Genomic DNA, 129,861 nt, shown 5'->3' with positions numbered 1-129,861 from the left:
GGAATTTTCCAGCCACCTCTGAAGCCCCTCCAGTGTCCATCCCAGTTTGAAACCCCCTTCCTCCCTCCAAAAGTGACCCCCTAATCTCACATTTGTAGCAATCATTGCTTGTGTTTCTGTTTCGGGTCATATCCACGTGCATGTCTGTAGCTATTATATTTCGGTCTTGTCCATTAAAATTTTTTGGATACATTTTTGAAGTCTCCCGACTCCCTTTCCTTCCCTTTCTTTTCCCTGTAATGCATCCGTGAAGCACCTGAGTCATCTCCCCGGGTCTGACGTTGCCGACTGCGCACTCCGGATGGGTTTGCGTCCACACACTGCTCTGTCTGCCTTTCCTCCCGGGAAAGAGCCTCCGGTTTGGTCCCCTTGGCAAGACTGCAGGTAGCAGAGCCTTCTTTCATCTGAAAGCACGTCATGGCTGGTCTTCACTCTGTTTTGATGTTAGTGACCATTCTAAATGTCTAGAGATCTATTCATTCACTGAGGGTGGCTCAGAGGGGATAGTCTAACTGCATCATTTTGTTTTCATGCATGAGCTAAAATGATTTTATAAGGAGACACTTCCCCTCAGCTATGACGTAGTTACCCAGTGGCTCCGGAATACAGGAGAGACTGGGTACGTGCCTGATTCTTTACCCGCATTTCAAGATAACCAGAGCATCTCTGTCACACTCAGAAGGTGCCCAGTTGGTTTCATATCCTTTTTCTTAAGTATCACTAAGAACTCATAGATGTAAAGATATTAGATGTGTTCCAACCCAATGCAATTTTTTATTTTTATTCTTATGAAGTTCAAATTGCCCCATCATTGGCTTCCTTTTTTCTTTTTCTTTTCTTTTCTTTCCTTTTTTTTTTTTTTTTTTTTGAGACAATGTCTCACTCTGTTGCCCAGGCTAGAGTGCCGTGGCGTCAGCCTAGCTCATAGCAGCCTCAAACTCCTGGGCTCAAGCCATCCTCCTGCCTCAGCCTCCCAAGTAGGTGTGAGCCATCACGCCTGGCTAATTTTTTTCTTTTAGTTGCCCAGCTAATTTCTTTCTATTTTTAGTAGAGATGAGGGTCTTGCTCTTGCTGAGGCTGGTCTTGAACTCCTGACCTCAAGCAATCCTCCCACCTCAGCCTCCCAGAGTGCTAGGATTACAGGCGTGAGCCACCATGCCTGGCCTGTCAGCCTCTTCAATTGGCTCCCGAGTCCTTTTCAAATGACCCTTAGGAGTCTCTGATGACTTCTTTCCTATGTAGTATGTTAAAATGTTTTGGGTTCATCTCAGACTGTTCCTGTCCTGGACCTAGAATCGACCATTTCTCCAAGCCCTGCTTTCTTTAAATGGGAAATGGTATTTCAAGACTTCAGTCTGCCCGCTGGGAGTGCTCTTTGCTACTGGGTTGGTTATGGTGCCTCTGCCTTTTCAGTAGACAGAGCAGGGTAAAAAAAGGTACACACATGCACGCACACACACATAAAGATAAAATACTTCACGAGTTGATACTATTTCCAATTCAAGTTCAGGACTACAGGGTTTTTACTTAACCTCTTCTATATTACATGTGTATCTCTCTTTTTCCACACTGAAAATCTTAGTTCTCAAGGATTCAGGCGATTATGGAATTCGAATGTCCCATAATGATTCACTTGCTCTATCCCACATTACATTTACAGCGGTCTCAGATAACAACGCTAATACCACCAACTCCCATTAGGATTACTGAACAGAATTTAAAAATTTTTTTGCCCACCTTCCTCATTTATTTAAATGGTTGTTCTATATCTTCATCGCCAGAACATCTGCCATCATGAACAATGCTCTCTCCCTTTAAGCCTCACTGAGGCTTAGTTCTGTATGCAGACTTACATTTAATGCCCACTACCAGTTCTTTCGTCACTCACTTGTCTGAAGTTCACCCTCTAAGAGATTCTTTGATAAGGGGTCATAGGAAGGATATCTCCTGAATTCTTGCATGTTGATTAACAGTTTATCTTTGTCCTTTATACTTGAAGGTCAGTTTTGCTGGACCTGAAATCCTTGGCTCACGTTTTCTTAAATATCTCATACTATTTCCTTCTGTCATAAATCACTGCTGTCAAAAAGTCTGATGATAAACAAATTTTCTCACTTTTATAAGTCGTGTTCTTTTATGCCAGTGTACCTACAGAATTTTTCCTTTTTTTAAAGATCAATAATTTCACTATAAAATGTCATTTTGGGTTTACTCAGGTTTATGGTGTGATCTTTCAATATGTACTTTCACATCTTTTTTATTTCAGGAAAATTTTTATATAGTTTTGAACATTTATTCTGTTTCCTTGTTTTGTTTTTCTTCTTCAGGAAGTTCTATTATCTGCATATTGCATCTTTTGCCTATCTTCCATATTACTTCCTTTTTTAAAAATTGAGATTAAATTTATATACCAAGAAATTCACCCATTTAAAGTATACAATTCAATGGTTTTTACTATATTCACAAGGTTGTGCAACCATCACCAGTAAGTTTAAGAAGGTTTTCATCACCTCCAAAAAGAAACCCCAAACCTATTAGCAGTCACTTCCATTCTCCCCTGCCCCAGCCCTGGCAACCACTAATCTTTCTTTCTCTATGGATTTGTCTGTTCTAGACTTTTCAAATAAATGGAAATATACAATATATGGTCTTTTGTATCTGGCTTCTTTCATTTAGCATAATGTTTTCAAAGTTCATCCATGGCGTAGCATGTTTTGGTTATTTATTCATTTTTATGGCTGAATAATATTCCATTGTCTGGATATGTCACATTTTGTGTATCCATTCATTAGTTGATAGACATTTGAGTTGTTTCTACTTTTGGCCATTATGAATAATGCTGCTATGAATACATTTCATATGTTTTCAATTCTCTTCGTTATATAGCTAGGAGTGGAATTGCTGGGTCACGTGGTAATAACTGTATGTTTAACATTTTGAGGAACTGCCAAACTTTTTTCCTAAGTGGCTGCATTTTTCTTTCCCACTAGCAATTTATGAGGGTCCAATTTATTCACAATACCAACACTTCTTGTCCGTATTTCTTTGTTTTGTGTTTGTTTGGTTTTTTTTTTGGAGACAGTGTCTCACTCCATTGCCCGGGCTAGAGTGCTGTGGCGTCAGCCTAGCTCACAGAAACCTCAAGCTCCTGGGCTCAAGCGATCCTCCTGCCTCAGCCCCCTGGGTAGGTGGGACTACAGGCACGTGCCACCATGCCCGGCTAATTTTTTTTCTATATATTTTTAGTTGTCTGGCTAATTTGTTTCTATTTTTAGTAGAGACAGGGTCTCGCTCTTGCTCAGACTGGTCTCGAACTTCTGACCTTGAGCAATCCTCCCTCCTCAGCCTCCCAGAGTGCTAGGATTACAGGCCTGAGCCACCACGCCCAGCCCCACGTTTCTTATTTAAGCCATCCTAGTGGTTGTGAAGTAGTATTTCATTGTGGTTTTGATTTGCATTTTTCTAATGATTAATGATGTTGAACTAATGATGATTCATGTGATTATTGGCCATATGTATATTCTTTAAAGAAATGTCTATCCAAATGCTTTGCCCATTTTTAAATTGGGTTTTTTGTCTTTTTATTGTTGAATTGTAAGAGTTCTGTGTATGCATGCTGGATATATATTTTATATACTAACCATTGTCTTTTTATTTTTTGACAATGTCCTTTGAAGCACAAAATTTTTAAATTTTTATGAAGTCAAATCTATCTATTTTTTTCTTTTGTTGTTTGTGCTTTGATGTCCTAAGAATTCATTGCTTGATCCAAGATCATGAAGATTTATACCTATATTTTCTTCTAAGAGTTTTATAGTGTTATGTCTTACATTTAGGTTCCTGATCCATTTTGAGTTAATTTTTGAATAATGTGTAGGGATCCAACTTCATTCTTTGTTAAGTGGATTTTCAATTGTTCCAGGACCATTTGGTGAAAATATTCTTATTTCTCTATTTTATGGTCTTGGCATTCATTCTTTTTTCTTTTCTTACTTACAAGCTAGCTTATTGGCACCTTTTTTGAAACTCAACTGACCATAGATGTGAGGGTTTATTTCTGGACTGTCAAGTCTATTTCATTGATTCTATTTCATTTCAGTGGCCCAGTCATTCTCCTTCAAGCCATAATGGGCAGTCCATGATGGGGGTGAGGGGCTGGCTGCTAGAGTGGTAGCCACCACATGCACTGTGGTGTCATTGCAGAAAATCCTAGTATAGTCATCTTGGAAGCAGTTAAAAATTAAGACCTTGGACAGGTGCAGTGGCTTACACCTGTAATCCTAGCACTCTGGGAGGCCAAGGCAGGAGGATTGCTTGAGCCCAGGAGTTTAAAGTTGCAGTGAGCTATGATGACATCACTGCACTCTACCCAGGGTGACAGAGTGAGACTCTGTCTCAAAAAAATTTTTTTTAAATAATAAAAACAGATGGAAAATAAATAGCAAGATGGTAGATTTAAACCGAACTATATTACATTTAATGTAAATGGACTAAACACTCCAATTTAAAAAACAAAGATTATCATACTGTATTTTAAAGTAAAACAACTATATACTATCTATAAGAGATACAATTTAGATATAAAATAGTAAGTAGATTAAAAATAAAAGGATGGAAAAAGATATACCATGAAAACACTACCTGAGAGAAAGCTGGTATGATTAATATCAGGAAAAAGTAGGCTTTAAAACAAGAAGCATTTCTAGAGATAAAGAGGGACATTTCTTTTTTTAAAACTAGCACTCTTAAAAACATCTTTTAGGCCAGGCAAGGTGGCTCACGCCTGTAATCCTACCACTCTGGGAGGCCGAGGCAGGCGGATCACTCGAGGTCAGAAGTTCGAGACCAGCCTGAGCAAGAGCGAGACTCCATCTCTACTAAAAATAGAAACAAATTATCTGGCCAACTAACAATAAATATAGAAAAAAAATTAGCTGGGCATGGTGGCACTTGCCTGTAGTCCCAGCTACTCGGGAGGCTGAGGCAGTAGGATTGCTTGAGCCCAGGAGTTTGAGGTTGCTGTGAGCGAGGCTGACGCCACGGCACTCACTCTAGCCTGGGCAACAGAGCGAGACTCTGTCTCAAAAAAAAAAAAAAAAAAACATCTTTTATATTGTGCATCTTTATGTAGTGTATTACATGCACCACAATGTGAACACATTTTTTTCACTGAAATATCACTGTCCTAATTCACATGTGCAACTAGCACACTCAGAAACACTTTTTATACATGCATCTTTACATGGTATATTACATGAACCACAATGTAGTAAACCCATTTATTCACTGATATAACACTGTCCTAATTCACATACACAAATAGCACAAAGAGGAACATTTTTAAATGATAATATTTTGACAGAACAGAAGGTAGAGAAATTCTAAATTTGTTTGAACCTAAAAACATAGCTTCAAAATATATAAAGCAAATGTTGAACAAACTTAAAGGAGAATAGACAATTCCACGTTGGGATCACATTAGAAATAAGAAAAAGATAACTAGAAAAACCCTCAGTTTGGAAATTACTCAGGACACTTTTATTAAATAAATAACTTATGGGTCAAAGAACAAATAATAATGGAAATTAGAAAATATTTTAAACTGAATAGTAAGGAAAACATGATATAAGAACTTTTGAAATATTGATAAATGTGCTTTCAGAGAAAAGTATAGCTTTAAATACTCAAAAAGAAAAATATTTGAAAATCAATGACATAAGCATCCATCTCAAGAAGCTAGACAACAAGAGCAATTTGAACTCTAAGAACATAGAAAAAAGAAATAATAAAGATAAAAGCAGAAATCAGTGAAATAGAAAACAGATGTACAATAGAGAGAATGAACAAAGCCAAAAGCTTGTTCAGTGAAAAGATTAATACAATTGATAAACTTTTATTGACTGATTAGAAAAAGAATAAAACACCAATGAGTAATATCAAGAAATGAAAATGAGATAACATTACAGATCCTACAGTCATAAAAAAGAAGGTCTTATGATCAACTTTATGACATTAAGTTTATCAATTTAGGGTTGGGTTCAGTGGCTTATGCCTGTATCCCAAGCACTTTGGGAGGCCAGTGCAGGAGAATCACTTGAGGCCAGAAGTTTGAGATCAGCCTGGACAACATAGTAAGACCCTGTCTCTAAAAAAAGATTTTTTTAATTGACTAGGTATGGTGGTGCATGCTTGTAGTCCTATCTACTCTGGAGGCTGAGGCAGGAGGATATATTGAGCCCAGGAGCTCAAGGTTACAATAGGCTATGATGGTGCCACTCCACTCTATCCTGGGCAATAGAATGAGACCCTATCTCTAAATAATAATAAAAATAAATAAATGTATCGATTTAGATGAAATGGACTAATTACTTGAAATAAACAAGAGCTTTCCAAACCTGACACAAAAAGATAAAATGTGAATAGTCCTATATATAAGAAAGCAATTAAATCTTTAAATAAAAATCTTCCTACAAAGAAAACTGCAGGCTGAGATGGCTGCCATGGTAAATTCTTCCAAACATTTAAGGGAAAAATCAATACCTATATTACCCAGACTTGTCCAGAGATTAGAAAAGAAGGAAGTTGTCCACACTCATTTTATGAGGCCCGGCATGTCTCACATACCACACCTGGCATGGACATTACAAGAAAGGAACACTACAGACTAGTATCTCTCATGAACAAGGATGCAAAAATCCTAAATACAATTTTAACAAACAGAATCAGGTGATTTATAGGAAAAAATAATATATCATGGCCATGGGGGGCTATCTGAGGAATTCGGTAGGTTTAACATTAAAAATCAATCAATATAATTCAACACATTCATAGAATAAAGGGGAAAGACAATATTGTTTTTTCAATAGATGCAAAAAAGCATTTGATAAAAATCAAGATGTGCTCATGATAATGCTAAGAAAACTACAAGAACAAAACTTTAATTTGATGATAAATAGCTTTAAAAAATCTAGAGCTAACATTTTAATTAATGGTAAAATATTAACTATTTTCCCTGAATTCAAGAACAAAACAAGACATACACTATTCCCACTTTTACCGCTTCTCTTTAACATTATACTGAAGGTTCTAGACAGTACAATAAAGCAAGAAAAAGAAACAGAATATATAATGATTAAAAATGAAGTAAAGCTTTCATTTGCTGATGGCATGATTGTGTGTAGAAAGTGAAAAACAATCTACAAAGAAACCATTAGAATTAATTCAAAATTTAGCATGGGGCTGGATCTCAGGTCAATATACAAAGATCATGTATTTTTGTATACAAGCAATAATTAGGAAATTTAGAAAATATTTAAAATAGCATCAAAAACCCTATCTATAGACAGCCACACAAAGAAAAAGAAAGTTTTGCAAGACTCTTGGCCCACCTTTGTGCAAAGAGTCTCCCTATATTTGCACCCAAATGGCCGTTTTAATGTCCAGCTGGGAGCCACCTGCCCTCTCTTCCGCTTTCTCAGTTTCTTCACCCGCCTCCATCTGACATACTTTTTTGTCCTTTGTGTTTGGTAGTGGAGCTGCTTTTCTGAAGGGGTTGAGATTGGGAGCTGGTAGTCAGCAAGCAGACGTAAGGGTTTAATGTGCACCTGTTGTGGGCTGGAAGAGACCCTTCATTTTTTGCCAACAAATGGTCTCCTGAGAATGAGGAAACCAGAATACCGATGTCCAAGTATAGGGCAGGACATGGTAATTCAGCAACACTGAATTCAGAAAACAGTGAATTGGGTACAGCTTGTGTGAAGTAATGCAGAATATGCTCTTGTTGGTCCAGTGTCAATAGCATGGACACCCTAAGGACCACCAGTACAAGGTTGGTGAAATAAATTATGGCATATCCATACAATGGAATATTATAACTATACAGTTCTACAAAAGGAGAAAGAGGCTCTATGTACTGATATGGAAAAATCTTCACTGTTTATATATACTGTGCAGAGCAGTGTGTATGTTATCTTTTCTATAAAAAAGGAGAAAAATATATTTATTTGTATGTGTGTGTATATATATATGTAGAAATCCTGGAAAGATATGTACAAAATTTATAACAGTGGTTAGGTTTTGGGTTTTTTGTTTCTGGTTTAGAAGAGGTGGGGACTAAATTGATAGGAGACTAGGACTTTTCACCTTATACTTTTTTTTCATATTTGAACATAATAGTGTTCATATAGTGAATGTATTACATAAAGAATGAAATAAACTGGATTTTTTTTTTTTTTTGAGACAAAGTCTCACTCTGTTGCCTGGGCTAGAGTGCCATGGCGTCAGCCTAGCTCACAGCAACCTCAAACTCCTGGGCTCAAGCAATCCTACTGCCTCAGCCTCCCGAGTAGCTGGGACTACAGGCATGAGCCACCATGCCCGGCTAATTTTTCGATATATATTTTTAGCTGTCCATATAATTTCTTTCTATTTTCAGTAGAGATGGGGTCTCGCTCTTGCTCAGGTTGGTCTTGAACTCCTGACCTTGAGTGATCCACCCACCTCGGACTCCCAGAGTGCTAGGATTACAGGCGTGAGCCACCGCCCCTGGCCTTAAACTGGATTTTTATAATAAGCAGTATGTAACTTTTATGAACATGAATTGCATGGATCAAATGTATTATAAAGTGCACTATTGTTTTAATAACCCATCTAGATACCTAATAAATCTAATAAAAATTATTCAAGACCTATATACTGAAAACTGTAAAATTTCCAAAATACTCCTAAATTCCTGAGAAAAATTGCAACAGTTCTTAGTAACGGAAGTATGTACCAAGTTCATTCATTAGAAGACTCAGTATTTTTATAGCAAAATAGAACAGCATACAGCTATACACAACAACATGGGAAGATCTCACAGATTCAATGTTAGTCAAAAAAAGGCAGACAAGGCCGGGGTGGATCACTCAAGGTCAGGAGTTCGAGACCAGCCTGAGCAAGAGCGAGACCCCGTCTCTACTGAAAATAGAAAGAAATTATATGGACAGCTAAAAATATATATAGAAAAATTAGCCGGGCATTGTGGCGCATGCCTGGAGTCCCAGGTACTCAGGAGGCTGAGGCAGGAGGATCGCTTGAGCCCAGGAGTTTGAGGTTGCTGTGAGCTAGGCTGACGCCACGGCACTCTAGCCCGGGCAACAGAGTGAGACTCTGTCTCAGGGAAGAAAAAAAAAAAAAAGGCAGACAAAAGTGTACATACTGAATTATTTCATTTATATGAAGGTCAAGAACGAGCAAAACTAGGCCGGGCGCGGTGGCTCACGCCTGTAATCCTAGCACTCTGGGAGGCCGAGGCGGGCGGATCGTTGGAGCTCAGGAGTTCGAGACCAGCCTGAGCAAGAGCGAGACCCTGTCTCTACTAAAAATAGAAAGAAATTATATGGACAGCTAAAAATATATATAGAAAAAAATTAGCCGGGCATGGTGGCGCATGCCTGGAGTCCCAGCTACTCGGGAGGCTGAGGCAGGAGGATCGCTTGAGCCCAGGAGTTTGAGGTTGCTGTGAGCTAGGCTGATGCCAGGGCACTCACATTCTAGCCTGGGCAACAGAGTGAGACTCTGTCTCAAAAAAAAAAAAAAAAAAAAAAGAACGAGCAAAACTATAGTGATAGGGGTGAAAATAAACAGCTACCTTTGGGAGGCATTGACTGAGACGGCCCATAAGGGAGCCTCCTGGGGTGTTAATATTCTTTATCTTCATCTGGGTAGTTGTTTCATAAGTGCATGTATATGCAAAAATTCATAGAGGCGTATGTGTGTCTTGTGCATTTATGTTGTGCATGTCTTATCTCAACTTTTTTTAAAGTAAAACATTTTAAAAAGCAACAGAAGTCATTCAAAGGAGGTGAATGACATGAATCGATATATGTTTTAAAAATAGAATTCGTGTGACGACAGACTAGAAGAGGGTAGGACTGGAAGCGGGAGGACCAGTTAAAAGGATATTGCATGGCCTAGGCAAGAAGGGATGGTTGCTTAGACGAACCATGACGGTGGAAATGGACAGAGGAGGACGCATTGGATACAGGTGTGGGAGAGGATCTGCAGGATATAGAGAACTGGAGGGAAGTGTCAAGAAAAACTTTTGGGGTGTCCGCCATAGGAAATGGAAGATGAACGGTGGAGGCATGCCAGGAAAGAAAATGAGGAGTAAAATTTGTGGTGGGAGTAGAGATTTTTGAAAAACAGCTGTTGGGAGAGGACCAAGGAATTTCCTTAAGTAGGAGCGAGGTCCGGCGGGAACAGTTGAGGCGGGGCCTGAGAAGGGACCTTCACGAGTGCAAATTGGGATGAGTAGGAGCATTTGGGGTTGAGGTACGCGGAGGAGAGGTGCGAGCTTGCCTCGGGGTAAGGGGGTAGTGAAGTGACTCGAGGAAGGCGAGAATTTGCTAAAGTATGCTCTTGGAGACGGGGGCAGAATCGTAGCGACTAACAGTGGTCATCGGGATAAGACTGGCACGACTAGGACGCTAGCAGGTTCCGCTCCGGAGGCTTGGAAATGCCGCACACCGAGCGCGGGGATGGGGAGACCGCCCAGTCCCACCCCTGGTGCGGAACCAATTGTGACGGGGCCGAGGTTTCCCGCCGGCGCTACAAAGGTGATGCGCGGGGGAGCGGCGTGCGGGGGCGCGCTGGGTGAGCCGCGCCTGCGCTGGATGAGTCGCGCCAAGGCCGAGGCGGCGGTGGCGGTAGCAGGAGGCGGCGGAGCGACGACTGCCCTCCATCCCAACCAGCATGAGTACCAAGCAGGTCACTTGCAGGTCAGTGCGCAGGGGCTGGGAGCGCCAGGCCACTTCGGGCAGCTCTCCGGGGCCCTGGCTGGGCGGTGGTGCGCCTCAGTCCTGCCGCCAGGGCAGCTGAGGCTGGAGCGGAAGGTTACTCAGCTGTCTGCCGTGGGCTTTGCAAGGCGGGGCTGGCGCCGCGGCCGGAGCTGCGGGTCCGGCGGGTGCGCGACGGCGTCTCGTGGCCGAGGCCAGCGCGGGGGGCCGCGCCGCCGGTTTGGAGCGTGGTCCCTGTGGGCGGGGAGGAAGGAGGTTGCTGCCAGGGCCGTGAGGGTGCCCGGGGCCCTGCAAGGGGAGGGCTCTTGGGCCTCACAGTTTAACTGGAAAAAGAGATTTGGAGTTGAGTAAAGAGACGCCAAAAAGCCATTTACAAATAGGAATATCACGGAGCCTCAAAGAAGCTGGGGCCCTGAGTTCGCTTCCTAAGAGTTTGAAGAATCCAGATGCAACCAGAAGTTGCATAGAGTTAGCAAGTAATAATTATTGTGTGGAAAATAACGGCAGGTAGCATTTCCTGAAAATCTGTTAAGCGCTTGCGTATTTCCAAGTCCTTTATATTCATTATCACTACACTTCACCGTAACACTACTAAGCAGGTATCATCCCCATTTTACAGTGCAGGAAACTGAGACCGAAAGAGGCTAAGTGATACCCTTATCTTACTGAGAGAGCCATTTAGGAGGAGAAATATAACAGTAATGGATGGTCTGTTACAGAACAGCAGGTAGCTACGCTGCGACTGCTGCTGTGAAATAGAAATAATTTGGTTATCACCCTCATTTCTTTATTTTATTTATTTATTTATTTTGAGACGGAGTCTCCCTCTGTCACCTGGGCCAGAGTGCCGTGGCGTGAGCCTAGCTCCCAGCAACCTCAAACTCTTTAGCTCAAGCGATTCTCCTGCCTCAGCCTCCGGAGTAGCAGGGACTACAGGCGCACGCCATGATGCCCGGCTAATTTTTCTATTTTTAGTAGAGAGGGGATCCCGCTCTTGCTCTGGCTGATCTTGAACTCCTGACCTCAAACGATCCTCCCCCTTCTGCCTCCCAAATGCTAGGATTACAGGCGTGAGCCGCCGAGCTCCAGCCACACTCTCATTTCTTGATAAGCTTATGGCTTACTGGTATTAGGGATGTAGTCCTATGGAGTTGTTTGCTTGGAAAATACAAATTTCATTTTAATAATTGGTTTTAGTAAAACCTGTTTGGTTTTACTAAAAAACCAAACCAACTTTTTTGCTAAAAAAATTGTATAGTTTGATTATGTAATAAACAGTTTAAGTATCATCTCCGTATTGTTACTTTTGTTCATTAGTGTGAATAATTAAGAAGTGACTATGTAAAAAGTTTTCTGTTAGCATTAGTGTTCGTTAATGGTTCAGCCATATTATACAAGGCCCAGGTGGCTTATGTTAAGCAGTTGTCAGAAATTTGCCCGGAGTGTCTGTAAAGAGACTTTTACTAGGTTATTTGTAGTACCGGGTCTTTTATGAAGACATGTGTATGTGTATTTACTTATTTTTGTTTGTATAAAGTTTCCCCTGTTGGAGAAAGTGTTTCTAGGTCATTGTGTACTATAAAGCAGGTTGTAGCTACCTAGAAAAACCTCTTTGCTTTATGGTTTAATTCTATCATTCCCATACCTGATCATCTGTTCCTTTTGTTTTTTGGATGTGTCCAAAAAACAGTACACATTTTTGTCATGCTTTATAATTGAATCTCAATTCTGGGTAGTATCTGATTTTACAAATAAGGAAACTTTATGCTCAGAAAGACTTGAGGTTTGCCCAGAATTTCACATCTTAGTGCAAGAACAAGTACCAAGATCCTTAAGTCAGGATCATCTTGGTTTTTTCCTCATACACCTGGAGATAGTTGGCCTGAAAGCTTTAATTCTGTTTCCCAAGAAGGGCGTCCTGCAGAATGTCACTCCATATAAACCAAGTGGATTGGAATGTTGGGAAGGGATTACTTCTGAAGTACTAATGTTTTGGGGGGACTTACAATGTGCTGAGAGCTCTTTCAAGTGCTCTATTAGTCACATACTGTGGTATATAATCCAGCAACCAGCACTGTTCCACAGATTGTGAAACTGACCCTTAGCATGGAAGTGACTTGTCCCAGGTCATTCAGCTTCCAAGTGGCAGAGGTGTGACCTCAGAGTTCATGTTCTCATAGCCTGTATGGCCTCTAAATAAGTTTGGGAAATGCTAAAGTAAAAATTTTTAACTGCAGGACTTTTCAGAGCTTTTAATATGCTCCTGTGAAAGAACAACTCATACAAAGACATGTAAGAAGGAAAAGAAATTTACTTGCATCAAGAGGGGCAAGGCCTCCCAATGACTGCCTTGTCAAAAAACAGAACAGGTATTTAAATGGAAAAAACTGCAATATTATGAAGAATACCAAGTTTACATTAGCGTGTTCATAATGGAAAATTTTTTCTCTCTTTATTATCTTATTCACAATAGCCTTATCTCCACGCATTGATAATTTACAGGAAATGTTTAAGGTATGGCCTTGGCCTTCCAGAGTGCTAGGATTACAGGCACAGTGGCCCACATTTGTAATCCTAGCACTCTCGGAGGCTGAGCCAGGAGGATTGCTTGAGGCCAGGAGTTGGAGACCAGCCTGAGCAAGAGCCAGACCCTGTCTCTACAAAAAAAAAAAAGAAAGAAAGAACAATTAGCCGGCATGGTGGTGCCCACCTTTAGTCCCAGCTACTCAGGAGGCTGAGGCAGGAGGATTGCTTGAGCCAAGGAGTTTGAGGTTGCAGTGAGCTATGATGACGTCATTGCACTCTAGCTGGAGCCACAGAGTGAGACTATGTCTCAAAAGAAAAAAATGTTTAAGGTATGGTTTATTTTGGGGACCAGATCTAAGCAGGGTACTCAGCTGTTTTTTTTAAATTTGTCTCAGGTAAGAAGTGTTTTTAGGTTTGTTTTCCTCACTGTGGGACATGATATACATGCTTACGTTGAATGGCAGGAGGACAGTGTCAGTTTTGCTTTCAATATGTATTATGTCTTTACAAGAGATAGATGTCAAATACTAGGATTCCCAAACCTGATGACAAAGACACTGCATATGTTTATTGTGTGGAATGGCAAGAATGGCTGCCATTCATACAGTTATGTTGTCAGTCTGCTCTCCTGATTCCTTGATGTGCCACTTTAGCCACAGTCTCAATCTGGGAATCATTGTTGCTGATTTCTTGCCCTAACTATCTCCCTATGTCTTCCAGTCTGTTATCAAAGCCCTGGTGTAGGCCCTTTAGCTTGGCAGCCAGTTTTTTCACCCCACTTCTCATAAAATAGAGGTTCCCTTCATCTCATAATCACTAGTAGAAGACCTAGAATTTCATTGTCTGTGGTAGTCAAGCCTAGGGCTTTTGATTCCGAACTCACAAAACATGAGGGATCTTTTCAGTGGGCAGGAAGAGTTTGAGCTCCAGAGTTGGGCAGTTCTAGATTCTGCTCCTGGTAACACCTGTGCTACAGTTTTCTCATCTGTAAAATGAGGATGGTAATGCCTAACTGGCAGGGCTGATGAAAAATAATAATAATAATAATAGCAACAAACCATCTTAAAGCATTTATTTTGTGTAAGGCTAAGCACTTACATGCATTTTCTCAGTTAAACTTCACAGTAGTATATATCCCAGCAGTTTATGAAGTAAGTACAATTATACAGATGGGGAAACTGAGGCCTAGAGGTTTAAATAAATTGTTCAAAGTCACATAGCAATCAGTCTGACATTAGCATCTTTACTTCATCACCACACTATATGTTATTTCCTCTCCACCTCTAATCAATAAGTTTGTTTTAAGCTTACTGCTGTGCCTAGTGTTTGCTCCCTTCCCCCTCAATGGATCACAGCAGTAGAGCCATAAAGTTTTTGCCTGTGAAAATATGTAGCAAAATGTAAAGAAAAGTGACACTGAGAATGCAAATTACCCATGTACTTGGAAATGATTTGCAGGAGTGTTTTGCTAGAGAGAGGCACCATTTGAAGGGCCCGTAAGAAATGGGATTGGTGGTTTGGCTCAGCTGCAGCCAGAGCTGCTGGCAGGTCTGTGGCCAGTAGTCAACCTTATACCCTTTGCAACTTATAATAGCCATATTGTCTTAAACAGTCTTTTGTGGTCACCAAGGGTAACAGACCTCTTTGGAGTGTTCCCCAGAAAGAACTTCCCTATCTGAGCATTTCACCTGCCTAGTTTTTGTCCCCACTCCCTTAACTAGCTCATGTCTCAGTCCCCTCCCTTGGAAGATGTAAGGGATGTTTTGTCCATCAGGAAGAATGAGTAGTAGGATGTTACAAAGTACAACATGAAAGAGGCCTGGATTAAACTTAATATAACATACTTGGGTGAGGAATGACTATAAGCGGATAATAGACATCCCCCAAGTCACTGGTCCCCAACGTTTTTTGCACCAGGGACTGGTTTCATGGAAGACAATTTTTCCACGGACTGGGGTGGGGGCTGGCGGGATGGTTTTGGGATGATTCAAGTGCATTACATTTCTTGTGCTCAAACCTGTCTGATAATGATAATCTGTATTTGCAGTGGCTCCCCAGAGCTAACTTCACTGCCTCAGCTCCACCTCAGATCATCAGGCATTAGATTCTCATAAGGAGGACACAACCTAGATCCCTCGCATGCGCGGTTTACAGCAGGGTTCTCGCTCCTATGAGAATCTAATGCCTCTGCTGATCTGACAGGAGGCGGAGCTTATGCAGTGATGTGAGTGATGGAAAACACTGTAAATACAGATGAAACTTCGCTCACTCGCTTGTCAGCCGCTCACTTGCTGTGCGGCCCAGTTCCTAACAGGCCATGGACCAGTGGTTGGGAACCGCAGCCCCAAGTGACAGGCAGAATGTGCTCTGGTGGTTTTGTTTTGTCACTGGGAAGTGGGAATGGTGACATGTGCTAGAAAAATAGGGCTGGGCTGGCTTCACCTCTTATATAACACTCATTTCACACTTTCCTTTCTTGAAGGCAGCGATGGTGGTCTAGAAGTTATTTTTGAGCTTGTTTAAATCCCAGTTCAGTCACTTACAGAAGGGAAGTGGTTTACATGAAGTCACCAGTTTGTAAGTGGTAAAACTAACTAGAAGCTCTGGTTGGCAGTTAAATATTTCGTCTTTTAATGGAAAACTAGTAGTTTGGAAGACAAGTTTTCTGAATAATACTTATGGGAGGTGGTGGTAGAATTATAAAAAGCATCCATGTAGCATGCTACTACCTAAAAAAATCTTTCCTCTTGCCTGTGTGGTTAACAAATAATATCTGATAGAGGACCTCTGGTAGTCTTCTACCCTGATTCTTTCAGGAAATTTTTCTGGTCTGGTTGCTTCAAAAGAAACTATGAAGTACTTATTAGATCTCGCTTTTGTGTAACTGTTTATATTGCCACTTTGAGCCTGTCCTCTTCCAGTATTTATGAGTTTACCAATGCTGATAGCTCTTTGTCATTCATAGCTGGCTCTTGGCACTGTATTTTTGTTGTTGTTTTTTACTGTTATACCTTCAAAGATCAAAGATTGCTATATTTGAGGACAATTGAAATAATATTGCTATCTTGGATAGTATTTCTCAAAAAGACTTATCAGACTGCTTAGATATACAATATACTTTTATGTTTGGCATCCCCAAGCCCATCCCTACACCAGAGATTGGCTAGAAAGACTAGTGGGGCCCAGCATGCGGTCGGAGTCAAGGCTGAGATTATGGCCGTGAGGCAGTAAGGAGTCACAGCCGGATTACGAGCGCAGAAGACACAGGTGGAACCTGGACGAGCCTGAGTGCGGTTCCTACGTCTCTCCCTCCCCAAGAGGGTCACACAGCGCACTCTTCCTCCAGCATCTAAAATGCAGCCACATGTGCGCAGGGCAGCCTGTTAGGCTGGTCACCTAGGCACCCTTTGCTTAGCATGTACTAAAATTCCAGAGTCTCAGAAGGAAAGCAGGTGTTCGGCATGAACCACATGGTTTGTACAGTTTAGGCGCGCTGAGCCACTCTTGTCATTTAGGGAGAGTTTTGTATCCGAGAGGGAATGTTTACTAGCCATGTTCCCAGATGCCAGGCAGGAGCCAGCCTTGGAAGCAGACCTTCTAAGGGTAGCAGTCTCGGATCTGCTACGGTAACTCTTTTCTGTGCAAAATCAGTATTGTGAATAACATGAACTCTTTGGTAGGTATTTTTTAAAGTTCCTTATCAGTTTCTAACAGTGCCCTTAGTTTGCCAGGTTGTGTTCTGTGCTTCCCCACCTCCTTTTTTTAAAAAGGAAATCTATAACAGCCTTAGAGCAAGTTACTATACAGTGTCTGATCTAGTGGGAAACCCCCACAAGGGTGTGTTCCTGGGGAAAGCCTAGCTGACTACCTAGAAAAGCCTAGAGGATAGCACTGTAGTATAGTCACTTAAGTGATGGAGTCCAGCTCTCATCTTTGTAGGTGCAGAAGTTTGATTATTGGTGTACACAGAAGTGGCTCGTGCTAGCCAAATGCAGGAGAGACTGATGTATAAACTAGAATATCCTTTCCTCTTCTCCCTGGGAAAAGTGAAACTGTCAGGTGGGCCTGGTTAGCACTTCCTCTGCTTTTAGGGAGACAAACAGGTGAAGAAGTTACAAGTTTGGTAAGCAGGAGGGATGGAAGATCTTCAGCTCTCATGGCGCCAGCTGGCGGATTCCCAGGCCCTTTTCAGGGGGCACACGTGTAGCATGTTCACTGGTGCCCTTGCCCTGGAGACACTGGCAGTCCCAGCCTCTTGGCCCTCCCCTGCTGTTCCTTAGATGCTATTCCTTCCTTCTGTTGTCTAGTTCAGTTCTGTTTTCTGGTTCTAGACAGACCATGTAAATGGTAAGGTTTAGGCTTTTTTTTTTTTTTTTTTTAAGAGAGACAGAGTCTTTCATCCAGGCTGGAATGCAGTGGTGTGATCATAGCTCACTGCAGTCTTGAACTCCCCATATGAAGCGATCCTCCTGCCTCAGCCCCCTGAGTTGCTGGGACTGCAGGCGTGCGCCACCACACCTGGCTAGGTTTAGGCTTTGTATATCTATTTGCATTTAGTTGTGTTCCAGCTGTGCCTCCCTGAACTTATTCCCAAGCATTCATCAGAGACCAGATGTTCCCAACTACATGTTCAAGAGCACAGGGGGGTAAAAGATGAGGAACCATGTTTTAGGGGCCACACTGCCAAGGCATTGTGATGGGGAAATCAGTCTTGTTGGGGAAAGGTCAGAGCTATCAGGAAAGACCTGAGTTGGGCCCCCATACCTAGCAGGTAGATCTTCTATAAGTCATCTTACCTCTCTGAGCCTCGAGTTTCCTGTTTGCATCGTGTAATAATATTCCACATGATGATGTTAGGATTAAATGAGATAAAGGAGGGGAAAGTGCTAAACAGTACCAATAGTTACTTTTTGTCCTATCTTTTATATTTTTTCTCATTTCATGTATTTCTCATAAAGTACTTGTTCAGAGGGAAGAGGATCTTCTTTGCCCAAAAGTCTTTCAAAGTGTATGTGAGTTACCCCTCCTTACCAATGGTAAATTGTCACAGTCATATAGCAGAGGACTGAAGTCGGTGAAACCAGATTGGCTATAAATTGATAGCATGAAATCTGGGGCCAGGTACATCTCAAGAGGTCATTCTGCTCTTTTGTCTACTTTTGTATATGTTGGAAATTTTCCATGATTTTTTTTTTTTGAGACAGAGTCTCATTTTGTTGCCCGGGCTAGAGTGAGTGCCGTGGCATCAGCCTAGCTCACAGCAACCTCAAACTCCTGGGCTCAAGCGATCCTCCTGCCTCAGCCTCCCGAGTAGCTGGGACTATAGGCACGCGCCACCAGGCCTGGCTAATTTTTTCTGTATATGTATATTTTTAGCTGTCCAAATCATTTCTTTCTATTTTTATCAGAGACAGGGTCTCGCTCTTGCTCAGGCTGGTCTCGAACTCCTGACCTTGAGTGATCCACCCGCCTCGGCCTCCCAGAATGCTAGGATTACAGGCATGAGCCACCGCGCCCGGCCTCCATGATGTTTTTTAAATAAATTAAAACATAGGTTCGCAGATAAAGCTCCTTTACCAAAAGGTTTCAGAGCAAGATTTCCTTAGCCTTTAATAAGCTGTTAATTTTATTTTTTTACGGCCCTCCCAGTAAGGACACGGTGACCCCCCCCCCCCCCTGCAGCTTTACCCTCTCCAGTCTGTCTGCCACCCTGCAGCCCAAGGCTGGGAAACTGCGGTTAATAAGTGCCTACAGGATTCTCATAACCTTTCCTCTGCTACTGTTTGTTACGCTTATTTGATCCCTCCTTTTGGGGCACATGCATTAGTTTTGGAGCTGACTCCAGGGTGCCTCAGGGTAAGAGGATAATGAAGGGCAGTGGTGCTCCAGTCTGCCCCCATGCCTCTGCCTTTTTCTGGCTCTGCTCTCTCCTGGCAGACTCCTCCACCCGCCTCCTCCACTCTGCAAACCTTGTTTAGAAATGCTTAGGCGTGACCTCCTCTGGGGTGTTGCCCTCCCTCAGGATATGTCTCCACTCTCTCTGCCCCATTCTCTGCCTACCCTGTAATAAGGCACGTCACTCTTGTAACTAACTGCCGGTTTGTCAGTGTCCTTCACTGGACCTTAATAAGAGCTGAACTTTTTAAGGTACTCACTGTGGGAGAGGTACTGTACTGAGCATTTTACATACTTTTTGTTAACCACAACTTTGCCAGTATTGGATCGTCTTTATAATTTTTTAAACTAAAACAACCTTTTATTATTACAAAAGCAGTATATGTTCATACATATAATCTGTATTTTAGAACATACAGATGGCAAAAATAAGACAAAAATATCACATACTTTCCTCTTCAAAGATCAGCACTCTTAACATACTTTTGTATATCTTTCCAGATTTTAAAAATGCATGTATGTATGCATTTATAATTTTTTACCAAATTGAGATCATGCTGGTTTTTTAAAAAAATTTTATTGTGGTAAAATGTACATAACATAAAATTTAACATCTTAACCATTTTTACGTTTATAGCTCTGTAGTGTTAGGTACATTCACACTGTTGTGTAACCAATCTCCAGAACTCTGTGTCTTGGAAAACGGAAACTCTGTGCCCGTTAAACAACAACTTCGTTTCTCTTTGTCCCCAGCCCCTGGCAACCACCTTTCTACTTTCTGTCTCTATGAATTTGACTGTTCTAGGTACTTCATAGAAGTGGAATCATACTGTATTGGTCCTTTTTTGACTGGCTGATTTCACTCAGCATAACGTCCTCATTTGGTAGCATGTATCAGAATTTCCTTCCTTTTTAAAGCTGATTATATGTATAGACCACATCTTTTTTTTTTTTTCTTTGAGATGAGGTCTCGCTGTGTTGCCCACACTGGTCTCGAACTCCTGACCCGAAATGATCCTCTGCCACAGCCTCCTGAGTAGCTGGGATTATAGGTGCATGCCCCTGTGCCTGGCTAGACCACATCCTGTGTATCCATTCATCCATCAGTGGACGTTTGGGTTGCTTCCACCTTTTGGCTACTTTAATGCTGCTGTGAACATGAGTGTACACATATTTATTTGAGTCCCTGCTTTCAGTTCTTTTGTGTATATTCCCAGAAGTGGAATTGCTGGATCATATGGTAAATCTATTTTTAATTTTTTGAGAAATTGCCATACTAGTTTTTCTATAACAGCTGCACCATTTTACACTGTTTATGCTGTTTTATAATCTGCTATTTTCAGTTAAAAATCTTGAACTTTCCGTGTCAATAAATTTCTATTTTATCTAATTAAGTCCATACTCAGATTTCCCCAGTTGTCCCAAAAATGTCTTTTATATCTGATTTGTCCAAACCAGATTATGGTCCAGGACTAAATATTACATCTGATTATTATGTCCCCATGCTCTGTCTACTAACCTAGCATAGCTCCCTCCTTTTTTTCCTTTCTTTTTTAACAGCTTTTTTTACGGTATAATTTACATACCATAAAATTCACCAGTTTAAAGTGTATGATTCAGAGATTTTTAGTAAATTTATAAAGTACAGCCATCACCAATTAAATTTAGGACAGTTACATCATCCTGAAAAGATCCCTTGTGCCCATTAACAGTCACTCGCCATTTCCCCCTCTACCAACTCTAGGCAGCCACTTAGTCTACTTTCTGTCAACACAGCAATTTGCCTTTTCTGGACATTGCATATAAGTGGAATCGTGCAACATGTGGTCTTTTGTGAATAGTTTCTTTCACTTTAGCTTGTTTTCAAGGTTCATTCATATTGTACCATGTATCAGTACTTCATTCCTTTTATTACATGGCTGTATTACATTTTGTTTATTCATCAATTGGTAGACATTTGAGTTATTTCCACTTTTTAACTATTACAAATAATGCTGCTTTGAACATTGATATACAAGTATTTGTGTAGACATAGATTTTCATTTTCTTGGGTAAATATGGCTGGAATTGTAGGATCATATGGTAGATTTATGTTTACATCTTTAGGAAACTGTCAAACAGTTTCCCAGACTCAGCCCCCATTTTTACATGGCACTTGTTAAAGACACCAGACTGGGTCCCATAGATAGCCTTTTTTGTATTTATCTGGTTGCTTTCTCATGATGTCCTTTAGGTTATCACCAATCACCTGAATTACATATAAACTAGAAGTTAGATCTGGAGCATTGTTGGATTCAAATTAAATTCCAGCTAGAATACATCACAGTTTGTTTTGTATTTCATTTTGAGTCATATCAGCAGACAAATAATATTTGAGTTAAATTTTTTCCAAATAGATATTGAGTCCAGCATCATTTGTTGAAAAGACTAATTTTTTCCCCATTGAATTACCTTGACACCTTTATCAAAAGTCAATTGATCACATGTGTCTGGTTCTATTTAGGGACCCTTTAAAGAGCCCCTGCAGCCTCCCTGAACTCCAGTTTCTGTCTCCTGAACTCAGCAAGACTGTTGTGCTTTGCCTGAGGTTCCCCTCCCTGCACCAAGGCCCAGAATATACCACCAAGTAGAAAGTCAGGCTGAACACAGGGCTCACTTCCTGTGTTTTCATTCTCTCAAGGACTAATCTCTTGTTGCTTTTTGTCCATTGTCTGAAAGCAGTTGTTTTACATATTTTGTTCCATTTTATAGTTTTCTACAGTGGGAGGACAAGATCTGTGCTCATTCATGGATAGAAACAAAAATCTGCCCCCCTCTTTGTGCTTCAACTTGGATAGTTTCTATTCTGTCTTCAAGTATTGTGATCTTTTCTTTTGTAGTATCCACTCTACTAAGCTCATCTAATATAGTTTTCATTTCAGATGTTGCATTTTTCATTTTTAGAAGTTCCATTTGGTTCTTTTTTGTATCTTCTCTTTCTCTCCACATTATAGTCATGTTTTCCTTTAAATCCTTCAGCATGTTGAGCATTTTTATAATAGCCATTTTTAAGGTCCTTGTCTGCTGATTCCATCATCTCTGTTATTCCTGTTGATTAATTTTTCTCCTGGTTACCGGTCACATTTTCCTGCTTTTTGGCATATCTAGTAATTTTTTACTGGACACCAAACATTATGAGTGTTTCTGAGCATTTGGATTTTATTGTCTTCCTTTAAAGAGTGTTAAAGTTTGTTTTGGCTGACAGTAAGTTATTGCTTACTATCAGCTTGATCCTTTTAAAGTTTGCTTTTAAATTTTATTAGGATAAGTATAAAATACTCTTTTACTCTAGGACTAGTTTATCCTTAATACCAAGGCACGTCCTCTGGGGTCTCTACTGCTTGCTCTGAGTACTCAGCCAGATCTCTCTGCTCTGGCGGGACAAAAGTAGAATACCTCCCAGTTATTCCTGTGCTGGTTATTCCTTCAAGGCCAGAACTTGATATCTCCGTGGAACATTCTTATACAGAAGGTCTCTGACTTAATGGTAGTTGACTTAGGATGGTTCAAATTATGATATTTTGACTTTGCGATGATGTGAAAGTGATATGCATTCAGTAGAAACAGTGTTTTGGATGCCCATGCAACCATTCTGTTTTTCACTTTCAGTACTGTATTCAGTAAATTACATGAGGTTATTCAACACTTTACTATGAAATAGGCTTTATGTTAGATGGTTTCCCCCAATTGTGGGCTAACGTAAGTGTTCTGAGCATGTTTAAGGAAGGCTAGGCTAAGCTATGATGTTCAGTAGGTTAGGTGTGTTAAATGCATTTTGACTCATGATATTTTAAACTTAAAATGGGTTTATCGGGACATAAGAGGAGCATCTGTATATATGTTTGGATGCCACACTGTGGTATTTATTTGGTCCTTACCACAGCCCAGTGAAGTAGGTGGTGTAGTCTCTATTTCATAGATAAAAGTAGTGAGGTCCAGGGAAGTTGGTTTGTGATGTGTTTGTAAGTGGCAGAGCCGAATCTTGAGCCCAGGTTTCTGGCTCCATTAGTCATGCCCTTTGGGCTCCATGAGAACAGAGAGAGCAGTTTTTCATGGAGTTTTTTCTCAATTATGAGGTTCACATTTTACATCTTTAACGTATCTCAAATCAGGAGGATGTATCTTTTTTTTTTTTTTTTAATTTCTTTTTAAGAGACAGGGTCTCTGTCACCAATGCTGAAATGAAGTGGTGTGATCATAGCTCCCTATAACCTTCAACTCCTGGGCTCAAGTGATTCTCCCACCTCAGCTTCCTGAGTAGCTGGGACCACAGGTGTGTGCCACCATGCCTGGCTGATTTTTAAAAATTTTTTTGTAGAGGCCAGATGCCGTGGCTCATGCCTATAATCCCAGCACTTTGGGAGGTTAAGGCAGGAGGATTGCTTGAGGCCAAGAGTTCGAGACCAGCCTGGGCAACATAGCGAGACTCTGTCTCTGTAAAAAATTTAAAAATTAGCTGGGTGTGGTGGTACATACCTGTAGTTATGTTCAAGAATGTGCATATTTTTATAGCAAAGTGGGCTTCTAAAAGTTGCATGCCTATGCTTTCTCTGCAGGTATTTTATGCATGGTGTGTGTCGGGAAGGAAGCCAGTGCCTTTTTTCACATGACCTGGCAAACAGCAAGCCGTCCACCATCTGCAAGTACTATCAGAAGGGCTACTGTGCCTATGGAACTCGGTGCAGGCAAGGACTCCATGAGGGGCCACGCTGTCACACTGACTTCATGTGCAGCTTAGGTCTTGATAAGGGGGAAATTTCCCTTTAAAAGTAACATGACATTACAAAAAGTATGGCAAACAAGCTTAAAACCTCAATTTCAATACCCTAAAACTACTTTTAACTTTTTAAAACTACTTTTCAAGCCTTGTTGTTATGAATATATAGTTATAAGATTGTATTCATAGTCACCATAAGATTTTATGTCTTGCTTCCCCCCCCCTTAACATGTCATAAGCTTTTTCCCTTTGCTGCTGTTTTATCTCCTGACTGTAATTTTATGATGTTAATGTACCATCATTCTATTAGCTATTCCTCTGTTAGACATTTAAGTGGTTTCCAGTGCTTTTTTTGGTACAAGTTAGGAGAGGCTGGTCTCCTGGCTGTTACATTGGCCCTTGTCAACATTCTGGGGACTCCTGCCCAAAGAACACTGGGTTGATCAGGCATCGGGAGATTCCAGCTCAGTATCTGTTTGGAACTTTTGGGCTTTCTTTGGATGGTCTGGAGCAGTGTGTCTGTCCCACTCAAGTTGCACCCCGGTAGGTGATAGATAGCAAATGTCCCACTCACACTGAATGGCCAGGCAGCTGTTACTAATCGATAAGCCTGTTAGAGTTTAAATATTGGGAAAGGTGGTTTCCTTTTCCACCTCCATAAGTGGAGCAGGAGGAGGGCCGCTGAGGTCTGGGGAGTGGGCGGCACATGCGGGAGTGTGTCCGTAATGCACCTGCTGTGTGTTTTGTCCAGATATGATCACACGAGGCCCTCTGCTGCCGCTGCTGGTGCTGCAGGCACCGTGCCCCACAGTGTGCCCTCCTCGGGTTTCCACAGTCCTTGCCCTCCTTCCGACCTCACCGCATCTATCGTGAAAACTAACTCACATGAACCTGGGAAGCGCGAGAAGAGAACATTGGTACTTCGAGACCGAAGTGAGTGAGCAGAAGCCTTTCCTTGCATCTTTCTGAAACGTAGTCTTACTTATCTGGGGTGCTCCTTTCTGGCCTTCTCTTGTCAAGATGCTCCTACGCTAATACCCCTCCCAGTTAATCGTCCAAATGGAGAGACTCCGGAACCATTCCGAGTGAGGGCTCCGCTTGCCTGCAGAGCATTCAGGTGATGCATTTGGCCCTGTGCCCACAGCTGGGTTGAGCTCCAGTGGCCGGGCAGAACACAGAAAGTGATCTTTTTGTCAGTGTGTAATTGCCATCTTCCTGTGATTATCCAGTAAGGGAGAAGCATCAGGCTCCTCATTTCGACACTGAGTGCTTTGATAAAGAGCACATTTCACTGTTTGACTTTTAGGTCACACGTGTCTTAGTTCTGATGCCGACCGGTGTTTGGTGTTTGGATTGCACCTTTGGAAACAGAATAGCATGTTACGGTCTGTGCCCTCCTGGGTCAGCGTTCGGGTTCGGGAAGAGGAAAGCCACAAATTGTAAAGGTTGTTTTATTGACTGGTCCTCACCAGGTGAAGAGATTTCTAGTTCTTGGAATTGTGTGCCGTAGCGAGGCAGATTCCCTTCTCAGCAGACATGTGACCCAATGGGACCTGTCACCTCACAAAAGCTCACAGTCTGTGCAGTGGGAATGCCCTTTGCCGTCACTGGGGTGGGGGCCCAGGGATTTGCTCTAGATGTTTATTCTGGTTCACTTTAAAATGATTGGTGACTTCACTGGTACACACTGTATTCTATTGCCCTCATTCTAAATTCCCCTGGACTTAATGTGTTTGGGCTTTTTGGTTTGTTTTAGTGTTAACTGTGTTAACATTTTCATATTGCCATTTTTAAACAGCAACTTTATTGTTCTTTTGTATAAATATATTATGTTCTGTTTTGCTGTTTCCCTGTCTTGCCATTTATGGGTTTTTTTTGTTTTTTTAGTATTATAAGTAACGTCACTATGAACATTTTATACTATTCCTTTTGTGTTTCCCTTTTCGCCTGTCATTTTGCCATTTGTTCCCAACAGTGGAATTGGTTAGGGCAGAGTTGCTTAATTTGTTAGGTTTTGGCTAACAGCTTACAGTTTTCATGTGTGTGCTATGTGTTTTGTATTCAGATCTCTCTGGCATGGCTGAAGAAAAGACTCACCCCAGCATGGTGAGTAATCCAGGCAGCTGCAGTGACCCTCAGACCAGCCCAGAGATGAAGCCGCATTCCTACCTGGATGCCATCAGGAGTGGCCTCGATGACCTGGAAGCCAGCAGCCCCTACAGCAGCGAGCGGCAGCTGTGCCCCTATGCGGCTGTCGGGGAGTGCCGGTTTGGGGATGCCTGTGTCTACCTGCACGGGGAAGTGTGTGAAATCTGTAGGCTGCGGGTACTGCACCCCTTCGATCCAGAGCAGAGGAAAGCTCATGAGAAGGTAAAGTTGTGAACCTTTGCATGAACTCGTTTTAAGAAATCTGAAATGTACTTATTAACAGGATCCTGAAGCTAAAAAAAAAAGAAAATCTGAAACGTACTTAGTGACAATCAGCATTTCTACAGGTATCTTTCTGCCAGTAATACCTACATTATGTGCCTGGCATATTTATATCCTATTTTCAGGTTCTTTTTCCTGTTGTCATTTTGCCAGTTTTTGATTATTTAGAATAAAGAGAAAAGAAGAGGCATCAGAAGCATGAAACAATGCAAAGTTCAGAGAGTACATCTATCCCAGGAGCATGGGGGGTGGTGTCTCTCTCTCTCTCTTACACACACAAGTGCACACACACACGCACACACAGGCATACACACAGTCCTCCCTCCCTAGGTTTATATGCATTATCCAGCTAGGCTGAGTTTTGGAAGATTTGAGGAGCCCAAATCATAGAGTCAGAGGAGCCAAGTGTTGGAAGGGCCCTTTAAGGTCATTAATGTCCGTAGTGTGTGGGGAGGCTCTGCCTTAGGCTGGACTGTGTGTTCTCTTACGGGGTGTGAAGCTGGTATGAGGAGATGCTCCTAGCTGCGGTGTCAGGAGACCAGGTTACTTCAAATTAGGGCTCAGTACTGAGAAGGGACTAAATGGTGTAGGCGTCCTGGTGGAAAAGGGCTCCCTCTCTGGGGAGGGTTGCCTGGTGTATTCCTAGATCAGTGCTGACTCCACGGCAGGGCTGGGGGAGGAGCCACTCTCCATCATCTTCCTGGGGAGCAGAAGCTTAGAGCTTTCTTCTTCGAGCACATGTGTGAGGTCTCTGTGCTGTGAGCGAGGGCTTGTTTCACATCTGGGCACGGTGAGCTCCCAAGGGTCAGGACCTGCATTTGCTCAAATGCCAGCACACAGCAGGAATTCAGGGCATCCCTAGCGAATGAACGAGTTCACTAAATCGTTTTCCTGGGGAGAAGGTGGTACTGCTTGCCTATGACTCCATGCTGCCAGCCTGAAGCCTCGCTAGGGAGGAGTCGGCGTTTCCGACACTGGCGCGGCTCGGAGTGGGGGAGGGCAGTGCCCAGAAGAGCTGGAGACCAGGATCCCAGTGCTTACGGACTCTGCAGCCCCACAGCAGTTCTTAACCCTCTTGGATCCCCATGGTCTCGGCTCTAAATTGGAGGTGACCGTGTCATGTTAGGAAAGCAAGGGGCTGGCCCAATGATAGTTTGAATTCCTTTTGTGGTCTGAGAGAGATCTTGATGTCCTGAGTCCAGGGCATGTTGGGCCCTGCTCACAGCAGCCACTGTCGTGCTCCTTCCTGAACTCGGCTGTGGCGCTGTGGCTGCAGCTACTCCCAAGGTTCTCGGTGGCTGGAACCTGAGCTTCCCTCCTCTCTGTGTACTTCAGATCTGCATGTCCACCTTCGAACACGAGATGGAAAAGGCCTTTGCCTTCCAGGCGAGTCAGGACAAAGTGTGCAGTATCTGCATGGAAGTGATCCTTGAGAAGGCCTCTGCCTCGGAGAGGAGATTTGGGATCCTCTCCAACTGCAATCACACGTACTGCTTGTCCTGCATCCGGCAGTGGCGGTGTGCCACGGAGTTTGAAAACACAATCATTAAGTAAGTATGGCCAGGGGTCTTAGGTACAGGGGCTGGGGAGAATGTTAGATTTGGGACCTTCTTCCATCTACTTTTAAGCCTTTTCTTTGCCCCCAGAGGTGTTCAGATGCAGAGTACCTGGTGAGTCCTGGCCCCCGCAGCTGCACAAACTTAGCAAGTCACTTTTCCTTCCTGAGCCCAAGTGCCTTGTCCTGTAAGAGATGATAACAATTCCTACCAAGCTTCAGGGTGTTGGGAAAACCCAGCAGGGGTCATCTGTTGAAAGATGCTAAACAGCCCTGGCCTGGTTTCCTCTCCCAGCCTTCCATCCTCATCCGGGGCTAGTGGGAACTAGCGCGCTGCCCTTAGGCCAATTGCCCGTTAACCTTTTTGAGCTTCATTTTTTTTCATCTAAAAAACATACGGTTATTTGCAGAAGAAATGGAATAATGCCTGTAAAGCAGTTTGCATGAAGCTGGGGGTGCGTGGGATGTGCTCCGCGTAGCCAACACGGGACTCTCAAACTCTGCAGCGGGACAGGGGTCGCACTCACTCCTCTCGAGAGGTGACTGTGCGCTGTGCTGCTAGAGCTCTGCACAGCCATTAGCTCAGGTCATTTTCTGACCTCATGACTGCCTCCTCACTCATTTTATAGATAAGGAAAGAGGCATGGAGAAGTCAGAGAACCTGCTAACATCGCACATTCCTGTGGCAAAATAACAGCTTCGTTGAGAGCAAAGTACACAATTTAGTACATCACAAATTTAATCTAGTTTCTGTCTCTACAGATTTGCCTATTCTGGATATACCACAGAAGTGAAATCATGTAATATGTGGCCTTTTGTTTGCTTTCACTTAGCCTGGTGTCTTCAGGGCCCACCTGAGTTGCAGCCCGGGCCAGGGCTTCCTTCCTCGCGGCTGAGCGATGATCCACGGGAGGGCGGACCCCCGCCATATTTTGATCCTTTCATCAGCTGGTGGACATTTGGGTTGTGTCCACTTTTTAGCTATTACGAATAATGCTGCTGTGAATATTCATGTACAAGATTTTGGGTGTACATATGTTTTTGTTTCTCTTGGGCGCACACCTAGGAGTGGGATCGCTGGGTTTTGTGGTGACTGCACATTTGGCCGAGGAAATGCTGGGCTGTTCTCCACAGTGGCCACATTGTCTTGCATTCCCCCCGGCAGTGTACGAGTGCTCCCATTCCCCCACATCTTCGCTGACACTTGTTTTGTCTTTCCTTATGATTTTAGCCATCCTTGTGGGTGTGCAGTGCTATCTTCCTGTGGTCTTGATTTGCATTTCCCTTATCACTAATGATGCTGAGCATCGTATTATGTGCTTATTGGCTGTTTTAGGGAAATGCCTACTCAAATCTTTGCTCAGTTTTAAATTGGGTTATCTGTCTTTTCATTGAGAAAACTCTGTGTCTAATAGTAAATCAGGTTCTCCGATGATTGTGACTGCGTCTTCTGGAATTGCTGGTTAGGGAAATGCCTGTCGTGGTCATGCAGTTGAGCAAGGGGTTTAGCAGTGGAGTGTGCACAGGATTCGTAGCACGATCTCTGCCTCACTAACCTGATTCTTATTTCAGGTCTTGTCCAGAATGCCGTGTGATATCAGAGTTTGTGATTCCAAGTGTGTATTGGGTGGAAGATCAGAATAAAAAGAACGAATTGATTGAAGCCTTCAAACAGGGGATGGGGTAAGTGCTTTGAGTTCAGACACTTCCCTGGTGCTGGTTCTGCCTGGCTCTGCGGTATGTCTGTGGTCTCGCCTTCCGGTCTCCCCTTCCCTCCCAGGAGTGTGGTCTTGGGAGCCTGAGGCCACTTAGAGCCTATTCCTTCTCCCAGGCACCATCCTGGGCTCTGGGATGCAGAGATGAGCAAGGACATGGTGACATGGACTTGTTTAGTTTCCAAGCTGATCAGTGTTCCCTAGGAACCCTGGTTTCTGGCTAAGGTCAGCTTGGCACCTGTGGTCATTCATTCAGTCAACAAATACCTACCGAGGCTCTCCTATATAACAGGCCTTTTCTAGTGCCGGGGCTGCAGCACTGGAGCGCACAGACCGAAGTCCCAGCCCTCACACTGCACACATCCTAGTGAAGGGAAATAACATAGGAAGGCACAGAGAAGGTAAATAAAGACACGTACACATATATGAGGTGTTGATCAGGGCTCAAGAGAGGTAAATCTGGGGGCTGGGGGTTGACCCCAGTATGCCTCAGTGGATGGCCTTTGAGCAGGTGAGGCAGCAAGCTGTATTGATGGGAATAAGAGGGACATTCCAGCTGGAGGGAACAGTCTGCAAAGACAGCAAGGTAGGAGCTTGTTTGCGGCATGGTGAGGAGTAGCCGGAGGAGGGTGAGTTGGGGAGGTGGGTGGGATGGGGGCTGCTGTGTAGAGCTTTGTAGGTCACTGGGGGGTGAGGCTTCTCATTGTAAATGAGGTGGGAAACCATCATAGGGTTTTTTGGTGGTTTTTTTGTTTCTGTTTATTTTTGTTTTTGAGACAGGGTCTGGCTCTATTGCCCAGACTAGAATGCAGTGGCGTCATCATAGCTCACTGCAGCCTCACACTCCTGGGCTCAAGTGATCCTCCTGCCTCAGTCTCTCGAGTAGCTGGGCCTACAAGCCCGCACCACCATGCCTGGCTAATTTTTTCTATTTTTAGTCAAACCAGCTAATTTTTTCTATTTTTAGTAGAGACAGGATCTTGCTCTTGCTCAGGCTGGTCTCCAACTCCTAACCTCAAGGGATCCTCCCACCTCGGCCTCCCAGAGTGCTAGGATTACAGGCGTGAGCTACTGTGCCCGGCCTATCATAGGGTTTTGATCAGAGGGGTGACAGGATCTGATTGATATGCTAAGGGATCACTCTGGCTGGTGTGTTGAATATATTGAAAGAGGAGGCTAAGGTGGACACAGGGAGATGGGTTTGGCCATTGCAGTGACCCAGGCGAGCTGTGACGGTGGCTTGGACCAGGCAGGAGGAGTGGGGGCGGTGAGAAGGAGTCAGGCTCTGGGTCTGTTTGAAGAGTTGTCGCTGGGTTTGTTGAGGTGCCTGTGAGAGAGAAGGGTGCATTTGACTTTCACTTCCAGCGTAAACACTTGACATTTCCTTGCCGCACTTCCATCTTTATCAGTCAATTGACTCTTTCAATTGTCTGTTTTTGTAAAATGTCCTGTGGGTTTATCACTGGCAAACGGGCAGCACAGCTCCCTGCTCTGCCATCCATGTGTGAACGAGTGGCAGCTGCGCAGTGACCAGTCACCGACAGCTTTGGAAGAACATTACACGGTTGGCCACGATCATGACGCACATTTGTTTAGGTGGGGGTTTGGAGTGAAGCGCTAACAGCGCAGTTCGTACTTCATGCAGTTACAGTTGGTGTGTTGTCATCAAAATTTGAACTGTGTTGTTGGAGGACAAGTATTAGTAACTAAGCAATGGTGTGTCTGTTTCTGAGGGCTGCTGTGACAAATTGTCATAAGCTGGGTGTCTCAAAACAACAGAGCCCCCCACCCCCACGGTTCTGGGGGTCATCGGTCCCAAATCAAGGGATGGGCAGGGTTGGCTCCTGGAGGATCTGAGGGAAATGTTCCGTGCCCCTCTCAGTGGCCACTGTGGCAACCTCGCTGCAGTCTGTCTTCACATGGCCTCCTCCCTGTGTCCCACCCCACACCCCCGGGCCTCATAGGACAGGTTACTACTGGATTTGGGGCCCACTCGCTTTATCCAGCATGATCTCATCTCAAGATCTTTAACCTATCTGCAAAGACCATTTTTCCAAATTAGGTCTCATTCAGAGGTACCAGGGTTTAGGACTTGGACCTGTTTTGGGGAGGGGGCACTATTTGAGCCACTGCAAATGAAATTATGCATATCAGAACCGTGCAAAGCAAGGGCTGCCTGTTTACCACAGTTTACCCATTTTCCTGTTGATGATTATCTGTGCTGTTTCCAAATTTTGGCTGTCTGAATATTTTTTAGAGTTCCATTTTAACTACAGCTTTTTAACCTTACCTCTTTCTTAAAAAATAGTTTTTCTAGGGAATCACAATATTACTACCACTTTATATAACGTCCTTCATTACCATATTTTGTACTATAGATATAATATGTTTTATATTTACATACATTATAAAACCCACAAGATAATATATTTTTGCCTTAATAAGAGGAAAAATTTTTTATATTTACCCAGATATTTACTATTTCCATTGCATTTAATTTTCTTTTTATCAGAAATGGCTTTTTTCCATTCTTGAAGGATATTTTCATTGAATATATTGGTTTAATTTAGGGTCTTCATATTTCCACCTTTGCCTTTCTTTCAAGGAGTAGAATTCTGAGTTAACAGGATTTTTTTCCTTCTTTCAGCTCTTTGCAAATGCCCTACAACAGTAATCTGGCCACTGTAGTCTCTGATGAGAAGTCTGGTAATTCCAGTTGTAATGTGTCATTTTTCTCAAGTTGCTTTCAAGATTTTCTCTTTATCTTGGTTTTCAGCATTTTGACATTTTGCTTTGAAATGGTCTTCTTTATATTATACTTTCAGTATTCTTTGAATCTCTAAGTTTATGTCATTCACCAAATTTAGGGAAATTTTGGCCATTGTTTCATCAAATTTTTTTCTACTGTTTTTTCTTCTCCTCCTGGGATTCTAATCCCACATGTGATAGACTTTTTCTTTCTTTTTCTTCTTTTCTTTTTGTAGAGATGAGGGTCTCACTATTTATTGCCTAGGCTGGTCTTGAACTCCCAGCCTCAAGCGAGCCTCCTGCCTCAGCCACCCAGAGTGTTAGGATTACAGGCATGAGCCACCACACCCGGCCTTGTGATAGACTTTTTGTTATTGTCCCTTGGGTCTCTGCAGCTCTGTTTATTTTTTTAAATCTTTTTTCCTTCTATTTGTCTTCTTGAATATAGTTGTAATAGCTGTTTTGAAATCCTTGCTGTCTTGAAGGTCTCTGTTGTCTTTTAAGAATGGGTTACATTTTCCTTCTTCATGTCTAGTAATCTTAGATTTTATCCTTGACATTGTAAATGTCACATTGTAGAGATTCTGGATTTTGTTAGATTTCATCTGTAAAGTACTGATGTGTTTAACAGGCAGGTAAATTGTTTGAATTCAAACTTGGGCAGCAGTTCAAATCTCAGTTCAGTTTTTGTATTCTTACCTGAGTTGCTTTGAGTCTGTGGCATTTACGTGTGGTTCAGGGGTGAGTCAGAGCTTTGGACAGAGTTTATATAGTCTTTACTCCTTCTCAGGCTCCTTTCTTTGGGGGATTGCTTCCTCACTTTCCAGTGGCTGTGATTACCTTGAACTCTTATCTTTTGCTTCATCATACCAGAAAGACTGGATTTCCCATTGCAGTCTTAGCTACCTTGCATGGTGCTGACTTTGGCCTGCTCTAGGCTAAAAGCTATTAATATCTTTTTTTAAAAAAGGTAATTCATCCTTTGCCATTCTATTCTTCCTTGTGCTTACTCCCTGAAAGAATCTTCCTGCTTTTGTTCATTCTCCAGTGCCTTCAGATCTTTTTGAAATATTTGTGTTTATAGTTATCCATAGGAGAGCTGGGTCTGGTAGAAGTCTACTTGACCATACTGAAAGCGGAACCATATGTTACCTTTTTAAATGGTTCCTTTATGTTGCCTGTCAGTTACCAACTAAGGTTTGATATTTTCCCGTTTGACTTTTTCCTTATGCAGTTTTATGTGTGTCCACAAGAGGGCAGGTGTGGCAAGGCAAAGTGCTCCCAGCTTGCAGAAAGGTGCTCTGCTGAAGAGTGGTCTGAAAACTCTGTTATTGCTGCTTGGGTCTTTCCTGGCTTTGCTCTCCTGTGAGGACTGTTTTTAAGCATTCCACAAACATTTACTGAGTGGGCCAGGCACTTGAGCTAAGCACCACTGAGGGCTGTAGCATAGAGATTGCTAAGGTAATTTCGTGGGAAATTGCAAAAGGGCAATTATGATACAGGTCTTCAAGTGACACATTTTTCATGTGGCCCAAGCCATCTGTCACAACAGAGAAAGCACTTGGATGCCCCTGGGGGGTGTCGGGGTAGCAGTACAGGGACCCTGAGCCATGAAGCAGGGGAGGAGCCTCTCCACAGTGGGAGGGGATGGAAAGACATGAGCACAGAAGGGTTTTGTGCCAGGGGCAGTGGGAACAGTTCCTGGGGTTGAAACAGGTGTGTAGAAGGTGTGGCAGGACCTCCAGGGACAAAGACAGACTGGAATCTAAGGGGCCCTGAATCCCAGTGTGACCGTGGTCTTTAATAACAGGTTAGGAAGCTGCCTCCGGTGCTGTGACAGGGTTGGAAAGTGGTGGGCGTGGGAGGAGACCAGCTGGGAAATGACCGTGGCAGGCAGCAGCACAGGATGGTGCCCCGATGTCCCCAACAGTGTGGAAACCAAAAGGGCAGGTAGATTTGGAAGTGATTTGTAAACAAGTAACACAGTTGAGTATGAGAGCTAACAAAGAAGGAGTCAGTAAATGGTAGGCTTTTGGCCTTGGTGACCAGCTGTAGCTGGGGGAAGAAAAAGAACAATTATTGCGGGGGGCTAGAGAATAATTTTTTTAACCTGAAGAGCTTACTGAAGCAAGTGCCCTGGGATGCCCTGGAGTAGGGCAGTAGACTCCAGGGAGAAATCTTGACGTGGTCATTTGAGGTCTGCTGAGAACCTCGGGCAGATGGGCAGGAAGATGTCTCTGCATCTGCTCTGCTTGAAGCCACTCCCCGGCCACCCGTGCTCTAATCAGAACAGCCACCAGAGAGCTTTTCTTTATCCTGCCCTGAAGTCTGTCTCAGAACTGCACCACCGGCCTCTAGCCAGCCCCTTGTCTGAGGAGACAAAGCTACTGGAGTTGGGGAGTCCCTCTGCCCCCTTCCTTGTCGCCTATACACACCCCGGCTGCCGTGGCAGCGGCCTGCACGCCTGCTGTGCTGTCTTCATTTCCACAACTTCCCCGTCCTCGGCACTCCCAGATGGCCCTCTGGTTTCTTGGGCATCTCTTCTGGATGAGCCAAATTTCATTCGAGCAAGAAGAAATGGGAATTCTTTGATTGTGAGTCTCCTCAGGAGCAGGGTTCTTAACATAGGGGTCTGTGGGTAGAATTCAGAGATAGGGAAAAAATTTTGAACTTTCTGATTAACTGTATTTTGTGGACCTATGTGTTTTATGCATTCAAAAACACTGTTCTGAGGCCCAGAGCACATGAAGAGTTAAGAAGCCCTACTCCAGAGAATGGGGACAAAGGAAAATTGGAATGAGACTAGCTTTAGACACCTGCCAAAATCCACTGCTTTCCCTGTGACTCTGAAGTCCCAGCATCCTGTAGTGACCTTTACAGCACTGCTGGCCAGGAGGAAGGGGAACGTGCCTTGGGAGCTTAGAGTGAAAACAAGTAGCCCAGTTTCAGACCTCGGCACCCAGGAGTGACCAGGCCTGGCTTAGCCCTCTGCCTGTCGCGCCGGGAGGTGCAGGGGCTCTGGCTGCGAGTCCCCGGGCAGGTTCACATCCTGTGTGAGGCTGCACATCGTGGGGATATTGTCCGGCTTGGAAATCAGAATCCCAGCTGGGCACAACCTGACCACAAGTCGCTTAACCTCTCTGCACCTCTGGCCGGCCACCTAGGACGTGAGGCTGACCTCCCTCTGGCATCACAGGTGAGGGTGGAGGCAGCAGCCCGTCTGGACCCCACAACCTCCCAACCAGCCTCTTGACATTTTCTTTCTGCTTTTCAGAAAAAAAGCTTGTAAATACTTTGAGCAAGGAAAGGGGACCTGCCCATTTGGAAGCAAATGCCTCTATCGCCATGCTTACCCCGACGGGCGGCTAGCGGAGCCCGAGAAACCTCGGAAACAACTCGATTCTGAAGGCTCCGTGAGGGTAAGGGCTTTGCTATCTCTAGTTGGGGACACTGAACAGTGGGCATTTCCAGGCAATGTTCCTGGCCCTTCTCTAATGGCTCTGGCAACAGAGGACTGGGGTAGACAAAGGAAGTCAAGCTACACAGCTTTCACGTTGTCTCAGCGGTAACCTGGCATGTTTGCTGGCTGTTTTGCAGTTCTTTAATTCAGTGCGGCTCTGGGATTTCATCGAGAACCGAGAAAGCCGGCATATCCCCAACACTGAAGATGTTGACATGACAGAACTTGGGGACCTCTTCATGCACCTTTCTGGAACGGAGTCATCAGAACCCTAAAGAGTAAATGGTCACCCCTGCATCTTGGGCTCTGCCAGTCAAAACTTTCCCAAGTCAGGAGGTGTTGAGCTTCCTTGTGCCGTAGCTGGAGGTGGCGTGTGGCTTGGATTTGAGTGGAGTGTACCTACCCTCTGGTCTCTGTTATTACAGGCATGGGAAGAGTGTAGGATATAAAATAACCTGATAAGTATATGGAATTGCTATTTTTATAGTTATACTTAGTTATACTTCAAGCCCCTGGGGGGACCAGCTAACCATTCAGTCTGTTGAGTGATTGCTCCTAGAAAACCTGGCTCTTGTCCTTTTTGATCTTTTTCTCCCTGCCCTTAATAAGCAGCATTTTCTTACCAAAGGATCTTTAGCCCTATAAAAGGATTCCTCTATGGTGAATTTCTCTAAGTGTATTTGAATAGTATGTTGTCAAAATTCTGATTTATGTTGGTGGGGCTTGGAAAAAAGTTTTTTTCCCTGGTAGGGCAGTTCTTGAAGTTAAGGAGAAGTACTGGGTGGGGCTGTAGCAGTCCAGCCCTCCCGCCTGGTTGGCGTGGAGACGACCCCGCTCTCACCCGTGGGCTCGTGCCCACAGGGTCGTTGTTTTGAGGGGTCAGAACACACATGTGCTTATGAAACGTGTGCTTCATACTCAAGCCATCTTATCTGTAAAACGGCTTTAATTAGGAATTTTGTAAAAATCTCACAGCACCCAGGGAGGTTTCTGATGTCAAGACTGAGGGCAAGTACAACCTTGTGAACCAGAACAAACTCATTCCAAGCCTGAATTTATCTATTTTTGTAAAAAAGAAAAACTGTACCAGATAATACCAAATATTCTATAACATGCATTAATTTTTTTTTTAGTAGTAACTCTTCTTCAGTAAAGGGTTATAAAAAACAGACAAAGGCTAAATAAAATTCATTCCCAGTTGAGGCTCTGGGCCCATTTTCTGCTTCTGCTCAAGGGTGTGAACAAAGGGAGGGTTCAAAGTGTGAGCTCAGTATTACTTGAAAAGGAGGTAACAGCCATTAGACCTAAATTTAATTTATTTTATTAAAATAGCATAATTGAGGGACCATCAGATAACTATTTTTTGTCAGGCGCAATAAAAACAATTAAAACCCAAATCATCAAGAAAACCTGTGCTCCTGGCTTCCTTGCATCCACATGGTGATGAGAGAAACAAGGCTGGCCCTGCGGCCCACCCCATAGGGGCAGCTCCTGGAAGACGAGATTCAGCATGATGGCAGACTGCTCCCTGAGAGGGCCAAGACGGGGAGGGCAGGCCAAGTGCCTCGCCTGGAACCATCCCCATGCACTAGACACCTCAGAGGCTGTGAAAGGAGGACGTGTCCCCAAGTTCCATAGTACCAAAGCAGGCTCCTTCAGGCAGCCGGAATCTCAGCAGTCCTGGGCTGCTTGGTGCATTATGTGCAAAATGTCTGGTGCTGCACCACTCTCTCTGAAGAAAGTCCCTCCTGTGATACGGATTCCTCCAGAAGCTGATTTCCAAAGTCCCACGTGTCCCCACATCAGGGCTGGACTGCTTGCTACCTTTACTTGCCCCTAAGAGTACTCACTTAGCCAACAGCTGGGGCCCCAGCTTTTGTATTGCCATCAGCATCCACGTGTGCATCTGGAGGTTGGGCCCTGAGCATGGGGCATGAGGGGAGGGAGCAGGACAGACCAGCATCTCGAATGGCTTCCCCCTCCCAGGGCCGAAAGGGGTAGAAAAGAAGGCAACGTGAAGTTAAGGCCCTGTGAGCAGTCTAGAAGGTCTTAGCAGCAGCTTCTCTGACAACGTGCTCTGCCCCCATAGAAAGGGCAGAAAAGTGGTGCCTGCTGACTTCCCTTCCTCCCCCGGCGGCCTGAGTGCAGGTGCAAAGTCGACTAGAAGACGGGCAGTCTCGGGGACGTGGTCAGCGTGCAAGCATTGATATCCTCGGTGTGGGCCGCCCGGTGCAGGGATGGCTCGGAAGCGCTCCGGTTGATCTTCGGCAGAGAGTGTTGGAGCAGCTCAATGGAAGACAGGATCTGAAACAAGGCCCAGAATGGTCCTATTAGCTGGGGCTTGGTGCTTCCTCAGCAGCAGCCTTCACTCAGGAGTCCAGAGACACAGGCTGTATCACCTCCCCATCTGTTGCAGGACTCGGGTCCCCTCCCTACAAAACAAAATGCCTCCCCCTACTGCTATTGTTAAGAACTCTTGCTTTAACTAATGCAGTCCCGGCACCCCGAGTTAAGGCTTACCTGGGGAAAAAGAGGCCTCTCTTCCTTAACTTTCTTCACACAGTCAGCTACCAGCCTCTTCATTGCTTTGGGGCAATTCTTGTATAACTTACTGAGATCTGGGGAGGCATACCCTCGGCCCACCATGAAGATGATCTAAGGGAAAGAAAACAGCTGAGCAAATGGATCAATGAACCCTTTTGCCGCTGAGGTTGGCAGGAAGCCCAGGGACTCCCACAGCTTTGGTCCTTAGGCGCCAGGCAGACTCACCTGATCTCGGTTGTTGATGTGGGAGTAAGGAAGCTCCCCTGTCATCAGCTCATACAACACGATGCCATAGGAGTAGACATCAGACTGGAAGCTGAATGGGTTGTTATCCTGCATTCGGATCACCTCTGGGGCCTACAAGGACAAAGTGCATTCAGCACCATGTGATGGGCCCAACAGACATCCAGGGACCAGGCCGTCCCATCAGTTATAAAGAGTCCATTCCTCTTCCCCAGAGGACTCTGACTCTCAGGCACCGGCTAAAGCCAGCTCAGGAATCCTGTCTGCCCAGGACGCCGCACTTCCATCCCCTAGCTTGCTGACTCCTATCCACACTAAGCTTCAGAATGGTTCTAACCTTCACCTTCCTCGAGGAAATCCACATTTGCCCCAGGCTAGCTGACATTGGGGGTCATCTTGACATTGGGGACACAAACAGGAATGCTTTAAGCCTGCACACAGCTCCAGGGCGTTCCTTTTCGCCCTGTACCTGAACGCAGCTAGTGGGAGCCCAGGTTCCTCACCATCCACAGGACAGAGCCAGTGGGTTGTTCAACCTGCTGAGAACCACTCCAGCGTGACTTTACTGTTGCCAAACCAAAGTCTCCGATTTTCACTGTTAGGCCTTCGTGGAGAAATATATCTCAATGCTTGTTAAGGACTCTGGTTTCAAAAGAATGGTCAAGTTAGTTTTGAAAAACTTCCCAAAGTTCATTATAACACTACTTTCTCCAGCTCCCTTCCGTCCCAGCCCTCTCTGCTGCATTTGCTGTGGTTTCTGAAGCTTCTGAAATGACCCTTCTTCCAGGAGGCAGACAGGGATTGCCCAGTGTGCCAGATTATTTGGCCCCAGCCGAAAACAAGCCAAAGTTCTCCACCTGCTTCTTTTCCCCATTTCCACATCTAGGGGCCAGGTCCCTGGCCTTGTGACCTCCCCATGTAACAGAGGTGCCTGAAACCCCAAGACGAGCAGAGGCTGCCCTTGGGTGCTCCCCAGAGGGCCAAGCATGGCCTGCTAATGGCTTACGGTTGTTTCTGCCTATGTCCCCCTCAAATGAGCAACTGACACGAGTGGTTAACAAAATAGTAAATCCCTTACTGAGGGCTAAACGTCATAAGAAATTTCTCACTAGCATTGGTGCCACTTGGCGACTTCAAACAGAACCAAAGTCAGCTTGCTTCTGGGTAAAGAAGTCAGGCAGTTTAAGTCCAATCTGTGACCTGCTGGTGCCCAGGAATTCACACCTCCTCAAATCTGTGGTGTCTGTTTTCGTGATATAATGCTTGCCTGCCCAAAAACTCTACCAGTGAAAGGTGTTCCATGCCTTAGACTTGTACCCCAAACAGGCTATGTCCCCAAATCCAACTCAACACCAGTATCATGCCTCTCCCTGGCTAAGAAACAAAGTTCAGCTGTAGGGCAAGGTGGTGGATTCAAAATTTGTTAAATTCCATGCCTTTAAAAACACCTTCCTTCATTCTCCCTTCTACAAAAATAAATTAAGTCTTAGAAATGGGGAGGGACTGTTTCCAACAGTGACTTTTTTTTTTCTTTTTTCTTCCCTGAGAGAGTCTCACTCTGTTGCCTGGGCTAGAGTGCCGTGGTGTCAGCCTAGCTCACAGCAACCTCAAACTCCTGGGCTCAAGCGATCCTCCTGCCTCAGCCTCCCAAGTAGCTGGGACTACAGGCATGTGCCACCATGCCTGGCTAATTTTTCTATATATATTTTTAGCTGTCCAAATCATTTCTTTCTATTTTTAGTAGAGATGGGGTCTCGCTCTTGCTCAGGCTGATCTCGAACTCCTGAGCTCGAACCATTCGCCCGCCTCAGCCTCCCAGAGTGCTAGGATTATAGGTGTGAGCCACCGCGCCCGGCCTCAACAGTGACCTTTAAGAAAACCACTTGTGGACACTCAAGAAAACACGATTTTAAGTAGTAATTTTGGAGATCTTGCAACATTTGGCTTATAGCTACTTTCTGACCAGATACACACACACTGTCCATAAACTAGAAATAAACATAAAAGACAAAAGCCCAATCCTCCCAAGTTAAATTGGGTAATAAACAGAGTAATAAAATTATGCCTATTTCAAGCTTAACCCAAACATGTATCTCAATTCTGGTGGGAATGTTTCCAAATTATTTTTGCTGAGATAAACTTAGAAAGGACCTTCCCTAGAGATCACTCTCATCACAGTACAGGGTAAGCAGAAGCTGTTGAAGGCCATGCCAATCCTAAGGTATACCTTAGATTTTATTTATTTTTTTGAGACAGATTCTTGCTCTCTCACTCCAGATAGAGTGCAGTGGCCGGATCGGAACTCACAGCAACCTCAAACTCCTGGACTCAGGCAATCCTCCTGCCTCAGCCTCCCAAGTAGCTGGGACTACAGGCATGCACCACAACACCTGGCTAATTTTTCTATTTTTTGAAGGGATTTTTCTCCGACTCCTGAGCTCAAGCCATCCTCCCACCTTGGCCTCCCAAAGTACTAGGATTACAGGCATAAGCCACCACACCCCAGCCAAAATTTTGTTTCTTAAAGAACTTTGTGATTTTTGCTTCTTCCCCTCCTTTGCCTCTTTCCCTAAAAAGACACCAAGATATCACCCTGGCACCAAGAGCCACTTGTGATAAAAAGGCTCCCTTCTGTTTTCCCTAAATTTAGAACTGAACAGTCAAAAGAAACTCAACAACCAAAGGATACTGTTGGATTTCATATCTCTGTGGATGATGTTCTTTGCATGCAAATAGCTGTGAAGGGAAAATAAATCTATTAAAAACACTTTGAGGAACATGGGTAGAAAGCAGTTTCAAACTGCAGCTAAGAAGTAAAGCCACCTGAAGGCCTGGCTCCCAGTGGGGTGTTACACACAGGTCAGCCTGGTCCACATCACTCCTTACCGAAGGGGGAGGCCATGGCACAAACATGCTGACCCTTCTTTAAGCATCCATTATTACTCAAAAGTAATTCTGATAACCCAATGTCCAACAATCGATGAATGAATAATGTGATTTACCCATACAATGGAATGTTATTCAGCCACAGAAAGGACTGAAGTACCGACACATGTTACAACCAACCTTGAAAACATGCTAAAGGATCCAGGCATAAAAGAGCACATCTTATATACACAGTCCTATGTTGCTTAGTCACAGGGATGTCTTCTGAGAAATGGGCATCGCTGGGTGATTTAATCATTGCACCGACATCACAGGGTGCGTTTCCACAAACCTAGATGGTAGAGCCCACGACACACCTAGGCTCTGAGGTACGGCCTGCACAGCATGCGACTGTACTGAGTACCGCAGGCTACTGTGACACAATGTATTTGTGTCTCTAAACACAGAAATGGTCACCATGTGTGCCCACTATCCCACGTGCAGTCTGTTGCTGACCGAAATGTCGTTAGGCAGTATATGACTATCACACCTTACATGATTCCATTTATATGAAATGTACAAAGCAGGCAAAGTCATAGAAAGACTGTCACAGGGTGGGACGTATAGGGGGTGACTGCTAATGGGGTTTCTTTCTGGAGTGATGAAAATGTTCTAAAATTAGGTAGTGGTTACAGCTACACAACTCTAAATATAAAAAATTAATGAATTGTACACTTTAAAAGGATGAGTTTCATGGTATGTGATTTATATCAATACATTTTTTTCTCAATAAATGCACATCTCAAGTTTTTTCTTGAAAGTAATTCTGACTACTTACTTCTTAAAATACACAGAATGTAACTTCCATATGAATTTTAAAGACAGAGTATGAGGATGTATGTAGTACTTGCAAGCAGAGTTAGGTGAGGCTATGAGGACTGCCCCTCCGCCACGGGGGCACTTCAGAGGCAAAGCCTGAGAAGCACTTCCCTGGGTGAGGCAGGAAAGGCGCACACACACGCCCCTCTTCACGGAGAAGTGTGTCAAGCACACACCCAGGACAGCAGTAGCTAATGGAGAAGCTGAGGGTGACCTTTAAAAAGTCTCCTCTGAAAGGACAATACCCAAAAAGCAACATCCGGTCAAACCCTCAGGTGGAACACACACGCTTGGGGATGGGCCATGCCTCAGACATCGAGCAGAGGCCACTGCCACAGCTGTGCAAGCAGAAGGCACCTACCCCCACTGTACTCTCAGGTCTCTGGAGAGATCGAGGGGAGCAGCTGGAGCCTGAATCTGAGCCCCAAGGGGGCAACCTCACTTGGGTGAGGAATCTGAAATTCTCATTCCTAATAACTGATCCCTCAACCCAGCTCAGAGGCTCATTTTTCAGTTGTGCAAAGACATCACTGAATCACTTATTGGACTAGAAGGCTTTTCTGGATCCTGGTTCTGATTTAGGGACAGGTCGATGCTGGGGCCCCAAAGAGAGTCATCAGGCCATTTACTCACTCCATTCCCTGAGCCGTCTGCCGGGCAATGTCAATTAACTGGAACATCTGAAACTTGGTCTCCTGGACATGCAGGTGTTTGTAGAGGCTGCTGCCCTCACACCACTGGGTCACAATTGCCAGGTTGTCCTTTGTCATGTACCCCATGAAGAGCAGAATGTTCACATGCCGTGTTTTGCTGGGGAGGGGAGAGAAAATACTCAGGGAAGCCTACTCTGCTTCCCATGGACACCGGATTCTGTGTGCTCGGGACACCACCCGCACTCCCAATGTGGGGGAGGCTGGAAAAGCAAAAGCGTGAGACAGCTGATAATCCAGTTGGTGTTCTGAGCAAACAAAGGAACTCACCATTAGTTGACCTCAGTGCTGGCCTTTTTACCGGGATACTTATGACTCTCCCACTGGGGGTCAGAAGGACCCTTCCTCCTCTGTATAAGCTACCATTATGTAACTTATTCCTCCAAGTCTAAATAGTGGCTCAAAGATTTGAAACCTGAAGGTTTGGAAGTCAAGAATAAGGCAACTGGGCTACAAAAAGGGTTCCTGGAAATAAAGGTAAAAATAGGACCTATATCTCCCTACCTCCAACCAAAACCCAGAGACAGACCTGGGCTATTGAGTTCAGTGTGCCCAGGAGGGTATTCTCATGAAACGGGAATCTTCTAAAGGCTTGACAACCACATAAACTGGAAGGAAACATCCCCTTGCTCCTAAGGGAGGAGCATCCAACCACAGGAACTCCATCATGTGCCCTGACTGCACCCACCAGACCCAGCTGCCATGCAGCACCTTCCTCTGTAGTCCTGCACCCTCCCCCAACCCTGTCACCATGGGGGGCTGGACAGAACAGCTTTCTACTCACCGCAGGACAGCCACCTCATTCCTGAAGGCCTGGAACTGCTCTGGGGTTGGGTCAACAACCTTGAGGATCTTTACTGCAACATCGCCTGCAAATAGTTTGTGGTCAGTGCAATCAGTTGAATGATCTTACTATTTCAAATAACCTAGTTTTGAGGAAGATACAATGAATCACTTATACAAAGAATCATATAAACTACATAGATGGAATAGATCTCCAAATTTCTAAATAATTCAAGTGGCTAAAAAAAGTTAACTAGGTTAACTGCTATCCTTTATCCACCCCACAAGCCTCCAATAGACTTGACTTAAAGGATTCAAATCAACTCTGGCAGCCTAATGGGTCAAACAACCTTGGCCTATGGGGATGAATCAGTGGTATGTGTGAGTGGCCTCGCAAATGCAAGATCTCTGGGGCCTACAGGCTGGTGTAGGGGAAGCAGGCCTTCAGCAAGCTGCTGATGCAAAACTCAGCATCCACATTTCAGTGAGAGCTACCTACTAAAAATTCAAAATATATATTGAAATGAAGCTTCTTTGCCTTCAATACCGTTAAAAAGTAATCCTAATTAATATTGATTGCTTAATATACTTACTATGTCCTGGAACCGTGTGTACTTTTATCTCCTTTAATCCTCATAGCCACCCCATGATGTAAATACTGTTATCCTCATTTTACATAAAACAAGCAGAGAAGTTTAGTCACTTGCCCAAGGCAATACAGCAGAAAAAACCCCCAAAAGTGCTGGAGCCAGAATTAGAACGCCAGTCTGACTCCAACAGTTGCTCTTCTACCTGCAGTACTGACAACTGACTGTCAAGCACTGTGAGTAAAACCAGCCTCTTAATGTAACTTTAGAAACATCCAGGGATCAATTCTACTTTTTATGTATTACAGGTTTAGAAGCCACTTTCAAAAGTTTTTATATTGATACATTTATAATAGTAATTATAATTACTTGAAGCCCTATTAGGGCCTCAAATTTTCATGACAAATAAATTTACTAAAACATGGTCTTCCAACAATCAAAGTAGGAGTTAGCTGAAAGGCACCTCGGAGGTGACTCTGTTCCTCCACAGAGTGAGTGCATCGGCCTGCGTGCCCTCGTGCAGCCTCTGTTGGAGCATTCCTTACTTCACTTTTGGGGAACAAAGTGGTAGAGAGATGGTTCTTATGATAGGTCCCACACTGTCTCCCTGTGATCTCTGGCTTTATGTAAAGCTTCAATGTGTCCCTGCGTTTAACAGCAGCCTCCAAACTGGCTCTCATCCAATTCACCTGCACATGTGTTTACCAAGGGCCCAGGGCTGCCTGTGAAGGTGCTCTTGACTTTGGATGGGAGAGATTCACACTATATTCAGAGCTACCTTCTATCTAGAAAAATGGATCTGGGAAACCGTGTGGGATACGCGCACAACAGCCCTAACGTCAGGTTCCTTATGACTGAGTAGGAAGACAAGAGTCTGCTGCGTAACTGTCAATTCTGGTACAGCTGGAGCCAAGATAGGAGTACTGGGGAGGGGGAGGGGGGTTCCCCAAGGAGGAGTAAATCTTTTTTTTCAAGAGATGAAGTCTCTCCATGTTGCCCAGGCTGGCCTCAAACTCCTGAGCTCAAGCAATCCTCCCACTCCAGCATCCCAAGCAGCTGGGACTACAAGCACATGCCTCTGTGCCTGGCTGAGTACATCTCAGAGAAAATATAGAAAGGTTTTCTGAAAGAAATGGGATATAAGCCAAGGCAAGGATTTTAGTAAATGGGAGGGAGGATGTTCTAGACCAGGCACATCAGAAACAAACGTGAGGTGAGGGGGGAATGAGAGAAACCTAAGTTGTGTTAGGGAAACTCTGGGGTGTGATTTGGGCACCTGTAGAAAGAGGGAGGCCAGGGATGAATCTGCGGCAATAATCCAGGAAATGTGCAGGCACAATGGCTGACAGTGGGGACAGAAGGGAGGGCAATGAAGAAGGTCAGAAACCCTGTGAAAATGAACTGACTCACAGTGGTAGTCAACTGCATGGCAGGGCCAGGAAGATGGCAACGCTGATGGCTCAGGCTCCAACCAAGGGCAAAGCCTTTAAAAGGGCAGGGTGGGGCTAGGGTGTAGGAAGGAGGCACAGGGAGATGCTGGATGATCACTTTGGAGGAGTTGCTTCTTGGGACCTTCCTATTTCATGGACCTGGCTTTGCAGTCCCTTCCTTTTCGCATAACTCTCCTCTGGGCATGCTCCAGTTGTCACTGAACTCACCCTCCACCATCACCCATCCTGGCCCTGATCAGTAATGCAACTTCAGCATTCACAGCCAAAGCCTACTCACAGTGACTTACTCTGACCTTGTAGTCAGCTGAACTTCCTTGGCGGTTTTCACACACACTATTGTTTAGCCACATCCTCCACCTCTAGCTTCTACCTTTTGTAACAATGAACAGGACTTAACCGTTAAAAGTTCATCTTTTCTTTGCTCCATCATCATAGCCAATTGAAGTCTTCTTACTTTTTTAAAAATCCTGACTACTATCCAAATATATATTACACCTCTGCTTAAGTCATCCACATCCACTTATACATGTCACTGGCAGAACAGAGTCAAACCAAAGACAGAGCCCACAGCACTTGCAGGGACCCATCTGCCAGCCAGCTCACCTTACACAGTTAAGGTAACAGATTATATGCAAATTCTTACTAAAATCGAGAAGCTATATTCTATACTACAGCATTCCCTTCATTTATATGTAAATAATCCAAAGACTGCCATGAGAGGGATTCAAAAACAGATTTCAACTCTCAGATTTTCTACTGGTAGGAACTGCGTGGGGCTTAGAATGAGCTCTCAGACAGGTAATGAGCTGCCCATCACTCTGGTTTTCAGGCAAAGGCTGGCCAAACCTCCCAACGGTCTCATAAAATCTAAGATCCCCAGATGATACCCAGTCTTTACAGGCCCCCACAATAACACTCCACCCTTGGACCCCACTCCAATTAGTCTGCCCCTTGCTCATGAAGACCGAAGACTGAAGCTGTTCAGATCCCCTTGAGTTCTCTGAATGGGCCAGGTTAGTGGTTCACTTTGCACTTGCTGTTGCTGCTTCCCCAAATATCTGCACCACCCTCCAGCCTCCATGCGAATGCTACTTTCTTGGAAGACTCCTTCCTGACTGATCTACTAAAAATTCTGAACCAGGCCTGCCACTCCACTCCATTTCTACTTTCCTCCATTTTTCTCCTTAGCACTTGTTTTTTTTTTTTTTTTTTATAAGACACAGCCTCACTCTGTCGCCCTGGCTGGAGTGCAGTGCCATGATTGTAGCTTGCCCCAACCTCAAACTCCTGGGTACAAGAAATCCTTCTGCCTCAGCCTCCCAAGCAGCTGGGACTACAGGTGCACACCATGACACTGGCTAATTTTTCTACCTTTTTTGTACAGACAGGGTCTTGCTCTTGCTCAGGCTGATCTCGAACTCCTGAGCTCAAGCGATTCTTGCGCCTCGGCCTCCCAGAGTGCTAGGATTACAGGCCTGAGCCACTGCGCCCGGCCCTCCTTAGCACTTATACTATATATTTTACTTTGCTTATTTATTGTCCCCAATTCTAGAATAGAAACTTCATGAGAATTTTTATCTGTTTTGTTCACTGCCTCATTTACTTGCCCTGAGAAGAATGCCGACTATCAAAATATGCTCAGGAAACAATGGATGAAGAAATGAATGAACTCTAAGATGAAACTGTCTATAAGACAAGTTAAGAAGTGAGAAGCTCTGTTTGAGGCTCTGGAATGGAAGAGGGGACTTAGCCTCTGGCAGGAAATACTGGGGACTTAGTTGCTCACAGCATAAGTCAAGAAATAGTGTCTGGCAGAGGAATTTGGGACTCAGTGCCCAGTCCAAGTCCCCAGGCCTTGCCTTGTCCCAGGTCTATAGAATCAGGGCTAGGCCCAAAACAAAGATGTCCCTAAAACCTGGCCTAGCAGCCGTGAGTGTTCCCAAGGCCACCTTTCCAATACTCCATGCAATAGGTGTTCAGTAATACTACTTAATGCTCACTCCCTTCTCTCTATTCAAACTCATTTCTCTGATGAGTACAAAGTTGTACAGTAATACCTTATCTTTTCCTTCTGGAATTACCCAAATATCCTTGTAGCTGGTGATCTTACAACATTTAAAGGATAGTACTTATGAACCTTAGCGAGTGATACAAATGACAAAGGTAACGTTTTATGGAGGACAGTTCATTCAGTAGGTATTACATATCAAACCAGAACTTCTTAATTTCCTTTAATAGCAAAAGTCAGAGGCAAATATAACTTGGAATGTTTTTAACTTTTTAAACACAAAGTCATTTTCCTGCTTTAACCATTTGGGATTGTCTAAACTTATTATTTACGACTCTACTTTCTAAAACAGAATAGAATGAACACCATTCCTTGTCTTCTTATTGACTCAGTCATAGTTATACACCCCAGTCACCGCCCTCAGCTGGGATGGACTCTCCAGATGTGGGCTGCACCAGGCCCCATTAAGTGGCCCAAGAATGTTCTTCTTAGGTTTGCAGATCTGTTAGAGGGGTTTTCTGCTTTCTCATGCTGTCAGTGATTATTCCCACTGCCATCATTCTGACAACATCTGAGACTGGCTTCAACCCTTTTACGTGTCATTTGTAATGAGCAAAGGCCGGCAAATCTGACCTCAAACTTACGTGCAAAAGCAGCCTCCGAGTTTGGGCCTGAGGGTCTCCCCTTTACATAAATATGTGGGTGTTAGTTCATGCATCTTAGGCCTCTATTCTGGTTGCTTTGAGACCCTTTCTGCTCACTTCCACAGCTGGCTAGGCTGAGTTCAAAAAATTTTGAATCAAAAATCACCAAAACAGTTGTAATTTTTAAGACATTGAAGAGAACATTATTTTATATACAGGAACCAGAACGGTGCTCCCCCCCCCCCCCGCCATTTAAAAAAGCACAAAACACTTAATCTAGGGATTATGGTTTCCTTGACTGCTCATTCCTCTTCTTCATCCATAGACTATGGCTTGCTCTCTGAAAGGATGACATAAAAGGCCACTGCTCCTCACTCCTCTACTTTTGAGACTCTAACTTAAAAAGTCCTAGACTCTTAAAAACATTAAGACATGTTATCTACATATTAATAGTAGTCTTTATTTAAGTAACACTGTAACAAATACATCTTATCATAGTTTTAAAAGCTCATACTATTGAGAGAAAACACAAGTTCGTATGCAATACTATATACTAATGCTTTGAAAAATTATGAATCCAAAATTAAAGGACTCGAGCAGAGGAAAATTAAATTTGGGCACAACTTAAACTGCATCTATTAGCTTTTAGCTGAGGCTTTTAAAATGTGGTATAAAAATGATCAAATGCTCCCCATGGAAGCACTAAACAATATCCACAGCTCTACCTCCTATAATCCCTAGCACCCTTCTTATCTCAGATATAAGCACTCTATCCCACAAAATGTTCATGTTCTTCTTTCCTAAGGGATCTCCCCAAGATATTTATGACATTGACATCTAAAATATTCAGCAACAGTATCATTTCTCTAGGACTTGGGAGGCAGGCCAACAGTATATATTAAATGCAATTTTCAAAGGAAAAGGAATCATCCTACATGTAATATACAAATGTTCAGTCCTGTGCCAGTCTCATTAAAGAACCAGAAATCTGTCAGATGATTAGTTTCAAGTGGCAAAAACCCATGTATTAAGGAGCAACAAGGTACTCAGAAAACTGTAGTATGAGGCCGGGCGCAGTGGCTCATGCCTGTAATCCTAGCACTTTGGGAGGCCGAGGCGGGTGGATCACTCGAGGTCAGGAGTTCGAGACCAGCCTGAGCAAGAACAAGACCCCGTCTCTACTAAAAATAGAAAGAAATGATCTGGCCAACTAAAAATATGTATAGAAAAAATTAGCCAGGCATGGTGGTGCATGCCTGTAGTCCCAGCTACTCAGGACGCTGAGGCAGTAGGATCGCTTAAGCCCAGGAGTTTGAGGTTGCTGTGAGCTAGGCTGATGCCACGGCACTCACTCTAACCTGGGCAACAGAGCGAGACTCTGTCTCAAAAGAAAAAAAAAAAGAAAAGAAAACTGTAGTGTGTAGTGTTTCTTAGTTTAGTTTTCAACACCTTGAACTTTAATGTTGAAGGTGTTGAAAATACTCATTTGATGCTCAATCTTTGCCCGTTTATCTATAAAGATAAGTACAGTGGCATCCAAAGCAGAAATACAGTCACTTAGGCACTTGAAGATTTTGCTTTATTATAATCTGAATTTAGAAGAGATGACTTTTTGGGTAAATACTGCCTATATTTGCTAAAGTCCTAAAGCCAGAGGCAATAAAAACCTGATAGAGAAATGTTAAGTACGTTGCCAAAATGTTAAATGTTGCCAAAATACACAAGCTGTAGGTAGTAGCTACAGAAGTTAAATAGTTTCTTCCAAGTGACAACATGTTTCCATTAAAATAAGAACACCAATTCTATGCACAGATTCAAGAATTAAGTCTACACATTCCCTGTTTGATAGGGATACTCACAACTAATCCTTGGGCAGAGCAAAAAGAAGCAATTTTAGGAAATTTCTGGCTTTCATATGCCCAATTGTTTGACCACAGGCAAGTTAGCTCCCCTCTCTGGACCTCAGTTTTCCTGCATGCAAAATCTCTTAAAGGTCCGTCCCAGCTTTAAGTTTCTAGAATCCATGCTACCTCCATAGCAGCAGATGCTTGCTCATTTAAGGAGCTTCAAAGCATGTCCCATGTGCAGACTGTATTTAATCAGTTTATAAGACATTTGGCTATAGGGGTCAAATCTTTTTCACTAATTTCTAATTATCCTGGGAACTTTATGATGCTAATTAAAACACTATGAGTCTAAAAAGAATGCTGTGAAATTTCAGAGATACATATTATTAAGTTCAATCTGTAGATGTAACCAAGTATCCATGGGAAAATGCTGCTGCAAGCCAAGGAGCACACTGAGTCTTCTCCTCCAGACCCACTCTGAACTGAAACTTGTCTTCCCTAGAGCCCTGAAGTAAAGGGAGGGCCCCAAACTTACCATGCCACTTGCCCTTATAAACAGTTCCAAAGGAGCCTGACCCAATCCGAGTGGAAAGCATCACTTCACTGGCTTCTATTTCCCAGTAATAGCTTGAATCTCTCTGTCCACGAGGCCTCTGAAACAAGTAGAGATCATTAGTATACTCCATGGAATGGTAAGTCTGTTAATAATGAGGGCATTGAAGAAAGGGAGCAACACAAACCTATCTGTTCCCATATCTTTTCAATTTCTGTCTTTTAAGAAAATAACACTTTAATTGTAGCAAACTGGCAAGTTGTCTGATGCAAGCATGCCAAAAATGGCACTGACATTTATAATCTCCATTAAATGTATTTGATTATAATCCTCTCCCCAAACAAGTTAAAAGCATTCTAATTTCCAACTAGGCTTTCCTTACTGAACACTAATCAGCAGGAGGTACTATTGTTCATACTCACAATTTTGTTCTTCTCCTGGGTCCCAGATCCTGGTGCCCGCTCTCTTTGTGCTGGCACAGGGGTTTTGGGCTGTGACCAGCCCGTTGGGCTTAGATTGTTGGGGCTGCTGGACAGGGCTGAAGGTGAGGCTTAATAGACAAGACAAACAGAATCCACACATGGATAAGCCAACAGAAGATACACAGCATAAAGAGAAAAAGCCCATTACTATTTGTTAAAGGACTATAGAAAAGTACCTGATTCGCTGTGACTTCGGATTGCATCCTGAAACAGAAAAGGAAAGCTGGTCAACTTGTACACCAGAAAAGATTTTCTCTGGGGGAGGGAAAAGAAAGGAGGAGGATTTGCAGGAACAAAACGAATTATAAAACATCTAAAACATAAAAAATCTGATCACATACTCTATTCAACTTTCCTTGATTAAATTCATCAAATATCAGTGGACAATATCTCCAAGATTAGTTTTTCATTAAATATTAGAAGGATTGATATTAAATTTTCATATACAATAAAAAACATTCTTTTTCTCAAAAGAAAACAATACGTACAACAAACATACTCTTTCAAGGAAAACTAACAAAGTTACTATCAGCTGAGATCTTTCTAAAGCTTGGGAATCTTGCTCCACTGGGAGTCAAAACACACACAAAAAATTGAGAATTCTATGGCAAGCTCACCAAGCCCACTCTTACTCCACTACGAGTTAGGGTAAATTGACCAGAAGTTGGATTTGATAAGGGTAAAGCACCATGACTACATACTTTATCCAAGCCTAACATCAAGGAAAGCTGGAAAGACCACAAATCCCCTAGTCTGAAACCTACATTTACATATAAGAAAGCACATCTGAACAGGTAAAGAGACTTGGCCAAGCTTACATAGCCAGTAGGTGGCAGAAATAAAACCAGAAACCATCATACATGGATGTCAGCCCTCAGCCCTCTTTCACCACAAAATGCGGCCTCATACCTTATGGGTAAGATCTGAAATTAGTAACATTCTACTCATGTGAGAGAAGTCAAAGGTTACCTTGGCCAGGGCCTCCAAGAGACCTAAATCCTAACTAACTTTAAAAATTTGCACCTGGAGTAGAATTTATATTAGAATAATATAAAACCACTTGGCCCCCATATCCTCAAAAAGGATATTTTTCTGGAAAATCCTACTGTTTTCTTTGTGTAACCATGGTACAGACTTGTTCCACATAACTATTACTAGAATGCACCCAGTCAATGACATCTTCACAAGAAAAAAATAATCATAAACCAAGCTACTCCCCCCATCCCCCACAAAGCCTAGTTCTGGTTCGTTCCCAAACCTGCTAGTCTTCAGAATCACCTGAAGAGGTGTTTAAGAACAAAGATTCCCTCCTCACCACCTGCCACTAAGATTGATTAAGCATGTCTGGGAAGGGGAGGTGGGAAGCCCAGGAATCCATATATTTTTAAGTGCCACAGGATAACTGCCAGGTGTGCAAAACACTGGCCAAAATTAATCTGGATTTCAATAGAATATTCAGCAGCTGTAGCTTCATTATCCAACTAATCTGTTCTTAGTTGAGTCAAAGCATAGCATAATGGACTTTTATTAACCAGAATTATATTCCCATATGCTAGAAGTTTTTTCTTAATGTCAGAGTAATTTTCTTTCCTGTATCCACTATATACCCCGTTATCTATACTGTGCTAATTTCTATAGTTGGATCAATTTACCCTAGAAAGAATCTTTCTATCATCCTAAATCTAAATATTAAAGAGAACTACAAATAATTTAAATAAAGCAACAATGTCCACTTTAAAAATATTGAATCATTTGATGAAAAATAATAGGAATCAAAATTTGCTCTGCTTCTAAAGTACAAAAAGAATTAAGCACAACAGCTGTGCTACTTATTTTATAATAAAAATTTTAAAATGTTCACTTTTAATGTTCCAAGTATTTGAGTATTTACACAGGAAAAAATCATGCAGAAAAAATAAAATTCATAGCTTATACATGACCTCTTCACAATAGTGGCAGGACAAGTATGTCAAACGGGATTTGCGGTCTGAGTGAGATAAACTGTGCCTGATGTGGCAGGTGTCCCTGAGGTTTTCAAGGAACAATTCATGATGCAGAGAGAACATAGTTATCTCTGGCAAGCTTTTAATAAAGGATTTTTCAGGGCATATCAACCAAACTGACACACTTGGTTTCTAATGTGTAAATAGAATACTGATGCCAGCACCAACTTAATAAATCTAACATTAGACTTTGGTTAGAATTGTTTTTCGTTTTGGGTTTTTTTTTTTTTGAAACAGAGTCTTGCTCAGCCACCTGGGCTAGAGTGCAGTGGTGTCCTCAAAGGCACAGCAACCTCAAACTCCTGGGCTCAATCCTCCTATCTCAGCCTTCCTAGTAGCTGGGACTCCAGGTGTGTGCCACCACTCCCAGCTAAGTTTTCTAATTTTTATAGAGACACAGGCCTGCTATGTTGCTCAGGCTGGTCTCAAACTCCTGGTCTGAAGCAATCCTCCAGCCTCAGCTTCCTGGAGTGCTAGGATTACAGATGTGGGCCACCTCGCCTGGCCTGGAATTGATTTTTTTTTTTTTAATCTTAATGCCCCTGGCCTCAAAATCCAACTTGATAAAAAAAAAAATTTTTTTTAAAGAGATGGGATCTCACTATATTCCCCAGGCTGGAGTGTAGTGGCATGATTCTAGCTCCCTGAGACTCCTGGGTTCAACTGATCCTCCTGCCTAACTAAGCAGATAGAATACAGGTGCACACCACCATATCTGGCCTATCTTGATAAATTTACTCCACTTATCAGTGATACTACACACCATATTTTTTTACTCTTACATACTCTACTTACCAAAAGAAACCATGAAAACAGGTCTAACAAGAAATATAAATTTAACTTAGCAATTGTTTCATTTTTGATAGTCTACTGTCTGACAGTCTTAGCAATCCTGTTAATTACAAGAAAGCAAAGGCATGAAGAAAAATACCTACTCTTCCCCTCAAACAAAATCGTCTGGACCACGCCCTGGGAGAAGCATTCAGGCTGTTATTCTGGTCCAAAGCAATGAGAAATAAAGAAGAATAAAGAACAAAGGAAGTAGTTTAAGTGTATTCAGTTGTTAATTAAAGATGAAGCAGAAAGTAAACCAAATAAACAAACAGAAAATACCAAACAGACAAGAAAAGAAAAAGCAGTTTGAAAACACTAATTTTGGGCACTTTTATATCTTCCTAAATACCTGCTTATTAAAATCCTAGGACTCTACCCTCTTATTTCTAAATAAAATCACTTAGAAGACTTCTAGAGAGTCTGTAGTTCTCCATCACCATTATTTTCTTTCCCACACCAAAATGAAACTAATCTTTATGTACCTTATGCACTAGCTCACTGAAATCCTATTCACATTTGACATGGAAAGAATGAGTTTAAATGGCAACATTTCTTCAGGAAGTTTTAGTTTTCTACTTGAATGATACTAACTGGATTATTCAGCCAGTCTGAATAAAGATGGTATGGATAAAAAAGAAATTTTAGAAGTCCAGAGAACTGAGAAAGTGCTGGAACATTCTTCCTCAGGTTTGAAACTCAAAACTCTCTGACATAACAATCCACCCCACCCACATTAACTGACTGATACTCATCACCACCCCCAAAGGGCCCTATTACCTCAATCATCCTGCTGTCCACAGGAAGGGTGGTGCTGACCATGTGGACATTAGGTGTGGACGTCGACCTCTGCCTCTGGGAGAGGGAACCTTCAGAGGAGGGGCTGGAGGTGTTGAATGTGAAGGCGTGAGGTGTGGAATATCGGTGCTGGGAACTAGATGAGGAGGAGAAAGAAAATTCCATGATTGGCGCTCAGGCCTCCCACTGGTACTCTAACTACCTACTTCATTAAATGCTGTAATCCTAGCACTTTGGGAGGCTGAGGCGGGAGAATTGCTTGAAACCAGGAGTTTGAGACCAGCCTGGGCAACTTAGGGAGACCCTGTCTCTACAAAAAATTTAAAAATTAACAGGGCATAGTGTTACATGCCTGTTGTCCCATGTACTCAGGAGGCTGAGGCAGGAGCATCGCTTGAGCCCAAGAGTTTGAGGATGCAGTGAGCTATGATCATACCACTGCACTCTAGCCTAAGCAACAGAGCAAGACCGTGTCTCAAAAAACAAAAACAAAACAAAACAAAAAGATGTTTAGGGGCAAACTCTACCTATACAACCTGACAAAATGGTTCATTCTTTCAAATATGTGCCATAGGTGCTTCTGCCTAGGTGCTTCTGCATGCAAATTTTTGAAAAGGAAATAGTATATGTGCTTGGAGTTCAATGAAAAGGAGACTAATACATTATAAATTTTCTTTTTAATAAATCATCTCTACAGATTACTCCAAATTTTATAGCATTTCTGGGAAAGAACAGATTAACATCTGCCAACCACACCACCACCTACAAAGCTAGCAAGAACGTGCCCAGTTTAATTTAGAGACTAAATTAGAGAACTTTAAGGCAGATTTTATTTAAACACATAGTTAGACCTGCTGAGCACATCTACAAGATGGCCAGGATTTTACCCACTATGCATCTTCTCCCCTCTAACCAGCACACAAAATAATTGGGAATTCAGTTTTTAGAATGCAATATCTAATTGTGAGACTAATCACTGGCCTCTTCCAGCCAATGACACTCTTCCACCAACCAAACTAGGAACATGCATTAGAAGTATAATATTTTCACTATTTGCTCTAAAGATCTGTTTGAGCTTTGTTCAATTCAGGTAACACCCACATACGAATTCCAGGGATAAAACGCTAGTTTTTCCAAAGGGAAATTTTTCCATTGACTTGAAAAATTGCTTTCCCAAATAATTCTCTGTTTATGGCTTCAGAGGCCTAGTTTCTTCTAATCTTTAGAGGCAAGTACAATTTTGGGGCATACTTGCTTTTCAAACAAATAAAAGCCATACACAAATATATATCTATCCTTTCAGTATAAATTCATTCTTCTGAGATATGCTCCCTTTAACAATTTCCATGGTACTTTCTGTGGTGTGTGTGTGTGGTTTTTTTGTTTGTTTGTTTTGTTTTTTTTTTTTTTGAGACAGAGTCTTGCTGTGTTGCCCGGGCTAGAGTGAGTGCCGTGGCGTCAGCCTAGCTCACAGCAAACTCAAACTCCTGGGCTTAAGCGATCCTACTGCCTCAGCCTCCTGAGTAGCTGGGACTACAGGCATGCGCCACCATGCCCAGCTAATTTTTTCTATATATTTTAGTTGGCCAGATAATTTCTTTCTATTTTTAGTAGAGACGGGGTCTCGCTCTTGCTCAGGCTGGTCTCGAACTCCTGGCCTCGAGCAATCCACCCGCCTCGGCCTCCCAGAGTGCTAGGATTACAGGCGTGAGCCACCTCGCCTGGCCTGTGTTTTTTTTTTTTTTTTAAGAGACAGAGTTCTGCTCTGTCAGCCAGGCTAGAGTGCAGTGGTGTGATCATAGCTCACTGAAGCCTTGAACTCCTGGGGCTCAAGTGATCCTCCTATCTCAGCCTCCCGAGTTGCTAGGACTACAGGTGTGCACCATCATGCCTGGCTATTTTTTTTTTTCCTCTTGTGATAAGGTCTCCTTATGCTGCCAAGGCTGGTCTCGAACTCCTGGTCTCAAGTGATTCTCCTGCCTCAGCTTCCAAAAGTGGTAGGACTACAGACATAAGCCACCATGTGGCAGCTTTATATGGGCCGTGGTGGTTTTATACAGGCCATTAAATGCCATCTGATTACATATACATTAAAGCAAGATAATTTGGACAAAAACATAGATTTTACTTTGGTTCCAAATTCATGTGTAACAATGAGCAAGACATGAATCAAACAAAACTGATTTTAAAGCTAGAAAACAGAGTGAAGCAAGTTATGTGCAAACTCAGACATATTAGAAGAGATATTTATATCAAAAATCTAATTAGATTTTTAAAAAACAACAGTCTATTAAATACCACGGTTTTAGCAATGCAAAGCCATAATAAACATTTCAAAGTTGAGGGTTTTAATTTTACTGAATCATTGTATTCAGTTTGGGGACCCTTTCTATTGAGGCTCAACTCACTACATATTGAGGAAAGCAGAATGTCTAGCTCTTTAAAATGTAATGATATTTAGGGATGTGCTTTGATAACAGAAAGAACTGTACGTAGTCAAAGTCACTTTCCAGAATCTAAGACCTACAGGACCACAAAGAGAAACTTGTACATTTGCTGTAATACGAGTATCAAATTCCACAGAGGCAGCAAGAGGTTTACACAGAGAGAGGGGAGGGAATGCTAAGGAACTCTTGCCTTTTGTATTTGGCCTTCCAACCCCATCCACCCTGATGTAACTTTCCAAAAGAAAAGCTATTAGGTATAAAATTACCTAACAGGTATCCGGGAAACAGACTCTCGCATACGACGCATTGTCAAGGAAGGCAGTGCTGGGACCCCACTGTCACCAATAGCGGAATTTGGAAACAATCTAAATAAAAGCAGGGAAAGACTAGTTTACAGATTTGCAGTAATTTTACAGAAATAATCAGCCTGTCTTGCCTTGCAAACTTATAGCTACTCAAACTGAACTTTTCCCAATCACATTTCCCTTGACTGTTTTAGGCTACCTAGAGGTAAAGGGACCACCATCCCAAATGACTGGGTTTGAATGATTACAGAATGTGAATAATATTGACCTGCCAATGAACACACAAACTTCAGTGTGCATTTCTAGGAAATACTGTTCCAATGTCTAGCTATATCAAAATGATGTTTTTAAAGCTACAGTAGGGCATTTTACAACCTATATCATATAGGGCTTTTTTGGAAACATTCTATCTTAGAAACACCTAGGTGAAAAGACTACAATATGAAGAATAAATCATATTCAGCACCAAAACTGATAAATAAGAGGAAAAGGGATTAATTAGGGACCTTCTTTCCATGAGCTGGGCACTTGTGGTTATTTCATATGTTATCTCAGCTAATCTTCACAAAAACAATGTAAGGAGAGTAATACGCCCTTTTTCAGCTGCATGAACTGAGGCTCAGGGGTGGTTACAGCTAATGACAACACTGAGATTTTGACACATCTGTTGGACGCCAAAGCTTGTGCCATTTATGCTACCCAAACTCACTCAAAAATCAACATGTGACTAATCATGAAAACAAAAAACCTGGGTTTTTTGCTCCCACCATGGTTTAATAACATTCCCTTGGTTTTTCTAGTATCCTTAAAAAAGGATAAAACTTCAACACTTTATATCCCTGTTAACAGTGTTTAAAAGGCCATTTGGAAAGTGCACTTTTAATTTAAACTTTAAATTTTATAGTAAAATAATGAAATGTTTTGTCTACATGAAATATATTTTGGTAACTAGCTTGTCTGCTAATGGAAACAATAAAGTTTTCTCCAGTTTGAGGTGAAGAAAATAGCATCAACTATGCTTTCTGCTCCTTTTCAATGTCAATGGCTTGTTCAGCCTATTCAACAAAATACAGAGTAGTGTCCACTAGCAACCTAGTAGATGATACTGTCAAAAGAGAAAAGCCAAAATTCTTTTTGTTTGCATATTCCTTTGTTCTTTTCTATACTGAACCACAATGTCAATCTCTATTTGATAGAGTTATAATGCCACACTAAACCTAGTTAGTTTCAGAACTATTACATTTCGAAAGCAGATGGTTTCTGGATCACAACAATTCATTTAACAAGTCTAGAGTCCAAATTTGTCAAAATGTACAATAAGCACCCTTAAAAGTATTTATACTCCCTATCTCTACATTCTTTGGAAAAAATAGAAAAAAAAATGCCTTACAAGAGTTGTCTGATATTACTCCAGTCCACACACATAGTAGGTACTTTGGTGCTACAGTGCTCATGAAATTTGTAGCCACAAGTTTGACATCGAAATCCATTTAGCAGGAACTTCTGACAGATGTCACAGAAGGCAAGCTTCAGGAACGTCTTCCGAGCCTGTAAGAACAAAGGTATAAATTATGCTGAACAAATTAAAGATGAGAAAAGACACAGTAATTTCCTCCTTGCCAGCCCCCACCAGAGAGTTTTTTACAAAATGAAGGATCATGCTTCTAGCATTTGTAAGATTCACAAAGTATATATCTGACTAATGAAATCTAAATTGCCTTATTGTAAGCAATGGCATAACTTGAGTTTTAAACAATCAAACAATATATATGCTTATTACCTCTGGGAAATTCCTATTATGCCAGGCAAAGCACTCAACATACAACAAAGAGAGGAGACCTGTAACTTACAAAGTTGTGTGTTGTGAGGGGAACATGATCCAGGAAATCTACTTGAAGTTCTTCTCCAATCAAAGAGGCAGCATCGGTATTCCAATCTAAACGTGCTTTTTTACTAAAAAGCATTTTTTAAAAACATAATATGAAAGAGAAATGTTTAAACAAGGTAAGAGTCAAATGTAAATAACAGCTACCATTTATTCCATGCTATATAAACATTACTTGATCCAATCCATACAACATTAACTTATTTTATTCATATAAAACTATGAAGTAGGTATTATTATCTTCATCTTAAATGAGAAAATTCGAACTCTAAGATGGTAACTTACTCAAGGCCACGTGGTGAGTTTAAGGGCCTAGGCTGGAATCAAGGTCTGTTGTACTCTGTGCTCTTAAAGTTTTCTTTAAACAATGATATGTAACAATCTCATGATCAAGTAAATATATATGAAATTGTACTTTGTTAAATTAAAATCCTATAAAAATCCTAAAATCCTGTGAAACAGGTTATAAATATTGCCACAGTACCAAAATTTGGTCTTCAATAGCCTACTTCAATCTAGAAAATATACAAAGGAACCACAAATGAAATGTACTTTTCTATTAATAGACTCAAATTTGTAAAGTTGCCGAGTATATAAATATAAGTATATGGGAGACATAACTGTCTTAAAATTTACTCTGAAACCACTCTTTCTTTGCCTAGAGTAATAAACAAGACAAAAAATTAAACACATATAACTAAAAAGTAATGCCCAACTCCTTTCTCATGTCTTTTCCAATTAATCTGGCCTATTTCCTGAAGGAAGATTATTCTCAAGTAAAGAGAAAATAACATATATAACTCCATTCAAACCTCTCTCATCACCTAGAAGAAGCCTATTCAAGCCATTTTTCTGGTTATCTAATAGTAAATAATATACTCCTTAATATAAATCCCCTATACAAGGTCTGGGAAATTCCGTATCCCTCCAAAGTCCTGCTTACTACAGTGAAGAAAAGGAGGGAAGCGCTATTTTCTGATCAATCAATCTGCAGGTGCTTGTCTGTCCTAGAGAGAACCCAGGGTACCTCCAAACCAATATAATAACTTTGGAGTTGAGTGGATTAAGCCCCCACTGTCTCAGAACCTTTCTAATCCTTAAGTAACACTACAGATTGGCTTGGGGACCAACCTAGGGCTACAACCAGCTAAAGCTGACATGTGCTCCAAAGATTTGCACTTCAACAAACTGCCTCCTAAACTGAGAGGAATTAAGATCACCCCTTGGAGTAGATTCATTCCCTGAACTATTCTCGGAAACTGAGGAACTCCTTGAAACATGAAAGATGTAAGCTAAAGATCAATGACAAAAGTGCCACTTTCCAAGACGGTGAAGTTAAAAGAACCTCCTAAAAGGTTTCCCCATATTTTAGGGGGAAAATAATGAGCAATGGATACTTATGAACAGCTCTGCTGCTATGGAATGTTACTCCTAGTCTTTGAGTAAATGCTTCCATCTTGCCATCCCCATTAGAAATAGGATAAACTGGCCGGGCGCGGTGCCTCACGCCTGTAATCCTAGCACTCTGGGAGGCCGAGGCGGGTGGATCGCTCAAGGTCAGGAGTTTGAGACCAGCCTGAGCAAGACCGAGACCCTGTCTCTACTAAAAATAGAAAGAAATTATCTGGCCAACTAAAAAAAAAAAAAATTATATATATATATATATATATAAATAAAAATTAGCCGGGCATGGTGGCGCATGCCTGTCGTCCCAGCTACTCAGGAGGCTGAAGCAGTAGGATTGCTTGAGCCCAGGAGTTTGAGGTTGCTGTGAGCTAGGCTGACGCCACGGCACTCACTCTAGCCTGGGCAACAGAGCGAGACTCTGTCTCAAAAAAGAAAAATAAAAAAGAAATAGGATAAACTATAAGCCTTCCCTGAAGCCGAAATTCTCCTCCTCCTTTTGATCTTGTGTCTGTCAAACAGCAGAGATCCAGTACTCATCAAACCGAATAAAAATAAAAGGCGAAAGAAAGATAAGAGTCAATCTTCTGAGGATAGCATTCTGTAACTATAAATAATAATGCAAACACTTTCTGAGTACCCACTCTATTTAATACATTATAGCAAACACAAAGAAAAATCTTTGTTTCAAGAAATAGCACCTAAGATTACTGTTTCCGTCCATGGAAACACTGTCAACATCTAACATGTATTTTATTTTTCAAGACAGTGTCCAAGCAATAATTTCAAGTTCTTAATACCTTATTCTTCTAATTTGTCTCTTTATAAACAAGGGTATATGAATATACAATATTCTATAGGAACCCAGTACTTGTTAAAAAAATGGAAACAGTTATTATTTGAAGCTAGGAGAACCTTACTAATCTGAAGGAGGAGTTAAACTGACTTCTGAATTCTTACCCTTTGTGTTCATGGAGAAGTCTGAACACTGCACAGCACTCTGGTTGCAGGCCCCTCACCTTGAGTGCTTTCATAAGGCAGTCATGCAAGCTCATTCCATTTCGCACGTTGACCTACAAGCAAAGGAGCACCTTTAGGACCAACACAAGCTGCAGCACCTCTTGGAAAGGTGAGCACAAGAATAAATGCACAAGTATATAAGGGTATAGGAAGACCATTTACAACAGCATTGCCTGTAATGGTAAACACACAGACACACATAGAGGAAAAACACCGAATGTCCAGCAATAGGTAAACACTTGAATAAAGTATGGAACATCGATATTATGTCACATTATGTAGTTACTGTATTATATTACTTATAATGACCTGGAGGGAGAGGAGTCCATGATATATTGATTAGGGGAAACAATTTTTCAGAATACAAAGATTACTTCAAAGGTAAAGAAACCTATAATTATATGTTTATATATGTTGTATGAGTATGGAAAGATACACATCCAGCTGTTTACATCAGGAGATAGACTGGGCGCGGTGGCTCACGCTTGTAATCCTAGCACTGTGGGAGGATCAGTCAAGGTCAAGAGTTCAAGACCAGCTTGAGCAAGAGTGAGACCCTGTCTCTACTAAAAATAGAAAGAAATTAGCTGGACATCTAAAAATATATAGAAAAGGTTAGCTGGGCAGTCCCAGCTACTCGGGAGGCTGAGGCAGGAGGATTGCTTGAGCCCAGGAGTTCGAGGTTGCTGTGAGCTAGGCTGACACCACAGCACTCTAGCCCAGAGTAAGACTCTGTCTCAAAAAAAAAAAAAAAAAAAATACACACACACACCAGGAGAAAATGGTTAAGAAAGATAAAATAATAAACTTTCCCTTTGTACATCTCTATTTTGTTTGACTCACTGAAATGTACATGCAAAATGAACATTTGCCAGAAAGAAAAATAAGCCAATTTAACCTATAAACAAACATGAGTTTTTATGATCAAAAATTTGTATTTCAACCTACTGTCAACAAAATGGTTGATCTTCCTAACAAAACTTCCATCTCCCATGCACTTCATAGTAGGAAGGACTAGCACGAAGTAGAAAAATAAAACTTTAGCCCTGCTACAGGGACAAACACCAATGTTAGTTTAAATATATGTGTACATCATACCAGGTAGCCTTAGCAGTATACACACAGCCTTCCATATTCCCCTATACCTAATCCTCAGAAGTTAGGTGGGTACTCAGAAGCCTACTGGGAGAGTGAGAGTCCAGGCTACTCATAATTAATGGCAGCTACATCAAAATTTCAACTAAAATATCAGAGCTTTGATAAAAGCCCTCCACATTTTGTTTTCAAAGCCAAGAAAGTTAATCAAAAGTAAGGCAACTAGAGCCAGTGCAACCAACACGGAAAGCAGAATGTAGATTTGCAGTGTTTGTGAACTACCTACAGCAGAGTTCCTTTGGCTGAAAGTGTAACAGCTGACAGCAGCCATCCAGGTCCCTTCACAGAAGGAGGTGAGTGTATGTACATATGTGCACTGGGAGAAGGAAGCAAGTAGGAATCCAACAGGCCCATAGTGTTTTTAGTCCTGGCTCTTAATCCTGCCATCTCAATGCTAATCCAGCCAATCTTTCTCTGGCTGATTTAGGACAGGGAAAAAGTCGTAAGAAACAGGACGGAAGTATCTGTGCCTGCCCAGTTACTAGGCATCAAATCAAGGCAAAGTATTTTGGATGTAAAGCAGAGATAACAAAATAGTCTGGGACGGAAGGCAGTGAGTATGAGCCCAAGAAATTTGAAAATATCAGTGAAGGGCAACGTAAGAAGTTTTTCACAAGGCTTTATTTTGCTATTACTGGCAACTGATGAGGACTTACCTGCCTGGAAATGATTTTGAAGCACAAAGATAGGCCCCGTGTTAAAAGAGTACAGTACAGAAAAATTTGAACTTATGGAACAGATAAATTTAGGAGGTAATGAGAGTGGGAGAGAAACATTCTCCAGGGGGATCAATCATCTGAAAGAACGAAAAAGGGTTTTTCCAAATTAAAAAAGCTCCTTTGGAGATTGTGATAGCCTCCTGGGTGGTTTACCATCTCCTTCTAATACGCAGAAGGAAAGGTCCTGAACAACAGGGTAAGAGGAAACCAACTGATTCTTCAAACAGATAAGGATTTCTTTATCACAGGAAGCCTCTGAGGAAAAAGAACCAGGGAGCTAGGGGCAGAGGTCACCCAATACTTTTGACTCATACGAATGAATTACCTATTTAAAAATAAATAAACAAAATTAACATTCTTTAAAGGTTCCTTGTATATACCAGAATAGTTCAGATAAATGATATCTGGAATTGTTGAAATAAATGGAAAGGAGTGGGTGGAAACACAGATTAAATAGGACTGCCATGATTAGCTAAGTGTTGAAATTGAGTGATGGATATACATCAGATTCATTATTCTAACCTCTCTACTTTTAAAAAAAATTTTTTGAGATACGGTCTCACTCTGTTGCCTGGGCTAGAGTGCAGTGGCATCATCATAGCTCACTGCAACCTCAAACTCTAGGGCACAAGCAAACCTCCTGCCTCAGCTTCCCAAGTATTTAGGACTATAGGCACTAACAGTTAGCTAATTTTTATATTTTTTGTAGAAATGCTCCATAATAAATTTATTTTAAAGGTCTCTTGAAGCAGCAATACCCTTAGAAAGATCCCACTAATGTCCAGCTTTTCAGAAACAAAACAAGTGAGATATACTTACACTGATCTGCACTACATAGGCACCAAGGATGAGGGAAATGAAGAGTAATAAATACTCACACACTAACAGAATCATGACCTGCATCAAATACTGTGTAGCAATGCTTTCAAAGCTGTACAGTGATATCTGTTATATCATCAAACTTCCTTAAAAGTCTCAGAGTCCAAGTTGGACAGGTCTTTAAATAGCCTCTAATTCAGTAAGGCTCCCCAATTTCGCTGGCATTAGAATCATCTGAGGAACTTGTGAAAATATAGATTCCATCTCCCCCTCCAACACATCCAAGGATTCTGATTCATTTAATCTGTAATGAAGCCCATTCATACAGAATGAGTCTCTATTTTAAACTGCTTATCAAGTGAGTCATGGTAGTGGTCCTCACTCATGGAAGAAGGGAGCAGAAGAAGATGATCAATGAGGCACATGTGTAGAAAATAAAAATGGCAAGAAACACTCAAAAAACTATCTATTATTACATCTAAAATTATTTAAATCAGATACCCTCTCTCTCATTCTCTTCTTTACAACCGCCTATGGACACACACTGAAATCAGTTAAATAAATCAGTTAAAAAACCCAGTCACTCTGGGTTCCAGATGTGAAGCAACCTGGGGATGAGCAGAAAAAGCTGACTGACTGATGGTGCTGGCCTGTCAATGACTCCTCCTTCCTCCATTGCTCCCCTGAAGCTGGATGCCAGGTAAAAGAAACTGATTCTTCCAGAGATAGATGGTCTATCTCTGGCCAAAGAAATAGAAGAAACTAACCTATTCTGCTACAGCCTTCTCATAAACCATAGGAGAAGTCAAGCTTCTAAACTGTTGGTTCCCAACTACCAGCTGTGCTCAAATGAAGGTTGTGAAGAACTACACAGATGTATAAAAAGCTCAGAAATACAAGTACCATCTCACTTATGAATCAGCCACTGTACTAAGCACAATCCTCACTTCATAAAGATCAGGTAACAGAGGCTCAAAATATTATGGAATTTGTCTACATGATACAGCTAAGAAAAGGCAGTGCGAGTATTTAAATTTGGGTCTGGCTGTCTTAAAGGTCCATACACTTAATCACTATGCCAAATTAAGTCTCCCAGCCTTCTGGGCAAATTGGTAGTAGATAGGGATGGAGAAGATAAGTCTCAATAACATCCAGAAGAAGCAGCAGATGGTCTTCAGCTTCCCGTAACACTCGCACTTCCTACTTCACCTCTCAATTTAAGATCAGAAGTAAATTAATGAGAAACAGTAGGTAAAATCACTTTGCAAACAAAAGACCACTGTTCAAATATAGGGGATCACTACAACTTTATTTTGCCAGCTATAAAACTTTCATTTTTAGGAAGGGGACAAAAACAAATTTACTCAAATTTTAACTGGGCTTTTGAGTTCTGCCTTCAGTTCAAAATGCACCTAAGTATACACTATAATTGGGAGGCTCCTTGGGTCCACAAAAGAAGTTCAAAGAAATTCATTAGCAAACTGTCAACACTGGAATTGTTAGACACAAACTGAGAAAACCCTGGACTGGAGTTCACAACCTCAGAACCTTGCTTCACCTGAGTATTCAGATGAACACAATACACTGATGCTAAACAAGAATGGAGGGTGTAAAGGAAAAGGCATGCAAATTTTGGGCTAAGGTTTTCTCAATTGTTCCACAAGCAAAATCAGTACAATTTTACTTTTCTGTTTCGACTGGGTGGGTTGCTTTTTGTTTCTTTGGTTTGTTTGTTTAATCCAAAACAGTAGAAAACTTTTTTGAGCCTAAGTTCTTAGAAAACTTGGGGTTTTATATCAGAAAACCAGTGGCTGGTATGATGCCAACATGAACCTGTCACTGGTCCTACAAAAATAAACTATGCAGAAATAACTGGTTGGTGCCAGTGCTCTGAAAAAGATGACACTGATTTCTAAGCTGCCTTCAGACTTTTTTTAGACCTATGAAATATACGAAAATAATTTTAAGTAATTTTATTTTTTCTTTATACTTGATTGTAGTATCAAAAAACCTTACATGAATATTTTGCTTTAATAGAAGAAATGTCTTTTTTTTTTTTTTAACTAGCTGGAAAGGCCTAAGGAGACTTTACAAAGAAAAGTCTTTGAAATATACCCATAAGCATGTACTACTAGGTTATTAAGTATGGAATGTCTGATTACCTTAAGTACTAAGTTTTGACAGTTGATATCTCTGACATTTCATTTTGACACTTCTTGGGTATTTTTATTTGCTTGTTTTTTTTAATTGTGAAGGTATATCCTCATTCTTTCAAACGTACATTTTGGCTTGTAATTATCTTTCAATTTTTTTTTTTAGAGCAGGTTTTGTGAAACCATGGATAAGTCAAAAATTCATGTTATTTTTGAATATGAGGTCCGTCATGTAACCAATGCAGCACAGACAGCTTGAAATATCAACGAAGCATTTGGGAAGGATGTGGCTAATAAACGCACATCAGTGCATTCATGGTACTGTACATCAATGGTTTGAGAAGTTCCATTCTGGTGATTTTAATCTTGACAATGAGCCCCATAGGTAACCTGAGACAAAGGTGGATAATTATGAGCTAAAAGCTATACTGGAAGCGAATCCATCTCAACCTACATGTGAATTAGCAGCAAGGTTCGACGTTATTATTCCAACAATACTGAACCATTTGAAACAAATGAGCAAGGTAAAGGGACTGGATAGATGGTTACCATATGAATTAAATGAGCATCATAAGAGAAATCAGTCTCAAAACTTGCCTTTCTTTGCTGTCACAACATAAAGGCGCACAACTTCTACAATGTATTGATGAAAATTGCGTCACATTGCATCTACATTATGTGATGAAAAATGAATTCTTTATGACAATCCCAAGTGTTTGGCACAATGGTTGGATAAAGATGAAGTGCCAAAACACAGTCCAAAAACCAAATATTCATCAAAAAAAGCTAACGGTGTCTGTTTGGTGGTCCAGAGCTGGTATCATCCACTACAACTTCACAAAACCTGGTCAACTGATTACAGCAGATGTCTACTGCAACCCATTGGACCAACTAATGACAACGTTTGCGATTAAGCAGCTGAAACTGGTCAATAGAGACAGGCCAATCCTCTTACAAGACCACATATTGCAAAAAACAATGCTGCTCAAACTACAGAAGCTGGACTTGGAAACTCTCTGTCATCCACCATATCCACCAGACCTTGCACCAACTGACTACCACTTCTTCCAGCCTTTGGACCACTTCTTGCAAGAAAAATATTCAATTCTCAACAAGGCATGGAAAACGCCTTTTGTGATTTCATCACTACTCACTGTCTAGGCTTCTTCGCTGCAGGCATAAGCAAGCTACCGTTAAGGTGGCAAAACTGTGTCGATAGTTTAGGCACACACTTTGATTAATTGTATTGTTTCTTATTTGAGATATAATAAACTAAACTTTTGATTCAAAATTGGACATTTCATATTTAATTACCTAATATTTGTTTGGATAAAGTGGCAGAAAGAAACACATTCCAGGCAAGAGTAATAACAGAAGGAAGGCCAAGTGAAGTAGGAAAAAGTAGGAGGTATGGAAGGAACAGCAATATAAAGAGATAAAACCTGCAATCGGAAAACCAATTAATAAAGACTCTAAATAACAGTGAAGATTTTGCCTGTCTATAAATTGGGCAACATAATCCATAATGTTTTCTACAGGCAGAGAAATATCTTAAATTTCTTATGAGGAATGTTCACATACCACTGTTCTTTGCTTGTTTGGCAAGAAGACACGGATAGTGTTGCTTGTCTTAGAAGAATCTGTGAGTTTGCCATCATCTGATGCCCGGCGCTGATAGCCAAACTGCTGAACTATTGTAGGGGAAATGCAGCTGGAGCCATCAAACACCGCATCTTTAAATCCAAAACCATTGCTGATCGTCTTCCAAGCCCCCTGTATGTGCTCCATTGATGCAGCTTAAACAATCTTAAACCTGGTAAGAAAAACAAATAATTATAATTCCAGAACAAAAGCAAATAATTATAATTCCAGAACAAAAGCATTTAACCCAAGAATATAATATAAAGAGTAAAGTGAAAATAATAGTATGTGGGTTTTGAATAAGTGATATCGCCTGCTTAAATTAACCAGAAAAACTTCTATAATAGCATTATTTCCCAAAAATATTCCACAGACACGTCAAAAATGAAGAAAAAAAAACACAGGTGAAAAGACTTATCACAAGGTTTTATATCTGCCAGTTAAAAGCCAACCTGGAACATCAGCCTGAGTCTCTTGACTTCCAGTCTAACACTTTTTCACAATTACATTCCTCTTCTTCATTGGTTGTTGTATATTAAGTATGAACAACTGCCCTTGAGTGTGAGCAACACATTAGTACTATGAGAGATACCTCAATAAAGTGTAAGCCATAATTTATGCCTTTAAGGAAGGAAAAGAAAGCATACTTCTAGTATGTACGTAAGACACTTTATACATAAATTATCTCATTTAATTTGTATAAGAACCTCAAAGGTTTTAAATTCCTTCCTCTATCCACATTTTCATTTTTTATGTTATTATTTTTTTGAGACAGGGTCTTGCTCGGTCACCCAGGCTAGAGTGCAGTGGCACAATCATAGCTCACTGCAACCTCGAACTCCTGGGCACAAACAATCCTCCTGCCTCAGCCTCTTGAGTATCTGGAACTACAGGCATGCCATGCCACACCTGGCTAAATTTTTATTTTTGTAGAGGTGGTGTCTCACTATGTTGCCTAGGCTGGTCTCGAACTCCTGGCCTCAAGGGATCCTGCTGCCTTGGCCTCCCAAAGTGCTGGGATGGTGCACGCCTACAGTCCTAGCTACCCAAGAGGCTGAGCCAGGAGGATAGCCCAAGCCTGGGAGTTTGAGGTTTTCAGGGATCTGTGATTGACAGAGTGAGACCTTGCCTTTAAAGGGGTGGGGGGAATCAGGCGGGCGAGGTGGCTCACGCCTGTAATCCTAGCACTCTGGGAGGCCGAGGCGGGAGGATCATTCAAGATCAAGAGTTCGAGACCAGCCTGAGCAAGACCAAGATCCTGTCTCTACCAAAAATAGAAAGAAATTAGCTGGACAACTAAAACTATATAGGAAAAATTGGCTGGGTACTCCCAGCTACTTGGGAGGCTGAGGCAGAAGGATCGCTTGAGCCCAAGAGTTTGAGGTTGCTGTGAGCTAGGCTGACGCCATGGCACTCTAGCCCGGGCAACAGAGACTCTGTCTCGTAATTAATTAAACTGATTATAATAAATAAAAGGAAAAAACAGTGATTATTTCAGCAGGATTGTGAAGGATTTTCATTTTATATATTACCTATTTATTTTTTAAATATTTTACTATTACACTATAAGCTTCTATCAGCCTATTTTATTTCTGTGAGGGGGAAGAGTAGGACAAGATCCCATAGCCTTAAAGCAATAGGACCGTGATGCACTCACTGCCTCCTGCCTCTGGCACCAAAACCTGAGCCCTGACTCGCTCCTAATTCTATTCCCAGGTTACAATGAGGTCACTTTTTAGGGTTACCTACAGTTGCTCTTCCCTAGATCCTTTTTTTTCCTAATTAAGGAAGAAGAGATGAAGGAGTTTAGGACCAGATAAGAAAACAGAGAGGGAAGACTCACTCATCTGAGCATCTAACTAGTCTGAAATGACGTGGCTCCTTATGGATGATCTATATAAACAGCCAGAACAATCTTAAAAATGCAACTACTCATGTCACTCCCATTTAAAACTCAGAATAAAATTTAAATCCCCCCCATTAATATTTTGAAATAAAAAAATTCAAAATTGAGAAATTAAAAATAAAGACATTTAATAAACTGTAACATATTAGCCACTGTATTATGTGGCATATAAGGTATAGTGAGTACAGTAATGCACTCAATAAACTGATCTTTATTAGTAACCTTCATCCATCTTCAAGGGAATTAGTCTGTTTTCATTATATAATCCTATGCCTCTCATTTCTTCAACCATTTTTTCCTTCTTCACTTACTTAGAAAAGTCCATGTTTTTCTGTGCCATGTTTGTGATTTCTTTGGGAATCCAACATGGGTGCCCTCTGACAGAGTAACTCAAACTTCCTTTAAGTGTTGGCAACATGTTGGTTCTTTCACAAGACTCTCTCTGGGCCTGTAACTCCATGCAAATCCACAGATATGAGAATAACTGGCTGTTCCCTATGCCATTTTTACTTGTCCATTCTCTATCATACACTTACTTTTTGAAATGATATCTTGGTCAATGTTGAAATATACTTGAATGCAAAGATTAATTGTTGTAAAGACAAAGTAACTGTTATGACTGCCCATGTTGTAAATCGAGTATACTCTGAACAATAATTATTAAAATTAAAATTTCTAACATTAAAAAAGAAAAATCTAAACTCCCTAACAAAGCCTCTAAGGCCTTCTCTCAGCACATGCCAGGCTTCATGTCTCAGGACTTTTGAACTTCTTATTTCCTTCAACTGGAAGGCTAAAACCCCAGAAATAGGCAAGCTGGCTTTTTTCACACTTACCCAAGAGATATCTCTTTTAGAGAAATTTTCCCTATCCACGCTAGCCAAAATAGCCCCATCAAATAATCCTGGTTTATGTTCTACATGACACTTACTACTATGTTAGTTTGTTTAAAAGGTTTGGTCTATCCCCCTACCTTCCTTCTTGCTCCATAAGGGTAAGACCCTGCCAATCTTAATCACTGCTATATTCTTAGTACTTAATACAGTACCTGGAACACAAAGGCACTCAAATATTTATTAAATGAATTAAGTTAGAAACCAGAGGACAAGAGAGGTGGCTCATGCTTGTAATCCCAGCACTTTTGTAGGCCAAAGAGGGAGAACTGCTTGAGGCCAGGCTTTGAGACCAGTCTGAGCAACACAGTGAGACCCTGTCTCTACAAAAAATAGAAAAAGTAGCTGGGTGTGGTGGCGTGCACCTATAGTCTCAGCTACTCAGGAGGCTGAGGCAGGAGGATCATTTGAGGCCAGCAGTTTGAAGCTGCAGCAAATTATGATGAGGCCCCTACACTCTAGCCTGGGCAACAGAGTGAGAATCTGTCAGAAAGAAAGAAAGAAGAAAAGAAACCAGAATAATGCAACAAAAAAATTCATTTGTTTTTATAGAAAATACCTGTCAAGAACTACTATATGTTAATTAAATCTCCACTTAGTAGTACATCTTTAAAAATATTTTATTCAGAAGAAAACTACAATAAATTTCATTCTATATTTAATTGTGGGGGAAGAATATATTAGAGTCTATTAATAAAGAATCCACTTACAAGATTTAGATGTAACCTCAGTCTGAGAACATAATAATTTTATAATGAATTCTAAGTCTTGCAGGCACTGAGAAAATTATAGTGCTGGTACTTAGTAGAGAGCATATCACAGTAACTTTTAATAAAAACTGACAAAAATATACCTACTTTTATTCAAATTTTAGATTATTTATCATTCATAATTTTCATTCTTCTACCTCCACATCAAAATCACTTATAGGCTAAGAAGCATGCCAAGTCAGTGCTTCCTAATCTTTTTCGTATCACCACATTCATACAAAATAATGGATCATATTTGCAAGACATGCTGAAGTAAGCAGACAAGGCTGTTCTGGCTTGAAGTGACAAGCCTAAGACTCCAAGGCCAAGGGCCCTACCAGTTGCCCTAGGGCAGAAGGGGTACACCTCTAACCTGTTCATCACAGAAAACTCTATACTAAGATATTCCTTAATCAATTTACTGAAGGGCAGACATCTGAAAACAAGAAAAAGGTATATTCGAAAAAGATCATACAGCAGCAACATACTTCAATCTCAAATGGAGACATTCGGAAAGTCTGTTGATACGATTCTCAAATGTAAATGTAGATCTAGCTTCCAACATTGTGACCTTTCTGATCTGATTAAATGCTCTATGTTAAAAAAATATATACACCCACACATGCACATATACACACACCTAGACACATACTAAAACTAGATAGGCCAAAGTACAAATCCACTTCTCAATGTGAAAGATCTTTCACAGTTCAATAGAAAAGTTTTAAAAACAAATGCATTCTTTCACGAATGGAAAAATTCATTGTGCTGGAAGAAATCAATCATTTAAAAAGACATATATTTCACTGTAAAAGATTACTATTCATAATATGAAAAGAACTCCTGAAAACTAATAAGAGAAAGATGAACAATGCCACAGGAAAAAAACAGGGAATTAAATTCAGACAGGAAATACAAAGGCTACTGAACATATATGTTTATATAAAGTAGAAAAATACCAATTAAAAACAAATACTATTTTTAGTATCAGATTTATAAAATTTAAAAGACTGAAGGGAGGGGTGGTAATAAAAAAAAAGAAAAATATAAATAATTAAAAGACTGAAAATATCCAGCACAAGCATTTGAAGGCAATCTACCCTCTCATTATATTGCTAGGAGTTCAAACCACAACAGTCTAACAATCTAAAAGTGTCTATAAACTATTTAAAGATTTAAATTTACATTTCATTTGATGATCTATACTACAAGAGAAAAAACACCCAGCACTACGTAAACACACAGGGATATTTACTGCAGCATTGTTTGTAATATCAAAAAACTGTAAATTACCTAAAACCCAAAGCCGTATTAACCAAAATTGGGACAATTTAAAGCAAGACTAGTTTTTTTTTTTTTTTTTTGAGACAGAGTGTCACTTTGTTGCCCTGGCTAGAGTGAGTGCCGTGGCGTTAGCCTAGCTCACAGCAACCTCAAACTCCTGGGCTCAAGCAATCCTCCTGCCTCAGCCTCCCGAGTAGCTGGGACTACAGGCATGCGCCACCATGCCCGGCTAATTTTTTTTTCTATATATATTTTAGTTGGCCAGATAATTTATTTCTATTTTTAGTAGAGATGGGGTCTCACTCTTGCTCAGGCTGGTCTTGAACTCCTGACCTCGAGCGATCCACCCGCCTCGGCCTCCCAGAGTGCTAGGATTACAGGCGTGAGCCACCGCGCCCGGCCAAAAGCAAGACTAGTTTTTAAAAAAGAGCTCCTAGGAAAGGACACTGCCCCAATACACTGGTGAAAGGTCTGATTTAAAGAATAACTATCCAACCAGGTGTGGTGCCATGCGCCTGCAGTCCCAACATCTTGGGAAATGAAGCAGGATGATCACTTGAGCCCAGGAGTTCGAGGGTACAGTGAACTACAATGGTGTCCCTGCACTGCAGCCTGGGCAACATACTGAGATCATATCTCTTAAAAAAAAAAAAAAAAAAAAAAAAAAAAAAAAAAAAAGAATACTTATACGGACTGCTTTGTACAGGAAAAACACATCTAAAGTTATGAAAAACCCTATTTTGTTTTCCCTGAGCAAACGTTTTGTCTTGTTTTTTTTTTTTTAAAGAGATGGGGTCTCACTCTGTTGACCAGACAACCCCTCCAACTCCTAGGCTCAAGCAATCCTCCTGCCTCAACCTCCTGGGGATTGTAGGCATGTGTCACCATGCCCAACTTGAACAAACTTTTTAAAAAGAAAATTTTTAAGCTTTAAGTAGGGAGTATTTTACACTTTTATTTTATATTTAACTAGAAAAACTATTGAACTTTACTGCTAAACTGTAGATCATTTTCCATAATGCAGGACTGAGGTTAATGCCATCTATCTGTCACCATTACATTTTAAAACACTTCAAAGTCAAGCTGTATGAGAACTTGAAAAAATAAAATAAAAAATAAATAAATAAAACACTTCAAAGGACTACTACATGTTGTGTAATGTCAAAAGTAAACCAAACATCAAAAAAAGATAAATTTAAAATGTTCATGAAACATTTCTTGGTTGGTATTTATCCAACTTTTTCAGCCCCTACATAAAAGCGTATTGTTTAAAAGAGTATTGTTAAATATATCATTGAAGATAACTTTGGTAACAAAAACTTTATATGGAAACAAACTGTAAAATCTCATTTCTGTTCAATGATAAAAAGAATTTTTTATAACTCTCTTCACATACACAAAATACTAGCTGTATTACTACAAAAGTTCCCAGACCTTATACATTTGGTAAAATGTCTGAGAATCTGTATTCTATAGACTAAACATTTATATTTTACATGCCAGAAAAGACAGAGCATATTCATAATTTCATTTATTATGATAGCTAAATTCTATAAATTATTTCAGAAGCATACAATTTACTTAATATGAATCATTCTAGTCGAATTCTAGAATTCAGGTTCAACTGGTTCGAGGCTGCTTCCTCTGTACTCCAGACTACCCCCCACCAACCATCACCAAATGCTTCAAAAATCAAAAAGCCTAGATCCTACCCTACTCTGCCTTCCTCCACTTTGGCTACTATTCCATTAAAGAATTACCACTGTGGGCCTAGCTGCACAGTAAATCTCTGAAAGACACCAGGGGATGTTTTGTGATACAAGAAGGGGGATGACTTTTCCTAGCTTGCTGGGCTGTAAAAAAAGGGGGGGGGAGGGGAAGGAAGAAGAAAAAGAAAACTGAGGTGGTGACTCATAATTGTCAGATATATTAGCTTTCTGTAGTCACTCACTCTATGTCTGTCAATCATGAGTTTGTATAAATTTCTCTGAATTTATTTTTTCTAGCCTACATTATTTCAGAGGGTGGTAGATTCCAGATTCACCAAAAAAATTGCCTCTTATTGGTTTCATGTGTCATTCTGCCACATGGAGTTTGAGGATATATTTGCTTTAATCATGTAAGTCACGATTTTTATAGTCTAAACTCTCTCTTTTCAAAACTACATTTTTCTATACCAAAATCTCCATTTTTGTCATAGTTCACTTGTCATAATCTTTCAACCACACTTATTCCCTATATGAATACTCCTTTTTAGAAAATTAAAGTGTAAAACTTTTTCTGTATTCACATTAAAAGATGGGCTTATAGCTAGGCACGGTGTCTTGCACCTGAAGTCCCAGCTACTCGGGAGACTGAGATGGGAGGATTGCTTGAGCCCAGGAGTTCAAAGCTAGCTTGGGCAACGTATCAAGAACCTGTCTATAAATAAATAAATGAATAAATAAATAAATAGATAGATAGATAGATAGATAAATAAATAATAGGCTTATAAATTCTAAATAGTATTTGAATTTAAGAGCAAACAAAAAAACTAGAGTAGAAAGCCACCTGGCACTAAATTATGCAGCATGAGCCAAAGGCCAAGTCCCTGAACAACCTGACATGCTCTCTATCTTGAGATTCATTTCAGTTGTCTTCTTTAGGACCTTTTTGTGGTGTAACTATAATAAGCACCCAATACGATTTAAACAAAGACAGGATACGTACCTTCTACATAACAGCCAGCTTTTTCAGGAAAGACTTCAAAATTTCAAGTCTCTTTCTTTCCTAAAGTATAACTCAGCATTTTTTCAAACTATGAAGCATGACCCATTAGTCATCAGCAGATCACTGTTAAGTCATGACCAGCTTTCTTTAAAAATAAGATAGAACTGAATGTATCATACATAGTACAGGTAAGTGCTATTTGAGAAATCTTTGATTCAGGTATACAAACATAAAATTTATTTGTTAATGTGGATCATTACTCAGTTTAAAAGCTACTGGTTAATTCTAAAGCCCAGAATCCCTAGGATAACTCTTGCATTAATTTCTCCAAATGCATTTGTACACACAAAATACATTATTTTGCACTTGAATGACCAATATTTTTTAAGGATCCATTTAGTTTTAATGCATCTTCCTTAGTCCTACCAATACACTTTTTTGTGTGCTAATTCTGCCTTATATTTAAATGTTACATTTAAAAAAGAGTCATTTCTCCTACTTCATGTAATTCTGCCAGTTTTCATGTTAAGTATTACATTACTATAATGACTCAACAACTCAGTATATTACATCTTCATTCTTTTCTCAGGTACCATTAGTTATTTTGTGACCTTATTTATCATTCAAATTTCTTTCTTTTTCTTTTATATTAGGGAGTACAAATTGAATTCCATTACATGTAGTATATATTGTACAGTGGTGCAGTCTGAGCTTTTGTTGGACCCATCAACCTAGTAGTGTACGATGTACCCCACAGGTAATTTTTCATCCTTCACCCTCCTCCCAACCTCCCTTTGTGAGTCTCCAACGTCCATTATACCACTCTGTGTGCCACTGTACAACCATAGTTTAGCTCTCCCTTATAGGTGAGAACACAATGGCATTTACTTTTCTGTTCCTGAGTTACTTCACTTAGGATAATGGTGTCCAGTTCCATCCAAGTTGCTGGACATTATTTCATTCTTTCTTATCATTAAGTAGTACTCCATGGTGTATATATATACACCACATTTTCTTTATCCACTCATCAGCTGATAGGTTGATTCCATCTCTTTGCAATGATGAATTATGCTAAGATAAACATACAAGTGCACAGCATTCAAATTTCTACTTTAAAGTAGAAGATATCTACTTTAATGGATACACTGAAAGTAATCTCTATTCATATACGTATGATTAACCTAAGACCATTCTTCGTCTGTGATTAGGTTACATGGTTCCCTAACTTTTGAATGTCATAACAGCTGTATTCATAATTCCTACTGATCATTTCTAATCAGTTGACCCACAGGAGTTGACCAAAACTGCAAAATCAATGAAACAGTGGTAGTTGTAGAATCGATAACATATTAAATATTAAAATTTATGTAAATTAAGGAAAGATGGCTATTATTTAAAATGTAATGTAAGATTATAACCACAAGCAAGTGTCCATGAAAAACACAAATATTTAACAAAGCCTGTTTGACTGTGTGAACATTTATATTTGTCTGCTTTCTATTTTGACACCTGCTAAAACTCACTAGGCAACAAGATATATCCACCAAAAAATAAATTTCTGAAAATTCTGTACCACCTAAGCAGATAGAACAATGATAATGATATTAGCTAAGAGCCACTGACTGTTTATTATGTATCAGTGCTTTATGCACAATTTATCTCATTTAATTCTCCCAACAACCTACTATGAGAAAGACTATTACCCTGACTTTGGAAATGAGCAAACTGAGGACCATAAAGGTTAAGTAATATTGTCCAAGGTTACCCAGTAAGATATACAGCCAAGACTACTGACAGAATATGTGAATATTAAGAATATTCACAAGTTTTACCAGGGCTTCATCACACCATCACACACACAGGATCAGTACATTGAGGTACCAGATTTTAACCTGTGGCTGGCTGCTTTAGCATCCTGATATCTGGCTCTTTCCTTCTACTCTGGTAATCTGTTTTTAATTATACTTTTATTTATAATAAAGCAAAAATTAAATTTGGAGAAGATAAAGTTACCTATAATCTTATTCATCTAACACAATATTTTTTGGATATCATCTTCTAATATTTGAGGCACAATACATGAATATCAGCTCAAACTCTACCTCTACCTTTTATTAGATGTACAGCCTTTGGCTCAGTTGCTTAACTTCCCCACATACTAATTTTCTTAACTTACTAGCTCAGGGAATAAGAAAGATCCCTGATCGCAGGAGAAGCCTACTTATCTTCTAGTGGAGACAAACACAATAAATTATATGATGTGGGTGGTAAGTGCTGAGGGAAGGGAGCCAGGTTGCAATTTCTATAGTGAGGTTAAAGTAGCAGTCAATGAAGAGGTAACAGTTGAGACCTGGAAGGCAGTGAGTTTGACTTGCAGATAGCTGTGAGAACATTCCAGGCAGAAGGAACAGCAGTGAAAACCCTGTGTACAAGGAATAACAAAGAGATCACAGAGTTAAATGAAGTGAGAGTACAGTTAGCAGGGACAATGCAGATAACATAATGTCTTGTAGGTCACTGTACAGACTGCCTTTAATGAGTAAAAGGGAAATGGGAAGCCAATGAAAGGTTTTGAGCAGGGAGAGACGCCATCTGTCTTACATCTTAAAAGGATTACTTCAGCTGTTATATTGGAAATAAACTACATAGGCAGTTAGATATATAATTGTGAAGTTCAGAAGATGTCTAGGCTGAAGAATTAACTGTAAAATAGGATAATAATACCTCATTGAGTGCTACGAATGTTGTTCAATAGTGTTTGTAAAGCACTTAATTTTTATAGCTTCTTCCCTACACAAGAACACCCAGCATAGGAGATGAGAGAGAGTGGGAAATTCAGCCCATGCTTCACTTGCTAAGCCATGTGCCTGGTACATAGATATCATCAGCCCAGAGGAAGGGGATCTTCCTAATTCACATGAAGGGGGAAGTCCTGCTAGCTAAGCTATGTCTTCACAGGGCTACATCTGTACAGATGGGACCTTTTTCTATTTAGCAATGGTGACTTTGGGGCTAGTTGTAGCCCTAATCTTTGTCCACATACATAGGCACTTTACGCAACTGCATTCTCAATCCAAATTCTATGTTACAATATTCTCCTTCAAATTTAATTTAATTTATTTTTTTTGAGACAAGGTCTCACTCTGTTGCCCAGACTACAGTGCAATGGCATCACCATAGCTCACTGAAGCCTTACACTCCTGGGCTCAAGCTATCTTCCTAAGTAGCTGGGACTACAGGTACATGCCACCACACTCAGCTAATTTTTTAATTTTCTGTAGACAGCATCTCATTGTGTTGCCCAAGCTGGTCTTGAATGGCAGGCCTCAAGCAATCCTCTTGCCTCGGCCTCCCACAGTGCTTAAGATTATAGGCATGAGCCACAGTGCTTAGATTATAGGCATGAACCACCATGCCCAGCCCAAATTAAATTTTAAATATCTGATAACTATTTGTCTAATCATACTCCACTGTGTTGGATATGATTTATTTTTTTATCTATTTTTAAGTCACACATTTTTTTCAAATTTTAAAATCTCGGAAATCAGAATGTATCTTACAAACAATGATGTGCTTTATTTGTTCTAGTAGAGAACTAAAATAGGCCAGGCACTGTGGCTCACACCTGTAGTCCCAGCTACTCGGAAGGCTGAGGCAGGAGGATTGCTTGAGCCCCAGAGTTTGAGGTTGCTGTGAGCTAGGCTGATGTCACAGCATTATAGCCCAGGTGACTCTGTCTCAAAACAAAACAAAACAAAAACAAAAACAAAATAACTAAAATAAATATCTTCAAGTATATGAGTATTTTGCTTACTACCCTAGGCATGGTATTACTGGGTCAAAAGGTACAAATTACGTGTGAATGCTGCTACTGTCATGTGTTTAATATTTTAAGACTAGACTTGAGTGGGTTTTGTTTTTAAGATTATTTTCTGAAGCGGTTGGTCATTATTTTTTCTGATTTTTGGGAGGGATAAGGGGGGGAAGGTTTAACCTGAAATAGGAAGGTTGTGCTACTACTTCATCTTTCTTAGAAGTAACAAAGGCTTCTAAAGTTTAGAGAGGGTAAAGATAGAGATTGATAAAGGCAACCAACATCAGTGGGTGTAACCTTTCTAAGAATTCCACATTAGGTCAGCTTTCCATTAGCAAGTTGACACTATTTTGTGTTTTTTATACTCCTTTGAAGAAAAGTAAAACTCAATAGCCTAGTTTGCAAAGAGCTCTCTGAAACACTTCTAATAAGAAATCCCAGGCCTTTATTTCTGGAGACGGTTAACTAAACGGTCTCTAGACTAGGGGATTCTGGGCACTGTTGAAAGCATGGATGCTATTCTGAAAACTATACTAACTGAATGCTTGACTAAGGAAACTAGCAGCCCTTTCCCTAGCAGGGCAACCAACTCAAAGAAACTAACATCCTGAGTTCCTCTACCTTACAATGAAACAAAGACAGCAAACCTCATCCAGGCACTCAAAGATTCCAGTGTTTTAAATCCTATCCTTTTAAAAATAAACAGATTGCCAAGGATTACCAGACATTTTAGGAAGCCTCCAACATGAATGATAAAGACCAAAACACACAAGGGACAAAAACCTCAACAGAAGGACTCGGAACTGTATCAGATTAAAACAGCCCATCAAATACCTAGCACATTTAATTTTACAATAATGGGGCACCAAAAGATTATATAAACTTCTAGAATAAAAAAAAATACAAAGAATCAGGAATCAGAATGGCTTCAAACTTCTCAACAACAATGGAAGTGAGAAGACATAATGGAACAAAGCCTTCTAAATTCTGAAACAAAATTATCTCCAGTTTACTATAACCACCAAAACTCAACGAGGGTAGAAGAGATATTTTCTGACACTCATGAATTCAAAAATGTTACTCTCCATAAGCCCTTTTTCAAGGATGTCTATAAGAAACAGGACATCGAACACACGAAAGAAGTGAAGGAAATTCCCAGAATGCTAGTGGAGGGAAATCCCTGGATGATGACAAGTGTACACCAGGCACAAGAATCCATCATTATGTGACCTTTTCTAGCAATCTCAAACTATTACCAACAACGCTTGCGATGCCTTTTTTTTTTCCCTTTTCTTGGTGGGGAGGAGAAGTTGGAAGAGAAGGAGAAGAGAGGAGGGAGGGAAGGAAGGAAACAGTCCACATTTAAAAAGTTTTGCATGACCTTATAGCCTCTTTATGTATATACTCTTCCTTGTAGAGGAGGTAGTTAGTAAGACCTGTGCTGGGCCTTAAGATAGTCCAAGTGATCAAACAACATGAATAAAATAGTCTAGCAGCACAATGTTTCCCAAAGCATGGGACATACATTATTCCAGGTTTACAAAATGATTTTAAGGGATATGCGTACATGACATAAACTAAAAAAAAAAAAAAAAACTGAATCAATCAGATAAAGGTTATGATAAGGAGGAAGTCTCAGTTTGGTGCCAGTATATCTTTTAATATCTCTTTAACACTTCCTAATCTCCCTTTTTAATTTTAAAAAAAAAAGAACAGATCTCAAACTCAAAGCCACTGACAGACTATAATATATAACTAAAAATTAATACTGTTGTTTCTGTTTTATAAAAACAGCAACAGAGGAATCTAGTATGTGTGATTCTCCTGGCAGTTCCGAGTTCATTTTGACCATGTATGTTTAAAGTGCTTATAACATTGTTCTGCCCCATTTTTGTGCAAAAGAAATCAACACGACGAAATAGTGTGTCACACTCACTCACACTCGATATTTCCAGCAAAGAGGCTTGCTTTGCCCGTCACTTATGATGATACTATCACTCAGCTGTTTTCTCCATAACTCAACAACTTCAAACTACTGTCACTTTTTTTAAAGTAAAGTTCTACATTTACCGCAGTATATATTCATTAGGAATTTAAAGTGCTTTGTAAACTATGATTTTATATTAGAATTCATATTATATTTAGAGTTCTTAAATCAAATAATAGGTGTTAAGCGGTCTGTCCTTATTTTGCCCATGAGCCCTGTTATTTTTGGTGCGTGATTTGGCAAAATGTATAGATTTCCAGGAACACTTATCACATCTTGCAGAAGTGCCTATACTGATTTTAAGTGTTTTAAAGCTTCCTTTTAAAAGTATAATTTTTTACGGTGAGCTACTTAAGAGAAAATATTAAATAACCAATACTATAGTTAGTTCCCTGTTCTAGTAAAAATCATGAAGGTAGTACCTGAACGACAGAAGTTAATGAAACACTAGTCTAGCAGAGCAATACATTCTTAAATAAATGATCTTGTACTTTGCCATTACTTATCTGTCAGGCTCTTAAATCTAATCACCATATAAATTCTACCAATCAAATCTAGAGTTTTTCTCACCCTAAGGGTCTTTCTTCCTCCTAAAGAGGTTTTCATTATACTGAACTTCCAAGGGTTTCTCTCTCCAAATGCATCTCCTCTGCTTAGCTGGCTTCTATTCTCTGCTGCCTCAACTATGGAAATACCTCAAGGCTCTATTTCACTACTCTCCAAGTGTTCCACAGCATTTCCACCCTGAACTACTTCCTCCATCAATGAAAAGTGAGGTGGACAACTCTATGTTCTCTCAAACCTACACTCTTCTTTTGAGAACTTCCTCCCTTCACCCACAGAAATAAGCCCCCAACAGCAATGTTTACATGTTTATATTCATGATCCTACCCTTCTAGCCCCTACTACAACTGAATAGAGCAAGGATACAAGTTGGGAACTGGATCTGAAATTGAAAGACTAGATGGAATGGTCCTTTGAACTGAGGACATGTAAACTCAGGAGCTATGGGATGAGAATGTTGGACCATGTATATCCAAAGCAACACAAGTAGGTTTGCTATTAAGGTAGCAATACTCTCCAAACTCATCTATGGATTCAATACAATCCCTATTAGAATCCCAGCTGGCTTCTTTGTAGAAACTGATGATTTGGAAACACAAGGGACCCATTATAGCCAAAACAATCTTGAAAAAACAAAGTTAGAGGACTCACACTTTCTAATTTAAAAATGCCTCACAAAGGTACAATAATATAGACAGTGTGGTATTGTTACCAAAAGCTCAGCACTTGTTCCTTGCGACCACATCAGAAGAACAAGAACAAGTGCTTTGAGAAGGAAGGAAGTGTGAACTAAAATAAAATTTTAAGGCTCATTCCCGCCTCCCTCACTGAATGGACCCTCTTATGGCCAAAGGAATATCCTAAAACTAAATTGCCTGCCAGGAGGAAGGAGGTCAAACATGCCTTATCATGCCCCGCTCCCTTCTGGAGGACATCCTTTGTAACCCATTAACAGGCCTAAGGGTATGTGAGACAAACCTACAGGTCCTCAATTTACACAACAAATACATGTCCAGTGGCTTGCCTCGGATAAATAGCAACAATGTTAAAACATTCCAAGCCTTTAGACAAAGCTTCATGTCTTTAGCCAATTATAAGCCAAAGAATCTGTAAACCCACCTACAACCTGTAAGCTCCTGCTTCCAGATGGCCCACCTTTTCAGTCCGAATCAATGTATGCCTCCCACATATTGATTTATGACTTTACCTGTAACCCCTGTCTCTCTGAAATGTATAAAACCAAAGTGTAACTCAGATACACCGAGTCCACTTGCTCAAGGCCTCTTGGGCATGGCTCCGGGTCATGATCCTCAAATTTGGCTCAGAATAAATCTCTTTGAAATTATTTTACAGAGTTTGGCTTTTTTTCCGTTGACAGAAAGAAGGAAAGAGAAATTGTATTTCTTTGCTGGCAAATGAAGAAGATGGAGACTCCTGTCTGAAATGCCATTGTCCTAATAATAAGCAGAAATAGAGAGCTTCTAAAGGATGGGTTCTCAGCTTCAAGCAATTACTGTTCAACTATAGTTGACGATTCAAATAGTCCCATCTCTGAGAAAACAAGTCCCATCTCCAAGAAGACAATCCTCTGATCTCTACCCCGGACCTCCCTCTGCTAGGTTCAGGCTGAGCCATCTCCTTTAGTACAAATAACAAAAGACTTACCTTGCCCCTCCCAACCACTGGCCTGAGGCAGGGATACAGGTTTTAGTTCTCAAAAAGGAGTGGAGGTTGTTTTAAAGAGAAAATGTTTTTGCAGTTTTTTTTTTTTTCCAGGCCATTCCCTCTGTTACAGTATTGGCATAAGGAAAGACACACAGATCAATGGAACAGAAATGCAAAGGGTGCCAAACAATTCCATGATCCCAGCACAAATGGTGCTTGGAGAACTAGATATCCACATGCAAAAAAATGAAATTAGACCCTTACCTCGCACCATATACCAAATTTAACTCAGCCGAGTACAGTGGCTCATGCCTACAATCCTAGCACTCTGGAAGCCGAGGTGGGAGGATCGCTTGAGCTGAGGAGTTCCGGACTAGGCCTGAGCAAGAGTGAGACCCTGTCTATGCCAAAAAGAAAGGAAAAAAAACCCAGCCTGGCGTTGTGGCGTGCTCCTGTACTCCCAGCTACCCCGGAGGCTGAGGCAGAAGGATCATTTAGAGCCCAGGAGTCGCAGTGAGCTACAATGACGCTACTGCATTCTACCCAGGGTGACAGAGTAAGACTCTGTTTCAAAAAAACCAAACAAGGCAACTGAACAACCCCTCCAAACAGCCCCCAACCCCTTTTTAAGGAAAAAAAAAATTTAACTCAATGGATCAAGAACTAAATGTAAGAGCTAAAATTATAAAAAGCTTAGAAACAAGAATAAATCTTCACGACCTTGAATGTGGCAGTGGTTTCTTAGCTATAACACCAAAAGCACAAACAAAAGAAAAAAACAGGTAAATTGGACTTCATCAAGATTAAAAGCTTTTATGCTTCAAAGGACACCACCAAGAAAGTAAAAAGATTACATTAGATAAGGTAATATAATCTTTGATAAGGTGAATTTTTTAAAAAGTAAAAAGCCAGGCTTGGTAGTTCACGCCTATAATCCCAGCACTCTGGGAGGCTGAAGTGGGAGGATCACTTGAAGCCAGGAGCTCAAGACCAGGTTGGGCAACACAGCAAGACCCCATGTCTATAAAAAAAATAGAAAAATTAGCCAGGTGTGGTGCGTGGTGGCACGTGCCTCAGCTACTTGAGAGGCTGAGGCAGGAGAAGCCCGAGCCCAGGAGTTTGAGGTTGCAGTGAGCTATGATGATGCCATTGCACCCCAGCCCTGGCAACAGAGGGAGAAGGAAAGGAAAAAGGAAATGAAAGGAAAGGAAGAAAGAAAGAAACCAATGAATGGCAGAAAATATCTATATATATATGATAGGGAGCTTGCATACAGAAAATATATTAAAAATAGAATTGGGGACCATATGATCCAACAATTTCATTCCTGGATATATACCCAAAAGAATTCAAAGCAGGGACTCAAACAGGTACTTGTATACCCGTGTTCATAGCAGCAATAACAGCCAAAAGGTAGAACCAACCCAAGTCCATCAACAGATGAATGAACAACCAAATGTGATCTATACATACAATAGAATATTACCAACCTTAAAAAGGAAGGAAATTATGACACCTGGATGAACCCCGAGGACACTTTGCTAAGTGAAATAAGCCAGTCATGAAAGGACAAATATTGGATGATTCCACTTATATGAGATATACAGAGTAGTCAAATTCATAAACAAAAAAGTAGAATGGTGGCTGCCAGGGGCTGCAGAGAGGGCAGGTATGGGGAGTTTAATGGGTACAGAGTTTCATTGTGGGATGATGGGAAAGTTCTGGAGATGAGATGGATGGTGGTGATAGATGCATGACAATGTACTTAGTATCACTGAACTGTATACTTAAAAATGGTTAAAATGGTAAATTTTATATTATATATATTTAACTACAATAATAGAAAAAAGAATGCTTATAGTTGCCTAAACCTATCCCATCATTAAAAAGATAGAACATGGATCATTAAAGGTCAAAACACCATCAATGTCACTGGTACTAAATTTGGAGGCACTGGGGAAGCCCAGGCACCTTGTACCTCAGTGGCTTCACTGTGCGAGTGAGGGTGAGTAATAGAACTGGATCAAGTCCTACTCCCATCTTGGGGTCTCGGGAGCCCTTGTGGACTTCAAACAATTAAAAAAAGAGCCTCTGATTACTTTCAATATTTCTGAATAAAATCTAATAAAATTATTCTGTTCCCTTCCAAAAGCCTGCCCAGAACAATAAAAAACAGCAAGCTTCCCTCCTATAGACAGGAATTATAGGACAGGGTGGAATCACAGGTTATTAAAACCTTAGAATGCTCATAATAGCATTATTCCTAATAACTAAAAGGTAGAAACAGCTCAAATGTCCATCCACTGGGAAACAGATAAACTATGTATGGTACAGTATATCCAAACAATGGAATAGTACCAAAATGAAAGTACTGGTTTATGCTAAAACATGGATGAACCTTGAAAACTGTATGCTAAGTAAATGAAGTCAGTCACAAAAGCCCACATATTTTATGATTCCATTCACACGGAAGTCCAGAATAGACAAGTCTATAGAGATAGAAAGCACATTAGTGGTGGTCTAATGTGGAGGCAGGAGTGGAAGGGTAGGGAGAGGGAAGACAGAGATGACTGGAGACAGCTAGGGGGTTTCTTTTAGGTGATGAAAGTGTCCTAAAATTGAATGTGGTGATGGCTGCAGAGCTCTTTGAATACGCTAAAACCACTGAATTTTATATTCTTTAAATGGGCAAATTATATGGTATGTGAATTACATCTCAATGAAGCTGCTATCAAAAACAAACAAAAAGGTCAAGTCTGTAGTAATCAAGTAAGAGTTATTTGAGTACAAATGGTACTCAGTTTGTAATAATAGTACAAACTTCACTGAATTACAGTGAAGAATGAATAAGATGATGTACGTAAAGCACCCAGCTTAGAGTCTAGCATATAAAAAGCATTCTAAAAGTTAGCAAAAATTGTACGCCTCTGCTATTGTAACAAATTCTTTAGGTGGAAAACTAAACTTAGTTTTGTTTTTGTTTAGTTTTGTTTTGAAGTGTATGATACTCACTGGTGGTAAGCTTAGGAACTAGAGTATCATTTAGTGGAGGATATCAGGGGTTAACTTGAGTCCTTTAACTTGAGAGATTCAGTGAATTCAAGAACTCCCAGACACCGAATACAGACTCTTTTGTATGTGCTTATATACATCTCTCTGTGGAAAGATCTTAGCTTCTGTCAACATTTGTAAGCAATCTATTCTCTACAGAGCAGTGAGTGTGATCTTAAAACACAAATCTGGTCATCACTCCTCTGCTAAAATCCTCCATCCCCCATTATACTCAAAAAATTCTTTTATTTTATTATTTTTTTTTTGAGACAGAGTCTCACTCTGTTGTCTGGGCTAGAGTGCCGTGGCGACAGCCTAGCTCACAGCAACCTCAAACTCCTGGGCTCAAACAATCCTCCTGCCTCAGCCTCCTGAGTAGCTGGGACTAGAGGCGTGTGCCACCATGCCTAGCTAATTTTTTCTATATATTTTTAGTTGTCCGGTTAATTTCTTTCTATTTTTCAGTAGGGACAGGGTCTCGCTCTTGCTCAGGCTGGTTTCAAACTCCTGAACTCAAGCAATCCTCCCGCTTCGGCCTCCCAGAGTGGTAGAATTACAGGCATGAGCCATCACGCCAGGACTCAAAAAATTCTTTAACTATGACCTACAAGAGCTTACATGATGGCCTAACTTCTATCTCCCTTCTCCACCTTAGCTCTTATCCCTCTCTCTCTCTCACTCATTTTTTATTTGTGTCATACTGGCTTTCTTTCGGCTAGTTCAATTCCTGTCAATCAAGTTCCCACTCAAATGTTACCTCTGGAATAGGACTTCCCAGACCACCCTGCTCAAGTGTATCCTGCCCCTCCCCATCATTCTTCTCTCTTTACTCAGCCTCATGGTTTTCAAATAATGTATCATATTTCAAATTATATTAGATATTTGCCTACTCAATGATTATTGTATGCCTACCTCACTAGATAGTATGCCCACCTCAGTAGATAGTATGCCCCAAAAAGCTAAGTTCAGTTCACCCTTATAAGCCCATTACCTTTAAAAGTGTCTAACATGTAGTAGGGTCCCTAAAATGTATTTCCTCAATGAGTAACCAATGCTGCATCTGGGCAATCTGGCAAGTGGTGAGTTCTAACACAGGTTATCAGTGCAGTCATTCATGAACCACACTATGCTGAGAAACTACAGTCAGGACCAGAACACCAACACTTGTGGAAAAACTGTAGAATCAGCACAGAGTAATTGTTAACTGGTAGTCAGCTAAGAATCAGCCAGAATAACTGTTGACTGGCAGCTAGCTAAAGTCATGTAACAGTTCATCAAATAAATCCCAAGCTGACAAGAAACCAGCTGATAACACCCAAATGAAGCCATTACGGAACTCTACTATGTTGACAGTATTTCCAAAGTTTGATTTACTACTATTGTTTGGCATTTCCCTTCATAGTTGTTTTATACTACAAATAAAACCAAACACCATTCTTGTTCACCTGCTCTGCCACACTAAATGATAAACATTTTCTACTTACATACATACACGACCAATTTGTCCTAAACATACACACTGCTAAAAATAGAAAGTAGTTTTAAACTACAGTGCTCCTGCCAAAGAAATGTAGAGATGTGGGGGGTTTTAATTTTTTTCATTTATTTTATTTTTGAGACAGGGTCTTGCTGTCACCCAGGCTGGAGTGCAGTGGCCAGATCAGAGCTCACTGCAACCTCGAATGCCTGGGCTCAGGAGATCCTCTTGCCTCAGCCTCCAGAGTAGCTGGACTATCAGCACACAACACCATGCCCAGCTAATTCTTTAATCTTTTGTAAAGACCAGGTCTCACTATGTTGCCCAGACTGGTCTCAAACTCCTGGTCTCAAGAGATCTTCCCACTTCAGCCTCCTAAAATGCTAGGATTGTAGACATAAGTCACCACACCCAGTCAGAAATGTATTTTGTAAACATATATAAGAGATCACATAGAATGCAAAAGAATGTGTAGAAACAGAAAGATTTCAGATATGGAGAAAAAACAGTTCAGCTTAAAGGAAGTATTATATAATAATTTCCAAATATTGAAGGGACATGTCCCCAAGATGCTTAAGAAAGCATTTTTATATAATGCTAGTTGTTCTTTAGATTCTTGGGTATTGGCCAGGCACGGTGGCTCACGCCTGTAATCCTAGCACTCTGGGAGGCTGAGGCAGGAGGATCGCTTGAGCTCAGGAGTTCAAGACCAGCCTGAGCAAGAGGGAGACCCCATTTCTACTAAAAATGGAAAAATTAGCTGGGTGTGGTGGAGCATGCCTATAGTCCCAGCTACTCAGGAGGCTGAGGCAGGAGGATCTCTTGAGCCCAGGAGTTAGAGGTTGCTGTGAGCTAAGCTGACAACACAGCACTCTAGTCCGGGCAACAGAGCAAGACTCAAAAAAAAAAAAAAAAAAAAAAAAAAAAGATTCTTGGGTATTAACTGATAGAAAAAAAATACTCTCATATACACTACATAAATTGTCAGCCATGAACCAACCAGACATTCAGTAGAATTATGGAGAAAAACAAACACAATTCTGTCATTGATTCTAGCAATTCCAGAACACATGAATGCTAAAATGTGGGAAAACTGCTACCTTCACGTCATGTTTGCAAAGGATTCTATAATAGGATAGTACTCACCACTTTCTCTGGATTTGCTATGGGCCAAATACAGTAGGCTATGTTGTAGCCCTAAGAATACTTCTCCATTTTAGTAAAAGAGTGAAGCCAATTTTCAATGAATAAAAACAAGAGACTGTTGAATGTCAACAAGTTTTATAGGCCACTAATTAGCTAACTTCTATGCTTCAAAGTAAGTTTTTCAACTCCTTGAATAATTTGAAAACTACAGTAATTTTAAGAAAAACTCAACTTTTACAGTAAATTCTTTTTTTTTTTTTTTTTTTTTGAGACAGAGTCTCACTTTGTTGTCTGGGCTAGAGTGCCGTGGCGTCAGCCTAGCTCACAGCAACCTCAAACTCCTGGGCTCAAGTGATCCTCCTGCCTCAGCCTCCTGAGAAGCTGGGACTACAGGCATGCGCCATCATGCCCGGCTAATAGCTGTCCATATAATTTCTTGCTATTTTTAGTAGAGACGGGGTCTCGCTCTTGCTCAGGCTGGTCTCGAACTCCTGATCTCGAGTGATCCTCCTGCCTCGGCCTCCCAGAGTGCTAGGATTATAGGCGTGAGCCACCAGGCTGGCCAGTAAATTCGTAATTTTTAAAAATCAGGAATGCATTCTTGAGAAATTCCATGAGCAAAACGCACCAATAGAGCCTAAAGTTTTCTTCTGTATGCCAAGTGGAAAACTATGAAGAGAAACAGAAGCAGAAGGCCACTGATTTTCATCTCCTACTCTTTCAAGAAATAAGAGTAATTATCTCTTTAGAAGTTAACATTCAACTCCCATGCATCAGCAGAGAAGTCACATTCTGTTGGCTAAGGTAAAAAGGTGTACTGTATTTCCAAAGAGCTTACAGAGCTCTGAGCACTGTTCCCACAATCCTCATGCTTTCAATTGACACAAAGCATCATGTGGCTGAGAAACAGGTTATAGCAGGTAGGAACATTCTTGGGTATGCAAATATGTTAAGGATCAAAGTAAGAGGGTAGAAAACATAGGAGCCATACCATCTTCGTGGAAAATTGACCTGTTTAAAAATTAAAAAGATAGCCAGTTTATTTCCTACCACAATTCCTAATAAATTGCCGAGAAATGATCTTACACATGAAACTTTAAAGAATTTACTCTGAGGCTCGTAATCCAGAAGAATACCAAGTTGTAATAAAGGCATCATGAACTCAACACAGTCATTTAGCCTTCTCACCCTGTGGCCCAGCTCTAGAAATAATTTCAGTGAATTGCTGCATTCAGAGGCATTTCTAAAAATGAATAAATAGTGCCAGATTAATTAATAAAGTGTAAGTTAGAAAACAAACTTTGAAAAACTCTGGGAGAGTTTTGTGGTTGCTTTTGCTTTTGGAGTTTACCATATACTGTAAAAAATAAGAAAGCAAGATTATGTTCAAGGTGCAAGATTTTAGGGAGCAGCACACATACAAAGTACTATTAAGTAGCTTCAGGACAGCAGCACAATTCACAATCGCAAAGATGTGGAAACAACCCACACTTTCCAGATGTGGAAAGTGCCCATCAATACATGAGTGGATTAATAAAATGTGGTATATGTATACCATGGAGTATTACTCAGCTATAAGAAATAATGGGGATATAGAATCTCTTATGTTCTCTTGGAAAGAGCTGGAACCCATTCATCCCAAGAATGGAAAAATAAGCACCACATGTACTCACCATCAAATTGGTTTCACTGATCATCACCTAAGAGCACATTCAGGAATAATAACATTAATCAGGTGTCGGGCAGACGTGGGGTGGGGAGGGGATGGGTGTATACATTCATAATGAGTGCAATGCGCACCGTCTGGGGGATGGACACGTTTGAAGCTCTGACTGGGGGGGGGGGCAAGGGCAACATACGTAACCTAAACTTTTGTACCTCCCCACAATATGCTGAAATAAAAAATAAACAAACAAACAAACAAAAAAAGAAAACACAAAACCATCAAATGAGTGACTTCGTGTACCCCACAGGAGAAAAAACAATCCATGTTAAAAAAAGACTTGAGGTTTTATGTACTATATGATCCCTGCATCCAAGCATTTGTAAAATGAATGATTTTCAGAGGCACATTCTTATCATAGATAAATTCCCCAAGTGACACCATAAATACAGGGCCACTGAATAAAGGACTAAGACCAAGGAGAAAGAAAACAGTTAAACTCAAGGCTGCAGATGACTTCTGTGACAAGAGTGAGACGTTAACTTGCCAACTGACTGGATTTATTTCTGGAATTAGCCTAATGTGCCCGGGCAGTCAGAAGAAAGATGGATTTTACCACTGCTTGCTTGCTTGTGCTTCTAGAATTCTTCTCATCCCAAGGAATTTATCATATGTTTCAGAACAGCTCATAATCTAGGCTTCAATTTCCATCAGTATGATATTTTATCATTTTGTATTAAACTTCAAATAACCTAAATGATTTTTTAGATTGATACATATGGAAAGGAAGTGTAGCCATCAAAATTTGAGGTTCTTGTTATTAGATATTCATTGTATTTATTTATTTTGAAGGAAATGATTCATTTCCACTCTTCACCTTTCCTCTTAGGGCACATTTTATGACCCAGGTCTCATTGAATACTGTTAATTGTATGAAATCTGCAAAAATTTTGATAGTCAATTGTTAGATTAAAATTTTTATTTTAATAAAAACTACATTTGACATACTTAATACTATACATAATAAAAATTACATTTTATTATAAAAGAAAGCTTCAGGACAAGTCAGATCTGATACGACTATAATTATTAAAATACTGCTACTAGTACTTTAAGTATCATTTTAAGTGAGTTGAGTCCTATTATTTTCAGGTATATCTACCACATTAAAGCCTAATCTGAGGCATAAAAGTTTGAGTGGTAATGCTACTTTACCAAATTCTAGAGATGTGGACCACACTAGAGCACTCACTCAACCTTCTCAAGGATTCTCTTGTCATCACAGCTCCTCTCCTGAAAGATAAGAATAGATCCCTTTGGACAGTGGTAAGAAAAACTAATTATAACCATCTCTATTAATCCAGCAAGCTTTTCAGGAGTTAAGTGTGTAAGAACTAAAAGTCCTAAAACTTCTGCCCATAAGAGAGTCAAGAAGCAGTTAGATAAACTCAGGGTTAAGGCTGATTTTGTTTCGCCCTATGCCTTGGCCCTATCCCTTTGCTTAGAAAAGCCAAGCAGCCAAATAAATCTTCCTATTGCCCTTTCAAAAGTAGGGAAACACCCACAGGCACTAAACAAACAATATAAATACTTCATGTATGTATATTCTAAAATTTTCTTCAAAAATGCCTCAGCAAATCAGTAATTACAATCAGATACTCTGAAAAACCTCACTTTTGAGCTTTTCCTCAAATACTACCTTATATTTCACTTAAAAAAATTAAAGTGGTAGAACAAAAATATCTAAGGTAGCCAGCCACTGGGTATTGGATAAGGTTTTAAGAGATTCTTAAACCTACCTAAAACCTAGTCTGTGTGGTTGGGATTGACCCCAGAAAGTTTGCTTCAGTCAAGAGAACCCAGAATTTTACAGACTTTCCATTATCTCACAGGACTATTAGAACTAAGCAGGCTAACGCAGATATATTCATACTACCTCTTTTTTAATGAAGAGAAAGTAAAGTTCATAAAGTTTAGTGACAATTTAGGAGAAACAACAACAACAACAACAAAAAAACCCTCAGATCCTCAGACTTTAAAATATAGCTTTCTATTATAATACACTGATTAAATAACAAATTTAGACTTAAAACAATTTTATTTAATGATGTTACTATTATACTACTTTGAAATACATAGTTTGTAAATAATGCATCAGACCTCTATGTGGAAGAAAGGAAAATACTATAAAAACTATGTCTTCTATATTACGAGCAATCAAAATTTTTCTTCATTTCTAATAAAGAATTTAAATTCCTTATAACAGTTATATTATTAATACTAATGCTTTTTCTAACCTGGCCTTCCTTTCTTCCTACCCATTAAATGGTATAGATGGTATAAAAAATATATAATCTTTTATTCATGCAGCTAACATTATAATCTATAGCAAATGGATAAGAACTCAAGACAAGTAGAAACGTAAAGAAGATATTACAAATTTCTTTTACGTCACTTTATCTTCATTCCCAAAATTTTCTCCCCAGAGTTGGTAATAAATATGGCTTAGATAAAACAGAAGATAAATTAGATAAATTAGAAGACTGCTAAAGTACAAACCATGACTCATTAATTCTGAATGTTAGTCAATACAAAAGAATTCCTATACATCAAAATAACCCAGGCACTGCCCTAGAGTTGAAATTCTGTTGTAATATTACCTGGCTGCCCTGAGTTTCTCCTTGGTTTGAAAGCAGAGGGAGGAGGAGAAACTGGTAGCAAGAACTTAAAGAGTCCACATCTGGCATAACAACCTGAATACATTAAGGTGCCTATATTTTTAAACGGCATTTTCCTTACTGACATCTAAATTTAAGATTTATTGATACTTGTGTTTCTTTCTCCTTTACTTGGCATGTTTCTTAATATGTGAGGATTAAATAATATATGGGAAGTACATAGTGTTAGCCTGAGATAGTAAATATTCCCTATTATTATTTGTTATAGAAGCAGCAATTTCTATTGATTAGAAATGGTGTTCTATTGACTGGAAATGATGTTCTATTTATTACAATAATTAGGAACTCTTCCAGATAGCCCTTAAGCCTCCAGCCTGAGTTTTTCTGAGTTCGATGCCTAAAGCTCTTAACCACTATGTTACTATATACCAAAAATTAAGTCCCAGGTTCCAAAGTACAGATTAACTGTGAAAGAATGCTTAACTCTAATATTACTCAGAGAAATCTGTATTTCCCCATATTAACTACACACTATCTTATTCATTGCTCTTTGCAAATTGTCTCCAGATTCTCAGAAATCCTCTGCAGAGTCTGCATGAGACAATTCTAGATGCTTTATCTATTAGTCCATAACTTGGAACCTGTAAACGACATCACCATACTCCTAAATCCACCTATAATTAAACAATGCAACTTTTTGGAAAATCTCTCTGCCTGGATTTATCATTTCCTCAAAAAGCTTATTTCTCCAGGATATGAGAATTAAGAAAATATTAAATACGAGAGAAAATAAGCCACATACTATGTACAACTTAAAGCTACTTAATGCTTAAGAAAAATATAAAATATCCTATTTCATTGGTCTTTAAATAAAATACAGGTAAAAGTAGCTCTATTAACTATATATGGTATTCAATTTTATTTGAAGTGAATGTCAGTTTATATTTTAATCAGTTAATTAAATAAAATATTCTAATACTGTATCTCTGATAAATTAAAAGGATTACAAAATAAGGGATTATAGGCCAGGCGAAGCGGCTCACACCTGTAATCCTACCACTCTGGGAGACCGAGGCAGAAGGATTACTTGAGCTCAAGGAGTTCAGGGAGCTCGAGGAGTTCGGGACGAGCCTCAGCTCAGGGAGCTTGAGGAGTTCGAGACGAACCTCAGCAAGATCAAGACTCCGTCTCTACCAAAAATACAAAAATTAGCTGGGCATGGTGGCATGTGCCTGTTGTCCCAGCTACTCTGGAGGCTGAGGCAGGAGGATCACCTGAGCCCAGTAGTTTTGAAGTTGCAGTGAGACAGGATGACATCACTGCACTCTAGCCAGGGCAACAGAGCCAGACTCTGTCACCAAAAACAAACAAACAAAAAAAGTATAGAGAAGGAGAAATGGTAGCAATAAAATAAAAATATGCATATATATTAATGATTCCAATAGCCATTCTGATGAGAACATTATTCCAAAGACTTACACCCACTCAATTTTGATTATTTAATTATATAATGAACCTTTACAATTCCAAAAGCCAATATAATCATTTTAGAAATCTTTGCACTAAGCTTACTTCGGAGTATTACTATTACCTATCATATAAAATTTCAGGCATCTTAAACACGCTCATAAAAATTGGCAAAATTATCACAGAAAAACTTCTCAAAGAGGGAAGTCCTCTACTAAACGGTACATAAAAAACATCAGGTACCCCTCAGCACTCCAACATTTAGAATAAAAGGCTTCATGCTGAGCCCCCAATCTCACCCAAAATGCTTGCACAAACTGAGTATGTTTTATACATACATAAGTGATAGGAAGTTTCCCAGAAGTTTAGGAAATATTGATTGGTGGTAAAGGAAAACATATTTTGGAAAGAAGAAATATTTCTGAAAGTATTATTTTAAACTAGATCACTAAATTAATATTTAAGATTTGAAGAAAAGTTTTCACATATAAAGTTATATAAATTGTTCATTGTCATCTTACAGAAAAAAAGAGTAATAGAAATGAGTATTTCTTCTCAGGTCAACAAAAGTTTAGAAAAGACAATTCTTTAAAATATATTTCTAAGGGCTCTCTATGCAAAAGGAAAGCAATGAGTACTGGAAGGGGAAATTCATTTAAGATTTAATCTCTACCCTCAATAATTTTGTAAATCAGTTGAAGAAATAATATGGGGATTAGGTGGGGTTAGTCCTATAAGACCTGTAAGAAGGAAATGGAACTACTACAGGTCATAAAATTATAAAGCTGAGAGCATTCAGAGAACCTAATACAAACACCTATACAGTAAATTTGCATTACACCCTAGGTGGGGTTAAAATTCTGAGGTAAAGAGAAGATAGAGCTAAAATTACCCTAGAAAATCCTTTTAATCTCCATTAAATACAAGGCCTGTATTTAGGGTGTTTACTCCATCTCTCTGTTTCTTCCTCTTTAAAATAAACAATGTACCTATATCACCAGGTTGTTGAGAAGATTAAATGAATTAAGGTAAACTCTTAGAAGAACCTGATGGTAGTAGTCAAACAATAAAGGTAAGCTATCATTATCATTAAGGATCACTTTTTAAAAAGTGTTTCTTTTCATAAAAGAATCACACCAACTATAAGATGGTTCAACTGTAAGATGGTCAAGCTATCAGGCTTGTGAGAATTGAGAATGACAAAGGAATAAATTCACTTTCTTTAACTGCAGTCAAAACCTGTCATGAGAACATACGCTCACTGTGAGGAATGGTAGCTAAAATTGCCTGTACTATTAAAAAACACTTTTATTGGCAGGGCAAAAACACAGTTAAATAACCATATTTTAATGTGCTCCAAATGTGACATCACTGAACTCACTGCTCCTTTAAACTCATTTCTTTCTTCAGGCCAGCCTTCGTCCACATTATAGACTGGGTGATCAGTTTCAAGATTACCCCAAACTGACCTTTTGGTGGAACCGTCATCTTCCAGTAATTCACCAAAATAGGGAACACAAAAGGAAAAAGGAGAGGCACTCAAAATATGTTCTCTAGGCCTTTTAGAAAACATGCATATCTACAAGAAAGGTGATACTGTAGACATCAAGGAAATAGGTACTGTTCAAAAAGGAATGCCCCACAAATGTTATCATGGGAAAACTGGAAGAGTCTACACACAATATTACCCAGCATGCTGCATTGTTGTAAACAAACAAGGGCAAGTTTCTTGCCAAGAAAATTAATGTATGTATTGAGCTTATTAAGCACTCTAACAGCAGAGATAGTTTCCTAAAAGGCTATCAGGAAAATTATCAGAAAAAGGAGGAAGCCAAAGAGAACAGTACTTGGGTTCAACAGAAAGGCCAGCCTGCTCCACCCAGAGAAGCACACACTTTGTGAGAACCAATGGAAAGGAGCCTGAGCTGCTGCAACCTATTCCATATGAATTCATGGCATAATAGGTGTTTAAAAAAAATTTACCTCAAGCTTCCTTTAGGGAATAAATGTTTTGCTCTTTTTAAAAAAAAATTTTGGCGAGGGGATTGGGGGGAAAATAAAAATTTCAACTGGTTACACAACACTGGAAAAAAAAATCCACCTTTACATATAAAAAGTTTCTGCTGAACAAACACGCTCAAATACTCAGATCATCCAAGCTAGGAAACAACAATATGTCTAGTTTGGAAAAGGCTTATGCTAGTTTCTCAACCAGTCCAAAAGGGCACTCTGATGAACTGCAAGTTGGTATGTATTTGTCAATATTTTGAGTTTCCTCACTCCTCTTTCTCAATTTCTGACCACAAACTGGTAACTTCATCAGATGACTGACTAGCCAGCATAAAAGCACATGAAGAAATAAGCCACTCTACCCTTCTAAAAGTTAGCAAGCAGAGGGGCTGCCCATGTCTAGAAAACAGATTCCAGTGGTTTAAAAGAGTAATTAACTTTAAAAATACAACTTAAAAATGAGCTGGTTCAAAACAATTATACCAAAATAATCAGTCCCACAGTGAAAGATATCTAGAGCCAACTTCATTTTTAACTCTCACCACAAATGAGTTTTTCATTGCTTTCATTTTAAATCACTTTGAACTCTTTTTTTCTTCTCATCTTCAAATCAGTCATCACTTCTTCATTTAGGCAACAACCGTTAATTTTTTAAATGAACACACCCATTTACAAAACACACCATTGATACAAGTACCGAAATATACAATGTACCAATAAAATATAGTTTAGAGATGATCATTCTGATGGCCAGATAACAGTGGGGTTAAAAAAAAAAAAAAAGGATACATACTCCAGGGTCAAGGGAGAAGGAAAGGAAACAAACCTCCCATTTATCTCATCCTGCTATAAATAAATCACCTGGAAACACTGGCTTAATCTTGTATCACTCATTTCTTTTCCACATAAAAGGCATGAATTTTAGTGGCAATTCTTGCACATTCAGCAAGTGGTTTTTTAAAAAAAGCATTAACCCTCCTCAAAAACAAAGACACAAAATATGAAATAAGTGAATCAACCATTCTACACACTGGCATCACTCATTTGGACAGACAACAGGATGTGTCATCAAGATAGGAGGTATTCTCCCAGGTTTACATATTGCCAAAGCAATTTCAAGAAGTAACCATCTGATTCAGCCAGCTCTCCTACAGTTCCTTCTGTAGTCAATGGCTTTCAAATAGAAAGATTCCCTAGTCTTTTTTTTTTTTTTTTTTTTTTTTTGAGACAGAGTCTCACTCTGTTGCCTGGGCCAGAGTGCCATGGCATCAGCCTAGCTCACAGCAACCTCAAACTCCTGGATTCAAGCAATCCTACTGCCTCAGCCTCCTGAGTAGCTAGGACTACAGTCATGCGCCACCATGCCCGGCTAATTTTTTTTCTATATATATTTTTAGCTGTCCATATAATTTCTTGCTATTTTTAGTAGAGATGGGGGTCTCGCTCTTGCTGCTGGTCTCGAACTCCTGAGCTCAAACAATCCGCCCGCCTCGGCCTCCCAGAGTGCTAGGATTACAGGCGTGAGCGTCGTGCCCGGCCAGATTCCCTAGTCTTTAGTGGTGTCCCCACAGGCAAGCTTTGCTTTAAGAACCTGTAAGAATTACAGTAAGACACCTGTAAAATTGGTAGTATCATTTGTTTTTCAGAAATTATTTTGACGCTGTGGGGGAAAAAAAGAAAAAAATTGTTTTGAACCAACTTTTCAGGAATAATTTTCTCAAAAGGACATGTTTAAAAATTTTCCCTGTTAATTAGACCATTAATTCATTAAAGCTCTAAATTATACCCAGCTATTTCGCCACGCGATTAAAACAAAACATGAAAATGTAATCTATGTAATTATATAACAAAGTATTAATGCCTTAAGAAAAAGAATTATATGTATTTCCTACATCGTGTCATAATCCATCATCCAGTATATAGTATCGAGCAAAAAATTAGGTGCTTTAATATGTGCTGATGAAATATCAATGGACAAAACGTCTAATTACAATATTTGTCTTAAACTTTTTTCATGGATACTGAATCACTATCTATCACATAAAAATACTAACATATAATCTAAAGAATTAGAATGCCACTCTATAGACTGCAACCTGGCATAGAATGAGAGGAAACAAAGAGTAAGGAGTACCATTTATTCAACAATTGCTAAAAACCAGGTGCACGGTGGCTCACGCCTGAATTCCTAACCCTTTGGGAAGCCAAGGCAAGAGGATCGCTTGAGCTCAGGAGTTCGAGATCAGCCTGACCAAGAGCAAGACCCCATCTCTACTAAAAATAGAAAAAATTAGGCAGGGGTAGTGGTGCACGCCTGTAGTCCCAGCTACTCAGAAGGCTGAGGCAGGACAATCGCTGGACCCCAGGCACTTGCCTGGGCAACAAAGTGAGACTCTGTCTCAAAAAAAAACAAAAAATTGCTAAGAATCTACTTTCAACTTCTAGCTACTGTGAAGAATATAAAGTTCAGAAAGACATGACCCTTGCCTTCCAGGAGCTTTTAAAGAAGTAAAAACCACCACCATTCCGAAAATGGAATATGTGCAAGTCATTGTGCTAAGGCCTATAACAAACAATGGTAACTTTCACAGGGGAGGGATTCTTAAGAAAACTACTGTAAGAAATCCAAAGTGTGGAAAGGTTGCTTCTACCTTGACTAGAGGAAGACATGAACAATGAAGGATGATTTCACTGGAGTATTTGAGCTTGAAAAGACAGCATTTCAACAGACTGATCCAGAGGTAAAACAAAAATGCCAAAGTGAAATGAGAACAGAAAGAAACTAGGGAAAGAAATGAGCCTAATGATGAAGGGTCAGCCTTTTTACTTATTCCTTTTATTTTACATCTTTACATGTAATGTCTTTATAAACACACATTATAAATAGCAAACCCTTACCCCTCTAAACATTTACCCAGCTTTTTAATTTTTTTTCCAGAGACAGAGTTTCGCTCTGTCACCCCAGGCTGGAGTGCAAGTGGCCCAATTATAACTAACTCACTGCAGCCTCAAACTCCTGGGCTCAAGCCATCCTCACATCTCAGCCTCCAGAGAAGCTAGGATTATAGGTGCATGCCACCACACCTGGCTAATATTTTAATTTTTTGTAGAGATGGGGTCTCACTATGTTGCCAGACTGGTCTCAAACTCCTGGCCTCAAGCAATCCTCCCACTTTGGCCTCCCAAAGTGCTGGGATTACAAGCATGATAGCACTTATGGGATATACAAATCAGTGAGGTTTTTTAAAACACTTCTTTGCTTTACCCCTTTTTTTTATTCCCCCAAATAACTTATCATTATTCTTCAGGGTTTTCCTCTATGCTTATAAGGCCATACAGATGTCGTAGGCACATATATAGTTTTTTGCAATAATTTCCCAATCTCCTAATTTTTTAAAAGATACATTGACTGCTTACAGAATACATGTTCAAAGAGGGCAAGAAAAAACTGAAAAATGTGGAAAAATACAAAAAAACCCTGTTGATGGCACATGCCAACATTTGTGTACATATGTATCCAGTCTTTTTCTATGTACAGATATGTATTTGTAAATACTGTTTTTATAAAAATGGAATCATGCTGTATATATTTTAGTATCCTCCTGTTTTCACTTAACATACAGCTGATCCTTGAACAACACAGGTTTGAACTGCACAGATCTACTTATACAAAGATTTCTTTTAATAAATATATTGGAAAATTTTTTGGAGATTTGCAACAATTTGAAAAAATTCAAGAGGAACCTCATAGCCTACAAATATCAAAAAAATTAAGAAAATGTTAGGTATGTCATGAATGCATGATATCTGTAGATACTAGTCTATTTTATCGTTTACTATCATAAAATACACACAAATCTATTTTAAAAAGTTAAAATTTGTCCAAACACGCACACACTTATAGACCACACATGGTGCCATTTGCAGTTGAGAGAAATGTAAACAAATGTAAAGATGCAGTATTAAATCATAACTGCAAAAAACTCACCACAGTATATATATTATACAATTGTAACAATTTCATAGCAACCTCCTGTTGCTATTGCAGTGAATTTAAGTGTTCCAAGTAGCCACTTGTGTCCCTGTGAAATCCCAAATTGCAGTAAAAAGTGATCTCTCATAGGGTCTCAAGAATTTTTCATCCTGTTTAGTACAACACCATAATCCTTAAATAACACCATGGGACCTTTATGAAGTGCTACTAGTGATGCTGGAAATGATCCCAAGAAGCAGAGAAAAGCTACGACATTACAAGAAAAAGATAAATTGCTTGATATATATCATAGATTGAGATCTGCAGCTGTGGTAGCCTGCCATTTCAGACAAATGATTTATAAACTTACAGAATCAATAAATACAATACAGTGCTATAAATGTATTTTCTCTTTCTTATAATTTTCTTTTCTTTTCTCTAGCTTATTTTATTGTAAGAATATAATATACAATACATGTAACATACAAAATATGTGTTAATCAACTGTTTATGTTATCATGTAAGGATTCCCGGTCAACAGTAGGCTATTAGTATTATAGTTAAGTTTCTGGGGAGTCAAAAAGTTATACTCAGACTTTTGACTGGGCAAGAAGGTTAGCAACCCTAACCCCCATGTTGTTCAAGGGTCAACTGTATCTTATCACCCAGTATTAACTGAAATCATCTCACTGCTTAACTGAATACATTTTATATTAAAGTATGAGGGTATAAAGAAGGTAACTATTAAAATAACTATATGTACTACCTTATAGAAAAACTTTTTACAAAAAAAGATGATTCATTAACAAATTTACCTCTCTGAAGAACATTATATACAAATATATTTAAGAGGGAGAAAATAATCCATCAGATCCAAATATAGACAACTTCTAAGGTTCTGGCTTGCCCATTAGATCTAATTAGCAATTAAAAAAGCCTAGGGCCACTTCACACTCAGAAGGATGGCCATTATTTAAAAAAAAAAAAAGGAAAATAACAAACGTTGGAAATGACGTGGAGAAAATGGAACATTTGTGCTTTGCTGGTAGGAATGTAAAATGGTACAGCCACCGTGTAAACAGTTTGGTAGTTCCTCATAAAGTTAAATGCAGGATTACCATATGATCCAGCAATTCCACTCCTACGTATATACCCAAAAGTGCTGAAAGCAGGAACCCAAACAGGTATTTGTACACCGATGTTCACAGCAGTATTATTCACAACAGCCAAAAGGTGGAAATAACCCAAGTGTTCATCAACAGATGAATGGATAAACAATATGTGATATATCCATACAATGCTATATTATTCAGCCAAAAAAAGGAGTGAAGTGCTAATACATGCCACCACATGAAGGAACCTTGAAAGCATGCTAAGTGAAATAAGCCAGGCCGGGTGCAGTGGCTCACGCCTGTAACCCTAGCACTCTGGGAGGCTGAGGCGGGTGGATCGCTTGAGCTCAGGAGTTCGAGACCAGCCTGAGCAAAAGCAAGACCCCGTCTCTACTAAAAATAGAAAGAAATTATCTGGCCAACTAAAATATATATAAAAAAAATTAGCCGGGCATGGTGGCGCATGCCTGTAGTCCCAACTACTCGGGAGGCTGAGGCAGTAGGATCACTGAAGCCCAGCAGTTTGAGGTTGCTGTGAGCTAGGCTGACGCCACAGCACTCACTCTAGCCCGGGCAACAAAGCAAGACTCTGTCTCAAAAAAAAAAAAAAAAGTGAAATAAGCCAGACACAAAAGGGCAAATATTGAGATTTGCCTTCTATGAGGTACCTGGAATAGGCAAATTCATAGAGAGAAAGTAGAATAGAGGTTACCAGGGCAGAGGATAGGAAGGAATGAAGAGTTATTGCTTAATGGGTACAGAGTTTCTGTTTGAGATAATAAAACAGTTCTGGAAATGGGTAGTGGTGATGGTTATTAAAACACTGCGAATGGACTTAATGTCAATGAACTATATACTTAAAATGGCAAATTTTATATATGTTTTACAATAAAAATTTTTAATGGTTAAAAATGGTAATGTTAAAATATAACGAAACATAACACAGGTGCACACACACACAGCCTAGGGGTCCATTTTGCACTGTCAGACAGCTACAGGATACTAACCAGGAAAATCACAATCTCTCTCACAATCACACTTTAATCCTAGTCCAGACTAAGGTCAAGGAAGGTAGAAGAGTATCATTTATCCTATCATTCTCTCTGGTTAAAACTTTCTTCCAGGGCAGATGTAGTGGCTCACACCTATAATCCTAGCATTCTGGGAGGCTAAAGCGGGAGGATCACTTGAGGTCAGGAGTCAGAGACCAGCCTGAACAAGAGGAAGACCTCATTCCTGCAAAAAATAGAAAAATTAACCAGGCATGGTGGCGTGCACCTGTAGTCCCAGCTACCTGACAGGCTGAGGCAGGAGGATCTCTTTCAGCCCAGGAGTTTGAGGATGCTGAGTTACCATGATGCCACTGCACTCTACCCAGGCAACAAAGCAAGACTCTGTCTCAAAAAAAAAAAAAAAAACTTTCTTCCATGTCTAAAACCTATGAATGCAGAAGGAAATAGCCAGCATGGCAAGAGCTACTTGAGCCAATGAGTCAGCAAGCTGCTAAAGCAGGCAAACAGCCTCAAGGAGCTAGCAGTGAGAACCTAGAGCTCAGATAATGACCAACAGAGGGGAAAGATTAAGGTAACTGCTCCAACAGATGTCCTAAATTACAAAGTTCTGAGTTTGAATTTAGTAAGTATACCCTCTTTACTGTAAGCATTTTTTTGTATGTGACAGCAGGAAGAACAAACTAAATCCACAAGTGATTAACCTCTGAATCTCCACTCATTCAACTAATGTTTATTGTATAAGCAAGATAAGGTTTTAAGAACTGGAGACATATAAACAAGAGTAAGACATGCCCCATCTTTAAGGAGCTTAAGTCTACTCATACATAAGACATCTTACACAAAAATTCACCTCAATAAACATCACTTAGCACCTTATATTCCATATATTAAGCTGCAATCAGGCTGGGCGCGGTAGCTCACGCCTGTAATCCTAGCACTCTGGAAGGCCAAGGCAGGTGGATTGCTCGAGGTCAGGAGTTCGGGACCAGACTCAACAAGAGCGTAGACCCCGTCTCTACTAAAAATAGAAAGAAATTATCTGGCCAACTAAAATATATATATATAGAAAAAAATTAGCCAGGCATGGTGGCACATGCCTGTAGTCCCAGCTATTGGGGAGGCTGAGGCAGTAGGATTGCTTAAGCCCAGTAGGATCGCTTAAGCCCAGGAGTTTGAGGTTGCTGTGAGCTAGGCTGACGCCACGGCACTCACTCTAGCCTGGACAACACAGCGAGACTGTGTCTCAAAAAAAAAAAAGCTGCAATCAGGGGCCAGCCACTGTGTTACAATCTTCATATTCAAAAGTGATTAAGACACAGTCCTCAAAGAGAAGAGGAGAATGGTAAACAAGTACTTTAATGAAAGAAGGGTCACAACAAATACATATAAAGTATACAGTGCACATTACCAAAAAGAGTATTTACATATTTAAGGCTAAATAAAAAGTCTTCTAAAACCTAATATTATATTAAGTGTTGGAATTTATGTTCAATGCTTTCACTGAAGAACACATGCCTGGTCCATCAGCCTCTCAAATGGAAAATTTTTTCACAAATATCAATAAGCAAATAATTACACATTGAGTAGGAATCATTAATTTGAGTTTATAATCTAATGGGACAAGCTTACAAATAACTATACAATAAAGGCCATAAGAAAAACAAATACATTTTTCACCAAACTGATGCTTAAAAAAAGAGAGGGGGGAAAAAGAAGAAAAACAAATGCAAAGGGTTTTAAGGAGGGGCTCAAGGAAGGAAAATAACAGTACTGAGTAGGAAGGAGAGAAAAAGATCACGAAATGATTGCTAGAAGATGGTGTTTGAAATGGCTCTTAAAAGAGGAACAGACTGAAAGTGAGGAAATCATGTCAGCCTCTCCCCATTAGATAAGGTTCTTGCAGGCGGGAACTTGCCTTACCCTGCACCAAGGACAGTAGCCTGTACATACTAGGTGCTTTGAAAAAGAGCTTTTGAACTCCACTAAATATAGCGAGAGGAGGCCATGTGAGCAAGACATAAAGGCAAGAACTGCAGGTATATACTTAGTCTGGTAGGCAATGGAGACCCTTGAGATATTTGAGCAAGAAAATAAGGCCAGCATATCCATCCTTAAATATTCTTGTTTCATCACAAAATAGGATACATAAGAACCCACAACATCAGCCTGAGATGCAAGGGGTAGGAAAAGAAAAGAAAGAATTTTAAAAAAAAGAAAAAAAGAACCCGTATTTCCCTCCATAAAAGAAAGTTGGGTAGCTGGGGAACAAAAGGGAAGGCAGAATTATTCTGCACAGCATAACTTCCTGTATTCTTTAAATTTTGTGACACACAGCACTTTGGGAGGCCAAGGCGGGAGGATTGTTTGAGGCCAGGAGTTCAAGACCAGCTCAGGCAACATAGTGAAACCCTGTCTCTACAGAAATAATTTAAAAAAATTATCTAGGCATGGTATCATGTGCCTCTAGTCCTAGCTACTTGGGAGAGTGAGGCAGGAGGATCCCTTGAGTCCAATAATTTGAGGTGAGCTACGATCGCACCATTTCACTTCAGCCTGGGCAACAGAGCAAGACCCTGTCTCAAAAAAAAAAAAAAGTGACATGTGACCATATTAGTTATTCAAAAAAATAAATATATGAAATCTAATTTTTAAGAGTCTGCACATTAAGAAAGCGAATCTGGCAGTAATGTGGAGAATGCACTGGCATGGAAATAAATAAAAGAAGTTCAGTTCAGAAGTTCTAACAATAATCCAGGCAAACAGTAATAAAGACCTGAACTAATATAGAGGAAGTAGAAAGTAGCTGAAAGCAGCTCAAAAACATAATTGTCAATGCAATCTGACAAGTGACTGAATGTATGAAGTGACATAAGGGCCCATACCATGAATAGAATTCATTTAACTTTTGTAGTATAAAAGCAATATATTCAGTTAATTTGTAAAGTATTAGAAGAATACAAAAAGGAAAATTTGGCTGGGCACAGTGGCTCATGCCTGTAATCCTAGCACTCTGGGAGGCCAAGGCAGGAGGATCGCTCAAGGTCAGGAGTTCAAGACCAGCCTGAGCAAGAGCAAGACCCCATCTCTACTAAAAAATAGAAAGAAATTAACCAGACAACTAAAAATATATAGAAAAAATTAGCCTGACATGGTGGCGCATGCCTGTAGTCCCAGCTACTTGGGAGGCAGAGGCAGTAGGATTGCTTTAGCCCAGGCGTTTGAGGTTGCTGTGAGCTAGGCTGATACCACGGCACTCTAGCCCAGGCAACAGAGTGAGACACTGTATCAAAAAAAAAAGAAAAAGGAAAATTATCCTTATTTCTACTGTTTAACAACCACTGCTAACATCTGCATGTATTTTCTTCCTATGTACAAGTATTGGGGTTTTTTTAAAAACAGCTTTGAGATATAATTCACATGCCATACAATTCACCCATCAAGCGTGTACAATTCAATGGCTTTTATTACATTCAGAGTTGTATATCCACCTCCACCATCAATTTTAGAACATTTTCATCACCCCAAAAAGAAATCCATATCACTGTAACTGCCCATTCCCCTATTTCCCTCGGCTCCTAATCTATTTTCTGTCTCTATGGATTTGCCTATTTTGGACATTTCATATTAACAGAATAATACAATATGGGGTCTTTTCTGCATGGCTTCTTTCACTTAGCATAATGTTTACAAGATTCATCCATATTGTAGTATATATCTGTACATTCTTTGTATAACTGAATAATATTCCATTGTATAGCAGTCTCCCTTTATTCATAGATGATATATTCCAAGACCCTCAGTGGATGCCTGAAACTGAGGACAATATCGAAACTTATACTATTTATATTAATACTACGTTTTTCCTATACATACCTGTGATCAAGTTTAATTTCTAAATTAGGCACAGTAAGAGATTAACAATAACTAGTAGTAGGCCGGGCATGGTGGCTCATTCCTGTAATCCTAGCACTCTGAGAGGCTAAGGCAGGAGGATGGCTTGAGCTCAGGAGTTCGAGATCAGCCTGAGCAAGAGCGAGAGCCCTAAAAACAGAAAAAAATTAGCTGGGCATGGTGGTGTACACCTGTAGTCCCAGCTACTTGGGAGGCTCAGGCAGGAGGACTGCTTGAGCCCAGGAGATTGAGGTTGCTGTGAGCTAGGCTGACAGCATGGCTACCTGTGCAAGAGACCGAGACTCTGTCTCAAAAAGAAAAAAAAAAAAAAAAAACTAGTAATAAAATGTAACAATATAAGTATATTGTAATAAAACTTATATGAATGTGGTGTCTCTATATACCTTATTGCACTGTATCACCTATTCTCGGACCTCGGTTGACTACAGATAACAGAAACCATGGATAAAGAGGGACTACTATATTAAATTTGGGGTCTTTTAAATGCAAGTTTAATCATTCCAGATACATAATTTTGTGTTCAGCATTTTCCATGTCATAAATGCTTCATATATGCCATATTAAATGAAAAGCATAGTGTCCCATCAAGTGGCTATATCACAGTTTACTTAATCATTTTATTATTGCTGGACACTTGAACTGTTCCTAGTTTCTTCCATTGTAAAAAACTTTCTTAAATGCAAGAGGGAGCGCCTTTCTCTTTTTCCTTTTTTTTTTTAATTTTTATTAATTATATTTTTCAACTCGCCACTGCTGGCTTGAAGGAGCTCTTTTCTGAATGACAACCTGGATCCAGGGAAATGCCTCTCCCAGAAGCTCTGAGCTTCCTAATCAGATTTGCCACAGAGGGTAAGAGTTGTGTTCTTCCAGGGAAAAATCAGGATTTCATCTATCGCAAACCTAGGTAAAGGATAGATGTTAAAAGATTTCCAAAGTTGAAAAGGATGCCTCCGAATTATCCTGATTAAGAATGAAAGCCCTTAATTATAAAGACATATTAACCATTCACTAGCCAACTCTTTCATCAGATATCTACGGAGATATCTACAGGGATGAAGGGAAATTCTTTGTCCAAATGTGATGGCTAGTATTACACAGCTTCGAAGAAATCAGATTACTTACTTTCCATAGCAGGTTGGAAGAAAATAAAGAGGACTAAAGCCATAAAGATGTACTTACTCTTGCTACTGGATGACAATAAATTAAATCCAACAAGTAAAAAGAGAAGGAAGATGACACTGTACAGCCCACAAGGGTCTTCAGAAGCAATTAGACACAGTGGGTTCCTTTAAAACATTGATCCTTATTACGTGCTGCTTCCCATTCATTAACCAAAAATGTAAACAAACTCTAAATCACAAAGATTTTTAAATTGTAAACTAGTTTTAGGACTGTTAATCCCCACCCAGTAAAATCCCTTAGAATCTGGTCTAAAAATAAAGCTATGTGTCAAGTGTTCCTCAAAAAATACTATCTATACTGCCTGGAATGTGATGATAATTAATACACGTTGTAAGTAATTTGCCAAAACAACTTCAGATAGCCCAGGCCAAAACCAGTAACAAAGAAACAACACCCACTTGACATTTTCCTTGGTTAATCTGAGATTCTAGGAGGAATTTTAGAAGAAAAACAAACAGATATGAAGTTAAGTACAAAAAGCTAACTTTTTGTTAAGTAGTGAGAGCTACACTAGTAATTCTTGGAGAAACAAAGTAACAGAATGACTCAAACACTGTAAAATTAAAGATGAAACCATTAATATATAATTAAGGAATTTTTATTCACAACTTTAAGGCAAGAATAAAATACCCAGTCATTACTATCATGAGGATTACAGGCAAGATAATTCAGCCCTATACCAGATGTGCCAACTGAATTATGACACAAGTATCTAGTATTATATCTTGAACCCAGTCAGATGAGCAATTAGGACTTCTACCTACGTATACATATACACACACCAAAAAATGAGACCTAGACTGTTCCTTATTGGCGCAGTTCACTCTCTACCATCTTTGAGTGTAATAAAAAAAAAAAAGAAAGAAAGAAAAAAGGACCTAAACCCTGAACAACCTCATCCTAAATGAACCCAGTGTTCCCTGATTTTCCAAATAATTTAGTCAAGGTGAGCCATTTTCCACCTAATAGTCATTTGCTTTGAAGAAATGACTTCCATGATCTACACAACTTAAAAAAAAAAAAAAAAAACCCTTTTCAAGTCAAAGTTCGATTTTGTGGTTTCCTAAACCCTCTCATTGTCACATTAGTCTGCTGCCTTTTCAAAGGCAATACTTGACATTAAGGCATGCTGTTTGGCTTACAAGCCCCTCCCAAGATCAAGATTATTATGTATGGCCTATTATGTTCCTAATATATAAGCAAACCTCGTGTAACATTCTTCTATTTTTAAGCAGTAGGTCACTAACAAAGTTTTATCTGAAAGTTAAATGCATTAGAATCATACATTTCCCTGGTGGTCTAGTGGCTAGGGGAAAAAAAAAGAGTCATACATTTAACTACTAACAGACTATCTGAAATAGTTTAGTTATTAATTATATTTTTCATTTCATAAATAATCTAGTGCTTCTAGAAAAGTAAAATTTAACTTCCAAGAAGTATGAAGTGTATTTAAGAGCAAACAAATGACATGTTTTAAACTAAAAGCAACTAGCCTCAGAGCAACTATAATACAATACTTGATGTTTAATCATTCTTCACTTCATCTTTTAGATACTTTTCATTATAAATAACCAGCTAAACCTGTTTATCACTTTTCTTCTGCTAAACCAAATCCCATGTTCAAGTGTATTTCAGTCAAGCCTCCTAATTTGAAGGCACACGTTTTTTCAACTATTGACAAAATTTTAACAAAACTAAGCAATTCCACTACAATTTATAATCGCAAATACCACATACCTAAAAGATAAGCTTTTAGAACAGAAACAATAACAGGTTTATTTTCCAAGTATCCAGTGTTCAACTGGGTCAAACGTTTCGGTTGCATTTTAAACAGCTTAGCCCTTGAGTGATAAGGATAAAAACAAGCCAAAAGAATCTTGATGTTCTTCAGTGGTACATAATCATCACAACCCAAGAAAGATTTAGGAACTGCTACCTGAAGTCTGTTACTATTGTAATAATCACCTTAGCATAAGCATTAATCCTACAATAACATAGCTATTTTAGGAAAATTATGTTCACAGAGCAAGACTTTGTAACAGAATTGGAATCCATGGAATCAATCCAAATAAACAGTTTACTATATAAAATACATTTATTACACTAAAAACATGTGCATTCTACACTTTTTCAGATGCCTGTTTTATATAATCTACCTATTTCTATAAGACTGGGGAACATGGTTTATACTGTCAACAGCCATTTAAAATTCAGCATTAGTAAGGTGTACTACATTTATAAAGTTAATATTTTTGTGAGCAAATATAACTTTAGAAGAACCTTTTTCAAGAATCCCTAGGAATATGAGTTCAATTCATCACCACTGTATAAGTGCAAAACATTTGATATAAAACGCTTCATTTAGAATAATCCAAATTAAGTCAACTAGTTCACACTATCAACAACAAAGACAATCACAATCTAACAACTTTTTAGACTCTGATCTCTCACCATTTCTTCCCTGTACCCCAGGCAATTTGCTGCTTCCCAAACTCAGGGAAACTCCTGCCTGCTTCTACACCTTTGTACCAGCTGTTCCCTCAGTTCCTCCTCTCCTGGCGAGCACTTACTCATCAGTCCTTCAAAACTTGGTGCAAAAGTCTCCACTGTACAAGCATCCTCAACTCTCCCAAGAAAAACTAGCTGTCTAAATTCCCACAACACTTGGTAAGCCAGTCCTTATCACACTGCATTGTTTTCGGGCCTTGGGAGCGCACAGAGCGCAGACTGTCTCCCCGCTCAGCCCACACAGGGCCAGGCAGACAGAAATGCTCAACGAACGTGCGCTGAATTCCTTCCTTCCTTAGACTAAGTGACCCCCTCGAACCCAGGCACATCTCAAGGAGACATATGAGATCCTATCATTCTTCCCACCAGAGAATGAACACCAGAGGCACACCCAGAGCCCTGGAAAGAGAACAATGAATGAACACAGCCGCCTCGCCTCTCCTGATGTCTCAACTCCCCTCTCTGGGCATCGACTGGCTCTGCAGAAGCCGTGGCAGCTGCAGAACTGAAGCGTCCCGGCGGCTCTCACTTCACACAAAAGACAGCTCTGGCTCTCCGATCCAAAGCATCCCAGGGCCACTCCTCAGTACGAGCATCCCAAACCTTTCATTAGTAACCCACAGTCCCGAAACCCAAGGCGAGGCCCCTGTGCCTTTGTGGTGGGGCACTGACCCATTTCCTCCGCTCTTCCCCGATTCCTCTCGTCCTCCCTAAAAGGGTGTCACCTGACTGAAGGACTCTGAGAGGGTGCAAGCCTGGGTCCGCGACTCCGGACTAGAGAGGACAGGAATTAGCCCATCTGCGTGACAACACATACCGGGCAGCTCGGGGCGGATTTTCCCACTGCCAAAATATGAGGAATGCGCACTGGGCACAAGGGTGGCGCTGGCACGTTTCCACAAAACACAAGGAAACTTGAGTGTGGATGTGGAAACCAGGATCGCCGGCCATGACACGGGGCACCGGGGCCCCCGCCCAGCGCCACCGGGGGTGACAGCGGCCTGGCTCGCCCTCTGCCCGGCAGCCGCGGAGCCACTCCACCGGTACCGTCCGGGCCCGGCCGCCGGAGAAGCCGGCACCTCAGCCTCCGCGCCCGGTTCCCCCGGCAGGCAGCCGCGACCCGGCCCTGCCGCGCCTACCTGAGGGAGCCGGACCGCCCCAGTGTCCTGTCGTCCGGCGGCGGCGTCTGGTCTGCTCCTCCTCCCCGCGGCGGGTGAGGGAGCGGGAGGCGGTCACATTCGGCGCGTCCCCAACCCAGGGGACGGGGCCCCGGGCAGCCCCCGCATCGCAGCACTTGCGCTCCGCGCCTCAGGGCACACGCCCCAAAGCCCGGCCAATTGGCTCTTTTCGGGGCCCAACGAGAGCGACAGAGAAGTCTTCCCGCCTCACGCTCGTCCTCTTACTCCCGCCATCTAAGATGGCGGCCCCAGCGCCCGCGATGAAGATACTCTCGGGCGGCCCCGGCAAGCAAAGCCTCCACTCGGTGCTCCTCCTCCCGACCTGCGGCGCCACCGAGTCTCCGCTTCTGTGCGAGTTCTCCTGGCTGTCGACTTCAAACTTGGCTCGGGCATCCTTCGCTTTGGCCTGAACTCAGGCCCCGCCTCCAGGGGCGTGGCCTAGGGACCCTGGCGGCCGCCATTTCGGAGCTGAGGAGGCTGTGAGGGGAAACTGGCCGGCTTTCGGGAGGGGCAGTCGGTAACCGGGAAGAGTCGCCGTTCGGCCGCCCCTGAGGGGCCTGGGGCCTACAGGGGGAGAGGAAGGCCTGCCTGCCAGCATCGCAAGGCTCAGAGATCACCAGACGAGCCCGAGGACGCACAACACAGCAGTATACAGTTTTCCTCTCTGGAGCGGACACATCAGATGCCGAATCGGGGCTCAGCCACTTGCCCGTTATGTGGGAAAGTCCCTGAACCTTTTTTTCTTTTTTTGGCACAAAGTCTCGCTCTGTCGCCCAGGCTGCAGTGCAGTGACATGATCATAGCTCACTGCAGCCTCCAACTCCTGGCCCCAAGGGAGCCTCCCGCGTAGCTGGGACTCCAGGCGTGCGCCACCACGCCCTGCCTCCCTAAGCCTTTGGAAACCTCCGTTTCCTTATCTGTAAATTGGGGGTTCACTTCCCCCCATCACACTGGCAAAAAGTTAAAAAGACTGATAATATCCACTTTGGTTCAAAGTATATTGAAACCCCTTGTGCCCTCATATGTCGCTGACAGGACTGGACGTCTGAAGGGCAATTTGGCATTATCTATTGACATTTTTAATGTATATACCGTTCCTCCCAGCAATCTCACTTTTAGGCACTAATTCTAGAGAAATAAGTACAAAAAAGTATGTGCGGAGATATTGCCACACTGGGGGAAAAATGTGGATTAATAGGAAACTAGTTAAATGAATGATGCCTCATGCATCCATCAAAGAATAAGGTAGATATATATGTGCTGATTTTTTTTAAATCCAATATGTTAAGTTTAAAATGAACATTCGCATATGGATGGTATCCTATTTATTCAAGCACAAGCACATAAAATACTTCATACTGCCTAACACCACGTGCACCATTTAAGTATTTGATGAGAACCTATTAGGTACCACACATCGTTCTGGATATCAACAGTAATCAAATTCTCAGTCTTTTTGTAATGAGAGACCAAAATAAAGTATAAATAATACATGCGGGTAGTAATAGGTGCAGTGCAAAGAAAAATGAAGGAAAGGTCAGTGCGGTGGCTCACGCCTGTAATCCTAGTACCCTGGGAGGCGGGAGAATCCCTTGAGGTCAGGAGTTCAAGACCAGACTGTGCAAAAGCAAGACCCCACCGTCTCTACAAAAAATAGAAAAATTAGCTAGACATAGTGGCACAGGCCTGCAGTCTCAGCACCTTGGAAGGCTGAGGCAGGAGGATTACTTGAGCCCAGGAGTTTGAGGTTGCAGTGAGCTATGATGATGCCACTGCACTCTAGCCAGGGTGACCTAGCAAGACCCTGTCTCAAAGGAAAAAAATATGAAGCAAAGGAGATAATGACAGGAGTATGTGGACCAACATAAAAATAAATGTAGGAGAAAGACCAGAAGGTGTGGAATATGGCAGGACCATGAAGGGGACTTTTTTTTAATGGGAATAATAACAATAACACCTACCTTATGGGATTAAATGAGAGAAAAACCTAAAGAGCTCTTAGCACAGAGCCTGGGGGTTGAGTCTTCAGTATCTGGAGTCTACTGCTTATGTTCAAATTTGGACCCTTCCACTTCCTTATCTGTGACTTGGACAAGACTTTTAAACCTCTCAGTTCCTCAGTTTCCTCATGTATAAAGAAAATGTGATGGTACCCACCTCAGAGTTGTAAGGATTGAGTAAGTTTTAGATGTAAAGTGCTTGGAACAGTGCCTGGCTCATATTAAGCATTGTAGAAGTGTTAGCTGTGATTATTATAGCTATCTGTTATTATTATCATCATTACTACTTGAAGCAGAGCAATGAAGCCACACCTGCTGACCCTTTAGCCATTCGTTCCTTCAGGCACCCCCAGCTGATATTTACCCAGCACTTTACAGCTTAGGAATTGAAAGCAGTCTGTACCTTATTCTAACCTGACCTGTAAGGATGGCTACTTCATTTTTTAGTTGTTCAGATAATTTATTTCTATTTTTAGTAGAGACGGGGGTCTCGCTCAGGCTGGTCTCGAACTCCTGACCTCGAACGATCCACCCGCCTCGGCCTCCCAGAGTGCTAGGATTACAGGCGTGAGCCAACGCGCCCGGCCTGGCTACTTCATTTTTTAAAAAATAATTTATTGAGGTGAAATTTACATAACATGAAATGAACCATTTTGAAGTCAACATTTAGTAGCATTTAGTACATTCACAGTCTTGTGCAACCACTACCTCTAGTTACAGAACATTTGTATTAGTCCAAAGTAAAACCCCTTACCCCATTAAGCAGTTTCTTCCCATCCCCTAAACCCCTGGCAACCACCAATATGCATTGTCACTATGGATCTACCTATTCTGGTTATTTCATATAAATGCTCTCATACAGTATATGACCTTTTGTGACTGATTTCTTTCACTTAACATAATGGTTGGCTCACTGAAGGATCACTTGAGGCCAAGTGGTCCAGATCAGCCTGGGCAATATAGTGAGACCCTGTCTCTAAAAAAAATAATGAAAAAAATTTTAGCTGGGCATGGTGGTGCATACCTGTAGTCCCAGCTACTTGTGAGGCAGGGGGATCCCTTGAGCCCAGGAATTCAAGGCTGCAGTGAGCTGTGATCACACCACTGCATTCTAGCCTAAGTGACAGTCTGGGAAAAAAAAATGTTTTCAAGGTTCATCCACATTGTAGCATGTGTCAGTACTCCATTCCTTTTTGTGGCTGAATAATATGCTACTGTAAGTTTAAACCACATTTTGCTTATCCATTCATCTGTTGATGGACATCCTTTGACTATTTATGAAGAATGGTGCTAGGAACATGTGTTACATGGTGGGTTGCATGTCCCTTACTTTGAAGACCTAGTTTGGTAGTAGGAGAGGTCAGGAGAACTAGAATTATTAGGAAGGGTCTCAGAAGAGGAATGAGGGGAAGGAATGGTCTAAAATGTTTTGAAGGAAGAATAGAATGGACGTGATGATGTCAGATCAAACAGGAGGGAAAGAGTCACAGGTGGGGAAAAGGATGGGGGTTGGGGGAGGCTAACACGGAAACATTCCTGGGTGTTAGAATGTTCTACTTCTTAATTTAAGAGGTGGTTACATAGGTGTATATATATGTAAAAATTGGTGTATATACTTTTCTATACTTTTGTTATACCTCAATAAAAATTTCCTTTGAAAAATGGACAGTTATTTAAGCCTGGCAAAAAGGGTACATATTTCAGATACAGGAAAGAAAAACTTAATAAATAACAGCTGCCATTTATAGAGCCTCTTCATATATCAGGCATTTTTACACAATCTCCAATACACAATCAATGAAAGGCCTCATCTTTAGATGAGGAGCCCTTCAGAGAGGTTAAGTAATTAATCCAAGGACACAAGACTGGTAAGTGGTTGAGCAAAGAGTTATACCTGTTCATTTGTTCATTCCACATTGCGTTAATACAAGTTTCTGTAATACCTAATATATGCCAGGCCCTGTGTTAGTGCTGGTCCCATACAAGTAAAACAAATCAACATGATAATTAGGATTGTGGTAAATCAAAGAAGGGAATGACTAGAGAATGATAGAATAGGAAGGGGGTGTGCCTTTATATTCAATATCAAGGAAGGACTCTCTTAGGAGGTGAGAGTGAAGCTTGGCACTGAAGGACAAGAAAGAGCCAGAGGAAGAACATTCTAAGCAGTTAGAACAGGGCTACAAGGGCCATGAAATGGGGCAGGAGTGCAGGCATTGTGGTTAGAGCACGGAGAACTGGGGCAGCAGAGGCTGAGGACAGAAGGTAGAGTCACATTTAGTCTGACTCCTACACTTTGGCCTTTCCATGCTATCCTGCCCCTCCAGCAAGTTTAATTTTAGTCACAGATGAGTTTGAAGTGTGGGCCCTGGGCTGGGCTGGGTGCTGGGAGAGGCAGAGCCGTGTAAACAAACAGTTACCCCACCAGGTGTTGTGAATGTGCCGTCATGGACAGCTGTGGGAGGGCACCCAGAACAGGGAGGGAGGGACCGGCTTTGCCATGGAAGGGCAGGAAAGCCTCCACAGAGACAACATTTTAGCTGTCTTAAAGATGAGTTGGAATGTTCCAGACTGAGCAGAATGCAGGGCAGGAGGTGGGAACAGTATAGGCAAAGACACAGAGGGGTAACTAACATGGTATGTTTGGGAAACAGCAAGCAGTTCTCTGGGGTTAGGGATTGCCTCCCTGAGGCAGAGAGCATGGAAAGAACGGTGTAGAGGAGGTCTGGAGGGGCAAAAGATGTCTGGCCCAGCGTGAATCCCCTTCAAGTCATAACTGGCAGTCCACGATGGAGGTGAGGGGCTACCTGCTGAGGTGGTAGCCACAATCTGCACTGTGGTGTTATTTGCAGGAAAGCCTAGTACAGTCATCTTGAAAGCAGTAAAAAATTAAGACTTTGGCTGGGCACAGTGGTTCACACCTGTAATCCTAGCACTCTGAGAGGCCGAGGTGGATGGATTGCTGGAACTCAGGAGTTCGAGACCAACCTGAGCAAAAGTGAAACCCCATCTCTACAAAAAAGAGAAAAATTAGCTGGGCATGGTGAGGCATGCCTATAGTTCCATCTATATGGGAGGCTGATGTGGGAGGATTGCTTGAGCCCAAGGGTTTGAGTTTGCAGTGAGCTATGATGACACCACTGCACTCTTTCCAGGCAACAGAGAGAGACTTTGTCTCAAAAAAAAAAAATTAAGAGCTGGACTCTCTCATAAATTACTTGGGGACATGTAAATTGGAACAATTTCTATGGAAGTCAATGTGGCAATATCAAAATTATAAATGCATACATCTTTTGTTCCAGAAATTCTCCTCCTGGAAATATATCCTATAGATACATTTGTAAACCTGTGAAATGATGTCCGAACAGGTTATTCCTTGCCGAGTTGCCTGTAATCTAAGCAAATACCATGCAGCTGTAAGAACGGTGAACTCTCTATGTACTGATTTGGAAAGATGTCCAAGAAATACTGTTGAAGGGAACAAAAAACAAACCAAGAGATAAAACAGTGTGAACAGTATGCTCCTTTTGGTGAAAAGGGAGGAAAACATTTGCTTCTAAAGGCTTAAAGTATGTCTGGCGGGCACACCAAATGCTACTAACAGCAATCACAGGCCAGGGGGAGGGGAGGAACTGTGTAGATGGGGTATAGGAGTGGGAAAAATAGTTTGCACTGCCTAGCTTTTTAAATTTTTTAATTTTTGAATCATGTGAGCGTGTTACCTACTCAAAAATTTAAAAACGTAAAACAAAAATATAGGCCTGAAGGTCAAATTGCATGATCCACACTAGAAACTGAGGTTAAGAGAGGGGGGAATGAGCTGTAGGGCAGGGTCCATGGCCTGTTCTCCAGTCCTAGAACCTTCTCCATTGTCCCACTCCCCCTCATCCAGCTGTGGACACGCCTCAGGGCTGAAGACCTGCCTTTACCAGGAGCCCAGGCCCCTGTTCACTGCCCCTTTCCATCATACGCCTACCCCAGCAGCTCCTGAGGAGCACATGTAGTTTCTCCCTGATTAACCCAAGCCCTCCTCTCTCCTCTGCACAGAGGGGCGGGCAAGGGCTCTGGAACCAGACAGGTGGGAGATCAAATCCAGCCTTCCCTTCTCCCCTGTGATTCTTGGTCTCTCCCTCGGGTCAAGAAGGAGTAGGAACTCTTGCCCTCAGGCCTTGTTGGGAGGAAGCGAAACAGGAAAGCACAGGCTCTGGCAGGCAGCAGGTGCTCAGGAACGCTGCTCCTCCCCCCTCTCTCCAACACCTCTCCCCAACTCCCTGCTTTCTGCCCTACACAGGCAGGTCTTGAAGAAGAAAAACACCAGCACTTTCAAATGCAGCGTTACCCCATTTACTACCCTGATCCTTCCCTTTCAGGGCCAAATCCATCCAAAAATGGCTTAGACTCAGGCCCAATTTTCTTACCCATCCCTTCGCTGAGCCCGGGCAGTCTGCCTTCCACAGCCATCCCCCAGAATGCCTCTCCTTCCCCCAGAAACTGCCCTCCAGGGCCCTCAGTCAAATCCCAGGAGGATGTCCCAACCCTGGGCCTCAGTGCCCTGTGTGGCATTTGGTAAAGGGTATGCTCTTCCTGTTGAAATTCTGCCCCTGTGCTTCTCTCATATCTCACCAGCCCTGTCTGATTCCCCTTTTCCCCAAGACAGGCTCCTCTCCTTCCTGCATGCCCATGCAGGGCTGTGGAACCCAGAGCAGCTCAGTGCAGAACTCATGCTATTCCCTCTGCTAGGAATATTCTTGCCTACTTTAGATCCAGCTCGAGGACCACCTCTCCAAGGAACCTTGTCTGCTGCAACTAAGTTTACCCCCCACTTCACTGTGTGTGTTGTCTTTCCTCAGGCTCTCAGAAGCATTGCACAACAGGCACAAGCTTTGGAATCAGAGTTTTTAAATAGAGACAGAATCTTACTATGTTGCCCAGACTAACCTCGAACTCCTGGGCTCAAGCGATCCTTCCCCCTCAGCCTCCCTAGTAGCTGGGATTACAGGCAGGCCACCAAGCCTGGCTGGAATCAGACTTTGAATTTCCATCTCTTGAACCTATTAGCTGTGTGACTATGGGCCAGGCCAACTAGCTTATACACCTGTCTGAGAGGTTTTCTTATGTGTGAAATGGGGATAACACCCACCCCCAGGGCTTTGTTGGGGGGTGAGATCCCTATCTAAGCATCTTATCTTGTACGGTGAGAGGCAGGGCGGGCTTCATGGCCATGACATAAACTAGTCACCTGTACCCCACTCAGAAGAGTCCCACACTTGGGGTTTAACGCTCTGTGGTCTCTGCCTTAGAATTCTTAACCATTTATCTTTGAATTTGTGTTTTGTAAGTGAAGTCCAATGGGACTATGAAGTGTGCACAGGGGACTTGGAACCTCTACTCTGGCATGGTCTGGCTTCTTGCCTCCTCCCCACATGAGGGAGGAGTGGTTCTGGCTACTTGCTCCACCATTCTGCCACTTCTCCCCACCCCCACGCCACTCCTGCCTGACTCAGCCTTCCCCTACCCAATACCCAGCTCCTGTGGCAGCCCCACCACCTTGGGGTGGGGCAGGAAGGTCAGAGTGGGACTCCACCAATCCTGCCTGCTGTGGCAGTACCACCACATGTTTGGCAGCAATGCAGCAGGGCCCTGTCTCCCACCCCGATCCAGGAACTGAGCAATACCCGCACAGTGGCTGCAATCACTTGCGGGTCACCATCCACCACGAGTTGGGATAGTGTACCAGTGGGAAGGAGAAATTGACTTCCCTGCCCCCAGCTGGACCAAGCACATCAGTCTGGCAGCTGGTGGGAGGGGTGACCAGCTAGAGAACACACACTGGTCCCCGATGGGGTCTGTACTCATCCTGTGAATATTCCCACATCTGAAGGAACACGACATTAAATAGTAAATACAAACCACCAAGAGAGTTTGAGAAAGACCATGGAAGAAAGAAAAAGTTCCACATTTTAGTACCTTTAAATGGCATCCCCCACTTTTGAACAAAGGCCGGCATTTTCATTTTGCACTGGGCCTCATAAATTATGTAGATGACCCCAGAAAGAGTCCAGGGGGTCATATAACCCTGGAAGGGTCTTAAAATTTGCATTGTCCCCAAACAAGCTTATAGAGATACATTGACCAGAATAAAAGGAGAAATTACTCATCATAAAATTTTAAATTGAAGCCTTTTTTTTGTTTGTTTGTTTTAAACAGAGTCTTGCTCTATCACCCCAGCTAGAGTGCCGTGGTGTCAGCCTAGCTCACAGCAACCTAACACTCCTGGGCTCAAGCAATCCTCCTGCCTCAGCCTCCCAGGCAGCTGAGACTACAGGTGTATACCACCATGCCTGGCTAATTTTTTCTATTTTTAGTTGCCCAGTTATTTTTTTTCTATTTTTAGTAGAAACATGGTCTCACTCTTGCTCAGGCTGGTCTCGAACTCCTGACCTCAAGCGATCCTCCCATCTCGGCCTCCCAGAGTGCTAGGATTATAGGCGTGAGCCACCGTACCCGGCCTAAACTGGAGCCTTGACACCAGACCACACTGTCTGTGATAGGCTATTACTCCAGTTGCCCATTGTTTGGTAACAAGCCACGGTAGTCCGAGAATTCCTACTTGGGGGCTCAGAGCACCAACAAATAATGCACCATGGTCTTATATGACGTACTGACCTAGCATCACTCCCACTGTACTGCACTAGGTAAAGCATATCATAAGCCCACCCAGGGTCAAGGGGAGGAAACACAAACTCCATCCCTTGATGCGGGACTGGTGAGGTTATAGAAATTCATGTGGGATGGGAGATATTGTTGCTGCCTTATTTGAAAAGTACAATCAGACACACCTATGAGTTACATTTTATTTTATTTTTAATTTTTATTTTAACAGATTTAGGGAGTACGAATGGTTTTTGTTACATGGGCAAATTGTATAGTGGAGAAGTCTAGACTTTTAGTGTACCTGTCACCTGAATAGTATACATTGTACCCAATAGGCACTTTTTCAACCTGCACCCTGCTCCCACCCTCCGCCTGAATAACATTTTGAAATAAATCCTTTGTCTTGTAAAGAGTACCAAGAATTTGCATTATGTTTGTAAGGCAGGGATTATGAGTTTAAAAGTACTAGTTTGCTGAATATAGCATTTACAATACATCATCATGCTTTGCCTGGCCCATCACCATTTTTTAATATCTGCACTGGCATTTCTACATTAAAAAAAAAAAAAACAAGCTGGGCACAGTGGCTCATGCCTGTAATCTCAGCACTTTGGGAGGCCAAGGCAGGTGGATTGCTTGAGGCCAGGAGTTCAAGACCAGCCTGGGCAACATAGAGACCCTGTCTCTACAAAAAATTTAAAAAATTGTCCAGGTATGGTGGTGAGCACCTGTAGTCCTAGCTATCTGGAAGCTAAGGTAGGAAGAACGTTTGAGCTCAGGAGTTCAAGGCTGCAGTGAGCTATGATTGTGCTACTGCCCTCCAGCCCAGGTGACAGAGTAAGACCTTATCTTTAAAAAATAAATAAATAGATAGGATAAATGAATAACTTTTAAAATATACTGGGAGCTTCAAAAAATGTAAGTGGCTCAGGCCTCTCTCAGTGCCTGGGATGAGGGCCGTATTGTGCTATATTCTAGCACCCTTATCCCCCAACATGTACCACTGAGCATACAATTGGTGCTTAATATATACTTATTTCACTATTAGTTAAGACAGAAGTCACTTGAAGCTCTGACTCGGGTGGGGCAAAGGCAATATACGTAACCTAAACACTTGTAGCCCTGTAATATGCTGAAATAAAAGAATAAAAATTAAAAAACAAAAGACAGAAGAGAAATGGTGTCTTCGGCCTTCAAGCAAACCTTAAAGGAACAAGGCTTTTGGATGACTAAAACTTTAATTTCAGGTTATTTCATTGTCGCCATAACCAGGGTCTAAAACTGGTACAGTTTCCTTCGTTGGCTCGAGTTGGCTTACTCCAAAGGGAGAATGAAAACCAGATGATCAGGGCCAAAGATGTGCTTGGGTTGCTTTGTTTTGCGGAAATGATACAGATGATCATCTCCGTTCCCCTGTTCATTCTCCATTGTCTACAATTCGGATTGTTTCAGTGAACATGTGCTGAGCACGTACTGCAGGCTGGGAGCCCGCTGGCCACTGGTGATGTGGGGACCCCAGCACGGTCCCTGGCCTCGGGGGACTCCCTGTGCAGTGTGGAGGAGAACAGACGAGTTACAGGCCATGCAAGGAATGCAGATACAGTGACCCACCTGGTGCTGCGTGTTACACGGAGAAGCAGTGTTGGACAATGGGCAGGGAGGGCCTCCTGGAGGTGTCTGAGTAAGGATGGAAGCACAAATGAAGTTCTCTAAGAGAGGGAGACGGAGAGACAGAGGCAGAAAGAACAGGGCATGTAAAGACAAACACAAGGGCAGGAAATGGCACTCTTCGTGGTAGCCAGGCTCCAAGACGACTCCCCGTCCCCTCCCTTCCTGGCATTCACACCCTTGTGAGGTCCCCTGCCACATTTTGTCAGGGCTGGTCTGCATGACCAATAGAACATGGCAGGAGTGATGGTATGTCACTCAAATGACAGTGTGTGAAGCTGCTAAAAGGAAAAGAAAAACAAAACGAAAAAAAAGGAACTTCACCCAAGGTTTAAAAAAAATGTGACTTCTGTGTCTTTCTCTGTCTTTGGGGTCACTGGCTCTGAGGGGAGCCTGGTCATGAGCAGCCCTGTGGGAGGCCCATGTGACAAGCAGCGGCAGCCACTGCCCACAGCCACACAAGTGAGCTGAGCAGCTGACGCCCCGGCCCAGTCACACCTTCTGCCTTGTCCCAGCTGACTACAACCTCAGCTTTTATTTTTTTGATTGTGACCTAGAGAGAGGCCGCAAGCCAGACCTGCTGACTAAGCCATTCCTGGATTTGTGAACTTCATAAACTGTGAGATAATAAGTGCTTGTTTGTTTTAGCTGCCAAGTTTGGGGATAATTTGTTACACAGCAATAGAGAACTAATACAGTGTGTGTGCGTGCAAGGAAACACAAGTCGTGTGGTTTGGTGAAAGCCTAAGTTTGGTGAATGACTGGCTCGTTGGAAGGGCCTGGGCAGCATTTGTGCTCCCTCCATCCCAGGCCAGATGCCTTATTTGAAGTAGTTGGTTGTAGAGGACTTCACTGTTTCCCTTTACTTCCTGTCATAACAAAAGTCTGGAGCGCCGCCCCTCCCTTGCTCTCAGCCTACCTGCTTGGCTGGGACTCTGCCCACAACCAGCAGTGGAGCCGGGGACTCAGGCACATGCCCCGATCATTGCCATTGGTCCAGGGAGTAGTGAATCTCACAATTTGGGGGGAACCTCCCAAATAAGCCTTCTGGGCTTTCTTAGGGACTTGAAGCTTGAAGGGAGGGAAGGCTGGAGCTGCCTCAGCCATCTGTGCACAGTAAGAGCAGGGCCTGGACTTCACAGGCCTGAGGATGTGTCCCACAGGGTCCTGCCGACTTCCCCTGAGCACTAAAACCAGCCAGACCTGCAACCAGCAAGACCTGGGCTTTTCAACTCCATGTAGTGTTACGTTCCCTTTTATTGGACTTAAAGCCATTGAGTTAGTTTTTCTATCACTTGTAACAGAATCCTGATAGGTGCCCCAGCGATTAGCTGTTGATTTTTCTCTCTGGAAACTGAGTATTGATGTTCAGCGAAGGTCATTTCTCTTTTCTCCCAGCACTTGTGGGAATCACCGGGGGCTTTGCACACGCTTTCAGAGGGAGAGAGTCTTAGAACTGAAGGAGTGTTCCAGACCCCAAAGGTCTTCCTTCTGCTGCTCCACCCCACCCGCCTCTGCAGCTCTTGTGCAATCACAGGGCTTCAAGCTGGAAAGGCCGTCACCAGCCTAGGTTCTGCACACTGAGAACTCGGGTGTTATTTGTATTATTAGCAATATTGTGCAAGTAGACGTTGGCCCCATAACTTGGAGTCCGCAAGAACTGAGGAGTTTGTTCAGTAGCTGAAGACGCAGCGCACTGATGTTCAGCTTAAACCTGTGCACTTCACTCACCTCTCTAGAAGGGAGACTTGAAGATGATACAAGAGGGTCCACCTTAGCAAAAAGCTCCTGTCCTCCGATTAATAGAGACTATCTGAACATTCCTTTTCTCAGCCTAAAATATGGTTCACACATTTAAAATTCTGGAAGGTGCTTTCTCTTAGTTCATTTTCTCATTATGAAACTGGGCAACTGTGGTTTTATCTTCTTTCTCAGATTCCTTCTGTAGTAGTAATGTTGGTGTTCCATAGGCATTTGTTCTATCAGGAAAATCAATGTTTTCTTTTAGAACAATTTCAGGGCCAGGTGTGGTGTCTCATGCCTATAATCCTAGTGCTTTGGGAGGCCTAGGTGGGAGGATCACTTGAGACTAGGAGTTCGAAACCAGCCTGAGCAACATGGCAAGACCCAGTCTCCACAAAAAATATAAAAATTAGTCAGGCGTGGTGGCACACACCTGTATTCCCAGCTACTCAGGAGGCTGAGGCAAGAGAATTGCTTGAGCTCAGGGGTTTGAGGTTGTAGTGAGCTATGATGATGCCACCACACTCTAGCTCGGGTGACAAAACAAGACTCTGTATCAAAACAAAGAAACAATTTCAGAAGCCAAACGACTCCAAAGCAAAGTGGTTGGCCTTGTAACATAGAAAGGAAGTTATTGACAATAATAACTAACAGTAATAGACTACTAACTGTATGTCGGGCATAATGCCAGAAGGCATATGATCATATGGTCTTATATCATATGGTTAAATCTCATAGCAACACTTTGAGATGGGTACTATTATTATCCCATTTTACAGATGAGAGAACTGAGGCAAGGACACAGCTAACAGTGGGTGAGCTGTAGGTTCAATTCAAGTTGTCCAGCTCCACACCTCCCCATTTATTTATTTTTTTACTCTGTAAAATTTTTCTAGCCACCTCCTATTTCAAACAAGGAGAAAATTTGCAAGGCACATCCATATATAGAACCTGCACTTTTAATTATGGAAATATATTTGTTAAATAAATATAATAAATAGGCACCCAAACATAGTAAGTAGCTAATCTTAATTAAGAAAACACCAATATATTCAAAATGAAAATCTAGAACAAAGATTAATCTTGGCTGAAAGTCTCAAAGCTGAAGGAGGAAATGAAGTGTGTCTAATATTTTCTGCACACTTTTTCATTTCTGTATTTGTTCTTTCCGAGGTTACTTACAGCAATAAAGAATCACAGGCCGGGCACAGTGGCTCATGACTGTAATCCTAGCACTCTGGGAAGCCGAGCCAGGAAGATCACTTGAGGTCAGGAGTTTGAGACCAGCCTGAGCAACAGCGAGACCCCATCTCTTCTAAAAATAGAAAAAATTAGCCAGGCGTGGTGGCACATGCCTGTAGTCCCAGCTACCTGGGAGGCTGAGACGGGAAGATCACTTGAACCCAGGAGTTTGAGGTTGCTCTGAGCTGGGCTGACGCCACGGCACTCTACTCAGGGCAACGTAGTGAGACTCTGTCTAAATAAATAAATAAAGAGTCACAAAAGCTCAGAGCTTGGAGAAATCTTAGAAACACTTCTAGCCCTCACATTTGGCAGATGGGTGAGTCGGCCCGAAGAGGGTCAGGGTGCCTTTGCCTTGTAGGGAGCTCAGAGCCCAGTGGCTTTAGAACTGGTCACCTCAGATCGAAGCCCAGCTCTGTCATTTACAAGCTATGTGACCTTGACAGGGGCCTAACCTCACAGAGCCTTGGTTTCCTTATCTGTATAAGGAGCAAAGAACACATACTTCACAAGGTTATGAAGGGAATAAAATGAGATAAGATGTGTAAAGAGCTTGGCATTTATTAATAGTAGGGATCCAACAAATATTCCTTTTCTCTGCCATTTCAGATAGCTTTTCCATACTTCAGGTTGTCTCCATAGTATAGAGTCCCGTAAGTTGAATAATCGGATCAACTGGTATAAGCATCTTTATGGCCCTCTGTCTCTGGTGTCAACTTGCTTTCCAAAAGGGTACCAATTTAACTGCCACCAGTGGCATATAAAATTGCCAGTTTCACTACAATTTTGCTAGCACAAAATATTATAACTTTTTTCTGTTGGTTATTAGAAAATTGAAATTACTTTGTCACTATTTTAAGTTTCATCTCTTTGATTAATCGTGGGGGGTGAATACTTTCCCATATATATGTTCCCTGTTTTCTGACTTAACTGTTCATGACCTTGGACAATTGGGGTCTTCATGTTTTTTCTTATCAATATGTATGAATTACTGTTTATGATAAAGAAATTTACTTCTTATGATTTATATTTGCTGCAAATGTTTATTCCTAATCTTTTGTCTGACTTTTTGAAACTGTTTTGTTTTATTTTGTGATTTTGTAGTGACAGTCATTATTATAGTGGTAGTGGTTTTGGAGATTTTTAAACCCGAGAAGTCTTTCATCTGTATTTTGATATTTTTCTTTATCATTTATTCTATGGCTCTGAAGTTGTCTCCTCCAGAGTTTAGATCTTTTTAAAGAACCAAATGTTATGGGTTGAACTGTGTCCTCCCAAAAGATATGTTAAAGTCCTAACCCCCAGAACCTGTAACTATGATCTTGTTTGGAAATGGAAATGGGGTCTTTGCAGATAGTCTCAAGCTAAGATGAAGTCATAGTGGAGTAGGGTGGACAATCACCCAACATGACTGATGTCTTTACAAGAAGAGAAGACGGAGACTCACAGGGAGAACACCATGTGTCAGCAGAGGCAGCTGCGCGCAAGGAATACCAAGGATGGCCTGACCCTCGGAAGAGGCAAGGAAGGATTCTACCGCGTCTCAGCAGGAGAATGGTTCTGCTGGCACCTTGATCTCAGTCTTCTGGCCTCCAGAACTGTGAGAGAACACATTTATGTTGTTTTGAGCCACTAAATTTGTGCTGCTTTGTTATGGCACCCCTGGGCACTGGTACACCAAATTAAGGCCAAATTTTCTTATTAAAGTTGGAACTGGACAGATATGATCCCATGCTGAAAGTGGAAATACCAGACATGTAGAGTAGGATCAAAAGTGTTGTTTTCCTCACATCTAGAAGGGTGGGGGGTGCGGAGGGTTTGCCCTCTACCTTGCAAGTTACACCAAAATGAAACCCAAATGACCAGCAGATTTAAATGTAAAAAATGAAACCATTCAAGGTACTAGTGGAAAACATGACAAAGTTAAAAAAAATAATAATTCAGTACAGGGGAACCCCCCGTGTCTAAACATAGTGCAAATTCCAGAAGCCATAAAAGAAAAGATTGATGAATTGACCTGCATAAAAGCCAACTTTCTTCATGGTAATAAATACCTGAAACAAAATCAAAGATCAAATGGCAAACTGGGAAAGAATATTTGCAATTCAATTCACAGATGAAGAACTGGTTACCTTAATATACAAAGACTTCCAAAAATCAATTAAGAAGAAATCAAGAACCCAATAGAAAAATAGTTGTAGGATATGAGCAGACAATTTACAGAAAGGAAAATGCAAATAAATCAAACACATAAAAAGGCAGCTGCCATCATAATAAGAGGGTCGACACTGAGACACCACTGCTCACCTACCAGCTTGGGCAAAGTCAAAAAATATTTGCAGCTGGGTGCTGTGGTGCCTGCCAATAGTCCCAGCTAAACTGGGAGGCTGAGGTGAGAGGATCCTTTGAGCCTAGGAGTTTGAGTCCAGCCTGGACAATATAGGCCAATATAGAGACCCCCTCAAAAAACACTCACTAACTACTTCCTATGTGTTTTCAGTGTATTCTAGACTGAGAAAGGCAGAGTTAAGACCTCAGTCACGGGGTGAACTTTAAGATTCTTTGCAATGCCAGCACTGTGTGAACCATCGTAATAGTCCTTGTCATTGTTCTCACCCATTAGCATGATCTGAGTGTCAAGACGTTAGTTGTATTAGAAAAAGGAACAATATTATAGTGTTTATCTATAGTGTCATGGTTAACTGCCTGGGTTTGATTCTTGCTTCTGCCATTTACTAGCCATGTGAACGTAGGTAAGTCATTTAACCTCTGAATCTCAGTTTTCTTATCTGTAAAATGGGGATAACATAGTGTCTACTTCATGGGGTTATTACAAAGAATTAATAAGTTTATATATGTAAAACATTTAGAACAGTGCCTGGCACATGGTAAGCACCATATAAGTGCTAGAAATTATTATTACCACAAGATAATGCTAAAGTCTGGAAATATACAGAATTTCAGTATATGTTATCAATAAACAATATATTCTGAAAACTCCTCTGTGTTTCCAGACTTGGTAGCCAACTTATATGTATTAGGTTGTGCCACGACACCTGGCTGTACTAGGTACTTTTAAATACATCATCTTCTTTAATCCTCCCAAGTCCTATAAGGTTGGTTTTATTATCTCCATTTTACTAACAAGAAAACAAGAGATCAGAGAGGTGAAGTTATCTGCCTGAGGTCACACAGCTAGTATGGGCCAGGGTCAAGATTCAAACTTAAGTCTGCACAGGTTTTTTTCACTCCAGCTGCTCTGGAATCTTAGGCTATCCCCTCGAGAGTCTTTCTCAGTCCTCAGAGGCACCCTTGGGTTCACTGAGGATGGAAAAGTCCTGCCCCGTTCCAGATGTGGGTCCTAACAGGAACTCCTGCCTGACTCTAAATCTGCACATGATAGGCCGATTTATAGAGAAGTCGGGGAGCATTCCCCACACCCCAGTCCCACCCTTACACAGGATTCCTGAGGTGGGGAGAGAGGCAGGCTGGCAGCTCCACCTCCTGAGACCTTGGTGGGGGAGCAGAGGAGAGAAAGACCTGTGAGGCCCCAGGGAGAGAAGCCAGGGCTTACATTTACATTGACCTTGGGTTTGTAAACATTGGCCCTGCAATTTCTTCCAACTCAGTCCCTCAGGTACAAGCCCCAGAGTCTCTTAGGTGCATCCGTGCAGGCTTGTCTTAAGGGACCATCACCGTGTGGCAAAGTGCAATGACCTGTTTCTAAATAGATCTCATTTGGGCTGTGACTTTGAAAGCAGACCAAAGGCCCCAACCTAAAATAGGCAGCCTACTGCCCTGCTATTTTCACGGCTTAAAAAAAAACCCTCCAAAGCAAAGCAAGTATTTTTATCACAGGCCTCTCTTAGAATAGCAACACCTATTTACTTGGAGGGCAGAGACTGCAGGGCCAGTTTCAGTACAGGGTGACTATTCTGGTCAGGGTGGATGAACACACTCAGAGGGACTCCTCC

At 41.2% G+C, this 129,861-nt stretch overlaps 2 protein-coding genes across 4 annotated transcripts; one reads left to right on the top strand and one right to left on the bottom strand.

Annotated features, from left to right (window-relative positions):
* The first annotated feature begins 10,605 nt into the window (after positions 1–10,605).
* On the top strand, positions 10,606–37,065 carry MKRN2 (makorin ring finger protein 2). The gene is made up of 8 exons (XM_045551517.1): positions 10,606–10,760; positions 23,795–23,923; positions 24,707–24,888; positions 26,021–26,325; positions 27,721–27,935; positions 29,513–29,623; positions 35,678–35,822; positions 36,001–37,065. The coding sequence occupies exons 1-8, from the start codon at positions 10,735–10,737 to the stop codon at positions 36,136–36,138; spliced, it is 1,251 nt and encodes a 416-aa protein (XP_045407473.1). The 5' UTR covers positions 10,606–10,734; the 3' UTR covers positions 36,139–37,065.
* A 103-nt stretch (positions 37,066–37,168) lies between these two features.
* Positions 37,169–112,924, bottom strand: RAF1 (Raf-1 proto-oncogene, serine/threonine kinase). 3 transcript variants are annotated; one of them, XM_045551508.1, is made up of 17 exons: positions 112,542–112,924; positions 68,580–68,811; positions 62,093–62,205; positions 59,694–59,796; positions 59,234–59,391; positions 57,805–57,903; positions 55,074–55,227; positions 51,636–51,663; positions 51,400–51,527; positions 50,960–51,077; positions 43,889–43,973; positions 43,028–43,204; positions 41,340–41,386; positions 39,154–39,272; positions 38,633–38,764; positions 38,384–38,518; positions 37,169–38,167 (listed from the first exon to the last, which is right to left on the bottom strand). In XM_045551508.1, exons 2-17 carry the CDS (start codon positions 68,784–68,786, stop codon positions 38,024–38,026), a joined length of 1,947 nt encoding a protein of 648 aa, XP_045407464.1. In that variant the 5' UTR covers positions 68,787–68,811; positions 112,542–112,924; the 3' UTR covers positions 37,169–38,023. The 3 variants fall into 3 exon arrangements, with proteins under 3 accessions (XP_045407464.1, XP_045407465.1, XP_045407466.1); XM_045551509.1 differs by lacking the exon at positions 112,542–112,924 and adding an exon at positions 92,763–92,976; XM_045551510.1 differs by lacking the exons at positions 62,093–62,205; positions 112,542–112,924 and having other exon boundaries at positions 68,580–68,656.
* Positions 112,925–129,861: the final 16,937 nt, after the last annotated feature.

The sequence above is a fragment of the Lemur catta genome, chromosome 5 (assembly GCF_020740605.2).
Source record: "Lemur catta isolate mLemCat1 chromosome 5, mLemCat1.pri, whole genome shotgun sequence".
Classification (NCBI taxonomy): domain Eukaryota; kingdom Metazoa; phylum Chordata; class Mammalia; order Primates; family Lemuridae; genus Lemur; species Lemur catta.
The sequence above is the reverse complement of the archived record's forward strand: the minus strand, read 5'-3'. Positions and strand labels throughout refer to the sequence as shown.

Coding starts and splice junctions, on each gene's coding strand:
- MKRN2 (XM_045551517.1), top strand. CDS start 10,735: ATGAGTACCAAGCAGGTCACTTGCAG. Junction 24,889..26,020: donor ATTGGTACTTCGAGACCGAA/GTGAGTGAGCAG, acceptor TTTTGTATTCAG/ATCTCTCTGGCATGGCTGAA. Junction 29,624..35,677: donor GCCTTCAAACAGGGGATGGG/GTAAGTGCTTTG, acceptor TCTGCTTTTCAG/AAAAAAAGCTTGTAAATACT.
- RAF1 (XM_045551508.1), bottom strand. CDS start 68,786: ATGGAGCACATACAGGGGGCTTGGAAGACGATCAGCAATGGTTTTGGA. Junction 51,078..51,399: donor CCCAGGAGAAGAACAAAATT/GTGAGTATGAAC, acceptor TACTTGTTTCAG/AGGCCTCGTGGACAGAGAGA. Junction 43,205..43,888: donor AATGAGGTGGCTGTCCTGCG/GTGAGTAGAAAG, acceptor TCCCCTCCCCAG/CAAAACACGGCATGTGAACA.